Genomic DNA, 122,346 nt, shown 5'->3' on the forward strand with positions numbered 1-122,346 from the left:
CCAGCACCACCATTCAATGTGATCAAGGCTGATCATCCCCACCAGTACCCCATTCCTGCCTTCTCCCCATATCCCCATATCTTTAAAAACCCTATCTAGCTCTCTTGAAAGCATCCAGAGAACCGCCCTCTGAGGCAGAGAATTCCACAGACTCACTACTCTCTGTGAGAAAAAGTGTTTCCTCGTCTCCGTTCTAAATGGCTTACCCCCTTATTCTTAAACTGTGGCCCCAACATCGAGAACATGTTTCCTGCCTCGAGTGTGTCCAAACCTTTAATAATTTTATGTTTCAATAAGATTCCCTTTCATTCTTCTAAACTCTACAGCATACAAGCCTAGCCGCTACATTCTCTCAGCATATGACAGTCCCGCCATCCCAGGAATTAACCTTGTAAACCTACGCTGCACTCCCTCAATAGCAAGAATGTCCTTCCTCAAATTAGGGGACCAAAACTGCACACAGTACTCCAGGTGTGGTCTCACTAGGGCCCTATACAACTACAGAAGGACCTCTTTGCTCCAAAACTCAACTCTTGTTATAAAGGCCAACATGCATTAGCTTTCTTCACTGCCTGTTGTACCTGCATGCTTACTTTAATTGACTGATTAACAAGGACCCCCAAATCCCATTGTACTTCCCCTTTTCCCAACGACACCATTTAGATAGTAATCTGCCTTCCTGTTTTTGCCAGCAAAGTGGATAACCTAACATTTATCCACATTAAACTCCATCGGCCATGCATCTGCCCACTTACCCAACCTGTTCAAGTCACCCTGCATTCTCATAGCATCCTCACAGTTCACACTGCCACCCAGCTTTGCGTCATCTGCAAATTTGCTAATGTTACTTTGAATCCCTTCATCTAAATCATTGATGTATATTGTAAATAGCTGTGGTCCCAGCACTGAGCCTTGTGGTACCCCACTAGTCACTGCCTACCATTCTGAAAGGGACCCGTTAATCCCTACTCTTTGTTTCCTGTCTGCCAACCAATTTTCTATCCATGTCAGCACTCTACCCCCAATACCACGTGTCCTAATTTTGCCCACTAATCCATGTGGGACCTTATCAAATGCTTTCTGAAAGTCCAGGTACACTACATCCACTGGCTCTCCCTTGTCCATTTTCCTAGTTACATCCTCAAAAAATTCCAGAAGATTAGTCAAGCATGATTTCCCCTTCGGAAATCCATGCTGACTCGGACCGATCCTGTTACTGCTATCCAAATGTGCTGCTATTTCATCTTTTATAATTGACTCCAGCATCTTCCCCACCACCGTTGTCAGGCTAACTGGTCTAGAATTCCGTTTTCTCTCTCCCGCCTTTATTAAAAAATGGGATAATATTAGCTACCCTCCAATTCACAGGAACATCCTGAATCTATAGAACATTGGAAAATTATCACCTATGCGTCCACGATTTCTAGAGCCAGTTCTTTAAGTACCCTGGGATGCAGACCATTAGGCCCTGGGGATTTATCAGCCTTCAGTCCCATCAGTCTACCCAGCACCATTTCCTGCCTAATGTGGATTTCCTTCAGTTCCTCCGTCACCCCAGATCCTCTGGCCACTAGTATATCAGGAAGATTGTTTGTGTCCTCCTTAGTGAAGATGGATCGAAAGTACCTGTTCAACTCATCTGCCATTTCCTTGTTCCCCATAATAAATTCACCTTTTTCAGTCTTCAAGGGTCCAACTTTTGGTCTTAACTATTTTTTTCCGCTTCACATACCTAAAGCTTTTACTATCCTCCTTTATATTCTTGGCTAGCTTACCTTCGTACCTCATCTTTTCTCCCCATATTGCTTATTTAGTTATCTTCTGTTGCTCTTTAAACATTCCCAATCCTCTTGCTTCCCGCTCATCTTTGCTACGTTGTACTTCTCTTTTATTTTTATACTGTACCTGACATCCCTTGTCAGCCACGGTCACCCCTTACTCCCCTTGGAATCTTACTTCCTCTTTGGAATGAACTGAACCTGCACCTTCTATATTATTCCCAGAAATACCTGCCATTGTTGTTCCACTGTCATCCCTGTTAGGGTATCTTTCCAGTCAACTTTGGCCAGCTCCTCCCTCATGGCTCCATAGTCCCCTTTATTCAACTGTAACACTGACACCTCTGATTTACTTTGCTCCCTCTCCAATTGTAGATTAAACTTGACCATATTATGGTCACTACCTCCTAATGGCTCCTTAACCTCAAGGTCCTTTATCAAATCCAGTTCATTACATAACACTAAATCCAGAATTGCCTTCTCCCTGGTAGACTCCAAGACAAGCTGCTCTAAGAATCCATCACGGAGCACTCCACGAACTCCCTTTCTTGGGGTCCAGTACCAACCTGATTTTCCCAGTCTACCTGCATGTTGAAATCTCCCATAACAACATGCAGGTAGACTGGGGAAATCAGGTTCCCTCTCCCCTCTCACAATTGGCCCTGATCTTACTTTCTTATCCCTTCTCGAACTTTCCTTCCCATTAATTCAAGTCTTTTGTGACTGTTCCTGTACTCACTTCCCCTTCAACTCTATCTTTATACTCACAATTTGTCAATCCCTCCCCCCACTATTAGTTTAAACCCACACGTGGAGCCCTAGCAAACCTGGCTGCCAGAACGTCGATCCCCCTCCAGTTAAGTTGTAACCCGTCCCTTTTGTACAGGTCACCCCTACCCCAGAAGAGATCTCAGTGGTCTATAAATCTAAATCCTTGCTCCCTGCACCAGCCCTTCAGCCACACATTCAGATCCCCTATCTCCCTGTTCCTATCCACACTAGCACGAAGTACTGGAAGAAATCCAGAGATAACCACCCTAGAAGTCCTGCTTTTCAGTCTTCTTCCTAACTCTCAGAACTCACGTTGCAGAACCTCCTTCCTCTTCTTCCCGATGTCATTTGTGCCTACGTGCACAACTACTGCCAGCCGTTCACCTTCCCTCTCGAGGATGTTCTGAATTCAGTGCGTGACATCTTGCACCCTGGCACCAGGGAGGCAACAGACCATCCTCGCGTCTCGCCTGCCGTACAGAATCTCCTGTCTTCACCTTGAACAATGGAGTCACCCACCACTATGGCTCTGCGCGACATCGGTCTCGCTGGTCTCGTCCCATCTCTAGGATCGGAGCCTCCGACGTGTCCGCCGCTCGGATTGGAAGCGTCGTCTCCCCCGACAGTTCCCAGTACCTGTTTTCTTTAGGCACAGTCTCCTTCTGGATGGCATTTCTTCTGAAGCAGACAGTGGTTGAGTGAAAACAGTAGAAGGAAGGCACTACCTTGTGTATACCTGCACCAAGTCTGTGGACCCTTCACAGACCGTACCAGCCGCTCCAATTTTGAAGTCAAAACAAGTTTTCCTTGGCCCATCCACCCTACTCTAAAATCCACATAGGCTGTTTGAGTTGTCTCATCACTTTTCTTAATTTTCCTTAATCTCTCTCCTGAGACAGTTTGTGACCAAAACCAGCAGAAGCCCTTTCTGCTGCTGTGATGTTGGCATCAAACCAACTTTCCAGACTGGTCCACATTTCCCTTGCTTTCTCCAAGCAAAAATCTATCTCAGCCTTGAATATTTTTAACTCTGACTCCAAGCTCTCGAGAATGGAACTGCAAAGACTCAAAATCCAATAGTTTAAATTCCTCTTAAAACATCTCTTAATTCTGTCTCAGAAGGTGATCTCTCCTATTTATACATTTAACTCACCAAAGAAAACATCCTCTCAGCTTCTATCCTGTCAAGCCTCCTCAAGATCTTTCTTCAATTTATAAACTTAGAACAGATTTCATCTGTTTAAATGAGGACTCTCCCGACGCCGGAGCAACATCACTCGGCGAGAACGTCCTGGAACATCGGGCCTCCGTAGAGGCAACTGTGGAGGCCTCAATGGGCCAGACTATGGGTGAACTGGGGTTGGGGACTGGACTTTGTGCCTTCCCTCATGGTGGGAGCCATTGTGGGGGGATGTTCTATGTGTTTAAGACACTCATTGGTGTTATGTCTGTATTCTTTTTTTGTGTGCTGCAAAATGGCAAAAAGCATTTCACTTCACTACACCTGGGTGTATGTGAATGTAACTAATAAAATACCTTTGATACCTTTAACCTTTTCTCACGAGGATAATCCCTAAAACCAGACACCCCCTCAATTCTACAAATTGGTCCCCGTTTCATAATCTCATGCATATGCATTTCCAATTACCACATATTTTGCACCCAACCAATCAATCACATTAAAAAAAAATCAGTTACCTTCTTGCTACGTTGGAATTTAACAATGCTATGGAATATAAGGGAGGAAGAAAGAATGGCCTTCAAGGCACCCAAACAAATGATATTTATTAAAATTCAACTGCCAATTTTAAAATTGAATTGTAATCTGAGTATTAAAGGAATTTTACCAAATTGTAATTAATCATTGGTAATAAAACCTGACCATAGAAAATATTATAATGGCTGCTTATGTGCAGTGCTCAAATGCTAGTTCCAACTGTTGAAAAAATCCTGCAAAGGCCAACATTGGAAAATCACTTATTTTTATGTAACGAATCTTTGCGTTGATAATAAACGTGACCTTTTAGAAGTTACATGTGGCTTTCAAATATTACACTACTTACTAATCTCATTTGTTCATTGGATATGCTGTCTGTCAGTTGGTACAAGGAGAGTGTGATGATGTGAAAGAAAATGATGATTTGGGTACAGAGGTAATTACGGAAAGATAAATGTAAAAATAGCACATATCGTTTTCTTGGTTCACAGGAAAGCCATCATGAAGTAATTCTGATAACAAAACATTAACTAAAACTTACATTCATAGTACATAATATCCAGGGATTTCAGTGACAAAAATATTCAAGCAGTTTGCGAACTGCTTTAAAGCATAGATGAAACGTAAGAATTAACCTGCACTGCAAAGAATGTGGTCATCATTAAGTTTATTACTTCTCAACAAAATAGTTCTCAACAAAAGGTAATAAATCTCAAATGATACGCTCAAATATTCGGTGTTAATATGATCAGAAAAAAAATCAATATTAAAAATGTATAAATGTAATTTTGCTGACTATGATTACCTCACATCATATTTTAAACTAGTCACACCATCTTCCATTTTTAGATTTATTTTTTTCATTCACTTTGGGAATTCTTTCCACGAGAAGCGCCTGATTTTAGGAAATCAGCTCATCCTTTTTGCTTGGAAAGTTCACGTTTTTCCCATTCTTCCCAACCACCAGGGAAATGTACAGCGCTGAAACACAAAACAATAATCAGTTATTTAATCCCTTGCTACTATGCTATAAGAGAAAAACATTAATTCATGAATGGTATTTATTTGGCTGAATATAGCATCACATCACATCAAAATTTAGGACCTTATATACCTCTAAAAGATCACCTTTCATCCACATGACTATTGGAAAGGCACGGAAAGACGGCACCCGGGACAGGCTGGGTTAGCACCCCAGTCTGTGTCTTTCGTGAGAAAGACACCCAATAAAGCTACGAAAGGCCTAATGAACCACCATGGCCTAAAAATCCATCAGGCGAGAATGAAATTCTCGGAGAAGGAGAAAGAGGTGCAGCGCACAGGCCTGAACCTGGTGAGACGCGTGAGGAGCCCGGCCAGGACTCACCCCACAGAGCCCAGTCCCTCCACGCACGAGAGTCTCCCAACCCTTGCAGAGTAGTTATTAAGATGGCTGATCCGTGGGCGGTTGCTGCTGGGACACAAGTCGGGGCCTGATTAACCCCAGCTGGGTCGCCTGCGCGACAGGTCACATCATTGAGGATGCGCCCCAGTGCATCAAGAAGATGTATATTTTTCACACAGGAATATGGGAAGTGTTAGGGAATCATGAAATAGAGGATGGGGTTTAAGATAAGAAGGGAATGATTTAATATGAACCTGACAGGCAATTTTTTGCACACAGAGGGTAGCGAGTATGTGGAATGAACTGCCAGAGGTAGTTGAGGCAGGTTACCATAACAACAATTAAAAGACATTTGGACAGGTACATGGACAGGAAAGGTTTAGCAGGAAATGGGACAAACAGGGGGAGGTTGGGCCTGTTTTCACGCTGGATATAACTAAAATTCTCGAAAGCACTGAAAATGCTGGATTACTTCTCAAATATGGCAATTGTGCTGGATATGAAGTAATTATCTTACATGAAGATTACACATTTCATACAAGCTAATCGGTATTTCCTAAAATCACACGGCATCCATTTATATAAACAGCCATATAACCGTGATTAGATTACAAAGATATGAGTTTAAAATTTCATCACCCACTTTAAAAATGTGGTTAAGTAAACCAACAGAAGTTTTCAACATTGAACAATAACTGTATTAGCAATTATTGCTCCATTGACTTAGACAATAGACAATAGGTGCAGGAGTAGGCCATTCGGCCCTTCAAGCCAGCACCACCATTCAATGTGATCATGGCTGATCATCCCCAATCAGTACCCCATTCCTGCCTTCTCCCCATATCCCTTGACTCCGCTATCTTTAAGAGCCCTATCTAGCTCTCTTGAAAGCATCCAGAGAACCCGCCTCCACCACCCTCTGAGGGAGAGAATTCCAGATTCACCACTCTCTGTGAGAAAAAGTGTTTCCTCGTCTCATGTGTTTCCTTATGTGATGTTCATAAAGCAACACAAATTTGAGTATCAAAGAGAAGGCTGGAAAATAAAGTTTGAAAGTATTGTTGGAATATGTTTTTCTGTGCTATAGGCTATTGTCTATTCATCTGACTTTATCAGTCAGAGTATTGAGTATAGAAGTTGGGAGGTCATGTTGCAGTTGTATAAGACGTTGGTGAAACCGCATTAAGAATATTGTGTTCAGTTTTGGGCACCATGTTATAGGAAAGATATTGTCAAACTTGAAAGGTTTCAGAAAAGATTTACGAGGATGTAACCAGGACTAGAGCGCGTGAGCTATAGGGAGAGGTTGAGTAGGCTGGGTCTCTATTCCATGGAGCGCAGGAGGATGAGGGGAGATCTTATAGAGGTATACAAAATCATGAGAGGAATAGATCGGGTTGATGCACAGAGTCTTATACCCAGAGTAGGGGAATCAAGGACCAGAGGACATAGGTTAAAGGTGAAGGGGAAAAGATTTAATAGGAATCCGAGGGGTAACTTTTTCACACATAGGGTGGTGGGTGTATGGAACAAGCTGCCAGAGGAGGTAGTTGAGGCTGGGACTATCCCATTGTTTAAGAAACAGTTGGACAGGTACATGGATAGGACAGGTTTGGAGGGTTATGGACCAAATGCAGGCAAGTGGGACTGGGGTAGATGGGACATTGTTGGCCGGTGTGAGCGAGTTGGGGCGAAGGGCTTGTTTCCACGTTGTATTACTTTCTGACTCTATATTGCAACAGGAATCCAAACATTATTTAAAATGGGAAATTAAATATCAGCATTATAAATAAAAAGGAACAAAATCTGCACAGGACTTCCTTACCTTTGTACTCAATTCTTCTTGCCAATAAAGACCAAAACTCAATTTGCTACTTAAATTGCTCACTGTTTCTCTGCATACTGTTTTGTCACCCAAATTTCTCTAACACCATTTGAATGTTCTGCTTTTCTGTTCTCCCCCCTCATTATACTTCAATTATTCACATTTCGTCCACTCGCTTGTCCTTCCTATAATTTTTTCCACAATGTTCTCCTCAAACCCAACTTTGGCTCAAGAGTCTTCGGCAAGGAGGTTGAGGCAAGGAGGCTACATTTGAGTCGGTTGTGTGTTTAATTTAATTTAAATATTTAAACTTGTGATGGCAGGAATGTTATTGCAGTGCATTTGTTGCAGGATGTGGGAATTCAGGGGCAATGCTGATGTCACTGACCACTACACCTGTTGGAACTGTGTCCAGATGCAGCTCAAGGAACCGAGTTAGGGAACTGGAGCAGCGGCTGGATGACCTGCAGTCCATCTGGGACGACAAAAACTTTTGGACAGGACCTACAGCCAGGTCGTCACTCCAAGAGTGTAGGAGGTGCGTCGGATAGAGACGGAAAGAAAAGGGATGAAACGAGTGCAGGAGACCCCGGTGGAAGTACCTCTTGAAAACAGGTACACCCTCTTGGAAGCTGTCTGGGCAGACAACGCTTTCAGTCCGAGCGGCAGACTCGTCTGTGGCTCGAATCCTAGCGCTGAGTCTCAACCAGCGAGACCCACGTCAGGCAGAGCCATTGTGGTGGGTGACTCCATTGGCCGATGTGAGGCAGGAGATTCTGTGGCGACAGGCGAAACTCGAGGATGGTGTGTTGCCTCCCTGGTATCAGGGTCCAAGGCGACAGACTGACTTCAGAACATCCTTGACAGGGAAGGTAAGCAGGCGGAAGTAGTTGTGCATGTAAGCACAAATTATATGGGTAAGAAGTGGAAGTAAGTTCTGCAACGTGAGTATAGAGAACTAGGTAGGAGGCTGAAAAGCAGGACTTCTAGGGTGGTTATCTCTGGTTTGCTTCCAATACCTCGTGCTAGTGAGGGTACGAACAGGGAGATAGGGGACCTGAATATGTGGCTGAGAGGGGCAGGGATTTAGATTTCTAGATCACTGGGATCTCTTCTGGGGCAGGGGTGACCTGTACAAAAGGGACAGGTTCCACCTTAATTGGAAGAGGACCGACATTCTGGCAGGCAGGTTTGCTAGTGCTGTACGGATGGGTTTAAACTAAACAGTGGGGGGGGGGGGGGGGGGGTTAACGGGAAAGAGAGTTTAGGATAGGTCACTTTTAAACTAACAGGGCAGGGGGATGGGAATCAATGCAAGGAGACAGAGGGCCATAAAAGGCAGAAGCAAAAGGTAGAAGGGAGATAAGAAAAACTAACCTGAAAGCTTTGTACCTTAATGCGAGGAGCATTCGAAATAAGATGGATGAATTAAATGAGCAGTTAGTAGTTAAGGAATATGATATATTTGGAATTATTGAGACATGACTCCAGGGTAACCAAGGCTGGAGCTAAACATGCAGGGATATTCTATAAACAGGAAGGATAGACAGAAAGGAAGAGGTGGGTTGGGATTGCTGATTAAAGAGGAGATTAATGCAATAGCAAGGAGAGACATTAGCTTGGATGCTGTAGAATCGGTATGCGAAATAGCCAAGGGCAGAAAATGCTTGTTGGAGTGGCATACAGACCACGAAACAGCAGTAGGGAGGTTGGGGGTAGCATCAAGCAGGAAATTAGGGATGAATGCAGCAAAGGTACAGCGGTTATCATGGGTGATTTTAATCTACATATAATTATGATTTAATGGTGATTTTAATCTACAAATTGAGCCAACCAAATTGGTAAAAGTTCTGGGGAGGAGGATTTCCTGGAATGTATACGGGATGGGTTTTTAAACCACTATGTAGAGGAACCGACTAGAGGGCAGGCCATCCTTGACTGATTGTGATTTACCCCGGGTCGGAGCTAGTCGATTGTGTAATGAGGAAGGATCAGTTAGCGATCTTGTTGTGCAAGGCCCCTTGGTCAACAGTGACCATAATATGATGGAATTCTGCATTAGGATGGAGAGTGACACAGTTAATTCAGAGACTAGGATCCTGAACTGGAATAGAGGAGACCTTGGTATGAGACAGCAGGCACGGAAATCGCTATCAAAACGTGGGCGGACACAATTTCTTGACGGCCGCTTGCGCGCACGCACATGCGCACACACGCGAGGCATCGTCCATGGGCCCTGTGGACGGTAACATCGGGAGCTGACCTGGTTGGTGACCGACTCCAAACTCCAGCAATAGCAGCTTCGCCCGCCCCGAATCGTGGGGCTTCAATCGGCCCGTTCGCAGGGGCTTTCATCGGCCGGCGGGGGCTTCAACATCGGGAGCCTCGATGCAGCAGTTTGATTTTAAGCCTCGCCGGGCACTGAAAGGCCCCGTGAACGGGCCGATTCAGCCCTTAGAAAGCATCTGACAAAGTCCAGATTACAAAACATGGGGGAGGATTGTCCCCCACCTCTAAAAGCATGGGGGGAACGCCCCCCCCCCCCGGGATTTTTGCCCAGGTGAGACAGGAATTGGCTAAGATAGACTGGCAAATTATACTTAAAGGGTACGGTGGAGATGCAATGGCGAAGATTCAATGACTGCATAGATGAACTCCAGAAATTGTTCATCCCTGTCTGGTGAAAAAATAAAACTGGGAAGGCGGCTCAACTGTGGCTGTCATGGGAAGTCAAGGATAATGTTAAAGCCAAGGAAGAGACATATAAATTGGCCAGAAGAAGCGGCAAACCAGAGGACTGGGAGAGATTTAGAACTCAGCAGAGGAGGACAAAGTGGTTAATTAAGAGCGGGGGGAAAAGAGCATGAAAGCTTGCGGGAAATATAAAAACTGACTGTAAAAGTCTCTATAGGTATGTAAAACGGAAAAGTTTTGTTAAGACGAATGTAGGTCCCTTACAGTCAGTGAATTTATAAAGGGAAACAAGGAAATTACAGAACAGTTAAACTTTGGTTCTCTTCACTAAGAAAGACACAAATGAAAACCCTAATACTAGGGGACCGAGGATCTAGTCGGAGGGAGGAACATTACACCGGGTGGAGCTTCGATGGCAGCCTCGCCGTCAGTCTGTCTGTCCTTTTCGTCTTTTTTTTTGTTACTTTTAGTGTGTTTAAAAAGTTTGTGTTAATGATCTGTGGTTTGTTTTAGGTGGGGGGTGGGCGGGGGCGAAACATTTTTTCAATTTCTTACCTTGCCAGAGATGAGATTCTTTTTTCCGGATCGAATCTCCGGTCGCTCTGCGGTCTAACATCTTGGAGCTGGAGGCCTTGCTCGGGACTGACTTTGAGCCCCACCGCGGGGCGTGGATTTAACATCGGAGCTGATTCCTTGCCTGGGATTAACGCTCCAACCGCGGCCTGCGGACTTCGAGGAGTTTGCAGTCTCGGGTTGAGACCGACGTCGGGAAGCTCCAAAAGTCGCACAACGTTCGACTAGCTCCGACCCGGGGTAAATCACCCTGCGTGGGGGAGCTAAGATTCCCCCCCCTGATGCAGGAGCTTGATGGCCCCGATGCTAAGGGAGTAAGATCGTTCCGTCAACCGAAGGTTAGAGGCCCCAGACCGCTGGAGGACAAAGAAGGGAGAGATTGAACTTTTTTTCGCCTTCCATCTATGAGGAATGTGGAGGAGTCACTTTGGTGGATGTTTATATTTAATGTATTTTGTGTGTTCTGTTGCTTTTTATTCGTATCAACATTAGTTAGAAAATGGTGTTAGGTAAACTGTTGGGACTGAAGGCAGATAAATCCCCAGGGCCTGATGGTCTGCATCCCAGAGTACTCAAGGAGGTGGCCCTAGAAATCGTGGATGCAATGTTGCTCATTTTACAATGTTCTCTCGTCTCTGGACTGGAAGGAGGCCAATGAAACTCCACTTTTTAAGAAAGGAGAGAACGTTATAGACCCGGTGGCCTTACATCGGTAGTGGGGAAGATGCTGGAGTCGATTATTAAAGATGTTATTGCAGTGCATTTGGAAAGCATTTACGGGATTGGTCAAAGTCAGCATGGATTTATGAAGGGGAAATCATGCTTGACTAATCTTTTGGAATTTTTTGAGGATGTAACAAGTAAAATGAATAAGGGAGAGCCAGTGAATGTGGTGTATCTGGACTTTCAAAAAGCATTTGACAAGGTTGCACACAAGAGATTAGTGTGCAAAATTAAAGCACATGGTATTGGGGATAGGGTATTGACAAGGATAGAGAACTGTTTGGCAGACAGGAAATAAAGAGTAGGAATTAACGGGTCCTTTTCAGAATGTGCTGCAAGGCTCGATGCGGGGACCCCAGTTGTTTATAATATATATTGATGATTTAGACGAGGGAATTAAATGTAACATTTCTAAGTTTGCAGATAACACAAAGATGGGCGGCACTGTGAGCTGCGAAAAGGATGCTATGAGGCTGCAGGGTGACTTGGATAGGTTGGGTGAGTGCGCAGATGCATGGCAGATGAAGTATGAATGTGGATAAATGTGGGGTTATCCACTTTGGTGGCAAGAACAGGAAGGCAGATTATTATCTGAATGGTGTCAGATTAGGAGAAGGGGAGGTGCAACGAGACCTGGGTGTGTTTGTACATCAGTCACTGAAAGTAAGCATGCAGGTACAGCAGGCAGTGAAGAAAGCCAATGGCATGTTGGCCTTCATTGCAAGAGGATTTGGGATTAGGAACAAGGATGTCCTACTGCTGTTGTACAGGGCCCTGGTGAGACCGCACATGGAATATTGTGTGCAATTTTGGTGTGCAATTTGAGTAAGGACATTATTGCCCTTGAGAGAGTGCAGCGTAGGTTCACCAGGTTAATTTGTTAGAACTGACGTATGATGCAAGAATGGGTCGACTGGGCTTGTATTCGCTGGAATTTACAAGGATGAGAGGGATTTGTTTAGAAACATATAAATTTCTTAGAGGTTTAGACAGGGTAGATGCAGGAAAAATGTTCCCGATGTTGGGGGAGTCAAGAACTAGGGGTCACAGTTTAAGAATAAGGGGTAGACTATTTAGGAATGAGATGAGGAAAAACTTTTTCACCCAGAGAGTTGTGAATCTGTGGAATTCTCTGCCACAGAAGGCAGTGGAGGCTAATTCACTGGATGTTTTCAAGAGAGAATTAGATTTAGCTCTTACAGCTAAGGGAATCAAGGGATATTGGGAAAAAGGCAGAACGGGGTACTGATTTTGAATGATCAGCCATGATCATATTGGCCGAAATGCCTAATCCTGCACCTATTTTCTATTTCTTTGTTTCCAATCGATCACTCTATCGGGAGCAGGCTTGGACATATTACACTTATCTATGGATTAACATGACTGCACATAGCTGAGATTCCAACAGTGATCTCAATTGATTTCCACTGATTACAGCATGCCAATATAAACATGAGCTGTTTATCCCGACTCTATCTTTCCATTATAAATAATATGTTCTGCTTAATTGCATTAGGCTGTATCTTTTGTGTGGTCTCTTTAGAATGCCTCAAAATCCAATGGCTCCCTTTAAACCTAACCTACTAGTCACAGAACTATTTAAAACACTATTTTGCTTTTGACTTAGCTTAATCATATAATGACCCCCCTCCACCCGTCAAGGACATTACTTAATAATGAATTCCTGGAATTTCCCAACAGAAAAGAAATGGCATGTAGTTTCACAATGCTCGTCTCCTTCCTATCTTGAACAGTGGTGCTGTAAATTTCGAAAACAAGGAACTGCTGGTTTATACCAAAAATAGGCGCAAAGTGCTAGAGTAACAGGCGGTTAGGCATCATCGCTGGAATCTGAAGATTAGTCCCAATCCAAAACATCACCCACCCTTTTTCTCCAGAAATGCTGCCTGACCGCTGAGTTACTTGCATTGTAAATATTGTTCTGTAACAGTCTATGAATTCAGTCCTATTCCAGCACTTTGATCGAGGTAAAAGTAAACAAAAAAAACCCAATAACTGAGTTGTTGGTACTGTACTCACCTACTGTACCCTAAAAATGCAGCAGTATCTAAAGCTTTTTTGCTCCGGACTCCTGCCAAACATGAAAATACAATTTTATCCGACGTCGTTGGCATTAGCCCATTGTATGTCTCCGTAAAACTTTTGGGATCCAAATGTAAGGCATGTTCCACTTGGTCAACTTTAGGCAAATGAGATAAAAAGAGTAAACATTTCAACTAATATAATATCTGTAAAACAGTGATGATATTTTTGTTTAAAAAAAATCACCACATATCGAAGACAATGCTTTGTTTCCTGCTCACCACTGGCTACTTTCAAACAGATTGAATTTTATTGCAAAAATAAGTAAAAATAAGTCTTTCATATTTATTTATGTAAAGGTAGGGATGTAAAATTCCAGATGTGAAACATTGTCAACACACCAAACATTACAAGTAAAACCATGCATATTCCAAAGACATCTCTCAATAATAGTGCCCTATGTGGCTTCATCATATTATATTTGAAAATGCCAATCTGAAAGGCATTAAGAAATGTTGGTAGCACTGAAATTTACTAAGCACACCCAAATGCAGTTAAATTAATGAAACAATTGGGTTCTAATGAAAATCCTGAATCTATTCTATAAAGCTATGCTTAGAGAATTTGCTAATACACTATCATAAGCAATAGGCTACTACAATATTTATTCTCATTCTTGCAGATGACCATCTAAAATTTTAGCTTTCTTATCCACAAATCGCACAAGTATTTTCCTGCTCTTGGTCTAATTTGGCACAGTTTACCTTTGCAATGATGTGTGCCAGGCACGTGCCGTGAGTAATTACTCAAGGTAGGCAGTAAGTCGGCACAGATTGTTCTCCTCTCCGTAAAATAAAAAAAAGAAAGTAACAATTCAATTTGCCCAAGGCTTCCAAATCTCCTTCATTCTGAATGGGTGGGGGGTGGAGGGTGACAGCAGGTGGAGAGGTGGAGGGAAAAACGGGAGCACACCGGGACAAGTTGAATCAGTTGTGATCTTATTGAATGACAATACTAGTTTATGGGACTAATTGGGGGGAGAGTTCCTTTCACAGCGTGTGGGGAGTCTGACCAGGGGTAAAGTTGCGGGGAGGGCAGCAGTGTTGAGAAGGAGGGGATCGGGGATCATGCCAGTAACCCACTCACTCACCACAGCCGCGGCGCTCCGGGCGCGGTATCATCGCATTGTGGCCGGGGAGGGAAGCAGCTCGGATGGCTGCGAGCGGCCGCCGGGACCTCAGCGCTTTCTGCCGGCCCGCTCACCTCTGGCAGTGCTCTCCGTCTGAACAGTGAGGTGACCAGCTCAAGAGCAAAGATCATAGAGCGGAGCGGGTCAGCGGGTGATGGATAACAGGGCAGTGGACACTCCTGTGTCAGCGCGAACATGGGACCAATTGTGGTTACTCGCGCTGACACATGGAGTAAGCTCCACCGCCCGCTGACCCGTTCTTGAGTTGGTTGCTGGCATGATCCCCGCCCGCTGACCCGTTCTTGAGTTGGTTGCTGGCATGATCCCCGGCCCCCTCCTTCTCAACGCTCCTACCCTCCTGCAACTTTACCGCTGGCCAGACTCCCACACGCTGTGAAAGGAACTCTTCCCCCCCTTCCCCCCCCCCCCCCAGCGGCGCTGTCCTTTTACAGCCGCTTCCCACTTTACAGCCGCTTGCGCTGTACGCAGTCCACGATGCAAAGGCAGATTTTCAGCTGCCTTCAGCTGCCCTTGTTGTGGCCTTGAAACAGCATCGACGGCACGTGAGCTGCACAGACTTTCGCGTATTACATGTACTGCGCATGAAAGGCACGGAGAATTATGCCTACCTAAGAGATCGATCTCTTAGGTAGGCATAATTTTCCCGTGCCTTTACTATTTATATTTAATAATTATCATTTTATAATTTTAGTCAAGGTAGGCAGTGCCTACCTTGCCTACCCTGACGGCACGTGCCTGATGTGTGCTCTTATTTTTCTGTTCTACAATCCCCTTGAAAACAATCTTTCAGATGTTATGCATCTTTTAAACTTCAAGGAGATTCACATGTTGCTCTCCTTTCAAGACTGAACACTTTTAGCAATTTAGTTATTCCTCATGGAATCATATTTCTCATGTATTGGTTTCTATTATATCTCACTGGCCATGGCACACGTGGATAAAATTGATAATTATTGCTTGATAAAGATGCATTAATTAAAGTCATGATCCACTAAGCCAGCAGTGACCAGATCTGTACCTGATACTCTAGGTCAGTGGTTCCCAACCTTTTTCAGCTCACGGCCCCCTTGGGATCTTTTAATTTTTCTGTGGCCCCCCCTGACATTATTAGCGGAAAAAAAGTACTTCAATATTATAATACCTTCCATAAAAATATCAGTGTCTATTAATTGCACATATATTCTCTTTTATTCTATTCCACAAACATCAAAAATATTTCAACTACATAGATTTAAATTTATTAGAACAGGAATTTAGGAGGCAACAGGGTGGTAGCTCCCTGTGAACCTGTGGCCCCCTAAATCCCAAAAATGTTCTGTGGCCCCCCTGAAATTTGCCATGGCCCCAGGTTGGGAATCACTGCTCTAGGTAATGCCTGATAATGTTATTGTATAACTTCAGCATTAGCTCAGTGATTCAAACTTAAATAATTTGGCAACACATCCAGTTCATTCAATACAATTTCATGCATTTCAGATATTCCCAATATATTTGTTATGTAAATTACAATATACCAACAGATGGTTCACATCCATAATGGTATACTTACGTGGTACATTTATAGAGCCAGGAATTTGCCCATATTCCGTGAGCTCCCAGGGTTCTCGGACATCGATCAAAAATATTTTGTTTGATTTCAGCAGCTTTTTTAATTCCTGGTAGGAGACGGTCTCAGAGAGACCCACACAGACACTGCTATAGGTTTTGGGTTGGCTTAGGGAAATGGGAGCTAAATAACAAAAATGAACAAAAAGTTTCATAACTTTAAATTACATTTGTTATTTCATATGGTCGATTGCAAATGTGGCAATACAAACTAAGAAGCTTTGTCAATATCAGAGCTCACTTGATGACCAAAATACAATGAAAAACAGAGCATTATATAAAAGAGCATTTAATCACAAATTTATAAATAATAATTAGGAAGGCAATTTTTATTGTATGGCAATTGGTATATTGACAACAGATACTATGACTTTAGAAATGTGCATCAGAAATTAAACTAAATCTTGGAAATATTCAGCAGATCAGGCAGTATTTGTTGAGGGTTAAAATTTTAGCAGTTCCAAAACGTTGTTAGACTGAAGTACTGGCCCACGCTTTGCTTGGGTATGGCAGCAGTTCTTCGGTGAACTGTGCACCTTTACCTGCACAAATTCCAGAAAGTTCAGCACTTCTGCACCTGGGTGTTTGAATGCAGAAGAACAGTTCATTGAATGATTCATGTCAGCGAATGTGTCACTACATTATGCTGCTGAAACATGGGTTTGCTGGGACCTTCCCAATGTCTAAGCTGACAAATGACTTGGATGTTTGTTGTTAGGTTAGAACCAGGACAGAACAGCAAATCCTTCATGTGGAGTGGAGAGAATACGACTGGGAAAAAAATATATTAAGTGATGAACAAAATACTGCGGACTTCTGTGGAGCCCACTGGAGACTTCAGTGGGCTCAATGAACGCTTACGTAAGTGCGGGTTTACATAATTTGCCTGTCGAGGAGTGCCTGTATTCAAGTTTGCTGCTGTTACAAATCTGGGTGGATATGAGGAGGAAGTAGAGATGCTGGGGGGGGGGGGGGGGGGCCTCAGCGTGGTGGAGTCAGCTCACCAGACTACTATGTCACCTCCCTTGTCAGCAGGTTTGATGATAATGTCAGGGCTCCAGTGGCAGTTGTCGGGGAGGCTGGGTCGGCAGTCGATGAGGTTGCTGGCTGTCGAGGTCGGCCGCATGGGAGCCGGAGGATGCGTCGCCGAGAACAAAAGAGGACTTGGCGTGGAGGAATCGCCGTGAGGGGGTAATAACAAAGGAGGACCTTGCACAGGATACTTTGTAACTTTATCAGTGCCCTTTGTGTGGCAACTCTTTGCATACCTTGGTTATGCAAAACAAAGAATATCACTGTGACTTATCACATGTGATAATAAAATTCATTCATTCATTCAAGTAAGTCATTATTTCTAATACTGAGCCCAAAGCACTAATTTCTCAGTATCTCGCATAACTGTCTGCCAACCCAAAAGGCCCATTCAATTCTACTGTTTAAATATCATCTAATTTTTAGCCCTTCCCCAATCTGCACACTAATCTCTATTGCGGGACTTATCTGTATGTCTGTTAAAACACAGTTTCCCTCTTATAAGTCCATAATGTCAAAATTTGAAAAGTGACACACAATGGGGAGGCTGTTCCTTGGAGGGTAAACTGGGGTCACCAGGCTTCAAACTGGAAACAAAGTTATCTGGTCGATTAGTGAATGGGAACAACTATGGCGTTGGCCTTCATAATGAGAGGAATTGGGTATAGGAGCAAAGAGGACCTTCTGCAGTTGTACAGGGCCCTATTGAGACCACACCTGGAGTATTGTGTGCAGTTTTGGTTTCCTAATTTGAGGAAGGACATTCCTGCTATTGAGGGAGTGCAGCGTAGGTTCGCGAGGTTAATTCCCGGGATGGCGGGGCTGTCATATGATGAAAGAATCGAGCGACTGGGCTTGTATAAACTGGAATTTAGAAGGATGAGAGGGTATCTTATAGAAACATATAACATTATTAAGGGACTGGACAGGCTAGAGGCAGGAAACATGTTCCCGATGGTGGGGGAGTCAAGAGCCAGGAGCCAGTGTAAGAATAAGAGGTAAGCCATTTAGAACTGAGATGAGGAAAAACATTTTTCACTCTGAGAGTTGTGCATCTGTGAAATTCTCTGCTCAGAAGGCACTGGAGGCCGATCACAGGATGTATTTAAAAGAGTTAGATAGGGCTAACGGAATCAAGGGATATGGGGAGAAGGCAGGAACGGGGTTCTGATTGTGGATGATCAACCATGATCGTATTGAATGGCGGTGCTGGCCCGAAGGGCCGGATGGCCTACACCTGCACCTATTGTCTATGTATCTATATATGTAATTAGAGGCTGGGAATATAGCGATCCGATCAGTGAGATCCCTCTCAATGTAGTTTTACAAGTTTCTTCTATCAAATATATAGGTATGTTGCAAAGCCTACCTGAAGCGTCGCTGAAAATCTGTCGCTGCGGGTGTGCGCGATTTTGGCGCCGTTTAGAGGGGGCGGGTTTAAAACGCGATTTTCTCTAGGCTGTTCCAATCGAAGATGTTCAGCCTAGTAAATTATTAACGAAAAATCGCTGAAAGACCCCGTCGCAAAAGCTATTATTAGTTTTAAAGGCCTTGAATAATAGTTATAGTAGTTTAAAAATCAATCTATAAACCCGCGACCACCAGCAACTGCAGGGTCTCATAAAGCAGACAACTGAAGGTAGGCTGTATATTTTTACATTAAAAAGGGCTTCTTAAGATCCCTTTATACAAAGTTTAATATTGCGAGTAGCTCATTTTGGGCCCATTATATCCCGCATTATTTTTCTGGGCATTTGGGGGCACAAATCTACCGCAATGTGAACGTTCTAAACCAGCGCGTTCCACAGGATCCCACTAGAAAGCTGATTTAAAATGGGCATTTATTTACAGCAATTGAACACCGAATTCCTTCCATTTGGCCTATAAATTAATGTAAATGAGATTTAAAAATCATGTTTTATTGTGAATTATTTGGACATTTAGCTATTTAAAAATGTTAATCATTTATTAAGAAATGGATAGATGTTTAGATCTAGTAATTGAAGTCTGAAATTAGCTACAATTAGGTAACTAACTAATTATATGCTTTAATTTCAGGTCATCCAAGTAAGATCTTCCCATCTCCCCCCATGTCTGCCTTCCGCAAAGACTGCTCCCTCCGCAACTCCCTCGTCAATTCTTCCCTTCCCTCCCGCACCACCCCCTCCCCGGGCACTTTCCGTTGCAACCGCAAGAAATGCAACACCTGTCCCTTCACCTCCCCCCTCGACTCCATTCAAGGTCCCAAGCAGTCGTTCCAGGTGCGACAAAGGTTCACCTGTATCTCCTCCAACCTCATCTACTGCATCCGCTGCTCTAGATGTCAGCTGATTTACATCGGTGAGACCAAGCGTAGGTTGGGCGATCGTTTCGCCGAACACCTCCGCTCAGTCCGCAATAACCTACCTGACCTCCCGGTGGCTCAGCACTTCAACTCCCCCTCCCATTCCCAATCCGACCTCTCTGTCCTGGGTCTCCTCCATTGCCAGAGTGAGCAACAGCGGAAATTGGAGGAACAGCACCTCATATTCCGTCTGGGGTCCTTGCGTCCTTATGGCATTAACATTGAATTCTCCCAATTTGGCTAGCCCGTGCTGTCTCCTCCCCTTCCTTAACCCTCTAGCTGTCTCCTCCCACCCTCCCGCCCTCAGGCTCCTCCTCCTCCTCCCCTTTTCCTTCTTTCTTTCCCCACCCCCCATCAGTCTGAAGAAGGGTTTCGGCCCGAAACGTCGCCTATTTCCTTCGCTCCATAGATGCTGCTGCACCCGCTGAGTTTCCCCAGCAATTGTGTGTACCTAAGATTATTTTATATTTGTTTCAGAATGCTTCAATCTATGATAACTGAAAATTTCATTCAGTTCTCTTAATTTTTAAGAAAGTTATGGGCTTTTGACTGTTCACGATCACAGCTTTTTTGTTATGTCCATAGAAAATCAATAGGGAACAAGCTGCTCATTTCCGAGTATGAAAATGGCCATAGCTTTTTAAATACTTGAGATATGAAAGTGAATTAGGTGTCAAATTAAACTTATTTTTATGCTTTATCTGATGGGATAAATTGCAGACTTGATTTTTAAAATGTCAAAATTTTGTGACATTGCTAAAATATACACACTGACTGTTTCTCTGGTTTATTATATAGTTTACATTGCACTATGTTTACATATTCTGTTGTGCTGTGCAAGTAAGAATGTAATTGTTCCATCTGGGACATATGACAATAAAACATTCTTGACTTGTCTCCGTTTGGGTGGAGACGAGGAATCTTGAGATGTTGCCTGTCCCGCTGAGTTACTCCAGCATTTTGAGTCTCCCATAGGTGCGGCCTGACCTGACCTTCCAGCATGTTATGTTATCTGCATGGGTTTACACAATGAGTGAGGCTCAGGCCCCTCTCTTTACTCACCCCAACACCTCCTTTGCTGGCGGCACATTTCCACAGCACATCCCCGGCTCACTGTCCGCAGTAGCAGCGCCGTCACCAAGCCGACCACGCCGGCCATGACTCCTGGAACCACTCACGACCCGCCCGGACCCAGACGAATCCTCCCCCCCAACCCCACCCCACTCGGATAGGCTCGGCCAGGACATGCTCGACAACAAGCTCGACTCGGGCAAGCTCGGCTCCCCGCCCGGACACACACGACTCGGGCTCTCCCCACTCGGACAAGCTCGGCCGGACTCGGCTCAGATCGGCTCCGCCCAGCCGCGCTTCGGGAGCGGGCTGTGAGCGCATGCGCGGGCGATTGGGACCGGCCTGGAGCTGAGTCGGAACGGGCGACGAGCGCATGCGTGGAGCCGGCGTCGACCACCTGACGGAGCAAGCGGTGAGCGCATGCGCGGGAGAGCGGAACTAGCCTGCAGCCGAGGATCATGTCCACCTGACGGAGCGGGCGCATGCGCGGATCCGAGGGCCGGCGTGCTCCAAGCGGTCACATCGCTGCCTCTGCGGGAAGGCGGAGAGGTTGTGGTCGAGGCCCAGGCTCAGGCCCAGGCTCTTTCCTTCCTGACTCCCCTCCCCGGAACCGCGCTCTGTGACTTCTCTTCCGGGAACACGACATCTAGTACCGAGTCAGCGAGCGGCGGCTGTGGTCCAGTGAATCCGTGCCCGGGCACCGAGAACAGGCTCAGGGGTCCCAGCCCCTGCAGTCGGTGAGTGAGTCGCAAGGGTCTCGACCCCCATTCCTTCTCCCAGAGATGTTGCCTGTCCCGCTGAGTTACTCCAGCATTTTGGCCAACGCATAGCTGTCAGGCAGGCAGCATAATACAAACTGCACAGTTTGAAGGCAACACTGCACATAAAATCAACGTGGTTTATTTAATCTGGACCATTTATCGTGACTGAATTAAATCTAATTGTTATGAGATTTAAAAAAAATCAAGCTGCTCTGCCACCTTGATTTTGTATCCAGACCATGGCCCTGTGTGTTCTCGTTCAAGTGGCCACGACTAATATGTTGACTATAATTGCAATAACGTTCTAACGTCCATACTGACATATCGCTGTGAAGTTTTAGGTGCTCTGATGAAATGTTAACAAACTGTGTAGTGACATGTTTCGTTTTCTGAATTTTATTAATTCACATGATTTGAACGTCTTGACCTCCCATTGGCCAATGTTGATTTCCTTCTCAAGTGTGTTATTCCTGGGCTATTTTGGAAGTTGGGTAGGAATAATTGAGTCACAGATATGTTGGCAGATATAGGAAGATTTATTTCCTCAAAGGATATGAATGAATCCGGTGGATTTTTGACAGTCTATCTTCATTCATATCCTTTGAGGAAATAAATCTTCAGACGATTTACTTGGGTTAAAATCCTTCAGCAAATGACTGTGAGGGTGGACACTATCTCTGAATCACATTCCTAAATCCCTGGAATACTGATCTCACTAACTGATGTTTTTAAAAATCTCCCATGCTGCTCCTCTCAACTGCTCGAAGATAGCAGGGTATTTTCACATACCTTCCCTCTTAACTACCTAATGTACCTATCTATATAGGGATCTTGGCATCAACATCCATTTCAAGATCTCTCTGACCACCTTCTCAGCTCTGTATCATCATTTATCCATTTGTCTTGTTACTCTCCCCTTGTTTATTGTCTCATACTGTGTTAGTCCCTGGATATTAGGCCACTCCTTGAGTCACCCCCCTCGGCACTTGAGGGACAGGGACGGTGGTCTGCTGACGTGTTTTCTGGTCCTGCTCGGGAATGATCTCTGTGTTTTCTCCTGCTTCATTAAAGGACTTCTGAACCTTTTCCTGATCTTGTCCAGGCCACTACAATACGTCTGGAGGAATTTCATGTGATTTTTGCTCGAACATAATCGATTCCCGATATAAGCTTTAACTTGGTGGATTGGTCCACATAGAAGAACTCTGCTGCAAACATAAATGAGTATGTCGCTACCATCACAGAATTCGTCAGAAAGTGTGTGGAGGAACGTGTGCCCAGAAAAGATGATACAAGTGTTCCCCAACTGGAAATCATGGATGAACTCTGAGATCCATTCCCAGCTGCAGTCTCATTCTGTAGCGCTCACATCAAAGGATCTGTGAAGTAGAAGAAATGTATTTAGGATGTTCGCAAAGCCATCAAGGATGCCAAAGGGGAATTCAGGGCAAAGTCAGTCAGGGAATAACCACATGGACACCCGTTGATTGTGGCAAGGCTTGCATGCTATAACGGACTACAAAGTGAAATCAGGCAGTATCGCTGACAACAACACATCTCTCCACAGCGTTCAAGATATTCTATGCTCACTTTCAACAGAATGTAAGTGGAATAATGTCATCCGCTCCAACCGTCTCGGGTGTTCATATACCAACGGTCACTGTTGCAGATGTCAGAATGGCCTTCCTGAGAGTGAACATGCAGAATACAACTGGCCGAGATGGAGCTGCCAGCAGGGCTCTGAGGATCTGCTCAGACCAATTGGCAGAAGTATTCAGATATCTTTAACCTCGCTCTATTTGATTTTCCCATCTATTTTAAGAAGGCCACTAGCATGCCAGGACTAAAGAAAAGCAAGGCCAGTATCTGGCATCCAACATCATAAAGTGCTTTGAGAAATACAGGTGCAGGAGTAGGTCATTCGGCCCTTCAAGCCAGTACCGCCATTCAATATGATCATGGTGGATCATCTAAAATCAGTACCCTGTTCCTGCTTTTCCCCATATCCCTTGATTCCTTGAGCCCTAAGAGCTAATCATGGTGCACATTAACTTCTGCCTCCCAGGCAACCTTTATCCACTGCAGTTGGCCTGTCGTCGCCAGCATCCTGGCCCTTCACTCACTGAAACATTTGGATAACAAAGACCTCAATATAAGACTTCTATTTATTGACCATCCCTCCACCTTCAACTCCATAATCCCAACCAAACTCATCTCCATCATAGGAGTCAGCAACTCCTCCGCAACTGGATCCTCAACGTCCAGACATTGACCATAACCAATGAGCATAGGTGACAAAGCATGATTCCTCATCTTCCTTGACTTCTTCATCCACAGACCACAGTCTGTTCGAATTGGCAGAAATACTTCTTCCTCATTAACACTCAGTACAGGAGCACCTCAAGGCTGCGTGCTCAGCTCCCGTTCAACTCACTCTACACTCATGACTGTGTAACCAGACACAGTGCGAACTCTGTTGTTGGACGAATTGCAGATGGTGATGTCAGAGCATAGAAGTGAGATCGACCGATTGACCAAATGGTGCCAGCATTTCAATATCAGTAAAACCAATGAACTGATTGTGAACTTTTGAAGAGGAAGGATGAGGACCCACAATCCTGTTTATATGGTGTAGAGAGTCAAAAACTTCAAATTCCTGGGCGTACATATTTCCGAAGATCTTTCCTGGACCCAGCACACTGATGCAATAATAAATAAAGCACATCAACGCCTCTACTTCCTGAGAAGATTACAGAGATTCGGTATGCCAGAGAGGATTCTCTTGAACCTCTACAGGTGTACAGTAGAGAGTATATTGACTGGTTGCATCGTGGCCTGGTTTGGCAACTTGAACGTCCAGGAGTGGAAAAGACTGCAAAAAGTTGTGAACACTGCCCAGTCCATCACTGGCGCTGACCTCCCCACAAAAAAGGCAGCCAGCATCAACCCACACTATCCTGGCCACGCAGTCATTTCACCCCTGCCATCGGGAAGAAGGTACAGGAGCCTGAAAACTGTAATGTCTAGGTTCAGGAACAGCTTCTTCCGTACAGCCATCAGGCTATTAAACACTACAACCTCAATTAAACTCTGAACTGCAATAGATTATTATTATTATTGCACTGCTATTGTTTGTTTTTTGAGTATATGTATGTGTGTACACCATTTTTCTCATTTATCATATTGTTTACAGTGTACTATGTTTACATATTCTGTTGTGCTGCAGCAAGTAAGAATTTCATTGTTCTATCTGGGACATATGACAATAAAACACTCTTGACTCTTGATGGTGACAAACCCATCCTCTATGATGGCTTTCAACACTGGCGTCTCGCAAGGATGTGTCCTCAGCTGCTTAATATAATCCCTATACACTCACGACAGCATGGCAAATTCTGATCCAACTCCATTTACAAGTTTGCAGATGACATCACCACAGCAGGCCGTTTCTGGAACAAAGAAAAGATGGAGTGCAGGAAGGAGATAGAGCTTCATAACATGATGTCAAACCAACAACCTCTCCCTCAATGTCAGAAAGATGAAGGAGCTAGTTAGGCAGAGCCATTACCAAATCAAGCTATGATGCATCCTGATAAGATGATTTTCATGGTGCATCTGTAAAAGTTGGTAAGTGTCATTGGAGATATGCCAAACATCCTTAGACTTCGGAGGAAGTCGAGTCTTAGGCTGTGCTTTTTTTTAACCATAATTTCAGTGTGGTTGGCCCAGGACAAGTTGGACCAACCATACACCTTGGTACTTGAAGCTCTCGACTTTCTCAACTTTGGCACATTGATGCTGACTAGGGCCTGTAGACTGCCTTGTTCCCTGAAGTCAATAAATATTATGAACATCAAGATCGAGTTAAATGATCTAGACTTTTGTCCAGGCCCAGGAAAGATCTTCGGAAATATGTATGCCCAGGAATTTGAGCTTTTTGACTTTCTCCACCATATAAACAGGATTGTGGGTCCTCATCCTTCACCTTCCAAAGTCCACATGCTAGCAGTTAACTTTTACCATGGAGTCAGCGAGCCCATTCTTTATAATAAAGCTGAAGATTGGACACAGTGCATTTTTACCTTCTCTTCAGCTACTGTGCTCATGGGTGAGGTCAGTGACTATGCAGACCTTTGGATTTGCTGTTCATGGTTCCGAACCAGAGGTTCTATACACACTGTCAAAGATGCAAAGGCAAAACAATTCTGGAAAATATTTCAATCTGAAGAAGGATCCCAACCCAAAACATCACTCATTTTTCTCCAGAGATGCTGCCTGACCCGTTGAGTTACTCCAGAACTTTGTGTCTATCTTCAATATTTCTTCATCTTTTATTCTATCGTTTTATACTTAAAACTCTGATCTTGTATGTGGATGTATGTGTGTTTGTGTTTATTTGTTTGTGTGTTATCACATCTTCTCCAAAAAACGACGCTCTAACGGTAATATTTTCACATATACCGATAGAGATTTATCCCCTGGGGTCTGAAATCGCCTTATCTGAAAATTTCGAGCTTTATTTCTCGAGTTATTTATGAAAATGGTCAGGGCGGGATGGGGTAAAAGGAGCCTATTAATATAATATCATGGAGGGGGGGGCTTAGTGTGTGTGCGGGGGGATGGTTAGTGTGTGTGTGACGCCGCAAGCCACCCCCCACCAGGGTATATATTGTACTGGCGCATTCCTACTTGCATATTTTGTGTTATGTTAAATTACCAGTGACAGATGAGGGTGAAAGATCCATCCTCCCAAGGTGATGGTGTAATGACGAAGAAGAGCAGAAGACCTAAAAAGCCTCAAGATGATGATTCATCTGATGAAGTGTTGGGTAAAACAAACTTTCTATTTTGCAATTATAATTCCATACAACACCCTTCTAGATTTGGAAAATGCTGTGGGGAACTACATTGTTAAACTTCTGAGAAGTGTGAATAATAGTAGTTTCCGTACCTCTTTTGTTGGAATAGATGTTTGGTAGCATTTGAGTAATAAGCATGAGAAATTAGGACTGTGGGGCAGCTGGGACAGCAAATGGAGCTACTGCAACACAACTCCAGCAGCACAGACCTCTTGTTCTGTCAAAGTGGACTTTGCAAGCTCTCCCTGTAGAAGAAGGGTCCCAACCCAAAACTTTGTCAGTCCATTCCCTCTGCAAATGCTGCTTGATCTGCTGATTTCCTCTAGTACTTTGTGTTTAGATCAAGATTCCAGTGTCTGCAGTTTCTTTGTGTCTCCAGGTTTTCTCTGTTTCCTTCCATCTACCAAAGATGTGCGAGTTGGTTGGTAAATTGGTTGTGATATGTCGCCCTGAGTGTTTTGATGATTGGTATACTCTGGGGGAGGTTGAGGGGAGCGCAGGGACCATAAAATGGGATCTGTGTACGATTTAGTTAAAAAGGTTAGTCAGTGCAGACTTGGTTGGTCGAAGGGTTCTTGAGCACAGAGATGGGTCCAATAATTCTACGGAGTCTTTTTTGTAACATTCAATCTTGAATAAATCAAGTAATTGAAGCATTTGTATCAAATTGTTTATATTTGCCCAGCCCATATATTGAGTATAAGCTTCCAAGATGAATCAATGAACACATTTCTTAGTTATTATGTTGCTTGTTTATACTAATTTGTTTGAAATTAATGCACTGTGCTACCCATTAGTTGTTCCAAAGGCTGTTTTTAAGAGTGACTGGCTTAAAGGACACACCACGTTTTATAAAAGTATGACATTAGAATTGTTCATATAGCAAGCTTATTTATAACTTGATGGTTGATGTATGATGCCCTGGAAATTATATTTGTTTTTTATCTGCTTTCATTAGGTATTATTGCTTTGGTGTGTGAGTTTAAAATAAAACCACAAATTAGAAATGTAACCATTGACTGACTAAATTACATTGATAGGTGATGTTTTGGGTTGGGACGTTACCAATTCCTTTTCTCCAGAGACGCTGCCTGACCCGCTGAGTTACTCCAGAATTTTGTAACTATCTTTAGTGCAAACCAACATCTGAAGATCCTTCCTAAACATTGATAGTTAAATTGCTGTTTCACAGAAAGTCTGAGAGGATGATGTAGATTTGAAACTGGCATTTAATTATATATAGATATAGACATAGATAGATAGATAGATAGATAGATAGATAGATAGATAGATAGATAGAGACAGGTAGACAGATAGAGACAGATAGACAGATAGAGACAGATAGACAGATAGAGACAGATAGACAGATAGACAGATAGACAGATGTATGTGTATGGGTATATGTGTTTAAGAAGGAACTGCAGATGCTGGAAAATCGAAGGTACACAAAAATGTTGGAGAAACTCAGCGGGTGCAGCAGGAGCGAAGGAAATAGGCAACGTTTCGGGCCGAAACCCTTCCTCGTGTGTATATTGTGTGTGTGTGTGTATATATATATATGTATTATGGGTATATGTATGTATATGTATTATATACATACATACGCACATGCAGACACACATACACGTAAATATATATAAATATAAAATATATGACATTACCAGATAGGATCAAAACATATATTTGTTTGCAACATGTAGTAGACTGATGCATGGCACAAGGAACATTTGGAATTGCCATAATTTGAAACTTGTAATAGTCAGAATTTCTTCTATATTGCTGTTAATAAGACAAGTAATTAAGATTGAGCTTCTAACCTAATATCCCTTATTGGTGAATAACATGCAACTAACTGATGCAGTAGCTGGTAATGTAGAATCAAAGAACTGTAGATGCTGGTTAATACTCAAATACAAAGTATTGGAGAAACACTCAGTGGGTCAGGTAGCATCCCTGGAGAACAAGGATAGGTGATGTTTTGGGTGGTACACAAAATTGCTGGGGAAACTCAGCGGGTGCAGCAGCATCTATGGAGCGAAGGAAATAGGCGACGTTTCGGGCCGAAACCCTTCTTCAGACCCTTTTGAGTTGGGTCTGAAGAAAGGTTTTGAAATGTCACCTATCCATGTTCTCCGAAACGACACCTATCCATGTTCTCCAGGGATGCTGCCTGACCCGTTAAGTTACTCCAGCACATTGTTCAAGAAGGAACTGCAGATGTTGGAACAATCGAAGGTAGACAAAAATGCTGGAGATACTCAGCGGGTGAGGCAGCATCTATGGAGCTCTATAGATGCTGCCTCACCCGCTGATTTTCTCCAGCACATTGTTCAATCAGCTACTGCCAAAAAGGGCACAATGTGTCAAAAGTCATACCACCTGACATATAGTTCGTAATGAATATGAGATGAAAGCTTCAAGCAGTTCCATATTATGAGATGAAATACTTGAGAACATTACAGAGAACACATTTAAACTATCAATACTTAATTTGTTTAATAAAACCCTGGAATTACAACATACAATTTGAATTGGGGTCTCGCATACATACTTTACAGTTGGTATAAACCAAGCCAAATCAAATCTCGATTTCATGTTTATTTTAATCATGCATTTAGGATCTGCCTGCCAGCATACAGGCAGAGCGGTGGATCTGATCCAAGTGAAGAAAGCAGTCATCCACAATCACTGGTCAGTTTGTGCAGAATGTGCCAGAACTTTGAAAGCACATGATGAAGAGTCAGATGTTTCACCAAATATTTGGATGTGCCTGAAGTGTGGTTATCAGGTAATTGTTTAAATCAACTGCATTGTCTCCTTGGTTTAAAAAAAAAAAAGATTTGTAATCTCAAATACAATTTAAGGGAAAGAACTTGCATGAAATACGCCAAGGTCTTTTAGCACATCAAACACATTTATCCACAAATTATATTGTTGAACATTGGCTTAATGGTTGTACATTTATCCTGTTTTTTTGCAGATTTGAAGGTTGAAATTTACAAGTTTACTGATATCAAATGTCCTTAAGTAATTTACAGACAGCTAGAAGTGTGAGAGTCTGTCACTGTCACTTGCCTCTTATTCTTATTCTATTTAGAATGGTCTCTCCTTCCCCCAAGCCTCGTTGTGTTCCTCCAGTACTTGGTGTTTTGCTCAAGATTCGAGCACCTGCCGTTCCTTGAGTATCCCCTTGAACCTCCTCACTCTCTCCATTGTAATCATGTTCTTTCTAGTGGGTGGCAACTAAAGCTACACACAATTCTGACTCTGGTCTAATCAAGTTTTTTAAAGTTGTACCAAGGCCTCTCCGCTCTTATATTCTGTGTTGTGATGAATGAAGACAGCATCCCATATGCTTTCTTCATCAATGTTTATACCTGTGCTGCCACCTGCAGGAATCTTTGAACGTGCACAATGTCCCTCCTCTCAATACTCATGGTCCATGTCCTACCCTTATCAGACATCCAAAATTGTATCACCTCACATTTACAAGGACTAAATTCTGTCTGTCATTGTTATGCGCAATTAATCAGCTGATCAATATCATTTTCCAGTCTAAGACTAACCTCATTATCAACACCACTAATTTTCATGTTATTTACAAACTTACCCATCATATGCATTCAAATGGGCAATTCCTTTGAATTTTGCAAGTCTTCTGAATTTTTTTATTGTTTCATTTTCAGCAGCAAATTATTAGATATTTCTTAGTTTTTATTTCTGAAACTGCTGTTTTTTTAAATTAACAGAAGACATAGAAATTAGGTGCAGGAGTAGGCCATTCGGCCCTTCGAGCCTGCACCGCCATTCAATATGATCATGGCTGATCATCCAACTCAGTATCCCGTACCTGCCTTCTCTCCATACCTTCTGATCCCCTTAGCCACAAGGGCCACATCTAACTCCCTCTTAAATATAGCCAATGAACTGGCCTCGACTACCCTCTGTGGCAGAGAGTTCCAGAGATTCACCACTCTCTGTGTGAAAAAAGTTCTTCTCATCTCGGTTTTAAAGGATTTCCCCCTTATCCTTAAGCTGTGACCCCTTGTCCTGGACTTCCCCAACATCGGGAGCAATCTTCCTGCATCTAGCCTGTCCAACCCCTTAAGAATTTTGTAAGTTTCTATAAGATCCCCTCTCAATCTCCTAAATTCTAGAGAGTATAAACCAAGTCTATCCAGTCTTTCTTCATAAGACAGTCCTGACATCCCAGGAATCAGTCTGGTGAACCTTCTCTGCACTCCCTCTATGGCAATAATGTCCTTCCTCAGATTTGGAGACCAAAACTGTACGCAATACTCCAGGTGTGGTCTCACCTAGACCCTGTACAACTGCAGTAGAACCTCCCTGCTCCTATACTCAAATCCTTTTGCTATGAAAGCTAACATACCATTTGCTTTCTTCACTGCCTGCTGCACCTGCATGCCTACTTTCAATGACTGGTGTACCATGACACCCAGGTCTCGCTGCATCTCCCCTTTTCCTAGTCGGCCACCATTTAGATAATAGTCTGCTTTCCTGTTTTTGCCACCAAAATGGATAACCTCACATTTATTGGATAACCTCACATTTATACAGTGATTTCCAAGCTTGCTAGACAGTTAAAGGTGTAGTGATATTAGTTTCTGTAGTTATTCTAAACTTGAACTGGCATTTCTAGCATGTGGCAGTTTTCTCCAGGGTCACCAATACCACAAGAAGTAGGACTAGAAGTATCTAATTTGATGCTTCAACATCCTTTTGAAAGACCATGCTTGATTTCTACCCTGGCACTTGCCTATCTTATTCTCATTCTATTTAGAATAGTCCTTTGGTCCATCTAAAATCTGAATCCATGGTCATTTGTCATCCAAATCAAGAAAATAAATTGGTGGAAAATTTCTGCTAGGATATGTGTTTACAATCTAGGTATACTTCAGTGTTGCACTAAAATAATGGTGCCTTGCCAGTGGTGTCCATTTGTACAGGTAAAAGTAATTAACATGGGGAATATCAGGAAATCAAAAACTGCAGATGCTAGAAATCTGAAATGAAAGCAGAAAATACTGGAAATTCTCAGCAGTTTAAGTTAATATTTCAGGCTGATGATTTTTATGGGAACCAGGGATGAGAGGAATGTCTTGATATTGGTATGAACCTAACGTATTAGAAAACATTTTCATATGCAAGTTTAAGCTTGCAGAATTGAAGGGAAATTATTGACCCAGGCCGGAAACGTGCTGAGTAACAAACAACAGAGTAAGCAAATGACAGGTATCCAAACTGGCAGGAAGTGAAATAATTAAATAGTACAGAAAATCACATGTCCAGTTTAAATCTCTTCATGGGCTTGCACTCAACAGACTTTCATAACCTTAACCTGCTTGGATTTTTCCATTCCTTCAATCCTGGGTTCTTGTGCATTCGACATCTCTCTTGCAATGGCTGTACCATCTTGGTCCCATGCGCTGATATGGTCTAAGTTCCTACATGTGTACTTTTTTTATTTAGATTCTCTTGAAGGCTCACCACTTTATAACTAAATTTTAAATGACTTTTCCTAAAATCAGTTCATTTCTGTCTGATTACATCTCTGTGTAGTCTTAAAAGATATAAGATTCAATGATAATATAAAGTTGTGCTTTATTAAGCAGTAGTATAATAAGCTGAAGTTGGTATTGATTTAACATAGACAAGTTCATTTTCACATTTTAGATGAAACTTTAAATTTAGTATGCTCAGGTTTCTGCATTAATTGTTTAGTTAATGATAACATTTGCTATATTAATGCACATAGAAAATTGTCATTTTTTTTAATACTGACTATATTTTGCACTTGTTATTAGGGTTGTGGTCAAAACTCACAAGAGCAACATTCTTTGAGGCATTTTCACACTACTCATTTGGACCCACATTGTATTGCAGTCTGTTTGGAGTCGTGGATCGTTTGGTAAGAATGACAATTAATAAGCAGTATTCATTCATCAAAGTTTATAATATTTGAATGCAGATGTTGGTATAGACTGATCTTACGGAAATTTTGCAATTTTCTAAATTTCTCTTTCTACCTTTGGACATAACCAAATGTTGTACAGTGGGATCTAGGAGTGCAGGTACATAGTTCCTTGAAATGTGGTCTCAGAGGTAGATATGGTGATCAAGAAGGCTTTTAGCACGTTGGCCTACGGTCAATTGAGTATAGCGGCTAGGAGGTCATGTTACATTTCTGCAAGACATTGGCGAGGGTCCTTCTTCAGACTGAAAGTCGGGGGCGAGGGAGACAGATAAGGAGAAGGTGTGAAAACAAATCAAAGGGGATGAAGATCAAAGAAAATCCTAGTTTGACTAGTTTCAGTCCTGATAAAATTTTACTGATAGTATGCCTTGTTGTCACCTTCCCCTCAGCTAACAATGATCCATTCTACATTTTCCTTGAGCTACGTCCCCTTTGATCTCTTGTTTTTCCACCTTATCCTTCCATTATCTGTCTCCCTCTCCCCCTGACTGCCAGTCTATAGAAGGGTCTTGACCCGAAACGTCACCTATTTTCTCCAGAGATGCTTCCTGTCCCGCTGAGTTACTCCAGCATTTTGTGTCTATCTTCGTGAGAATTGAAAACCTCAACTGGTGACCTAGATACCAAACTGTTGGGATTTCTGAATAGTCGTGCAGTGGAATTTGAGTTTTACTTTGTGTTATCATTAAATAATAACACTGAGTTAAACCACAGTTTGTGGGACTCGAAAATGGTGCCAAATCAGGCGACTCTATATTGTCTCAGTGTACTAATACACATACTGTATCTGAGATGCTTATCCAAGATGTATCTAAGTGCTTATGCGTAGCGATACCTATAATGAACTGCACACAAAAATGCATTTCACTGTACCTCATTTCATGTGACATAAGGTTCAAAGGTTGATTTATTGTCACATACACCTAGATGTAGTGAAATTCTTTTTGCCAATGCAGCACATTAAAAAAGGAATACAAACATAACAATAATAAATAGCTTTAACATAAAAAACATCCCCCCACAATGGTTCCCATTATGGGGGAAGGCACAAAGTCCAGTCCCATCCCCAATGTCCACCCATAGCCTATTGAGGCCTCCACAGTTGCCTCTACGGAGGCCCGATGTTCCAGGCCGTCCTTGCCGGGTGATGATGTTCCGGCGTCGGGAGAGCCCTCCCAGCGGCCTGGGGAACCCTGGAACGGCCGCCTCCCTACTCGAGACCGTGGCTTCCGGAGCCGACAAGGCCGCGCCGAATGGAGCTCAAATGGCGATCTCGTCGCGAGATCCCAGGCTCCCGATGTAAAGTTTCAGCGCCGCCGCCCGCAGCTCCGCGATGTTTTTAACGCCGCATATAGAGAACCATTGAAGGATTGAACCAACATCAGGTAGATATGTATTTAGTTTGGAGTTTTGATGATACACCATCAATTAGTGGAGGAGATTGTATATCCCTGGAAATAGCAGAGAATAAGTAGCCCTGAAACAGAAGTAGAAATGCACAACTGCTTTATTATTATTGTAGGCCTGTTCCTCCTGTTGATACTCGCTGCCATTATTTTCCTTAGAGTGAATTTAGGATGATTTAACACAACATTATTGGACAATTATTTGAAAAGGAAGAATATGTAGCAAAATGTAAATCGGACCATTTTAAGAGTGCAATAAATCAACTAATTTTGCTGAATGTTTTCTCTTGAGTATCATTCGATTAAATCATATCTATTCAGTTCAGCATTTTAATAGTTACTAGACCAAGTGGGACCCGTTGGGTCCCATCCCCTCAACGCGCGGTTGTGGGAGAGGGGAGGCGGTCTGCAGTGTCACACACATACTACCCCCCCCCCCCGATATATTAATATTATTAATTTGCTCCTTTTCCCCCGCCCCCCCGCCTTATCCACACGCATAGCCACCAACTGCGCAGACGCGGGTAGAGGTGGCGGGGGGTAGAGAAGGAGGGGGGTAGAGAAGGAGGGGTAGGGGTGTTGAGAGGGAGGGGTAGGGGGGCATGCGGCGGGGCCTGGTCCCCGAACGCAATACTCCACCACCCACCCATAGGAACCAATACTCACCACTCCCTAGAGAGGGGGGGATGAGGGGGGGTGGGAGATAGAGAGGCAGAGAGAGTTGGGCAGAGAGAGAGAGGGGCAGAGAAAGAGAGGGCAGAGAGAGAAGGCAGAGAGAGGGCAGAGATGGGAGATACAGCAGAGAGAGAGAGAGAGAGAGGGAGGAGGGACGGAGAGATGCAGAGAGAGAGATAGGCATAGAGAGAGGGCAGCGCCAGGGCCTGGAACTCGGCCTGGTTCTCGTACTCAGCCCGACCCTAGCTGTAGACTGCAGGCGTCAGCTCGGCCGCTGCATGGTCGCTGCATTGGGGGTTCGGCATTGATGTGGATAGAGAACTGGCTAGCAAACAGGAAGCAAAGAGTAGGAGTCCTTTTCAGAATGGCAGGCAGTGACTAGTGGGGTACCGCAAGGCTCATTGCTGGGACCCCAGCTATTTAAAATATATATTAATGATTTGGACGAGGGAATTGAATGCAACATCTCCCAGTTTGCGGATGACACGAAGCTGGGGGGCAGTGTTAGCTGTGAGGAGGATGCTAGGAGGCTGCAAGGTGACTTGGATAGGCTGGGTGAGTGGGCAAATGCATGGCAGATGCAGTATAATGTGGATAAATGTGAGGTTATCCACTTTGGTGGCAAAAACAGGAAAGTAGACTATTATCTAAATGGTGGCCGATTAGGAAAAGGGGAGATGCAACGAGACCTGGGTGTCATGGTACACCAGTCATTGAAAGTAGGCATGCAGGTGCAGCAGGCAGTGAAGAAAGCGAATGGTATGTTAGCATTCATAGCAAAAGGATTTGAGTACAGGAGAAGGGAGGTTCTACTGCAGTTGTACAGGGTCTTGGTGAGACCACACCTGGAGTATTGTGTACAGGTTTGGTCTCCAAATCTGAGGAAAGACATTCTTGCATAGAGGGAGTACAGAGAAGGTTCACCAGACTGATTCCTGGGATGTCAGGACTTTCATATGAAGAAAGACTGGATAGACTCGGCTTGTACTCGCTAGCATTTAGAAGATTGAGGGGGGATCTTATAGAAACTTACAAAATTCTTAAGGGGTTGGACAGGCTTGATGCAGGAAGATTGTTCCCGATGTTGGGGAAGTCCAGGACAAGGGGTCACTGTTTAAGGCTAAGGGGAAATCCTTTAGGACCGAGATGAGAAAAACATTTTTCACACAGAGAGTGGTGAATCTCTGAAACTCTCTGCCACAGAAGGTAGTTGAGGCCAGTTCATTGGCTATATTTAAGAGGGAGTTAGATGTGGCCCTTGTGGCTAAAGGGATCAGGGGGTATGGAGAGAAGGCAGGTACAGGATACTGAGTTGGATGATCAGCCATGATCATATTGAATGGCGGTGCAGGCTCGAAGGGCTGAATGGCCTACTCCTGCACCTATTTTCTATGTTTCTATGGTCTCCAGTCCAGGCACCATCTTCATCTCTGGGGTTGTCCCTGACTCCGGCTAGTCCTTGGTTCCACCGGCGGCTTATTTTTCGGGCACCACTCACGGCCCCATCCCAAGCCCCGGGATCAGCCCTCATTCCAGCTCCAGGCTCTGCTCCAGCCCCAGCCCAGTCGTCTGGCTCGGCCGGCGGCAGCAGCCTCCCCATGGGGCCGCGGGCTGGCGTCGACGACCCTGACCCCGGCTCGTCCTTGGTTCCACCGGCGGCTTCTTTTTCAGCGCCGGTCACGGGCCCATCCCAAGCCCCGAGCTTGAAAATGTCGTTGGAGAGCTTGATTGCCCCTCCCACGCGGAGTGTCCTGCCGTGCCTTGCGAGTTGATTGTGACGTCAGTCGGCATTTTTTTCTTCAAAATTAGAACTTTGAAAACTTTAATATTTTGAAGATGTTTTTAAATGGTTAGTAACTTTTTCAATATAGTTGCATAAATATATAAATGCAACGGGAAGATATGTATCCGGTCGGCGGAGAAAATGTGAGTAGCATGTGTGAAAATGGGAAGGCTCTGGCCAAGCGTTTCGAAGAAGATACAAATTAAGGAGATTAAAAGAAAGCCAACACAACCCTGGCTCACATAGACATTTAGATGGTTAAGAACAAAGGGAAGAGTTTTAGTATAATAGAAATAAACAACGTACCTTACGGAGAAATACAAATTTGTTCCCAGTGTCTGCATGTAAATTGCATTTTGCAGTTTTTGCCTCTAAGGCATTTTCGCAAAAAAATGATGTTGTTTGCAGTTGCAAGACAAATGCTTCAATTATATGAACTTCAGAAGAAAATAAGTTTTGCTTGCGTAGATTCAGCACAGTTTGCATTCAATAGAACTCATTCTTTTAACTTCACAGGTGCTATGAATGTGATGACGAATTAATACCTTGCAATAAAAAGGTTCTTACTCCTTTGATGGATTTTCTACAAAAACATGCTACAAAAACGCACTCAGGTAATTTTATTTTTATATCTATGTAGTGTATATGCTTGCACAGAGCTCAACCATATGCCCTATTAAAGCAACACTAGCCCTAAAATGTACTATTTAGTGTTATGTGTAAAATTCAATGCAGTGACGTGGGACATGATTGGGGATTTCATTGAATGTTGGCGTACTTATTTGATGGGAATAAACAAATTTCTCTTGGCATTGGAGATGGGAACGGATGGTGCATAAATACTATTCTACTTTGTAAAATTGTTGATATAATAAACTATGTCAGAGCCAGCATCAAGACTATCACTGAGTAATGTAACTCAATTATTGTACGTACACATGTGTAAGAAGGAACTGCAGATGCTGATTAACATCGAAGATAGACACAAAATGCTGGAGTAACTCAGCAGGTCAGCCAGCATCTCTGGAGGAAAGGAATACGTAATGTTTCAGGAAAAGACCCTTCATCAGACGTTTCGGGTTGAGACCCTTCATCAGATGATGAAGATCAGTGAAGAAGGGTCTCGAGCCGAAACGTCACCTATTCCTTTGCTGCCTGACCCACTGATTACTGCAGCATTTTGTGTCTATCTTATTGTACATAGACATATGGCTAAGGGCTGCAAGTGTAAGTTTAACATCTCCTCCGACTACAAAGCTGAGTGGGTCATTACAATTCTGGGCCATTGTGAGAGGAGATGAAGCCCTCAACTGTCGGGATTTCCAAGGTGAGAATAAATGTTATCATCTTAGACAATCGTGATGAACAATCCCATAGGTATTAGCATTAAATGTGACTGGCCTCCAGGTTCACTTCCAAGTATCACTGAGTATCTAACCTTATAAAATAACGTTGAATCATAGAAAGATACAACACAGAAACTGCCCCTTTCGTGCTCACTCTTCTGTGCTCACAGCAATGCAATAGAAGGGTCTCGACCCGAAGCTTCACCCATTCTTTCTCTCCAGAGATGCAGCCTGAGACTTCAGCTCCTTGTGTCTATCTTTGGTTTAAACCAGCATCTGCAGTTCCTTCTTACACAGGCTTGTATCCCTCTGTTTTTCCTATCCAAGTACCTGTCCAAACATCTTTTCAATGTTCGTCTGCGGTTATAGATATTATCAAAGCTTAGCTGCTTGTTTTATTTTTAACGTTTCTGCACTTTCAATTTAACCCATGGCACAAGGTCACAACATCCATCTGGTGATACATAGAGTATATTGCTGCACACCACATTTTACATCCTCATAATTGTCAGTTAATAAAGATCATCCCATAATCTCATGTTAAGTGTCCCACTCTTGAAAAATCTGAATAAATTCCACTTTGCTTAGATAATTGGTTATATTAAGTATACTCGTAGGTTATCTTTTTATTTTTAATTATATAAACTAAAATTTCCTAAACAACACTCCAAAAACAACATTTCATGGCATCTGGTATTAATATAAGGGAAGTAGGTTGTCAGCAGACTCCTGGTTTCCCATGCGATCTCTGCTGTAGTTGGCTTCAGCTGCAAAAATGTTCTAATTACATTATTCTTACGTGAATAGTTGGGATAATTACATTAATCGGTTGAAATCATCTCTTTCATCTCCATGCTGGGATCCCAAAAGAATGTAAACAGCTGCTAACAATGCATTGCCAATTCAGTGACTCAGTGTAACTAGCCCAGTTTTGTTTAGGGGAATTGTCAGGGAATAAAAGAGATCTCATTAGCTATATAAAAAGATGAGGCCAAGGGTATTTTTCCCCCAAGATGTGCCACCCAGAATGTTATACTCCTGGGTAGGATAGCAGACCAATTGTAGCATTACAGGTTGTAGTTTACAAAATCTGTGACTGGCTAAACAGGTGCAGTACAGGCACAGTGCTGTATTTATCTCATGTTCTGGTCCTTATTTTGTAATGTACTGTATTAAATTGTTGACTTTCTACACAGCAATTACTCATTTTCTGTTTTTCTAATAGAAGTCATTATGAATATAATGGAACCTATTTAAGAATTTTATTCTAATTATCAATCATTTTCAGTAGAATTCATTTTAAGATTTCTATCAAATGCTATTTGTTTTCCATTCACTTTCACTTTTTATTTTATTACAACATGACAAAAATAGAACTTGATCATTTATCATATTCAACTTTATGGTCAGCATCTATTTACTGGAAGTATTTTCTTCGAGGCTGTTGGTAGGTTTTCCTGCAGCTATTCGTTTAAGTTTGAATGGACATGACAAGAGATGAGAGTGTTTTATTGTCATATACCTGTATACTGAAACGGAACAATGAAATCCTTACTCGCAGCAGCACAACAGGTTTGCATTTTAAACTTGTCAGAGTGTGGAAAATCCAATAAAGCACACAGCAGTACAATTCTGAACTTTTTAAATAGTAGTTTATTAAAACTCAACCAAATGCCACAAAGAAGGGTACACTTTCTCTGTATCTGCAACATTATATTCTGCACTCTTTTTCTCTTTTGCATTACCTGTTGTACTCGTGTATGGTTTGATTCTACTGTTGTGCGGTATGATTTGCCCAAATAGCAAGCTAAGCAAAGTTTTTCCACTGTATCACAGCACTGTGACGATAATAAACTAATACCAATGGTGAGATTTTTCACAACTGTCTTTAAGATGACTTCCTTTTAACTAAGTTTAACTTTCCTTCTGCTATAGTTTACGTAACTTCCCACCATCCATGGACCAAGAAGCAAATCACTTACGCTTTTAGTTTATTGTATTACACAAATTATATATAATTTGAAACTGCATTTAAATTAAAGTATTGAATGGTGAGATGTCCTTTAGTATACATAATGTTTTTTTTTCAACTGCACTGTAATACTGTGATAAAAAACATTAATATTTTGATAATTCTCTTTAAACATCATTATGTTGTTTTAACGCAAAACATTACTTATTTGCCAACTTCAGACGTCTTTCGGCAGAACTCACCATCCCAACCACTCAGGTTTTTGTAGCTCTGACTCTTTGCAAGGTGACCATTAATTACAACACTAACTTGTAACTGTAGCTTTCTATCTTTTCTCTCAGCACACTTATAATCCAAAAATCATACTCACGATAATTTGATTGTTGCAATCTTCCCTTTTAATTGCCCCATCTCTGTTTTGTATGCTCTATGTAGGAATGTTTGATGTCCAAACATTAGCTAAGCAAAGATGCTTTGATGGAGGAGATTTTTTGTTGGTTAAAGTGATCCCAATGTAAAAAACAACTCCAGTCAGAAACATACAGCTAGTTATTGAAATAATATGCAGTTCACGTCACACTGAGGTTATTTTCATATGCACTAGTATGATGAGGTACATGTGCAATGTAAACCTTCCAGCAGCATCCAAGACACATAGCAAAGAAGGTAGGCTATTTTTGTAATATTGACAATTAAAATATCGAAATGGTTTATTTGTCATTTAATTCTTTAAGTTGGATCTCAAATAGCCGAGGACAGTAAAATTGGAGACAACTGCTTTCAAGAAGTCTTCTCCTCAGCTCGTCTTGTCTGTTGCAAAAAATAACTCTTTAATTTCTGAATTTGTTGCAGTATTGATGATTTAGCAATATGTCTCCAGGGATCATCAGATATGTGTGCTTAAAAAATGTTTGTGATTTACCATGAAAAGGCTTCCTGGTAATTGTTAACTTAAAGTGAGATTTTCTGATAGTCCATATGTAGTGTATTTATAGAAATTACTAGACTAAGTGGGACCCGTTGGGTCCCATGTTCACACGGGAGGGCTGGTCCCCCAACGCAATATTCCACCTCTCCACCAATTCCAATATTGGTGTTCAGTTGGGGGGGGGTGAGGGGGCTTTGGAGCGCTAATGGGAGTGGTGTGGGCTGAAGGGACTGGTTTCCAGAGGGTTAGTATGGACATTGTGGGCCAAGTGGATTCTTGGGGTGGCAGCTCAGTCAATCAAGCCTGATTTGTTGGCAGCTCAGACATAGCTGGTGGGCTAGCAGTTGACTCACGGCTATTCCTTGAAATTCCATTTCGAGGAGGGTGCAAGGCGACCAAATTCAAGTGCAGTTTCATGCCACTTCAAGCAGAGTGCAAGGCCACCAAATTCAAGTGCAGTTTCCTACCACTTCAAGCCGGGTGCAAGGCCACCAAATTCAAGTGCAGTTTCATACCACTTCAAGCAGGGTGCAAGGCCACCAAATGCAAGTGCAGTTTCATGCCATTTCATGCAGGGTGCAAGGCCACCAAATTCAAATGCCGGAGGGGGCAAATTCGACCCACTAATTGGCATGGAAGTCCCGATGAGGTTGAGATCGGCCACCTCACCTGGCCTAGGTGCCACATTTTCTCGGGGACTTCTGGGGGGGATTTCAAGTGTATCGTAATTTGTCTGGATTAAAGGTGGTGCCGGACAACCAGTTACTGGAACATCAGTGGTGGACCTGTAGTTCCCAGGTTATGAATGTACTGTGGTACAGCTTGATTGTACTCATGTATAATGTGATTCGATGTGACTGGATAGCACTCAAACAAAAGCTTTTTATTATATCTAGGTACACGTGCAATAATAAACTACCAATAACACTTCCTTGAATTTATCGAAAAACATTTCATAAAGAAACTGAAGCTTCAGAATTCACCAATGCTTGTGTTAGAAGATTCACATGTGCTAAGAAACACTTTTTGTGTAGCCTTTATTCTGAAGCATTTTTTTTTCCTATTGCCAACTTACTTTCAAAACTATTCTAATTAATTTGAATTTTTATTAAACATGTTTGTGCGATTTGACAATTGTGAATTGTGAATTAAATTGTTCCTTTGCTTTAATAAGAGCAGGACTCAAAGGAACAAATGTGGTCTATGCTACTTGTGTTAAGATGTCATTTAGCTATGAAGTGGAATGTATTTATTGAATTTGCCCTGTGGATATGCTCCACAGCGCCAGTGCAATCCATATTTGGTGGCTGAGCAAGAACCAGGTGGTGCTGTGAAGCTTAGCACAGTGAAGCGTAGACAAATTCGGGCTTGACATTTGCCATTCTGTAGTGCTGCAGGGAAGAGAAAAATCTGCTTTTCCATATGTTTCTGGTTTATTTTTTGCCTGCAGTTTGGTCCAGATGGCAGTGTGAACATTGTTTACCTTAAGATGCTGTCCCAGATGTGGGATTCGTCCGTAGGCATTTTACAGTTGCCTGCCTCTTTCTAAGAATATTTTGACATAATAAAATTTACTTTATTAGATAAAGTACTTTACTCTCGTGCAAATAATGTTTTTTATTAAGTTAAATAATTCCTCCAGTACTTTTATAAATATGGTGTAAATTAATCACAAAATGGAACTTCTAATTTTCCATTATTTGGTATTTGGAATACAAGGCTTCTTCAGTTTATGTAACCATCACCATTTCACTGCAATGGTGATGGAGCGAAAAGGTTGGGGTGAATCCTGATTTATTTGGGCCAGTATAAAGAGTTATCCCTCTGGTCATAGTTATTTCTACCGGTAAGATACCAGTACTGGGTTGGTGCAAATGTAGATCTGGTCTTATAATTTGCCCAGTAATGCCTCCAGGCAGTAAAAGATGGCTGTAAGAGACTTGCATGTCCATGTAATTAATGACTTTTTTGAAATCCACAGTTAACTAGATATTACATTGCCTTTAGTTTGAATGTTATGGTTATTTTAGGTTCTGAATATCAATAGGAACATGATCTTTCACGAAGTATGTCATATTTAAATATGTACATTGCCTGATCACATATAGTCCCTTGTAAATGTGAACTACTTTCCATACTTCAGTGAGATCTGAGGTGAAGCCAGATGTAATGATGAAATTTACTATTGCTTTCAGTATGGTAACTTGGGGCCGATGGCTATCTGAGAAATAAAATGTTCAAACATCGGGATCTGAGAAACTCAGCACAAAGCCCATGATCTACTGGACAATAATGTTCTCTTGAGACTTGGGCTACCTACAACAAGCACTGGAGGGGTACTACCAATGTTGTCTCCAGTACACGCTAAATCTCCTGGCAGGATGTGAACCAACATCCATGACCTCTCAGACCAAAAAATTACACTTTATGGAGTTTAATCTGGGCACGTGTGAGCTGTTGCACTTTGGGATGTCAAATATATGTGGAAAGTATACAATTAATGGCAGGATCCTTAACAGCATTAAGTTAAATAGGTTAACTGTTAAGTAACTGGCATCCTGGCACCCAAGTCCATAGCTCCCTGAAAGTCACACCACGAGTAGATAGTGGTAAAGAAGACATCAGTCAGGACATTATTGCAGCTCTATAAAACTGGTTAGGCCACATATGGAATATTGTATGCAGTTCTTGTTGCCTCATTACAGGAAGAATGTGAGGGTTTTTACAAGGGTGCAGAAGAGGTCTATCAGGATGCTGCATGGATTAAACAATATTATAATAAGGAGAGGTTGGAAAAATTTGGATTGTTTTCTCTGGAGTATGGAAGGCTGGAGGAAACCTGATAGATATTATAAAATTATGAGAGGCATTGATAGGTTAACAGTCACCAGGAATGATGGTGGAAGAGATACAATCGTGATATTTAAGATGCTTGCAAATAGCCTCATGAATATACAAAGAGGGGTTTGGATCATTTGCTGGCAGAAGTGGTTAGTTTAATTTGGTATCGTTCGTCATAGACTGGACTGAGGAGACTGTAGACTGTTTCCGTACTGTACTGGACAATGTACACTCTTTTGGCTCCTACAAGATTTACAAGAATTGGAAAAAATATGATTTCCTTTTCATCTTTAGCTGCAAAATGGTCACATATGTAATTTGTGAGTCAACAGGTCATTAGTATAATGTGTTCAAAAGGGAACTGCAGATGCTGGAATATCGAAGGTACACAAAATGTTGGGGAAACTCAGCGGGTGCAGCAGCATCTATGGAGCGAAGGAAATAGGCGACGTTTCGGGCCGAAACCCTTCTTCAGACTGATGGGGGGTGGGGGGGGGGGGGGGGGGGAGAAAGAAGGAAAAGGGCTAATATAATGTAATTGTCAAAGAGAGAATTTCTTGAATTTTGAACAACAAAAACAATTGAGTGCAGAAAATGAAGATGTTAAACTAGTAATTTTGTGTATTGATTGAATTTAAAAAAGATATGAATAGAATAAGCAGAAAACCTGGAAAAATAACTAGAAGACTTTACCGTTGTTTTGGGGAGCACTGGATGATGCGTTTTCAGATATTTAGAAATGATCTTAAATTTTAATGCTGTAATTCACTTGGATCCATTTCTACATAAAATTATAAAACCACGAATGGTACAAAAGGTTCAAGTGAAATTGTAGGAGGATAACGTCCTGTTTGGGGGTGAGTAGTAAGGATCTAAGATTTAGAAAGGTGCCAACATTTCAAATTGATTGATTGAAGCATGAAAACAGGCCCTTCGGCCCACTGAGTTCATGCTGAACATGGCCGACCCATTCATATTAGTTCTATGTCATCCAACTTTTACATCCATTCCCACACATTGGGAGCAATTTACAGGCAAAGTAACCTACAAACCTGCTCGTCTTTGGGATGTGGGAGCACCCGAAGGAGAGCTACGTAGTCTCCTTCGTAGGAAAGAGAAACAAAAATAATTTAATAAGCCATGGTATTGGCACGATGGCGCAATGGTAGAGTTGCACCCTTACAGCGCCAGAAACCCAGGTTCAGTCCTAACTATGGGTGTTGTCTGTATGGAGTTTGTACGTTTAACTTGTGACCTGCGTGTGTTTTCTCCGAGATCTTCGGTTTCCTCCCACACTCCAAAGATGTACAGGTTTGTAGGTTAATTGGCTTGGTGTGATTGTAAAGGGCCTGTCCCACGGGCATGCGACCTGCATGCGGCAAGCGCGTCCTAAAGGGCCGGTCCCACCAGCATGCGCCTGCATGCGGCAAGCGCGACCTAACGTGGTTGCTTGAGCCGTACGGCATGCGGCAAGCGCGACCAAACCAGAAGCGGGAGCGGCGCGGAGGTCGAGTGAGTGACACGGCGTCGAGGTGGCTGCGGGCCGGCAGGCCGTTGCCGCACACAAATTTTAAACACGATGTCGGGACCAGCTCCACATAACTCCATACGACTCCGGCGATCGAAGTGGGACCGGCCCCGCGAGGCCGTACGGCTGTGACAATAAATGCAAACTTGGACTGAACTTGAATTTGAAAATCTGGAATGCATGTATTGGATTGTTTGTGGTGCAATGTTGGCAAAACGACAATTAGCTTTCACTTTGACACCACCAGCTCTGCACTAAGGACATTATGTTGGCCTTCCCAAGTATCCTACTTTCCTGTTCAAGAGAACATTTTTTTTACTCAGCAGTATAAATAAAATGAACCAGCACATATAAATAATTTATTCTCCATCATTATATTCTATTGTCATTATATTCATATTTATGTCAGAATGATGTTAATATGTAAAATAATTCCAACAAACTATTTCCTCTGAAATTTCTGGTGTTCGTAGGTTAGATTTTAATATGCTATTTCTATTTGATGTGCATTGGTCATTAACGTATAAAACCATATAGATAATAGTATAATATACAGAATATTTTGCCTAATGGAATTTGCAATGTTGTGGACTATCCTAGGTATGTCCACACTATTCATTTAGGATATAAATTAATGATGCCAATCTACGTCTTGCTCTCTCAACACTTAAGTGATATGGCAAATAGATTAGCAAGGTCTCCATGCTGGTTACACTTACTACTGGGAAATTTTGGGCATCTGTTCCGTTTTCTAGTGTGATTCAAGTAGTGCTTCCTTTTGCAGCTGCACCCAGCACAGCAGATCTTGATGCTGGCGGCGAATAAACTTTCAGCTGTCATCTGTGATGACAAAAACTAGGTTCATGATTGAATATTTAATATTAATCCTATTAAGGCTTGAACTAGTGCATAACAGTTTGAGGTATGTATGTAAGCTCACAAATAAATAATGTATACAACTTATTAGACATTTTCCCCAATTGAAACACTTAATAACTCCTCTGCATTTTAAGCAGCGGAACTAATTATCATTAAATCATTTGAAATCTGCCTATGTTAAGCTTAATTGAGATGTTTGGGGTCCTTTTTATGGTGATTTATTTATGTTCAATATTTTTCTGTTTATTACATGAAACTGAAGAATTCAATCTTAGCTGGGGGGTTTTCTGGATGCTTTTGAGAGAATTATTTCACTTCTGATTTGTTTAGAATGTAAATAATATTTTATGAGATGTTTGGTACTTGCATAATTTTTTTAAACTCAGTTTAAATACAGTATTACAAATTGCATCTCAATAATGCATCTCTCACAATAACCACACAAGTACATTTTCACTCTCCATAATTTGTCGCTGTTGTTACTTCCATGATGCATTGATTTGCTCCCTGCTACCTTTCACCAAACACTTTCTGTGCAAGCATAGGTAATGTGGCACGAGCCAATATTCAAGCACAGGTTTACAAAACACATTTTAAATGAGAGCAATTCGCATTTGCTTCCTTGAATTTGTCATACTAGGATATCTTCTCAGAGTATTGTTCCCTTAACCATATCACTGACCACTTTGCCAACTTTTCATAACTATAACTGAATGGATTGACTGCAATAATGTATTGTCTTTCCACTGACTGGTTTGCACACAACAAAAGCTTTTAACTGTACATCTGTACACGTGACAATAAGCTAAACTAGTGTTCTGTTGTTTGCTTCTTAAACTTTGGCCCAGCTGCAGAGGCTTACAATCATTAGGTGCTTATTTGATTGTATTTTGGATAACCTGCCTTGTTTGCTTGTTTTTGCATCTTGAGCTGGAGAAGTGAAAAACCAACAGATCAAATTCTAACTTCTCCTTCTCTTAATGTTTCTGCATTTTCATCATAGTATTTCAATTATTCTTGACTGTAATCTTGCAAACCATTAAACATATCACTGAAAAAAATTAAATGGGTAAGCCTATCCAAGTATTATAGTTATATATTCTGGACATTATTCAGGAATAAATATATACGGCTTAGGCTGATATGAATGTGAAAAGGGGCATCATGGTTACGCAGCATTAGAGTTGCTGCCTTGTAGCGCCAGAGACCAGGGTTCGATCCTGACCACGGGTGCTGCCTGTACAGAGTTTGTACGTTCTCCCCATGACTGCATGGGTTTTCCCTGGGTGTTCAGCTTTTCTCACACACCTGTACATCCAAAGATGTGCAGGTTGGTAGGTTAATTGATTTTGGTAAAGTTTGTAAATTCTCCCTATCATGTAGGATAGTGCTAGTTTATGGGGATCACTGGTCGGTGTGGACTCTGTGGCCAAAGGGGCTGTTTGCACGCTGTGTAACTAAACTAAACCCAGAAAATATAAACAAAACTAAATTGAGACGGGAAGTGGATGAGAATAAATCCACATGCACTATTTGACATAAGAGAAAATTTGAAATATACTTTTAAAATATTTTTCATTCCTAAATATATGCCTGTTCTGTATGTACAGTAAGGATCAATGATTGCTATATTTAAAATTTCCCAATTTTTGTTTAAAAAAATTACCTAAATCTCTTTATAGGTTTAAATTCTAAAGTGACGAGAGGTCAAGATGAAAATTCTGAATGTAGTGAAATCGTGAGGGGGAAGCATACAATCAACAATACGGCTGTTCCTGTCAAAGGACTAAGCAATTTAGGAAATACTTGCTTCTTTAATGCTGTTATGCAAGTAAGTTTTTTTTAAGTAGCTGAAACTATATCTTGCCTTTTTCCGTATATTCCTAATCTGTTAACGCTCCATTTTCTTTCTATTTCGTTATCTCCACAGTAATGAATTTCTGGAAATAATTCTTCAGTAATAATTGTATAAATATTTTTGATTAGTGGAAAGAGAAAATGTTCAAGTGCAATGCTTTTAAGGGCGAACCAAACATTATTTCTCAAAAAATTATTGAATTGGTATATTAAAGTATTGGATTATTACACAGTGATCTAATTTGTAAATAATGCAATACTCTTGGAGCTGGAAGCAGTATTGATTGATTAAAATACAAATACTTTATGATATGGAAACATTTTAAGATATGAAATTTGGGTTTGTTCATTCTTGTAGCATGTTTGAAACAAGGAATTATTTTTATTGTAATATCCAACCTTCCTTTCAGAACATGGCTCAGACTCATCTGCTTAGTGATCTTATGCATGAGATGAAGGAAAAGGGAACAAAGTTAAAGATCTGTCCACCTACAGAATCAAACCTAGTAAGTGATGGTACTGTTGTCAAATAATGATTGCTGATGTTGAGCCAAGGTGGAATTGTAATTCTGTTCAAAATTTCTATTGTCAATCTTTACAAAAGGGGGGGGCATCCAGAAATGGGATTTATCTGCTGAGGTTATAGAAAATAATCAAGTAATTGAACCTTTTTTGAGTTTATGGGCTTTGTTTAGTTTAGTTTATTGTCATGTGTAGCGAGGTACAGTGAAAAGGTTTTGCTGGGTGGTATCCTGTCAGCAGAAAGACGATAAATGATTACAATCGAGCCATTTACAGTGCATAGATCCATGATAAGGGAATAACGTTTAGTGCAAGGTAAAGCCAGCATAATCCCGTCAAGAATAGTCTGAGGGTCACCAAAGTGGTGGATAGTAGTTCAGCGCTGCTCTCTGGTTGCGATAGGATGATTCAGTTGCCTGATGATTCAGTTGCTTGGGTGGTCTGGAATATTTAATCATCGTAGCCCAGGAAGATCCTGTATTCTTGACTTAAACCTTTTATACATTTTGACTCGTGCCTTTTTCCTAATTTGCAAAAGTATCCCATGATATTAATAATCTAAGGATACAGTCTCGATCTATCAACCTACCTTGCACTTTTTAAAACAATCTGCACTTTCTCTGCAGGTGTAACATTATATTCTGCACTTTATTTTCTCTTTGCACTACCTATTGTGCTCATATCTGGTTTGATTGTACAGGTGCACAACCTTTTATCCGAAAGCCTTGGGACCAGACACTTTTCGTAATTCAGAATTTGTCGGTCTTCGGAATGGAAATTTTTTAGCGTAGATTTTAATGGCTGGCTCAGTGGTAGAGTGCTCGGCTCATATCCGCAAGGTCGCGAGTTTGCGCCTTGTTCCCGGCAGTTACTCGGTCGCGAGTTTGCGTCTTCAATGTAGTTTTTTCTAGCAGAATAAATGTCTGTATGAAATGCAGTGTAGGAGAGGTGTACTGACTGTGTGGGCAGAACTTTGGAAGTGATTGCCCACCAGTCTAAAAAGCCGCTGTGTCTCCCTGTCCCTGGGATAGCAGGGGCATCAAACAGCACAATACCCCCCCCCTCCAACTCCAGAGGAATCCGCTCCCCGATGGGCCGCTACGGCGACAAGTGGCAGTTTGCCCACAGCCCGAGCTGTGCCCCCTCATCCGCCACCCCAAGAATAAGACGTACCTTGCACACCATCAGCTTCTGCCCCTACGTGTTCCTCTGGAGTTGGAGCGGGGCTGGGCTGGAGTTGCTGCTGGCTGTGGGTCTCTGGGATCTCCGTGCTTGCAGTGGGCCTGGGGGTCGGTGTCCCGTTGGTCCTGACGTCTCCGGCCACCCCCCTGGACTGGAGCTAAGACTGGGAACTGTACCGCCCTTGCCCCCTCCCTCTGCAACTGCAAACAACCCCACTCTCCTGCAAGGGCGGTACAGTTCCCGGAGGATGGCAGGTGGCCGGAGACGTCAGGACCAACAGGAACCCGCTCCCCGATGGACTCCTACGACGCCCCGAGCTGCGCCCCGTCATCCGCAACCCAGGTTCCTCTGTAGTTGGAGCGGGGCTGGGCTGGGCTGCTGTTGGCTGTGGGTCTCTGGGATCTCCGTGCTTGCAGTGGGCCTGGGGGTCGGTGTCCCGACGAGGGGGCGCAGCTCGGGGAACGGCTTCTGGTGGTCCTGACGTCTCCGGCCAGTTTGCAGTTTTCCTCTGGAGTTGGAACGGGGCTGGGCTGCTGCTGGCTGTGGGTCTCTGGGATCTCCGTGCTTGCGGTGGGCCTGGGGGTCGGTGTCCCGTTGGACCTGACGTCTCCGGTGACTGGCACGGTCCTGCTCAAAGATCCTATAGCGGAGCTATAAGATCTTTGGTCCTGCTGGCATCGCCGACTTGAAGACAGTGCAAAGCCCCCGCGCCGGTGCAATGGGCAGGGAGCTGGAGAGGGGAGGGAAGGGGGTCACACACATGGCCGGGAAGCAGAGGGGTGTAGGTGGGGTGATACTGAAGCGAGCGACAATCTGCTGCTGCCTGCCCCGCTGAGTTAAAATGGTCCCACGCAAGACTCACGAAACACTGTGTATCGTGAGTCTACCGTGGGAACTTTTTAACTCAGCGGGCAGGCAGCAGCATATTGTCAATTATTAACCCTCCCGCGCAATATACCCTCGCCTTCTCTTTTATGAATGGGGATTTAGTTCCCCTTTCTTCGAGGACCGACCGGAGGTTCCGCTGTCACCTCTGCGGGCCGCCCTCGGTGAACGTTTTCAAGGACCTTTCTTCAAGGACCGAAAAAATGGCCGCTATTCGGAGGTTTTCGTTATTTGGATCTTCGGATAAAAGGTTGTGCACCTGTACTCGTATATGGTGTGATTTGAATGGATAGCATGCAAAACAAAAATATTCACCATATCTCAATATAATAATCATTTAGATTTCTAGTGACCAGTGTTCTACATCTTACCGTTCTTGCACATTTTCCTTTTACCTCAGTAACTGCCCTTGTTCATATTCCTCTATTACATTTTTGTAGTAGATCAGCTGTGGTTAACAGCATTCGTTTGCCTCCCTCAGATGACACAAAAAAACTATTATTCAACCTGGACATCCTTGACCCACAGATACTCCCTTTGTTCACCAGTTTTCAAGAGAAAGTTTGATTTAGCTCTTGGGGCTAAGGGAATCAAGGGCTATTGGGAACGAGGTATTGATTTTGGATGATCAGCCATGATCATATTGAATTGTGGTGCTGGCTAGAAGGGCCAAATGGCCTACTCCTGCACCTATTTTCTATGTTTCTATGACCCCTTCCTCTACTACTTGAAAGGTGCTTGTTTTCTCCGGTTCAGAAGTATGAAGTATTAATTCTCACTTTCCACAAATGCTGCCTGATCTGCTGAGCATCCACACGGTTTTCTGGTTTTAATTAACCAAAATAGATTGTTCCAATAATATTTTGCCCTCTTGAACCGATAGACATTCAAATAAATCTTTATTAGATAACTGTGTTTATTGGTAATGTTAACTGACACCTTCTAGAGCAGAAGTGTTGAAACTGAACTGTGGTATGTGGCCCAGTAGCCAAGTAAATCCCTTCAGTGTGTGGGAGGAAACTGCAGGTGCTGGATTAAACCGTAAAATAGACGCAAAATGCTGGAGTAACTCAGCGGCACAGGCAGCATCTATGGAGAAAAGGAATGGGTGACATTTCGGGTCGAGACCCTTCTTCAGACTTTAGTCCGACCAGAAACGTCATCCATTCCTTTTCTCCAGAGATGCTGCCTGTCCCACTGAGTTACTTCAGCATTTTGTATCTAAATCCATTCAGTTAGCCACTCAATTTTATTTTGTTCATTCTTGATATTTGTTCTGGAGAATAGTTTGCCTGGGATTTGGTAAAGACTTTGCAGCTTTCATGCCACATTATAGGATGGATCAAAATCTGTAATACGCAGATATTTAAAAGAACCAAACAAATAAATTAACAAGCGAATAGTGATAACTTGACTTGTGTTGAGAGAGAAGTTTTGGACACTGTTCTACGGAAGCAGAATTCAATATGATGGCCTCCCATATTATATGGGAGCAATGGAAAATTATTTGATGCTCATCACTTCAAGTACCTGTCAACACCAGTGGAATGTAGGAGACATGTGGACATCATTCTTTGTAAATAAATATTTTAAAGATGCTTTACGAAGTGGCTTTAAGAAGTGGCAGCATTGAAGCATGAAATCCTATAGAATTAAAAATTCTTTAGAGGATATAAAGTCTTTGCAAATGCCCTCACTATATTTGGCCCTCAGTGTATATGCATTGGGGAACAATCTAATTTCTTTCAATGTTTACCTTCTCATTGGCTCAAAATCGGAATGAACAAATTCACATTCTTTACTAAATACAGTTTTTGTGCCTTATAATGCAAAAGAAAATATTCTGGAATGCTGATATATTTTTTAATATCCTTTGTGTTTAGGATCCATTGATGGTTATCCTTCCTGGCCCTGGATCTTTGACCTCAGCTGTACATTTATTTCTTCACAGTATGAAAGAAGCAGGAAAAGGGCCTTTGGTACCAAGAATTCTTTTCAATCAGTTATGTCAGAGGTAATTGCACTGGATGCATATATTTCTTGCTTATAGCATCCTTAAATATTTTAAGACTTTTCAGATTCAACAATATGCAATTTCTATTATATTTGAAATGTGGTAGTTAGTTTATATTCTGCAAGATCGCACAAAGAGCAGAAGGATTATATGATTAAAATACGCATAATTTGTGAAAGTAATAGAGTTCATTCTAGAAATCTGAAATAGAAACAAATGTGAAAAAGCATTTCTTAGGTCTTTAATCTGAAACAAGACACTTATTTGATTGTCTGCACCTATAACCCGTTCTCCCCGACACTCATCACCAGACCCCACCTGCTTGGCAATATTCCATGGGTTTCTTACCTGACATGCAGCCAGTGCTGGTCATGAACAGGGAATGGGCAGGGTGAGGAAGGGAACTGGGAGGAGCTGGACAAGGGATCGGGGAGTGGTGGATGGCGATGTAGGGAGGGGTAGCGTGTGCCGGCAGAGGGTACAGGAGGGGCGGAGGGTACAGGAGGGACGGAACGGAGGATGGAAGAGCGATATGAACGTGAAACGTGGGCCAAGGGTGATTGGGTGGAGTGACAGATGGAGAGGGTAGGGTGAGGGATGAAGTGGGAGAGGGAAGTGAGTGTCATGGTAGAGTGAAGGCAGGGGAGGGCAGAATGTGGGGGGGAGGGAGGAGGGGCAGTGGGGGAGTATTGAATGCGTGAAGGGAGGGCAGAGTGATGTGGATTGGGTCAGAGGGCAATGCCAGTTAGTAGGGCAGAGAGTAAGGGTGGTGTAAGGGAGAGACAGAACAGGGTGAGGGCAGGATAAGGTGAAAGTGGTGGGAGGGCAGCGTGAGGGAGAAAGGAGTGGAGTTGAGGTAAAGTGTTGGAGTAATGGAGGTCAAAAGCAGCAAGATGAAGGATTTGTGTGCCAAAGTATGATTGGGATGAATGTGGCAGCCTAATGTCTGCAGATCCAAGTTCTCTTAGTCACCAGTTGCAAGTTCTATTAGTCACCAGTCTCAACGTTGCGGGGGCGGGGTGGGGTGGCCTGCAGCGTCACACACACACACACTAACCACCCCACGCACACACTAACAACCCCCCCCTCTTGATATTATATTAATATTATTCATTCGCTCCTTTTACCCCATCCCCGCCCTATCCACTAACTAATAGCCCCCAACTGCGCAGTCGAGGCTAGAGGGGGAGGGGGTAGGGAGGGAGAGGGTGAGTGGGATAGAGAGGGAGGAGGTAGAGATTGATGGGTGGGGGGGGCGCGGGGCATCACAGGGGAGGGCTGGTACCCGAACGCAATACTCCCCCACTCACCCATCTATCTCTGCCAATTCATTATCTTGCCATCTAATCCTACATGTTTATTTTCCTAATAACGAAGGCCAACTACCCCATCGGTCTGTTTTAGTCATTTGTCTGAATGATTATCCCAAGTTCTTTCTGTCTAGCCAATTTACATCCTGTTTTAAAAATAGTTTTCTTCAAGGGTCTAATCCTAATCTTTCTATTTATTATTTCTCCATATTTGATGGCATCTATCATTTGTTTTCTATCATAATGTAAACTATACTTGACAATTATTTAGAAGAGTACTGAACAGGGGGGCTTGAGGTCCTTCACGCAACTGGGAAGATAATACTGTTGCCCTTCAGTGAATTATCTATGCAGTCTTGTAGCTTTCTGCACTTTACCATAAAGGTTTATGAGCTTTTATTTGGTGATCAAGTACTGTCAATGAGATGTTTCAGTTCAACAATCAATGAATATGTTGTCAATTCAAATCAAGGTCAATCAGTGAAATATTTGCTTAAAGATTTATGATGAGTTTGAAGTGAAACTCTTACAAAGGAGCAAAAAAGAGCACATTTTACCATCAATGCTCAGTCAGAATGCACCCCGGTTCTGTACATTCCAAGAGGTACTTGTACAATCACGATATCCAGTCTCCGTTTGCAACATTCCATTATCTTAAAGATATCTAAAATCAATTATTTGGTCCATGCTTTCTTGGCTTTTTCATTTAGTTTGTGGATATTTTCTTTTATGTTTAAGTGGATATAATGCAACGTTTGTTTGTGATACACTTGTCATTTCCAGTGTGAGATGTATATATGAGTGCAGATGAGTACCAGTCATATGAGTGCCATACCAATGCATGTGGCAGCAATGGAATTTGTAACCATTTCCACTGTTTCTTGACCAGATTTAATCAATTCTGGCACAAAGGCCAATTTCTTGAGTATTAATCTACAGATTATTCCTCTTTTATTTTTCTCTAGAGAACTTACTGCCACTTTCTGGTGCAGAACTATCATTTTGGCATTCTCCTCTTCATTATGAAGTCTATGTTGGTGAATCACGTGTATTGAATTTTCTTTAAGAGGTGCAGGTATAATGTAAATCAGTCCAGAAGTTAACTGTGTGTGAAATGAACTGATGCACCAAACATTTGGTTACTCCAAAGTTCACATATTTCAAATGATGCATGAAGGACGATCATACTCTATTTCCACTAAAACAAATTGGGGCAGGTCTTTCGCACAATACCACAACACGGAGCGTTATGAATTTGTTGCTCAGTATATTGAGAGCTCATGGACGTTGAACTAGTGAAGATCTGGTGTGAAGCAGCTGAGTTTTGAAGTTACCCTGAGGAGCCAAGAAGAATAATCCCCAAAACCATGTCAAGTGGTGATATTAGAACATAGAACATGAAGCAGTACAGCAGAGGAAAAGGCCCTTCGACCCACAATGTCTGTGCCGAGCTTGATGCCAAGACTAAATCTTATCCGCCTGCACATAATCCATATCTCTCGATTCCCTGCATATCCATGTGCATATTTCAAGTCTCTGATATGTCACTATTATATCTGCCTCATTCTCCAGGCACACGCCATCCTGTGTGTAAAACAACATACACTGCACATCTCCTTTAAATTTTACCCCTCTCAATTAAAAGATGCTCTCTAATAGTTAATTTTACCATCCTGGGGGAAAGGTTCCAACTCTCTAGTCCAGTGGTTCCCATCCTTTTTTAGTTCATGGCCCCTTGGGCTCTTTAATTTTTCTGTGGTCCCCCGTGGCATTATTAGCGGAAACAAGTGGCCCCCTTCATTGAACCTGTGGCCCCCTAACTCCCCAGATTTTTCTGTGGCTCCCCTGAAATTTGGCCCCAGGTTGGGAATCACTGGTCTAGTCTGTCTATTGATCTCATAATTTTATATACTTCTATCGGGACTCCCAACAACCTCTGGCATTCCAGAGAAAACAATCCAAATTCTATCCAACCTCGCCCTGTCGCTAAATGCTCCTTAAGCCAGGCATCATTCTAGTAAACCTCCTCTGCACCCTCCCCAAAGCTTTCACATCCTTTCTATAATGGGACAACCAAAACTGCACACAATACTTCACATGTAGCCTAACCAAGAGCTGCAAAATGATTTCCTGACTCTTATACAGGTTGAACACCGATTTTCTGGAAACTGCTGGTCGACCCACCCCCATCATCCAGGCAAAATTACGAGAGCTCAGTTAAAATTCCCTGAGCGGCCACATATAGCATTGCAAGTGGTGAACGCTCTATCATGCGTTGCGAGTGGCGAATGCTCATTCTTCTCTCCTAATTGTTTTGCAAAGACAATACAGACAGTGCTTTCTTCGGTGTGCCCCCACTGACACGACGCATTTGGTCATCATGGGGCTCCCTCCCCTCTCACCTGCTGTTGCTTCCAAGGTTGAGTCTGTTGGTGATTCAGGTGGAGGAGTGGGGTGGTGGGGGAGTCGTCTGCAACGGTAGGGCAGGGAGGAGGGGAGGGGACGGTGGCCTGAATAAAACACTGTCCCCAGAGCCGCAATAGCAGCCATTTCACCGTAACTTGTGGTGAGTGAAGAAGGGCTCTCTGGTGCACTTTGCAAGTTGGGAGTGGGGTGCCATTGGCGGGCCAATGGGCTATTGTCATTTTATTATCGTGTGACCTCTGTTGGTCCAGAAAAACAGATAATCCAGAAAGGCTCTGGAACCAAGGATGCTGGAAAATCAGTGTTCAACCTATACTCAATGCCCCAACCTATGAAAGCAAGCATAACCTATGCCTTCTTTACCACTCTATCTACATGTTGCCACTTTCAGGGAGTTATGGACTTAGACCTCAAGATCCTTCTTTTGATATCCATAAGAGCATTAAGATTAATGGAGAGGAGGAATTTACATACCTCGACCACCAAATTAATTTACATATACCTCGACCACTGAATTAATTTCCACATACGCCGACCACCAAATTAATTTCCACATACCTCGACACCATCCTATCCCCCCCCCCGGTCCAATCCCTCCCTACCTATGTCCAAGACACCTCACACGATCTTTGGCTCATCAATGACTTCCGTTTTCCAAGCCCCCACTCCCTCATCTTTACTATGGATGTCCTGTCACTCTACACCTCCATCCCCCCCACCAGGAGGGACTTAAAGCCCTCCGTTTCTTCTTCGACCAGCCAATTTCCGTCCACCAATACTCTCCTCCGCCTAGCAGAGCTGGTCCTTACCCTCAACAACATTTCCTTCGACTCCTCCCACTTCCTCCAGAGCCAAGGCGTAGCTATGGGCACTCGCATGGGCCCGAGCTATGCCTGCCTCTTTGTTGGGAACATCGAACAATCAGTGTTCCAGGCATACACTGACCCTATCCCTGAACTCTACCTCCGCTACATTGACGACTGCATTAGTGCTACCTCCTGCACCCATGCAGAACTCAGTGACTTCATCAACTTCACCACTAATTTCCATCCTGCACTCTCCGGCAGTCCTGTTTGTTTTGTGTTTTTTGGGTTGTTTATTTTCGTTTTGGTTAGTCTAGTTTTGGTTTTTAGTTTGTGTTTTTTGGGGGGGGGGGGGGGGGTTGAAACGGGGCTTGCTGTCTCTCCCTGCGGGGGAATGCGACTTTTTTGTCGTATTCCCCTTCTCTGCCTCCGTCTGCGCTGAGGCCTAATGACGGAGCTGGCGACCTCGAGGCTCAGGAGGCAGAGCCCGCCAGGACTCGCACTGAGCTCGCTCCCGTGAGGACGGCCCGGCTCGGGGCTGGAACAGGGCTTTCGCGAGGGGCTGTGACGGCCGGCCCGAGGAAGGAACGGTGCTCCCGTCGGAGTGGCCGAGCTCGGGGAGGTACGGCGTTCCCAGCCCGAGGGAGGAGCGGCGCCCGGTCGGGGCGGCCCAGCCCGAGGGAGGAGCGGCGCCCGGTCGGGGCGGCCCAGCCCGAGGGAGGAGCGGCGCCCAGTCGGGGCGGCCCAGCCCGAGGGAGGAGCGGCGCCCAGTCGGGGCGGCCCAGCCCGAGGGAGGGGCGGCCCAGCCCGAGGGAGGAGCGGCGCCCGGTCGGGGCGGCCCAGCCCGAGGGAGAAGCGGCGCCCGGTCGGGGCGGCCCAGCCCAAGGGAGGAGCGGCGCCCAGTCGGGGCGGCCCAGCCCGAGGGAGAAGCGGCGCCCAGTCGGGGCGGCCCAGCCCGAGGGAGGAGCGGCGGCCAGTCGGGGCGGCCTGGCGCGAGGGAGGAGCGGCGGCCTGGCGCGAGGCTGAGACGGTGGCAGTACTCACGTGAGGGCGATCCGGCTCGGGGCTGGAACGATGCTCCGGGGGCTGGGACGGCAGTTCTGGTGGCGGTGGCCTGAGACCGGGGTTTGGCCGCGGGCCAGCGGCTGCGTCAGCAGGTCTGGTGAGCGGCAGCTTCGACTACCCCGGGCTGTTTGAGCCGCGGGACAGGTTTTAACATCGCCCGGGGGGTATCGCCTCAGCGCAGAAGGAGAAGAGGAGGGAAGAGACTGCAGCCCTAAGACTTTTGCCTCCATCACAGTGAGGAGATGTTGGGTGGACTCACTGTGGTGGATGTTAATATGTGTTTATTGTTGTTTTTTTATTGTATTGTATTGTATGTATGACTGCTTAAATTTCGTTCAGACTTCGGTCTGGATGACAATAAAAGGCTATCCTATCCTAAAATCACTTGGACCGTCTCCAAAATCTCCCTACTGTTTTTAGATCACACTGTCTCCATCGCAGGAAACAGACTATTGACCATCATCAACGACAAACCTACTGACACCCATAGCTATCTTGACTACACTTCTTCCCACCCTGTTTTCTGTAAAGATTCTGTCCCCTATTCCCAATTCCTCCGTCTATGTCGCATCTGTGCCCAGGATGAGGTGTTCCATACCAGGGCATCGGAGATGTCCTCATTCTTTGGGGAACGGGGGTTCCCTCTTCCATTATAGATGAGGCTCTCACTAGGGTCTCCTCAATATCCCACAGCTCCACTCTTACTCACCCTCCCCCCCATTCGTAACATGGACAGTAAGTAAGTTTATTGGCCAAGTATTCACATACAAGGAATTTGCCTTGGTGCTCCGCCCACAAGTAACAACATGACATACGTGACAGTTACAAATGACTCACAAAACACTAAACATTAATAATAATAAAACATTAATGATAAAAACACCATTGATCAAGCATGTGAACCAACAAAATACGAGATCAAAGGGAGGCTACAGATTTTTGGCTGTTGAGTAGAGCAACTACTCGTGGATAAAAACTGTTTTTATGTCTGGCTGTGGCAGCTTTGACAATCCGGAGTCGCCTTCCAGAGGGAAGTGATTCAAAGAGTTTGTGGCCAGGGTGAGAGGGATCAGAGATGATCTTGCCCGCTCGCTTCCTGGCCCTTGCAATGTACAGTTCATCAATGGAGGGAAGGTTGCAGCCAATAACCTTCTCTGCTGATCGGACGATTCGCTGCAGCCTCCAGGTGTCGTGCTTGGTGGCTGAGCCAAACCAGACCATGATGGAGAAGGTGAGAACAGACTCTACGATGGCCGTGTAGAATTTGACCATCATTGCCTGTGGCAGATTGTGCTTCCTCAGCTGCTGCAGGAAGTACATCCTCTGTTGTGCCTTTTTGACTGTGGAGTCGATGGTCGCCCCCCCCCCCACTTAAGGTCCTTGATGGTTACCAGGAACTTAAAAGACTCCTCAGATGTGACTGTGGTGTTGTTGATGGTGAGTGGGGTGAGGGGAGGGGGAGCTCTCCTAAAGTCTACAATCAATTCCACTGTCTTGAGAGCATTGAGCTCTAGGTTGTTGCTACAGCACCAGGACGCCAGCTGTGACACTTCATGTCTGTAGGCAGATTCCTCCCCATCCTGGATCAGTCCAATCAGGGTTGTGTCGTCCGCAAACTTGAGAAGCTTGACAGAGGTGTCTGTGGAGGTGCAGTCGTTGGTGTAGAGGAGAGGAGAGATTACGCAGCCTTGCAGTTCTCCTATGCTGAGCGTTTGCGGGTCCGAGATGTGCTTTCCCCGCCTCACATGCTGCCTCCTGTCTGTCAGGAAGTTGGTGATCCACTGACAGAGAGGTTCAGGCACAGTCAAATCGGAAAGTTTGGAGTGTAGTAGCTCTGGCACAGTGGTGTTGAATGCAGAGCTTAAATCAACAAACAGGATCCTCGCATAGGTCCCCTGGCAATCTAGGTGCTGTAGGATGAAGTGCAGGCCCAGGTTGACTACATCATCCACAGATCTATTGGCCCGATATGCAAACTGCAGAGGGTCCAGCAGGGAGTTTGTGATATTTTTCAGCTTGACCAGCACAAGCCTTTCGAGTGTCTTCATGACTACAGAGGTCAGTGCGACAGGCCTGTAGTATTTAAGACAAGTAATCCTTGTCTTTTTGGGTACAGGGACAATAGTGGAGACTTTGAAGCAGGCAGGGACAGTACATGTTTGCAGGGACAGTACATGTTTGCAGGGACTGGTTAAAAATGTCTGTATAGACCAGTGCCAGCTGTTTATACAGCTGGCAAAGGGAGTCCCCCTTGTCCTCACCTTCCTCCCCATCAGCCGTCGTATACAGCAAATAATCCTCCACATTTTTGCCACCTCCAACGGGATCCCTCTACTGACCACATCTTCCCATCTCCACCACTTTCTGCTATCCGCAGAGACCATTCCCTCCGTAACCCCCAGGTCAACTTGTCCCTTCCCACCCAAACCACTTCTTCCCCAGGTATTTTCCCCTGCAGCCGCAGGAGATGCAACACCTGTCCCTTTACCTCTCCCTTCGACATCATCCAAGGACCTAAACAATCTTTCCAGGTGAGGCAGAGGTTCACTTGCACCTCCTCCAACCTCATCTACTGTATCCACTGTTCCAGGTGTCAACTTCCCTATACCGGCGAGACCAAGCGCAGGCTCAGCAATCGTTTCGCTGAACACCTCCACTCAGTTCGTCTTAACCTATCTGATCTTCGGTGACTCAGCACTTCAAATCTCCCTCCCATTCCCAATCTGACCTTTCTGTCCTGGGCCTCCTCCATTGTCAGAGTGAGGCCCAGCGCAAATTGGAGGAACAGCACCTCATATTTCGCTTGGGTAGTTTACACCCCAGCGGTATGAACATTGACTTCTCAAACTTCAGATAGCCTTTGCTTTCTCTCTCCTTCCCCTTCCCAGTTCTCCCACTAGTCTGAAGAAGGGTTTCGGCCCGAAACGTTGCCTATTTCCTTCGCTCCATAGATGCTGCTGCACCCGCTGAGTTTCTCCAGCATTTTTGTGTACCTTCGATTTTCCAGCATCTGCAGTTCCTTCTTAAACACTCCCACTAGTCTTACTGTCTCCACTTACATTCTATCTTTGTCTCGCCCCCTCCCCTGACATCAGTCTGAAGAAGGGTCTCGACCCGAAACATCGCCCATTCTTTCTCTCCATAGATGTTGCCTCACCCGCTGAGTTACTCCACAATTTTGTGTCTACCTTAAAATTGATGGAGTTCCAGTTACTGATGAGCTGGTTGCGTTGTCGAGGTGGGGGTTAGTGGTGTTGATGATCGATTCAACATCACAAGGATAATTTGTGTACCAGTTCATTCAACTTAAGCTCATGGCTGTGGAAGAAAATAATCCATGGGAAGGGAATAGGGTTTGTGATGAGGGAAAAATGGTTTATTTAGTTCAGATTTATTATTGATTTAATGTTTGACAGGTAGTTAGATAGCACATCCAAGAAAGTAATGTTGTGTTACATTCCGAACAGTGATTATTTAAGAAGGAACTGCAGATGCTGGAAAATCGAAGGTACACAAAAAAGCTGGAGAAACTCAGCGGGTGCAGCAGCATCAATGGAGCGAAGGAAAAAGGCAACGTTTCGGGCCGAAGCCCTTCTTTGCCTTTTTCCTTCGCTACATAGATGCTGCTGCACCCGCTGAGTTTCTCCAGCTTTTTTGTGTACCCAGTGATTAGTTAATACGCTAGCTGGGGAAAAAATGCAGATTTATGTAATGTTTTTAATGAGTTGTCATTGGATAAATTTAATGTCAGTGTTTGTGAAATTGCAAAATACATATTCAGCTATTTTACTTGCAATTCAACCTCTGTTAAATATTTTGACGATATTCCCATAAAGAAGGATGCTCCACATGTTGGACAGTTGAGAGGGCATTTGATCACAGATTGAACAGAACATGCTTGCCTATAGGACTGCATGCTTCTTGGGGCGGAAAATCTACACAGTGACAACCTGTAGGTACATTAATTGTTTTATGTTGCTGCTCCGTGTTCGGCATATGATCATGTGGAGAAAAGGAGAAAAAGTTGAACGGAGGAAATGAATATCATCAGAGAGAATCAGAATATTTTCTCCCTGTGAATTTCTCATATTATTAAAATAGCTAAAGTAATGCAGTTTTCATTAACATTGTAATTTCACGTAAGATAGAAATGAAAATATCAGTCTAAATTTGTAAAACATGCCACATCTAAGAACAACTGCCTATATTTACATGAAAAACATTGTGAGACATTTTTGGTAGAATACCCGGGCAAGAATGCATATGGGTCCAAAATGTTCAAGATTATTATTCTGTTCTTTAATATCTATGCCTAGTTCTTCCTTAAATGTCATACTGTAATTTGTTGTTAATGGCCTCTTGCTTTATATATTTTGTATGTAAGCCATACAAATGTATTGAACAGTAGTGGACAAAACACAATAAGAGAAAATGTTATCAATTAAACGTTAATTATTTCAATAGTTTAAAAAAAAAAAAAAATTTAGTTTAAAAACATTGTTAATTCGTATAAATATACCTTCAATATCTGCTTTAGAAGTGATCTCTTTATATTCAACCCTTGAAATATCAGATGTGTAATGTTAAGCCTATAATAATTCACAGGATGCAATTTTTAATCTAAGTACTGTGAAATATGCAGTAATTGCCAACACTTTTGTAATTTCTCTGTGTATATCTTCTTCATTAATTAATGTCACTTCTTCCTTCTGTTCAGCAAGGACATCTGCTGCCTAAGGATCTGTGAGTGCAGCAGTGAAAGTAACTAGTATTTGACATGAACTGAGCAGTAGTCTTGAGTGGATGTCATCCCAAGCCAACAGTCTTTTATAATTGCCCAGAAGGTCTTCCACTTAAGACCTTTGTCCTTGAAAATGAAATTGCAAATAGCGGGCAACAGTCTTTCTGGTTATATGACTTAAGTCATTGGCAGTGAAAACATTAGAAGTCTAAATGTAGAATTATATAGTTCTAAATGTTGAATTATTTAGTTCTAGTATTATGTATTGCCCTTGCAGGCAGTGTCACAGTTTCCAGTTATAAGTTATATTTACTTGGATCTTGATAGAACAAGTTAACTGCTCTGTTCTGCTTATTTAGTTTTTGATAGCTGAACTTGCCATCTACACATAACAGCGCGACTTGTGGCTTGTGCGTGAGTGAAATAGTGATGCCATAATTTCACTAAACAGGAAATATCTGTGTGTGCGTTTGTGTAAGATGTCATATAAATGCACAAATTAGATGTTTGCAATAGATCACTGCACTTACTTTAAGAGGATGAACAGTAGTCAAGAGCAAATAGCAACCAACTGCATGTTTTTACTTAAAATCCATGTAATAGTTAGCAATGAATAACTGATATAATAGTAGCTCTCGGTCTTTTATTCATTCTAAGTTTTATTGTAATGTTTTATGCAAAGCAAAGTCCTACAGTAAATACTGGTCTATTTTTGTTTCTTATGTGGAGAAGGACCATTAAAACACTATTTATAAATCATTATTGAAGTACATCAGCATTCATTTTATGATACCACTTCAGCACTGGATTGTGTTCTCACCCCCTGGAATTCGCCTTTCACCCCATCAACCATTGCATTCAGCACATAATCCTCCGACGTTTTCGCCACCTCCAACGGGATCCCAAAACAAGCCACATATTCCTTCTCCACCCCTTTCCGCTTTCTGCAGAGACTGTTCCCTCTGCAACTCCCTGGTCAACTCGTCCTTTCCCACCCAACCTCCCCCTTCCCTGGTACTTGAATTGAATTAAATTTAATTGAATACTTTATTGTCATATGTGACAAGTCACAGTGAAATCCTTTGCTTGCTTACTTTGCCAATGTATGCAAATAGTCGCTTATAAAAGGCACTTATGAAGTCACATATTCCCCCCCCCACGCCAGTTCCCCTTGATCTTTCCCCCTCCTCCCTCCCTCATGGCCGTCCTCCCCATGCCGGGTTCCCGTTGCTCTTCCACGTCCCACACAGCGATCCCCACACTGATGCGACACCTGTCCCTATACCTCTTCCCTCTACTCCGTCCAAGGACCTCTACAGTTTTTTTCAGGCGAGGCAGAGGTTCACTTGCACCTCCTCCAACCTCACCTACTGTATCCTCTGTTCCAGATGTGGACTCCTATATATCGGCGAGACCAAGCGCAGGCTCGGCGAATGTTTCGCTGAACATCTCTGCTCAGTCTGCCTAAACCTACCTGATCTAAACACTTTAACTCCCCCTCCCATTGTCACATTAATACAGCACCTCATACAGTGCCCTCCATAATGTTTTGGACAAAGACCCATCATTTATTTCTTTGCCACAATTTGAGATTTGTTATAGAAAAAATCACATGTGGTTAAAGTGCACATTGTTCAGATTTTATTAAAGGCCTTTTTATACATTTTGGCTTCACCATGTAGAAATTACAGCTGTGTTTATACATAGTTCCCCCATTTCAGGGCACCATAATGTTTGGGACACATGGCTTCACAGGCGTTTGTAATTGCTCAGGTGTGTTTAAATGCCTCCTTAATGCAGGTATAATAGAGCTCTCAGCACCTAGTCTTTCCATCACCTTTGGAAACTTTTATTGCTGTTTATCAACATGAGGACCAAAGTTGTGCCGATGAAAGTCAAAGAAGCCATTATGAGACTAATACAACTGTTAGAGACTTCAGCCAAACCCTAGGCTTACCAAAATCGACTGTTTGGAACATCATTAAGAAGAAAGAGCACTGGCGAGCTTACTAATCGCAAAGGGACTGGCAGGCCAAGGAAGACCTCCACAGCTGAAAACAGAAGAACTCTCTCTATAATAATAAAGAAAAACCTTCAAACACCTGTCCGACGGATCAGAAACACTCTTTGGGATTCAGTTGTGGATTTGCCAATGACCATTGTCCGCAGAAGACTTCATGAACAGAAATAGAGGCTACACTGCAATATGCAAACCACTGGTTAGAAATAAAAATAGGATGGCCAGGTTACAGTTTACCAAGAAGTACTTAAAAGAGCGACCACTGTTCTGGAAAAAGGTCTTGTGGACAGATGAGACGAAGATTAACACATCAGAATGATGGCAAGAGCAAAGTATGGAGGAGAGAAGGAACTGCCCAAGATCCAAAGCATACCACCTCATCTGTGAAACACGGTGGTGGGGGTGTTATAGCCTGGGCATGTATGGCTGCTGATGGTACTGGCTCACTTATCCTCATTGATGATACAACTGCTGATGGTAGTAGCATAATGAATTCTGAAGTGTATAGACACATCCTATCTGCTCAAGTTCAAGCAAATGCCTCAAAACACACTGGCTGGCTGTTCATTCTACAGCAAGACAATGACCCCAAACATACTGCTAAAGCAACAAAGGAGTTTTTCAAAGCTAAAAAATCATCAATTCTTGAGTGCTAAGTCAATCACCCGATCTGAACCCAATTGAGCATGTCTTTTATATGCTGAAGGGAAAACTGAAGGGGACTAGCCCCCAAAATAAGTATGCTAAAGATGGCTGTAATACAGGCCTGGCAGAGCATCACCAGAGACGACACTCAGCAACTGGTGGCACGGTAGCGCAGCGGTAGAGTTGCTGCCTCGATCCTAACTACGGTGCTGTCTGTACGGAGTTTGGACGTTCTCCCCGTGGCCTGCGTGGGTTTTCTCCGAGATCTTCGATTTCCTCCAACACTCCAAAGACGTACAGGTTTGTAGGTTAATCGGCTTGGTGTAAATGTAAAGCTGACCCTGGTCTGTGTAGGATAGTGTTAATGTACAGGAGTTGCTGGGCGTTGCGCGGACTCGGTGGGCCGAAGGGCCTGTTTCCGCACTGTATCTCCAGCAACTGGTGATGTCCATGAATCGCAGACTTCAAGAAGTCATTGCATGCAAAGGATATACAACAAAATACGAAACAATGACTACTTTCATTTACATGACATTGTTGTGTCCCAAACATTTTGGTGCTCTGTAATTGGGGGGGGGGGGGGGACTATGCATAAACACTGCTGTAATTTCTACATGGTGAAACCAATATATATATATAAAAATGGGCTTTATTAAAATCTGACAATGTGCACTTTAACCACATGTGATTTTTTTTAAATTACAAATCTCAAATTGTGGTGTACAGAGGCAAATAAATAAATGATGGGTCTTTGTCCCAAACATTATGGAGGGCACTGTATTTCGCTTACACTGCAGCGTTATGAATATTGACTTCTCTAACTTCAAGTAAGCCTTGCTTTCCCTGTCTCTCCATCCCTCCCTCTTCCCAGTTCTCTGACTGTCCCCTGATTACCTTGTATCTCTGTTTGCTTTGTTGTCAGCTTCCCCGAGCTAACAATGTAATCAATGTATTCTAGTTTCCTTGATCTGCATCTCTTTTGATCTTGTACACTTCCTTTTCTCTGTAACTCTCTCTCCCGCACGCTCTGTCTGAAAAAGAGTCTCGACCCGAAACGTTACCCATTTCTACTACAGGTGCACAACCTTTTATCCGAAGATCCAAATAACGAAAACCTCCGAATAGCGGCCATTTTTTCGGTCCTTGAAGAAAGGTCCTTGAAAACGTTCACCGAGGGCGGCCCGCAGAGGTGACAGCGGAACCTCCGGTCGGTCCTCGAAGAAAGGGGAACTAAATCCCCATTCATAAAAGAGAAGATGAGGGTATATTGCGCGGGAGGGTTAATAATTGACAATCTGCTGCTGCCTGCCCGCTGAATTAAAAAGTTCCCACGGTAGACTCACGATATACAGTGTTTCGTGAGTCTTGCGTGGGAACTTTTTAACTCAGCGGGGCAGGCAGCAGCAGATTGTCGCTCGCTTCAGTATCACCCCACCTACACCCCTCTGCTTCCCGGCCATGTGTGTGACCCCTTCCCTCCCCTCTCCAGCTCCCCGCCCATTGCACCGGCGCGGGGGCTTTGCACTGTCTTCACGTCGGCGATTGATGCAGCAGGACCGTGTCAGGACCAATTGGACACCGACCACCAGGCCCACCGCAAGCACGGAGATCCCAGAGACCAGCCCAGCCCCACTCCAACTACAGAGGAACCTGGGTTGCGGATGACGGGGCGCAGCTCGGGGCGTCGTAGGGGCCCATCGGGGAGCGGCCACTCAAAGCCACGCCGGGAGATGTAGGGCCCTGCCCCGGTCTTGATGTTGGAGCCCCCGGCGGGCGCTAGCAAGTCCGCGGCAATTTACAGCCGCGCCGGGCGTTGTAAGGCCCCCCTCCAGGTCACTCTCAACCTCTATGATGTTTGCTCTCAACCCCGTAATTCGGGCGGGAGAAGTCGCTGCTGCCGGTGCCCCGCAAAGCAGTCTCCCACCGGAGACCCGCGAGCTCCCGGTGTCACCATCCACCGGAGTCGGGTCGCAGCAGCTCGCCCCCGCAACTCTCCACGCTCCGAAGCTGGCTAGCTCCACGGAGGTAGGTCCGTAGGTCCACAGCTCCCACCGACCCCCAGGCCCACTGCAAGCACGGAGATCCCAGAGACCCACAGCCAGCAGCAACTCCAGCCCAGCCCCGCTCCAACTCCAGAGGAACACGTAGGGGCAGAAGCTGATGGTGTGCAAGGTACGTCTTGTTCTTGGGGTGGCGGATGAGGGGGCGCAGCTCGGGCTGTGGGCGAACTGCCACTTGTCGCTGTAGCGGCCAAAGATCATAGAGGAGCTCCTCTATGATCTTTGGTAGCGGCCCATCGGGGAGCGGATTCCTCTGGAGTTGGAGGGGGAGGGGGGTATTGTGCTGTTTGATCGCCCCCTGCTATCCCAGGGACAGGGAGACACAGCGGCTTTTTAGACTGGTGGGCAATCACTTCCAAAGTTCTGCCCACACAGTCAGTACACTTCTCCTACACTGTATTTCATACAAACATTTATTCTGCAAGAAAAAACGACATTGAAGACTCAAACTCGCGATCGAGTAACTGCCAGGATCAAGGCGCAAACTCGCGACCTTGCGGATATGAGCCGAGCACTCTACCACTGAGCCAGCCATTAAAATCTACGCTAAATAATTTCCATTCCGAAGACCGACAAATTCTGAATTACGAAAAGTGTCTGGTCCCAAGGCTTTCGGATAAAAGGTTGTGCACCTGTATCTAGAGATGCTGCCTGTCCCGCTGAGTTGCTCCAGTATTTTGTGTCTTATCTTTTGTGTTCTCAGGTTCTGAGAAATTTTGAACTCAAAACTGCTTTACTTGTGTGCTTCATTGCTATCTACCCAGTGCAGAAGAACACACAAGAAAAAAATTACATGTGTAGGCTAAAGGCTGCTGTGTGAAGAATTCTGGGCCTGCTTTCTAACAAAAATTGCAAAACACAAAAATTCAACCCTTTTTTACCATAGACCATTACTTTCCGGTATTTGCCGTGCCAAAATCTTGCTGACAGAATTATGATAATTGTACCTACCTTCAGCTGTAATTTTATAAAATTTCCTCCATATGCACTTTTTGTATATTTCTCCATAATTAATATGGTTTAAAACCAATATTCAATTATTTTCTAAGATCATGAAAAAAGAGTCGGTACAATTATGAACTTTGCAATAGGATGTAGTGTGGGACTGACATTTTTTATGTTCTAGCGACTAATTCTTTCTGATAAAGGGTTCCTCTGATGATCTAAGTACAGGGTACTGATGACCTTGATGAGGCAAGAGTGTTCTTTCCTCATGTTAATGATGAGGAGCCTTGTGTTTTAGAGATGATTTTTGTTCAGCATGGATCCAATAATTACATTTTAATTTCACACAAAAAAATTGTCAGTCCCATGTATTTTGAAGCACTATGGTTAATAACCTCAGTTTTGAGTAGAACACATTGTATTTCATCTGAAAAAAATAAAATTTCTTCCAGAATGACTATCTTGGTTTATATCTATTGTACAATTCTTTGTAAATTTTAAATTTCTAAATTTTCAAAATGTCTACATTTTGCTAGTTGTGGTTTTACTTAGAAAGTATTTGTGCTATACCTTTTTATTGCCATTTAGTGAAAAATTATACACCTCAAATCTTTTGGTAGAAGGAAATATAATTAATTGTGGAAATTGTGAGAGAAATATTTCAAGCATCGATTCCCATTATTTTGTTATTTTTAGATATTTCCCAAATCAATCTGGGATTTTGGAATTGATTTTGATGATTTCCAGTTTATTATAAGAATCAGAGGCTTCCACTAATTGGCTTAACGTATAGCATGAGTTATTTATATTCAATCCAAACAGTTATTGTATAGTAATTTAGGTAAGTGCTAAGAAGCACCTACAGATATGCTCTGCTCATTATCGATACTAGGATGATGAAATTTTTCTTCAAAAAACAGCATGTCCCAATGTATTTGTATTGAAGAGATAATCTTCAATGTTGTTCAAAACTTCTTTGGATGTGGTCAAGTTTATGGTTTCTGCTTCAGGATAGGCTGCTCTCGTAATAGGCTGCTTAGTGTCTAGTATCAAGCCATCCGCTGTTAATTTTGTTAGTGTTACAGCTGGCAAACGTTATGTTGGGGCAGATTGTGTATATTGCTACAGGGCCCTTCTGTTTGTTTTCCACTATACTGAATTTTAGGATTGCTGACTTCTGACTGATCATACGAACAAGTGATTGACACATCAATTAGTCATTAAACACATTTAATAAAGGTTACACAAATACGTCATTGATTGTGATTTCTTGTGACTGCTGTTATGAGAATTCTGTTTAAAGATTGTTACTAAATTTGAATATATCTTGTTTACTATATATTCCTAATATCTTTCTACTTTCTCTCTTGCTCGTTACTCATTTCTTTATTTCCTCTTGATATCTTGTCCTTTCCATTTTTGTTTACTTTATTTTCAAAGCAATTTTTAATTGGTTGGGCTTGGTTTGAATATACTTTTTATCGGTTATGCTTTCTGAATTGGGAGCAATGGAAATAATTTACCATTCCATGAATACTATGTGATCATCACCTGTTGGTTTTTTTTATAAACAAGCCTGGAATGTTTATATTTTAATCACTTTTTTTGTACCACATTTATATTTGTACTTTAAAAAGGGAAGATTGGATAATTTTGAAAAATGTGGGGATATTGGTTTTATTTATCAAATATTAAAGACAGATTTCCAAATAAATGACATTAAGTAAACTAGAGAACACTGGATACCATGGAACTCAGAATGAGCTATCAGATGGAGCTATAAATGACGTGATTTGTACAAATATCAGGAGAAATAATTTTCATAAATAAAAGCAGCAAATTCCAGAAATATTGATTAGGCAGCAACTATGGTAAAAGGGACAGTTAAAGATTCATTTTGATAACCTTCCAACAGAACTGGCAAAATTGTGAAATTATATATTAAATTACAGAAAATGGATAGATAAAGCAATGAGTGTGTCTGAATGGGTGGATACAGATGAGACTGATTGATACAAATGGAAACTCAGCGTGTCAGTCTGCATCTGTAGATGCAAATGGACAGACAAAGTTATGGGTCACGATTGATGGGTGTTCTGCAAATCAGTCTCACAAACTATGATTAATTTTAATTTCTCTATTGTAAAGTAGCCTACATGGTGAGCACCAAATGTAATATACTAAATTGTAAGAAATGAATTGCTGCTTCACCTGGAATTAACATTTGGATCATTGATGTTGGAGAAGAGGTAAAAGGGCAGATATTGCATCTCCTGCAGTTGCATAGGTAGGTATTTTGAGAAGACGAATGGATGTTAGTAAAAATGAACGAGTGAACCAAGGAGGTCTGGAGAAACTGACCCATTTAAATGCTGAAATGTATGTCTGTTGGTGGCATAAACTTGACGGCAGTGGAAGTTAATGAGGATGTCTATTAAATGTGGAGACTAGTTTGGTTGAAGGTATAGATAATGAAATCCAATCTGGGGTCAAAGAATCAAACAGCATGGCAACAGGTCCTTCAGAACAACTTATAAATGCTGACCAAGATGCCCATCTAAGTCCTTGTGGCCCACCAAACATAACAGCCTGAAAGCTTTTAAAGAACCGTTTATTCCTACTTTCTATCAATACTAATCAATATGCTATCTCAAATCTAAGGATATAGAGATGTATTTTATTGAATGTCTTTCGAAAATCCAATTATATGTTAATTGGTTCTTCATTTAAACTACCATGGTATGGCAGTGTAATGGTATTTTTAGTGGAGTGATACAGTATTATGTTGTAACATTAGAATTGGAGTTTACACCCTGCACTTGAAGTGCAGTAAATGCAAAATTATCGACAATAAGGTGGGTAGTAGGAATAGAACGGCATGCAAGTTTCAAAGAAATATGTGCAGGTTTGGGACTCGTGAAATTCCCCCGAGAGACAGTATGGGTTTATTGGTCAAATGATCTCTGTTGTATCAAATGTATGAAATTGATTGCCATGATGTGAATGAAGTTTGACTTTTATTAAAATGGTTACAATGAAAAATTAGAACATAGGATGAAAATTGACATGATTAGATAAACCGAGGGGAAAACTTCCGTTGGTCAAGATTTTACTCTGAGCATCATTGAGGGGGAAAATATCTCAGCAGAAATGATGGCCAAACAATATACATTTTTTAAGCCATTGAGTGCCTTGTCGGCTTAGTTTCTCCAGCACTTTGTTCTGCTCAAGATTCCAGCGTCTTAAGGGCCTGTCCCACTTTCACAACCTAATTCACAACCTTTTTTACTCGTGGACATTTTTCATCATGCTCGAAAAACGCCCCAACCTACTTGATGCCACGAATACCCACGACTAGCATCACGGCCTGCTACGACCTTGTGACGACCATGCTGCGAGTATGAGTCATGGGCAAACTCGGCAGAGGTCGTGAATTAGGTCGTGAAAGTGGGACAGGCCCTTTAATGTCCAGTTCTTTGTGTATCCATGGAACTGTAAACTTGAATGCTGTGTGAAGTTACATACATTCTGAATTTTTCTCTGAACTAATAGATCTCATATCAATGACCCATTAATGTTTTACATTACATTTTAAGGAAAACTGTTGATGGCTGAAGCTAAATACTTTGTTTTGATGATGTAACCTTTAAGCAAGTTTTAATTTTCAAACGGGCAACTAAGTATTGTCTTGATAAAAGCGTATATTTGAGATAGTTAACCATAGATGCTGATTACTATTAGCAGCAGTTCAACCTGTTCTGTCATGATACTGCTGGCACTGTACAACAGGTTGTGGTGCAATGGCACTGGCTTCCATATGTCAGCACATCTGCCTATGTTCTGGTCAATCAACCATCCAAAAGGCCTCAAACACAGCAATGATCTTGCTTCCAGCAAGTTTTCAAGGAGAAAATAGTGCATTTATATTTGTCGGATTTATAATTTCATGATGAATACATTTCACAATTAAATTTAATAATTACTTAGTATTTCCTAATTACTTTTTTAAAAAATGAACATACGGGTACTGTATTATTATTTATCATGCTACTTTTTGTAGCTTAAATATATATTGTTCAGCATGGAAATAGATTTCTGGACTTGCCTCAGTAACACATCATTTGGTGCATTTCTCCCATCATCGTTTTGAATTCCGGCTTATTAACATCATAGTGCTGTACAGTGCTGGTCTGATGAAACAGGTGAGTTCCTACATGACTGCTTGGACCTGTCAAGCAAAATATAGGGAAAATGCATGATGCTTACTTAGCCATCAAGTGGATTGAATTACTTCTGATGATAAATTATTGATCAGAAACACTGCCCAGTCTCTCCAGAGATGATGCCTGAAGTACTAGATATTTCCTGCATCTTCCATTATTATTCCAGATTTAGCACAGGTGGGCAACTTGGTCGGCATGGGCAAGTTGGGCTGAAGATCATGTTTCCATGCTGTAAGATTCTGTGATTCTATAGCGACCTCTACCATCTGCAGTATTTTTCGCTATGGAGCTGTTGCATTCTGACTAATGTTAATCAACCTATTTTTGGCATACGCAAAATGCATGTCCAGTTCACTTCAGATACAACTTTCCACAGGATGAGGGAAACATGAAAAATAAGACGTATACTATAGTATACATTATACTAAAGTACTGTAGCATTTTTTTAACATAGTAATTTTCATATTTGAACATTGAAGTGCTATCTAAACTTTGAAGCAAAGAGTAGCAGTACATGCTGAACCTCATTTATTTTTATCATAGTTGAAAAGATGCAGCCTGTGCCATGTACAAAATCCAAAATATCAATTTACCAAGGCTTCATAGATTCTGCTGCGCATACCCGCAATCTCTACTATCTCGAATGAGAAAGATCCCCACCTTCTTGACCATCTACCGCCAAACCATACAACATAGAAAAATAGGTTCAGAAGTAGGTCATTGAGCCCTTCGAGTCAGCAATGCCATTCAATACGATCATGGCTGATAATCTAAAATCAGTACCCCGTTCCAGCTTTTCCCCTATATCCCTTGATTCCTTTAGCCCTAACAGCTGAATCTAACTTTCTCTTGAAAACATCCAGTGAATTGGCCTCCACTGCCTTCTGTGGCAGAGAATTCCAGATTCACAACTCTCTGGGTGAAGAAGTTTTTCCTCATCTTAGTCCTAAATGGCCTACTCCTTATTCTTAAACTGTGACCCCTGGTTCTGGACTCCCCCAACATCAGGAACATTTTTCCTGCATCTAACCTGTCCAATACTTTAAGAATTGTATATGTTTCTATAAGAACGCAATTCCAGTGAATACAAGCCCAGTCAACCCATTCTTTGAATCATATGTCAATCCCGCCATCCCGGGAATTAACCTGGTGAACCTATGCTGCACTCCCTCAATACCAATAATGTCCTTCCTCAAATTAGGAGACCAAAATTGCACACAATACTCCCGGTGCAGTCCCACCAGGGCCCTGTACAACTGCAGTAGGACCTCCTTGCTCCTAAACTCAAATCCTCTCGCAATGAACACCGACATGCCATTAGCTTTCTTCACTGCCTGCTGTACCTGCATGCTTATTTTCAGTGACTGATGTACAAGCACACCCAGGTCTCGTTGCACCTCCCCATTTCCTAATCTGACACCATTCAACTGATAATCTGCCTTCCATGTTCTTGCCACCAAAGTGGTAAGTGCCGCAGCTCACACTGTCACCCAGCTTTGTGTCATCCGCAAACTTGGAGATGTCACATTTAATTCCCTCGTCTAAATCGTTAATATATATTGTAAATAACTGGGGTCTCACCAACAAGCCTTGTGGCACCCCACTAGTCACTGCTTTCCATTCTGAAAAGGACATGCTAATTCCTACTCTGCTTCCTGTCTGCCAACCAGTTCTCTATCCATGTCAATATCCTACTCCCAATACCATGTGCTCTAATTTTGCACACTAATCTCTTGTGTGGGACCTTGTCAAAGGCTTTTTGAAAGTCCAGATACACCACATTCACTGGCTCTCACTTATCCATTCTACTTGTTACATCCTCAAAAAATTTCAGAAGATTAGTCAAGCATGATTATCCCTTCATAAATCCATGCTGACTTTGGCCGATCCTGTCACTATTCCAAATGCGCTGCTATAATATAACCTCTTTAACAATCGACTCAAGCATCTTCCCCACTACTGATGTAAGACTAACTGGTCTATAATTCCCCATTTTCTCTCTCCCTCCTTTCTTAAAAAGTGGGGTTACATTGGCTACTCTCCAGTCCACAGGAACTGACCCAGAGTCTATAGAACATTGGAAAATGATCGCCAATGCATCCACGATTTCTCGGGCCACCTTAAGTAATCTGGGATGCAGACTATCAGGCTTAGGGGATTTATCTGCCTTTAGTCCCAACAGTTTACCTAACACCATTTCCTGACTAATGTGGATTCCCTTCAGTTCCTCCCACTAGAACCTTGGTCCCCTAGTATTTCTGGGAAATTGTTTGTGTCTTCCTTAGTGAAGACAGAGCCAAAGTACTCGTTTAACTGTTCTGTCATTTCTTTGTTTCCCCATTATAAATTCACCTGTCTCTGATTGTAAGGGACCTACATTTGTCTTCACTAATCTTCCTTTTTACATATCTGAAGAAGCTTTTAGAATCAGTTTTTATATTCCCCGCATGCTTTCTTTCATGCTCTTTCTCTCTCTCCCCCCCCCACCCTTAATTAACCCCTTTGTCCTCCTCTGTTGAGTTCTAAATTTTTCCCAGTCCTCCGGTTTACTGCTTCCTCTGACCAATGTATATGCCTTTTCCTTGGATTTAAAACCATCCTTGATTTCCCTCGTTAGTCACGGTTGAGCCGCCTTCCCCGTTTTATTTTTTCGCTAAGTAGGGATGAACAATTTTTGGAGTTCATCCATGCGGTCTTTAAATCTTTGCCATTGCATCTCCACTGTCAACCCTTTAAGTATAATTTGCCCGTCCATCCTAGCCAATTCCCGTCTCATACCTGCAAAGTCTGCTTTCTTTAAGTTCAGGACCCTAGCCTCTGAATTAACCGTGTCACTTTCCAACCTAATTCAGAATTCCACCATACTATGGACACCGTTGCCCAAGGGGCTTTGCACAACAAGATCGCTAACTAATCCTTCCTCATTACACAATACCCAGTCTAGGATGGCCCGTCCCCAGTCGATTCATCTACATATTGGTTTAATAAACCATCCCGTATACAATCTGGGAAATCCTCCTCAGTGCTGCTACCAATTTGTTAGGCGCAATCTATATGTAGATTAAAGTCACCGTGATAACTGCTGTATCTTTGCTACATGAATCCCTAATTTCCTGCTTGATGCTATCCCCAACCTCCCTACTGCTGTTTGTTGGTCTGTATACAACCATACACTATGCTTTCGTTGTATCAATATCCAAGAATAATCCAAGGAAATGTAATCACCCTAACACCACTGTAGTTTGAAAATACGACTCGCTTCTATCTTCTCAAGGGCAATTAGGGATTGGCAATGTGTACAGGGCTTGCCAGCAACTTTTGTAAAACCCATTAGTTGAGTTAACACTTGCAATACTCAAATTAAGAAGTATGACTAATCCTTTGTTGTTTTGTTGTCTGAATGCAGAGAAAATTGAGCAGGATCAATTACTATTTCAGCACCAATGAGCAAACAGCAATTTAGATATTTTTCAGTGGGTGAAGGCACAAACATCTTGCACATTATTCACTCATCTTTCCAGAAGATTTTGCATAGTTAGTTTTTCCAGTTGTTTTGGATCTCCAAAAATGTACCTTTTTTTGTAAGCCTGCATTAAATTGTATTACTTTTAAATACAAGTTTAAATTTGGTTGCAGTTTTCACAAAAAGTGAATGGTTTAGAGTTTGGGGACACTTGAATAAGTGTCATGTTACTTTTTTAAAGTTATACATTTTGTCATTATTAAAATAGTTTGTCTCCTAAACTGACATTTTAATCAAATTTGTTTTGTGCTGTACGCTAGTATTATACACTATAATACAAATTGGTGCTTTACTATATGTTTTCCTTCTCTGCCCAACAGAGCACCACGTTTTAGGGGTTTCCAGCAACAGGACAGTCAGGAACTACTTCACTATTTACTGGATGCCATGCAGATTGAAGAAACTAAGGTAATTATTTTCAAGACTACTATGAACACTTCTTTAAAAGAGGGAAATCAAATCCAGTTTAAAAAAAATCATCTACATATTATTGATGCAGGCAACTCACTCGTGACGTGGGAAAGCTGTATTCCAAGAAAGCTGTCTACATCCCAGATTTTTTGCGAAGTGTTTTATGAATTTCCAATAAGCTAATTTCTCTTACCTGAACTGGCATAACATGGATAGACACAAAATGCTGGAGTAACTTAGTGGGGCAGGCAGCATCTCTGGAGAAAAGGAATAGGTGACGTTTCGAGTTGAAACCTTTCTTCAGTCTGTGGGGATCACATAATTCCGTATTGTTAAAGTATTTGTTTGATGTGTTGCCCAGTTAAAACCAGAATTAATTATCTATTGTCTAAAATTGTGGGGATAATATTTTGTAACTAATTAGTCCTTTTAGATTAATTGCCTAGATCTAGTGGTATAATAACATTGAAACCATCTCAGCCTCTGCCGTCATTACACCATGGAACTGACGGCAACTTTAAGATTAGCTTGATTTATGATCGAAAATCAAAGTTGGTATGTAATTCAGCACATGTCTGCAAACTACATGGCTTGTAGCCTTCTCCAACAAAATCAAGAGAAGTAATGTGAATTGATTTAAACCTATGCTATTGGCAAACTAGTTCCACTGTAAAAACCCATCTACACTAACGATAATTTAGAGTAGTCAATTAAATTAAAAGCACCTGGAGGAAAATCTATGTAGTCACAGGAAGAGTGTGCAAAGTTCACACGAAGGTCCCTGGAGCTGTGAGGCAGCAGCTTCACCTTCATGCTCGCTCTGCACCAGCAGAGACAACGTTATCATCATGATGCTACCGACTGTAGATATATTTTGAGAGCTTATTGAAGGTCTGCAACAATGATTATTGCATCACTGCTGACTGCAAATATTGAACTTATGGTCTTGATGTACATTGATTTTCTTGCTGATGGTTGAAATAGCAGTTAATATTTTTACATCAATGGTGTGGCTACTGATTGTCAGTTACCAAAATGATTTCTTACAATGTCACATAAATATAAAGTTATAACACCTTAGATTCATTCAACTGTTGCGCAATTTGTATTTAATTATCTCAATTTCCTCTCAATAAATCAAATCTGCTAATAGAGAAAGTTGAACCTGAGCAAATGACCAAACTGGCATTGTGAGAAGGGAATAAGATGACATTTTATTAGGAAAGGACAACATTTTAATATGATTTGTATGTATTAACATGCATTTAAGATAAATTTCAATAGTTTGCTTCATAAACTGATATGAAGCTAGAGAATTTGTTAGAGAATGATATAGAAGTTATAAATATTTTAATTTACTAGTTTTGCTTAACATGAGCTTAAGATGAAAAGCAGATTCAGTAAGCAGGCCAAAGCCTATTTGATCAGACTTGGATGTTCTTGTACTGAATGATTTATAATGAGTGATGCAGTTCACAAAAAAGATCATGCTAAGACACTGAAAACCACTTCTATTCCTCTCATGATTTTATACACCTCTCTAAGATCACACCTCATCCTCCTGTGCTCCAAGGAACAGAATCCCAGCCAACCCTTTGGCTCGGACTCTAGTATGGCAACATCCTCGTAAATCTTCTCTGTACCCTTCCCAGCTTAACAACATTTGGAGTGAAAGTCCCTTACTTTCAAAACATTTCAAAATAGCTATAAAATTTAAAAAAAGCATTTTCTTCCTATTTTGTTCTAGGCTCTTTTTATATTGGGCAAATGATGCAGGGAATCGGTTTTGAAAAAGAATATCCCAGTAGGTTGTTTCCCTTAATTTGTCCGTAGTGAGAGTTCTCAATAGCAAATGTTGGCTGGAAAAATGCCAGGAAATTTACTTTTTTATTTTGGCGAGAGAAAAATGAAATGGCGTTTTAGTAATTCTCGATTCTCCTTTATTGACCAACGTACTGATACCACACAACGACCTTCAAGCAGTTCTTCTACCTTCTGTCTTAGTATAGAAGTAGCATTGGGATATTTGAATGGATGAGATCCATGTGAGAGAAGTAAGATTTACAAAATCTGGTCCTTTACAGTACAATATCAATTAAATATCAAAATATAATTTTATACTTCAATTATAATTGTTTATATAAATTGTTTACTTTTGTGCTCATCAATAATGGAATGACACCTAGGATTGCTTAAAGTTTTTTAAAATCTCACAATGCTCTACAATTTCAATTTGAACTGAAAATTATTGTGGCTGCCATATATCCTTCAGCAGAGCAGTGAGAGAGATGACTTGCAGGGAAAAAAGACATGATTTGAAGGACTTTAGACGGTGTGACAAAATTAGACTGGCAGGTCTATGGATCTATTCAAAGTACGCAGCAGTGACAGTTGTGCCAGTCAGAACCGCGGGTACCCGAGTAGCACAGCATTGTCTGTCCTGGGAACACCACAGCTGTTAATCGAGTTATTGTTGTGGAGTGTCACAACCATGTGGTGTTGAGAGAGGGAGAGAGCCTGCAGCGACGTGCCTGCCACCAGAATCCTTTAGCAGGATTACCACCACGAACATTCTCTTGTTCAGGCTGTTTAGAAAACCCCACGAAGGATATGTTGTACCGTGCATGAATTATCCCTGCTAGTGAGCTTAAGAAAACCCTTCAAACTTGATGACTGTGTTTGTCTCCTAAGAAACACAGTTTTAGTACTTGCCTTTTACAGTCAAAACTCTAAATTTCTGAGCTGTGTGCTCCCATTTCAGTGTGGAAACATAAATGCAATTTGACTGTGTTTTGGAGAAATGTCAGGCAACTTAAAGATGATGGAGGGAATGACAGTCGACAAGTCCTGCAGGGCATTTTTTACCAATATTATTTGTAATAGATTATTTAATACAGTGGCTTGGAAGTAGTTGATGCCTGCTGTTAATTAATTACTGTCTTTCACCACTGTCACTAGCACGTTGACCATGCAGGGATGATGTCTTTGTTTGACCCAAATAAATGGTTCAGTGCTCAATTTTTAACAAAAGGGGCTGTTGATAGGCCTAAACCTATTTGGGGTATTCAGCTGAGCAATTATGTATGACTATGTTGTTGGTTATAGGATGAAAAGGGCAAATGCAGAACAGAGTTGTTGACCAGGTCATATTTGCAAATTGGTATGCATGTATGTATCACAAGTAAGGTCGAATTTAGCTTTAATTGTATCCTGCACAAATTTATATTTAGGAGTATTAATAGACTATTTATATTTGGGGACATACTTCAATTTGAAGTGATTGTAGGACAATGCTATGAATCTAGTTATGTTGATTCTTTTCTTCTAATAAAGTTTCAGGTAATTTTTCACTTGTAGGCAGTTAGTATCTAAGAATCTGTTAATCATCTTAATCCTTGCAGTGAGAAACTAGGCAGCCATAGTTCTCTGAAGCTGGAAATTCCAAAGATTTAAATCCCTTGAGTGAAAGATTCTTCCTCTTAACCTTAGCTATTATATCTCCTTGTAAACCTACCCTGGCAAACATTACAGACACCGACCACACTTAAAACAAGCACGCCTCATAAATCTCCCTTAAAATTTCTGTATCACATTGAATCTTCACAGAATGTACTAGGTGCCTGCAAAGCACTGCCAGTGAAGGTGGTTGAAGCAGATATGATAGCAAAGTTTAAGAGCATTTAGGCAGACATATGAATAAACAGGGAATAGAGGGTTACAGACCATGTGCACGCAGATGAGATTTGTTAGATTGGCAGTATGGTTGGTGCAAACATGAAGGGCCGAAGGGCCTACGTATTCTTCTATATTCTCATCTGTAATTCATCTCTTTTATCTCTCTGGATCAAATTTCTAACTATGTCCAGAGGAAGATCTGAGGTTTTTGAAGAAGTAACCAGTAAGTAAGGTTGACAAGGGCAAGGCCTAAAAGTTGTCTATATGGTCCCGAGGAAGGATGTGTTAGCCCTGGAGAGGGTCCAGAGGAGGTTTACAAGAATGATCCCAAGAAAGAGTATGTTAACCAATGATGAGCGTTTGATGGCACTGGGCCTATACTCACTGGAGTTTAGAAGAATGAGGGGGGACCTCATTGAAACATACAGAATAGTGAAAGGCTTGGATAGAATGGATGTGGATAGGATGTTTCCACTAGTGGGAGAGTCTAGGACAAGAGGTCATTAAAGGACATTCTTTTAGGAAGGAGATGAGGAGAAATTTCTTTGGTCAGAGGTGGTGAATCTGTGGAATTCTTTGCTACTGAAGGCTGTAGAGACTTCAGTGGATATTTTTAAGATAGAGATAGATAGATTTTTGATTAGTACAGGTATTAGAGATTACGGGGAGAAGGCAGGAGAATAGGGTTAGGAGTGAGAGATAGATCAGCCATGATTGAATGGCGGAATGGACTTGAAGGACCGAATGGCCTAATTCTACTCCTATCACTTACGACCTTATGGCTTCAGCAAGGTCTTTTATAAGGTTCGGCATGGTAGACTACTCTCGAAGGTTAGGTTGCATGACCTTTCCCACGTTCCCTCATCTTCATGTCTTTCTCCACAGTAAAAACAGGAGAAATATTCATTGAGGACGTTGCCCATCTTCCATGGCTCATAGTTAGATGATCACATGAGCCACTACATAGATGGTCACATTTGTTAGAGGAGCCCTATTCTTTCTCTAGTTACTCTTTCCCCCTTAATATATTTATAAAATCTCCTTGGATTCTCTTCAATCTTATCTGCCAGAGCAGTCTCATGCTCCCTTTTTGCCCTCCTGATTTCCTTCTTATGAAAGCACCTCAAACTCCTATATTCCTCTAAGAATGCACTAAATTGCTCCTAACTATGCCTCCCACTTATTCTTAACCAGAGCCTCAACTTTTGCATGTTCCTGTCTAATACCATCAAAGTTGCCCTTGCACCAATTTAGGACTTTAACTTGTGGACCAGCCCTGTCCTTACCATAACTATTTTAAAGCAAATAGACCTGTGGTCATTGGTCCCAAAAAGCTCACCCACAGACACTTCAGTAACTTTCCCTGCCCAATTCCCTGAGAGTAGGTTAAGCTTTGCCATCTTCTACATATTGTCTGAAGAAACATTCCTGAAAGCACAGTAAATGTTACCTCAACCAAGCACTTGGCGCTAGCAGTGCCCATCTATATTGGGCAAGTTGAAAACTCCCTCTGTAACAACCATATTAGTCTTGCAGCTGGCTTAAATTTCTCACCATATTTGTTCCTCTAATCACTCTTGACTCTTTGGAGGCCTGCAGTAAAATCCCAACAAGATGATTATCCCTTTTTTTAAATTTCTCAGCTTTTTTATTTCTATGGCTTCACTTAAGCAATACCATCTCAAACTACTGCTGCAATGTTCTCGTAAACAGCATAACTTTCCCTCCTCTTTTACAACCACCTCTAACTCACCAGTAGCACCTGTGCGCTAGAACACTAAGCAGCCAGTCCTGCCTCCTCTGAGCCATATTTCTGCAATGGCTACAACGTCCCTGTACCACATACCTATCCATGCCCTGAGTTAGTTCATCCACTTTACCTGTTGGGCCTCTAGTATTGAAATAATGCAATATAATCTAACAGTCTTTCCAGGCTCCCTGCTGTGCTCTAGCCAATCCTGTCGAATGAACTCGACGTCATTAATTCTGTACTAACTTCCAGCCTCACATTGGATTCTGTCCCCCTACCCAATCTAATTTAAACTGTCCTTAGTAGCACTGGCAAACCTGTCTGCCAGGATATTGGACCCCTCCAATTCGGATGCAATCTCTTGTACACGTCACCTCTGTCCCAGAAGAAATCCCATGGTCCAGCAATCTGAATCCCTGCCTCCTGCACCAACTTCTCAGCCACACATTCATCTATTCTATTTTCCCGTTCCTACCCTCACTTCCACGTGGCACAAGGTGTAATCTGGAGCTTTTACCCTTGAAGACTTGCTCTTTAACCTATTGTTTAACTCCCTATAATCACTCTGCAGGACCTCATCACTTTTACCACCTCCCTCATTTGTACCAGTGTGTACAGCGACTTCTTCTGGCTGCTCACTTCCCTCTTTGGAATGTTCTGCAGCTGTTCCAAGATATCTAGGATCATGACACCAGAGAAGCAACACACCATCCTGGAGTCCTATTTGCAACTACAGAATCTCCTGTCTGTCCCCCAATCAATGAGTCTTTTATCACTCTGACTTTACCCTTCTCCACTGCACCTTGCAGCCTGGCCTGTTGCCAGAGACCTGACTGTTGCTTCTGCTTTCCATTAACGGATTCTCTTTTCCAACATCCAAAAGGGTATACTTGTTTTCAAGGCAAATGGCCACAGGGTTCCTGCTTCTCTACCTACTCCCTTTCCAGGTGATCACCCGTCTATTTTCCACCCATACCCTTGCGTGTTATCGCTATAACTCCTATCTATGAAGTCCCGAGTCTCTCAGACAATCAGGAGGTCGTCCAGTTGTAGATCCAGTTCTCTCATGTGGGCGTACTTCCAATAGGTATAATACTCAGGAATGCTGGAAGTTTTCCTGACCTCTCATCCTGCAGGAGGAGTATATCAATATCCTAACTGCTATCCTGACTACACTGAATAGACTGAAGAAAGAAAGTTTCAAAAAAAGACCTGATGGGCCTGTCCCACTTAGGCGACTTTTCATGCGACTGCAGGAGACTGCAGACGTCACATGGTCGCCACATGTTCGCGGGTGGTTACTGGGGAGTCACCTTCGTGATCATGAGGAGTTCCAGCATTCTGAGTCGCGGCCTCATTATGGTCGCCGCAAATTTTTCAACCTGTTGAAAAATGAGCGCCAACCAAAATGAAGCCGCCATGGTGAGTAGCGAGAATTCTCGTACCCTAGATGGGTTGCCAGGAGGGTTCTTGTAAGTTGCAGCCAGTGCTGACCGGTGAATTTCATTGGCTCATTGGGGGAAAAAAACGTAAGCAGTAGTTTTTAGAACCAAGGATAACCGACCAGTAATGTTAAATGTCCGCCGAACTTCACAGGGTTGTGGGGGTAGGGGAGTGGGTGTGGGTGGTAGGGGGGAAGTGTGGGGGAGGGGTGGGAGAGGGGGGGTGAGATATCTGCGGAACACAGTCCGCCCCCCGCCCGCGGAACACAGCCCGCCCCAGCCCGCGGAACACAGCACACACTCCGCTGCTTCAGCTTTATTCTGAGTGGCTCCTGGACGTGCTCACGGCCTCAGCCCCGCCTCCGAGCCTTTATTCTCCAGCGACTGCCGGAAGGGGCTTCACCTTCATGGTGAATGACAGGCAAGAAGACCAATCTGCTGATCTCACGATGTTTTAAACTCTGATCTTGGATGTCGATGTGTGTGTGTGTGTGTGTGTGTGTGTGCGCGTTGTTCATCTGTGATTCACATCTCTTCGAAAAGACGACGCGCTAACGGTGAGATTTTAACATATTCCAATAGAGATTGACGCCATGATGTCACAAATCGCCTCATCTGAAATGTTGATGCATTATTTTATGAGTTATTTATGAAGAATTTCAAATAACTTGGTAAATAAACGAGATGGTCTCGCTGATGATGTCACAATGGCTCTGCCTTCCTGCCTCTCCTCACGCTGTCACAATGGATCTGCCTGCTCGCGCTGCGAGTGATGTCACTCCTGTTCTGTCTTCTGCAGTCTTGGCTTCTTACATTTCTCTTCTTTAAATTTGTCACTTAGCGTTTTTAAACTGCTGCTCGGGTCGTGCTGTGCGCTCCACTGGGCTCCTTGAAGTTCTAGAACATTGCGGATGCAGCCGTTATCTCCGCGCGGGAGAGGGTGCGGGATAGCGCGATGGGAAGTTGATCGTGGTGGACATTACTCCATCTGGGAGAGGCCGTCTATGGAGACCAGCGATTCCTCTGTCGATCGCAGGGACTCGGGGAATCGTGACACCTTTTCCTCGCTGGTGATCCCGATCACACCTGGCCATTACGGGGGCCGACCTCCTCTCCGCCTCCCCCGCCCGATCGTCTGTCACGCGGGTGGGTGGGCTTCCCCTCGCGGAAGCCACGATCGGCCGCCCCTCCGCTGCTTTTGACCGTCCTCAGATCGCTCCGGGTTTCGCTCAGGTCCACGCCGGCCGCAGCCTGGCTCGGGCTCAGAGCCTGGTGGGGAGTCTGCTGCTCTACAACCTGGGTAGGTGTTGCCTCCACCCACTCCCCCTCCTTCTCTACCCACTTCCCCCTACCTCTCTACACATCTCTGAAGAGAAGGAAAGGGTGGAGACCTTTCTTCAGACTGAAGAAGTTGAGTTACACCAGCTTTTTGTGTCCATCTTTGGTTTAAACCAACATCTGCAGTTCCTTCTTACACATTTTGTGCGCTGTGTTCTGTAGTATTGAAACTGTAATTATTTGGCATGATCAATGAAATAGACTAGTAGAAACTTGGAGGAACACCTCCAGGCAAGGCCAGCAGAATAATCAAGGACGAGTTGCATCCTGGTCACTCGCACTTCTCCCGACTTCCCATCTGTTCACGGACCATTTCTTCCCAGCTGTTATCAGACAACTAAACCATCCTACCACAACTAGAGAGCAGTCTTGAACAACTATCTAATCCAGAAAATGCTTGAAACGCACAACAGGTCAAGCGGCATACGTGAAAAGAGAAATTGTCAATGTTACAGATTAGTGACCTTATGTCAGAAGTGGGAAGGAGAGTTACAGTTTTCAGTAGCAGAGAAATTGTGAGGGATGTGTTGAAAAGAAAGAACATAATGCTCTGGAGGGTGGCACGGTGGTGCAGCGGTAGAGTTGCTGCCTTGCAGAGCTGGAGACCTGAATTTGATCTCGACTACCAGTGCTGTCTTTACGGAGTTTGTACGTTCTCCCTGTGACCTCATGGGTTTTCTTCGAGATCTCTGGTTTCCTCCCACACTCCAAAGGTTTGTAGGTCAATTGGCTTGGGTTTGTATACTTGGTATAAGTATAAATTGTCCCAAGTGTGTGTAGGCTTGTGCTAATGTGCAGGGATAGCTGGTCGGTGTGGACTCGGTGGGCTAAACGGCCTGTTTCCGCACTGTTTCTCTAAAACTACTTCATTGGAGACCCTCAGACTATCTTTGATCGGACTACACTGGCTTTATCTTGTACTAAAGGTTATTCACGTTATTCCTTTTATCATGTATCTACATTGTGAATGGCAATCATATATTGTCTTTCCGCTGACTGGTTAGCATGCAACAAAAGCTTTACACTGTACCTCGATACACTTGACAATAAACTAAACTAAAACTAATCAAACTACTTTCAGGTGCCTTTGACATTGCAGAAAAGAATCACTTGTACAATATTGTATCCAATAGAAACAATTTGTGACCATATACTTGTATTCAACAGAAACAATTTGTAAGCATATACTTTTTCCCCCTAATGCAGCGCATACAGAGTGCCATCTTAAAAGCCTTCAACAGCCCAACAGTTAAAACTGCTGATGAAGAAACCAAACAAAAAGTAAAAGGTAGAGATTTTGTATAGTTCAAGGGCGCCATCTACTGTATTTATGGTAATTTAAACCTGATAAACCCTTTTCAGTTGAAATAACACAGAAACCTGCGTATGGCAAAGACTGGCTCGGTTCTGTTTTAAAATCATAATTATTAGCCTTTAGGTATTTGAACCAATAATGTGCATGAATATTTTTATAAACCATAGTTGTTTTCAATTTATAACCTCTAGAACTTATTGTCAAACTTTGAAATCATCAACTTGAAAACATTTGTTTAAGGGGAAACGTCAGATAAATTTAACAGAATATAATGCCATTGCAGTATACGGAAGAGAAGGTGTGAAGATGAATTTTATCAACCAAATTTTTGTTGGAGAGTTGATCAGTACTGTTATGTGTGAAGAATGCTTGCATGTGAGTATTTAGTTAGTTGTATAGTGTTCCAATGTAAAATAATATAATTTTGCTTTAGTTTCGTATTTGTATTCACTCATGATTAAATGTAGCACCTAAGTAAATGTAAAATGTGGGAAATATAGAATTGTTTGGTAAATATCTATTATTAAACCTTGTGTCGTAATCTTATCATGGGTAGAAGTAAATACTTTTGCAGTCTTTTGCTCTTTATTGTAGTTGCAATGCATATGATGGAATTTATGGCTTTGGGGCCAAGTTTGCAAACGATATGAAGATGTGGAGAGGCAGGTAGTGTAGAGGAAGCAGGGAGTCTGCAGAAGGACTTGAGGAGGAATGTGCTGCCATTGGAGATGGTCCAGGGGAGCTATATGAGAGAGATCCCAGGAATGATTGGGTTAACATACGATGAGCATTTGACAGCACAGGGTGTGTAATCGCTGGAGTTTGGAAGAATGAAGGGGTGAAGATTGTTCTCCATTCATATTTTTATATCTCTTTATTTCCCTTGGAGTATGGCACAATGGGGAGAATGGTGAATATGTGGAATTCATTGCCACAGGTGGCTGTGGAGGTCAAGTCGTTGGGTATTTTTAAAGCAGAGATTGACCGATACCTGATTGGTGTCAAAGGTTACTGGGAGAAGGTAGGAGAATGGGGTTGCGAAGGAAAGATAGATAAGGCATGATTGAATGGCAGAGTACACTCAATGAACCAAATGGCCTAATTCTGTTCAGGATTAGAAGAATTTTGTAGTATATTGCAAAAGTATAGCAACTAGGGTTGCAACTTACAGCTATGAGGCATCTGCAGCATGATAAAATTATATCATTTTGAGTTTGGGCGACACTTTGAACAATTCTGCAGTATGTTCAATGGTAAAAGCTGGCACTTCAGTACATATTGAGTCCCTCATACTTGTAAAGCAAACAACATCATAAATTCTATATTTTACATTGTGCATAGGATTTCCTTTGATCAACAAGGTTATTTTCTGGTAAATCTGTAATAATTACACTGTTAAAGAGTTCAGTAGCCATATGTAACTGTCCTTAGTTATTTCACTAAAAAAAGTATTCGACTAAACCTGGGGGGGAAAATTGAATTTCCAGTACAGTGATAATATGTTATACACAATTTTAAAGGGCCTGTCCCACTTGGGCGAGCTAATCCGCGAGTTCTGGTGAGTTTGCCCTCAACTCATACTCACAGCATGGTCGACACGAGGTCGTAGGAGGTCTTCCTAACTCTCCTTAAAGCTCGAGAGTGGTCTCCGCGTACTCGAGGCCTCAGCTAGGACGCGGCGTTTTTTTCAATATGTTAAAAAATGCCTGCGAGTATAAAAAGGTCGCCATGGATAAAATCGATACTTTTTTTACTTGTAGGTTTAGTGGTAGTAGGTCGGCATGTTAGTCAACAACAACAACAATCAGTTTTATTCGTCACATTGCACATAAAGTGCAAGTGAAATGAATTTGTCAGCAGCGGTACAATAATAAAGAACACACAATACACAATAAAAATTTAACACAAACATCCACCACAGCATTCATCACTGTGGTGGAAGGCACAAAATTTGGCCAGTCCTCCTCCATTTCCCCCCGTGGTCGGGTCCAGAGTCAGTCCAGGATCGGCTCTTCCCACCGGAGACCGCGGCTTTAGGTTGGTGTACGCCGCAGGCCGGCGGTCGAAGATTTAAAGTCCCCGCCGCAGCCAGAAGCACCGCAGACTGCAGGGCCGGCGGTCGAAGCTCCCCTCCAGGGGTGATGGTAAGTCCACGCCGGGTCCGCGGTAGAAGTTGGCCGCGGGCCGGCATTCGGAGCTCCTTCTTCCCCCCGGGTCCCCCATGAGGGATCCCGGGCTGTAGACGCCGCGCCAGCTGAAACTCTGCAGACCGCGGCTTCAGGCTGCCGGCTGCCGCGGGCCAGCGAAACGGAGCGCTCCCCTCCGGCGAGCCCCAGCGAGGGCTCGCCCGCTCCACACCGAGAGTCCACACTGCGCCCGCCACTGAAGCCCCGGGCGCGTCTCCGGGAAAGGCCGCCCGATCCTCGCTGTTAGGCCACGGGGGAGGCGACCTGGAAAAAGTTGCCTCTCCATGGAGGAGGCGACCGAAATAATTTCCCCCTTACCCCCCACACCACCCCCCACACAAGACACACAAAGAAACACAAAAAACATTTAGTCGTAGGTAATCGAGGGTAGTCGAAGGAAGTCGTAGATAGTCTTCATCATAGTCGAAGGAGGTCGTCTTCACTCTCCACTATTCAGTGTCCAATTTTCCCGAAGTTAGTCGTAGCTAGTTGAAGTTGGTCTTCAACATAGTCGAAGGAGGTCTTCAACATGTCATTTTTTCAAACTCTTCTAAACTCGCCAATTAGGTCACCCAAGTGGGACAGCCCCTTAATTCTTCAAATAAGGACTACACTACAATGTAGCCTAATTTTAGGCATTTGTTTCATATAGAGTTTATATATGATTTGTCCCGTGTTGTGAACTGTAATATTTTTTATATAGTTCTATTATCTTTTATTTACAAACTTTTAAATATTTTAGATTTCATCTGTTAAAGAGCCATTTATCGATCTTTCTCTTCCCATTGTTGAAGAAAGGGTAAGAAAACTTTTTGTTTTTGTGTGCAAAGTAAATGAAGCATTTATCATCTTTCGGCTTTTTAGATCTTCTCGAGCATTGTTTGCAGTTTGTTTACTCGGTAGCTACCACTTTTGGGGTTTGGCACCATAATGAGCCTTATTCCCTGCTTGTGGTAAATCTAGGCTACCAATTTAAATTGTGTGTTTATATACAAAGTATGTGTCCATTTCTCTTGTAATCCCTATTTGGTGCTGATCTGTTATCTATTTTCCATTTCATATTGGTATTTACCTAATAATTTAATAATATAGCTATTACAAGTATAACAGGATAATTGATCAGATTTGTTGAACTTACTACAAAATTCATGCTGATGGCTCATTATAATGATTTCATTTCCCAGTTTATGCTAACCACACTTAGTAAGGCAGTTCTTAAAATGCAGGCACCTTGTGCATTTTCCTTGCGGGTGTTCATGGAGCATGTACTCTTTGTGACTTTTGCACATTCTCCGCATTGTGCCATATTCCAAGGGAAACACTGATTAATGTACTGTTAGTTGAATCCTTGAAGCCAAGCAAGCTCCTTCAACAGTTCAGCAACCACTTTCTGGGTTTTTTTAAACTTTAAATTTTCAGAAAAAATTAAATCTTTATTCTAAACATCCACTTAATAACCAACATCCCGTAAATAGCTAATAGTCTTTTTAAATAAAGAAAAAAAAGAACAGAAAATGCTGCACATAATCAGTAGATCTGATCATCTTGCTTCTGGAATCTTATTTCCTTGCTGTCGGAAGCTGCCGGACTACTTTTACTTAGTGGTTGTTCTTTGGTTAGGTTTGGCAGCCTTATCATAGAAACATAGAAAATAGGTGCAGGAATAGGCCATTCAGCCCTTCAATATGATCATAGCTGATCATCCAAAATCGGTACCCAGTCCTGCTTTTTCCCCATATCCCTTGATTCCTTTAGCCCAAAAAGCTAAATCTAACTCTCTCTTGAAAGCATCCAGTGAATTGGCCATTGCCTTCTGTGGTAGAATTGGCCTCCACTGCCTTCTGTGGTAGAGAATTCCGCAGATTCACAACTTTGGGTGAAATTTTTTCTCCTCATCTATCTGTACATAACTAAAACTCTGATCTTGTTATCTTCTGGTTTGGCGGTCATTCTATTAGCGCAAAAACGGTTCGTGATAGCGCTACGATTTTTCGCCAGTTAACTCACCGTTCTCCTATGCGACGATTGCACCGAGTTTCGTTCAGATTGATTGAATGGCGTAAAAGTTAGCGAGATTTTAAAATCTTAAAAAACACGCGTGCGCAGATCGATCTCTTCTCCCTTCCAGTGTCACGCGGATTAGTCTCTTCCCCTGTCACTCCCGGGATGGTCCGCCCCTTCCTGCGCCATCGCGTCTTTAGTGGAGCTGAGGATGGCCGGCAGAGGTTTCCAACCGGACTTTCGGAGGGACCCGAAGCAGCCCCGCCCCAAGCAGCAGCCCAGAGTCGGAGACCCAGCCCAGCCCGGAGTCGGAGATGTCGCCAAACGGAAAGCGGAGACTCTGATCCCGGCAGAGGAGAACGACCAGCAACCATCGCACCGCCAATTCCAGTCACTACCCCTCTGGTCCCCCTCGCTGGCTCCTCCCCCCCTCCCAGTGATGCTCCCCTTTCCTCCCCTGTCTTTTCTCCGAGCTCACTTCCCACACACCCCTCTCCCCCCACACACCCCTCTCCCCCCACACACCCCTCTCCCCCCACACACCCCTCTCCCCCCACACACCCCTCTCCCCCCATACACCCCTCTCCCCCCACACACCCCTCTCCTCCCACACACCCCTCTCCCCCCATACACCCCTCTCCCCCCACACACCCCCTCCCACCCACACACCCCTCTTCCCCACAATCCCCCCCCTCCTCCCCATAACTCCTCCGCCCGCACACCCCTCCCTCCCCACAACCCCCCCACACACACAATCCCCTCCCACACACACACCCTCTCCCACACATACCCCCTCTCCCACACATACCCCCCCTCCCACATCCCTCCTCGCCCCTCCCACACCCCCCCGCCACACACCCCCTTCCCACCACACCCCTCCTCCCCCACACGCTCCCTCCCCCCACACCACCCTCCCCCCCTTTATACACCTCCCCGTCCACACTCCCCCTCCTCCCCTCCCACCGCAATTCCCCCCCCGCCACTTCCCTCCTCCCCTCCCACACATGAAGAGGAGGGGGAGGCAGTACTCGGGGATGTGGGGAAATGAGCCGTGCATGCGCAGTTAGGGGCTATGGGTGTGTGGTGGAATATTGCGTTGGGGAACGGGTTGCGTTGGGAGACCAGGCATCCCATGTGACTGGGACCCAACGGGTCCCACTTAGTTTAATCTCAATCCTAAATGACCGACCCCTTATTCTTAAACTGTGCCCCCTCTCATCCTAAATTCCAGTGAATACAAGCCCAGTCGACCCATTCTTTCCTCATATGTCTGTCCCGTAATCCCGGGAATTAATCTGGTGACTCCCTCGATAGCAAGAATGTCCTTCCTCAAACAAGGAGACCAAAACTTCACACATACTCTTGATGCGGTCTCACCTGGGCTCTGTACAACTGCAGTAGGACCTCCTTGCTCCTATACTCGAATCCTCTCGCTATGAAGGCCAGCATGCCATTTGCTTCACCGTCTGCTGTACCTCCATGCTTACTTTCAGTGACTGATGTACAAGAACACCCAAGTCTCATTGCATCTCCCCTTTTCCTAATCTGACACCATTCAGATAATAATCTGCCTTCTTGTTCTTGCCACCAAAGTGGATAACCTCACATTATCCTCATTATACTGCATTTGCCATGCATCTGCCCACTTACCCAGCCTATCCAACTCACCCTACAGCCTCATGGCATCTTCCTCGCAGCTCACACTGGCACCCAGCTTTGTGTCATCTGCAAACTTGAAGATGTTACTTTTAATTCCCTAGTCTAAATCGTTAATATATATTGTAAATAACTGGTGTCCCAGCACTGAGCCTTGCGGCACCCCACAAATCATTATCAACGAGGTTTCTCATTTGTGGAATAACTTGGATACTCCACAGTTCTCTGTTGCTTCCTCTCTACAGATGCAATCTGAATGGCTGAATTCTCCATTATTTTTTGTTTTTATTTCAGAAATCTAGCATCTGCAATATTTAACTTTGAATTAACATTAGATTTTTTAATGGCAACTTAATATTACAAAGTGAATACATAATGATAGCTGGATTGGAAACAGAATATGTTGGAAACACTCAGCAGGTCAGGCAGATAGACTTAAGGGCCTGTCCCACTTGGGCCGTCACTTACGCGACAGGCCGGTAGTGACGGTCGAGCGACGGTCCCGCGAGAGTTGCGCACATCATCATGTGCCCGCACAGCCGTCTGGAGCGCGTGACGTCATTTGAAGATGGACACAAAATGCAGGAGTAACTCAGCGGGACCGGCAGCATCTCTGGAGAGAAGGAATGGATGATGTTTCGGGTCGAGACTCTTCTTCAGTCTGAAAGAAGGGTCTTGACCCAAAACGTCATCCATTCCTTCTCTCCAGAGATGCTGCCGGTCCCGCTGAGTTACTCCTGCATTTTGTGTCTATCTTCAATCGTCTTGGTCCCGTTCTGGGATTAGGAGTGGGGGCGGATCCGGATCTGCAATGGCCGTGAGCCCCAGGCTGAGTTCGACGATCGTTAGCCTGCTTCTGCTGCTGTTGGAGGTGAGACGTCGCGTCGCGCCAGGGTCTAGGGCCTGTCCCACTTTGGTCGTCAGTTACGCAACAGGCCGGTGGCGCACGAAGATTTAGTGCAGGACGAAGTCCACACTCCTCCACGCCACTCCACACTCCTCCACACCACTCCATGCGCCCGTCCCCGCGCTACCCACACGCTAGCAGGTCACGTAAATGGCGCGTGAAAGACAGTTAAGTGGGACAGGCCCTTAAGTGTTTCAGCATTTTCTGTATTTCAGATTTCCAGCACTGTGGAGACCTTCAGTATTGATATGGAAGTCATCTTGGAGTGACTGTTTTTGTGTAAAAATACTTAAACCAGATTAGCAGTAATTCCTCTATAAAATAGCCAACTAAAAGCCTCTAAATAGTTGCTCAAACATAGGCCATTCTGACACAGTAAGCTATCTGTGTGACATGACAAATTATAATGTATCTTCCTAAAGCAAAAGGATCTCTCAAAATTTAATTTCTCACTATTCTTTGTGGTTTTTCTGTTTTATTCTGAGATATTCTCAAGTTAAGATTTTTAACACAACATACCAACAATTTTCAATATTGTATTTATAGCAGGGCTATGTCAACAAACAAAGGATAAAGGGAATAAAGAAATCAACAGATAATGAAGAGAGGAGTTGGCAAGCTTCGGCAGAACTAAGTAATGGACACAATGAGGAGGAGAGTAACCAGACACTTCATTGCTCTAATCTAGTAGACGGCAACAAGTTAAGTCAGTCAGAAGGTAGTGATAAAGATGGGAATCAGTCAGATAGAAACAATCTGTCAGATAGAAGCAACGATGCAGACACTGAAGCATCAGAGCCTGAGAACCCTTCAAAATCGATGGAATCCCTGAGTTGTGGCACTGATTCTAACTTTGGTAATTCAGTGCAATTCAAACACTCAGACTTTAACTATAGTGATTCCATTTCTAATGGGATATCAAAACTCAACCTTGGCTGTACCAAAAAAGAAAAAATAATTATTGATTCAGTTTTTGAGGAACAGAATGACAATGTTTCATTCAGCATTCAAGACACAAAAGAAAAATCTATTGTTTCAAGAAACACCGTTACAGCTTTTCAAACACTGACCCGGAGCTACAGAGCCAGACCTAAGGAATGTTCACTCCAGTCTTGTCTTGCCCAGTTCACATCCATAGATCTTCTAATGGGTAACAACAAACTGTTGTGTGAAAAATGTACAGAGAAAAAACAAAAACAGCACAAGAAGACTCAGTCAGCAGGTGGGTGATGTGGAAATGCCAGAAAAATCTATTTTATCTGCAAATATCCATTGCTGCATTAATGTTCCCTCACAAGAATTTTAAATGTGCAAAATTAGAGCACATGTTATTGGGGGTAGGATATTGACATGGATAGAGAATTGGTGGGCAGACAGGAAGCAAAGAGTAGGAATTAACCTGTCCTATTCAGAATGGCAGGCAGTGATTAGTGGGGTGCCGCAAGGCTCAGTGCTGGGACCCCAGTTATTTACAATATATATTAACTATTTAGACAAAGAAATTAAATGTAACATCTCCAAGTATGTGGATGACATAAAGCTTGGAAAGGTTGGGTGAGTGGGCAGACGCATGGCAGATGCAGTATAATGAGGATAAATGTGAGGTTATCCACTTTGGTGGCAAGAACAAGAAGGCAGATTATTATCTGAATGGTGTCAGATTAGGAAAAGGGGAGGTGCAACGAGACCTAGGTGTCCTTGCACATCAGTCACTGAAAGTAAGCATGCAGGTACAGCAGGCAGTGAAGCAAATGGCATGTTGGCATTCATAGCGAGAGGATTTGAGTACAGGAGCAAGGAGGTCCTATTGCAGTTGTACAGGGCCCTGGTGATACCGCATCATCACTGTGTGCAGTTTTGGTCTCCTTGTTTGAGGAAGGATATTCTTGGTACTGAGGGAGTGCAATGTAGGTTGACCAGGTTAATTCACGGGATGGTGGGTCTGACATATGATGAAAGAATGGATCAACTGGGCTTATATTCACTGGAATTTAGAAGGATGAGAGGGCATCTTATAGAAACATAAAATTCTTAAGGGATTGGACAGGTCAGATGCGGGAAAATTGCTCCCAATGTTGGGGGAGTCCAGAACCAGGGGTCACAGTTTAAGAATAAGGGGTAGGCGATTGAGGACCGAGATTATGGAAAAACGTTTTCACCCAGAGAATTGTGAATCTGTGGAATTCTCTGCCAATTCACTGGATGTATTCAAGACAGAGTTGGATATAGCTCTTAGGGCTAACGGAATCAAGGGATATGGGGAGAAAGCAGGAACGGGGTACTGATTCTGGATGATCAGCCATAATCGTATTGAATGGTGGTGCTGGCTCGAAGGACCGAATGGCCTACATCTGCACCTATTTTCTATGTTTCTACTTCCCTTGAATTATTTAATCATATTCATATAAAATAATGCTGACCTGCTACTTATTTTCTCGATTTAGGATATTACTGATATTTGGTATTGATTATTCCTAATTCCTTTATAACCTGACAGTGGGTGGTTTTCTACAATGGATTTTGACCTGGGGTTGTTTAAGAACTTGCAGTATATGTTACAGGTTAGGATGATGTGTGCCAAATAATCTTTATAAATATTTGGAAGCTTTGTAGTAAATGCTACTCTTCTTGTTACCTGAGTAAAGATTTTTATATTTCACATTAATGCTCATTTTTACGTTAAATATCTTTCCTTTCAATAGAAAAGAAATCAGAACATGTATATACAAATGCTCGGAAGCAAATGTTGATCTCGGCTGTCCCACCTATATTAAATCTTCACCTTAAAAGGTTTCACCAGGTAATATCAGGTTTATTTTTATTATTTTCATGTTTAATAATTTTGAGTCTGCACTTCATAAGATAAATCGCCCTTTAGATTAAAATTTCTCAGACATTTGCATGTATAAATTTATTTAAGCAAAACCAAATATTTGTTCAGTAATTGGACTCTAGATTTAAGTATTTAAATTATTTTTTAAATTATTTCAAGACATTCCTGACATTTTTTTATTCAAAGTAACAAAATATGGTGTATAATTACAGATTATTGGTTTAAAATTAAATTCCATACATAGAACATAGAACAGTACAGCACAGGAACAGGCCATTTGGCAAAATGGTTTGTTCTGAACATGGTGCCAAGTTAAATTGATCTCATCTGCCTGTACACGATCCTTATCCCTCTATTCCCTGCACTTCCATGTGCCTATCCTTGCACCAATAAAAACAAAACAAGAAATCAAATCAGCACATTTTACAGTGTGGAAGAAAGTAATTGGTTCTATTGTTTCTATGTGCCTCATAACAAAAATAGGTAATCATATTCCCCTTTTCTCATTTTCATTTGTCAGAAATAATTATTTCCCAAATACTTTGGTGCACTTGCATGATTTTGCTTCTATTTCTGTTCCCTCTATCCTATTCCATAATCTAATGTCCTTCTGCTTAAATATATACCTAATAATTCCAAGATATAGCTGGACAATATCTCTATTTCTGAGTAAATCTGAGGTTATTTAAAATTAGTTTCTACGTGGTAACTTGTTACAAGTCTAATGTTTTACCCCTTTTAATCTTCTCCAAGCATACAAACCTCCCAAGTTATCAATGTTCCTCAGGGTCTGCCCTTTGAGTAAACTGAATATTTCTAAGCTGCTGTTCTCAGGTGATCTAAAACTCTAGAACTATCAAGGGCCGCAAGGTGGCACAGCAGTAGAGTTGCTGCCTTACAGCGTTAGAGATCCCGGTTCGACCTTGACTACAAGTGTTGTCTATACGGATTTTGTACATGTTCTCCATGGCTGCGTGGGCTTTCTCCGGATGCTCCGGTTTCCTCCCATAATCCAAAGCCTTACAGGTTTGTAGGTTAATTGGCTTCGGTAAAAATTATAAATTGTCCCTAGTGCTAGTGTACGGAGATCACTGATTGGCGCCGACTTGGTGGGCCGAAGGGCCAGTTTCCACCCTGAATCTCTAAACTTAAAATTCTTCTGAAACCTTTCTGTCGCTATAGCACATTTTCCAACTTTATTACTCTTTAAAATCTAGCTCATTTTACCAAGTTAATTTTGTGCTCATCTTCCTTCATAACAAGCACAGTTCATGTGTTCAAGGAGTTTTATAAATACAAACTTTTGCAGAAAAAAACAGAAAAAAATTCTGGTATGAGCTGGTATGAGCTTAAAATTTCATCAATTTGATCTCAAATTATTGATTAGCATTATTTCCAATTTACCGTTATGAAAACTTAATAACACATCTGTTCGATCACTTAACTCTGTGGTGAGAAACACAGATTTATCTTGTCTTGCCCCCTTCCTAAAACCTCCCTGTCTTTAAATTATGTCCATGAACGTCTTCTGCATATTCTTCATGCTGTGGAGAGCCTTCATAATGTAAGCTGTTTAAATGTGTACACACTAATCTATTTTTAGATTATGTCTTACATGGATCCCATTGTGAACAGGACTATGATCTTTAAGGATTTGTTTTAAATTGGAATGACGTTTCTAAAAAAGTTTCACCTTATAGTTATCATAAATTGAAGGTTCAGTTACTTTAAAAAGTTTTATGTTCCATGTCAGGCAGGTTTGAGTTTGCGGAAAGTTAATAAACACGTGGATTTCCCTTTAGTACTGGATTTGGCACCGTTCTGTTCAACCAACTGCAAGGTATGTTCTGTGCACACACTTTTTTTGACAAGCTTTATTTCCAATTTACCTTAATGTAATCCTTATAACACATCTGTTCAATTGATCAGTATGTTTTCATGCCATCGAAAGAGGTTCAGTACAAATCTAGCTATTTGGATTGATTCATCAAAAGAGACACAACTTATTGGGTGTATATCATTGGAGTTTAGAAGAATGAGGGGTAGTCATATTGAAACGCATAAGATCCTCTGGGGACATGACAAGGTAGATTTCAATCAAAAGAATATCCCCAAAAAATTGCAGATGCTCGATATCTGAAACTAAAGCAAAAAAAAATGTGGGGAAAACTCAGCAGGTCGGGCACTACCTGTGGAAAGAGAACCAGTTTGTAGTTCAGATTTGCAAACTTTCATTAGAACTGGGAAAGAGAAAGATGCAAGTTAATTTTCAGACAGTAGATGTGTGATGCAGTGACGTGCGGTGAGGTAAATGGCTGGGGAGGCACTGGCTAGAATCAGTGGCCCGGCCCTCCCTGTATTGATCACCGTGTCTCCCCGGGGAGAGAGAGGGGTGGAGCCGGGGCTGTGTGTGTGAAGCACGGCGACTGGAGGGGCGGGAACGTTGCCCCGGGACCGTGAGAGAACGACCCACCTCCCCCTCTCCCCCTTCTCCATTCCCCCTCACACCCCCTCCCCGTTTACCTCTTACTTCCCCCTCCACCCCTCTACTCTCTCTGCACCCCTCTCTCCCCCCTCCACCCGGGGTAGATCTACCCGAGCCGCGAGTACGTTACTCCAGCGAGGGGCCCCCTTAGGCGCGTGGCCCAATTGGGAGCTCTCCACGGCCCAGAGCCTCTGAATCGGCCGCTACAAATCGACAAATCAACCTACCAGTCAGCGCCGCCTGCGGCTGGAAAGTCAGCGCCTCCAGCGGTGGAATCTAGTGCTGCACCGCTGCTGCTGAAGCTAGCTAACGTGGAGGGAGAGTGAGGCAGCGTCAATTACATGGGCTGAGTCTACGTAATTGACGCTCGCTCTCCCTCCACTGGGCTCAGTGAGGCAGGTGTGCCTCCCCTGGAGCTTTTTCATTGCAGTTTTATGGCGAGCATAAATTTAATATCTTTATACGTGAAATAAGTTACCTGGACTATGGAAGACGGGGACATGTAATGAAGGGCTTTACACATATTACATTGGTGACATACAGAGAGATAGTAACAGGCACACGCTTATTGCCCGCGCTCCATCCAGTTTCTGAGGGGTTGCGCAATCAGAGGGGAGACTCAGCTCAGCTCCTCGCTGCCTCACATCTCATCTCTCCCTGTATTTGCAGCGGAGCGAACAAATTTGGCGATTTTGACTATAAAAAATGATTATTCATATAAAAATGACATTTATAACAGATCAGTGGAAAAATCATTACATTTATTTTATTTTATTATTATTTTTCTTTACTTTTCTTAACAACTATTTTCATTGGGAATATGACAGGTGAGGCTCTGCCTCCCCTGACCGCACGTCCCTGGTGTGATGTGTAGACCAAAGAGAGCATCTGTGTTGGGAATGAGTCAAATTGGCTCCGCTTAATGTTAACAGAACATGAGCAAAACATAAAATGCTGGAGGAATGCAGGCCAGACAACATCTATGCAGGAAATGGACAGACGATGTTTCGGGTCGGGACTCTTCTTTAGTCCGAGAAGTGTCCCAACCCAAAATGTTGTCTTTCCATTTCTTCCACAGATATTGCTGACCCACCGAATTCCTCCTGCACTTTATGTTTTGCACAGAATTCCAACATCTGCAGTTTCTTGTGTCTCCAGTTTTCAGCACATTAAACTTTTAGATCTGTGTGATGAGTTGTTAATGGTAAGTTGCTGGCTAACAATGCAAGTAAGATAAGAAAAAAATAGAAAGTGGAAATTGCTAGAAAAAACAAGCAGGGTAGGTGAGATGTTTTTGCTCGTAGAAGAGTCGCAAATGAAGGAATATAGTTCAAGATCATTTAAAATCAAGGTCATAGAAATTTCCTTTATGCAGAGGGTCGTGAATTTCTGAAATTCTCTATTCCCAAGTATAGTGGGGGCTAATTTTAGAGATACATAAATATTGTGTTCAGTTCTGGGCACCATGTTATAGGAAATATATTGTCAAGCTTGAAATGGTTCAAAAAAGATTTACGAGGATGTCGCCAGGACTGGAGGGTGTAGGGAGAGGCTGTAGGCTGGGTCTCTATTCCATGGAGCGCAGGAGGATGAGGGGAGATCTTATAGAGGTACACAAGATCATGAGGGGAATAGATCGGGTAGATGCACAGTCTTTTGCCCAGAGTAGGGGAATCAAGGACCAGAGGACATAGGTTCAAGGTGAAGGGGAAAATATTTAATAGCAATCCGAGGGGTAACTTTTTCACACGAGGCTGGAACTATCCCATAGTTTAAGAAACAGTTAGACAGGTACATGGATAGGACAGGTTTGGAAGGATATGGACCAAGCGCAGGCAAGTGGGACCCCCAGAAGTGAGGACATCACAGAGCTGGTCGAGGGGGGGGGGGGGGCAGAAGAACAACTCCAGGACTGTTTGGAGTCTGTAGACTGGGCAATGTTCAAGGACTCGGCAACGGACTTGAACGAATACGCCACAGTCGTTACAGATTTCATAAAGAAATGTGTGGAGGACTGCATCCCTACAAAAACCTTCCGAGTGTTTCCCAATCAGAAACCTTGGATGAACTTTGAGATCCGCACTCTTCTAAAGTCCAGACACAGGGCATTCATGTCCGATGATACAGTGGCCTACATTAAGTCCAGATACGACCTTGGTAAGGCCATCAAAAAGGCCAAAAGGGACTCTGCTTCAAACTGGAGGATGAGACAGATGTTCGGCAGCTGTGGCGGGGCCTGAATGCAATCACCTCCCACAAGGCAAAACCAGGAGGCAGCTCGAATGTCGGTGAAACATCACTCCCTGACGAGCTCAATGTGTTTTACGCACGCTTTGACAGGGAGAATACTGATGTGCCTTCCCGATCCCCCACTCGCTGTGACGGCATTTCAGTCTCAGTCACAGAGGCCGACGTCAGGAAATCCTTCAGAGGGGTGAACCCCCGAAAAGTACCTGGTCCTGATGGTATACCCGGTCGTGTTCTAAAAACCTGTGCGGACCAACTGGCGGGGGTTTTTAAGGACATTTTCAACCTCTCACTTCTGAGGTCTGAGGTCCCCACCTGCTTAAAAAGGGCATCAATTATACCGGTGCCCAAGAAGAGTAAGGTGACGTGCCTCAATGACTATCGACCAGTGGCACTAACGCCGGTGGTGATGAAGTGCTTTGAGAGGCTGATCATGGAGCAAATCAACTCCTACCTCGACAAAAACCTGGACCCACTGCAGTTCGCTTACCACCACAACAGATCAACAGTGGATGCGATCTCGCTGGCCCTCCACTCCGCACTGGACCACTTGGACAACAAAAACTCATATGTCAGGCTGTTATTCATCGATTACAGCTCGGCATTCAACACAATCATCCCCTCCAAACTGGTTACCTAACTCGCAGAACTGGGTCTCTGCGCATCCCTCTGCAACTGGATCCTCGACTTCCTCATTCACAGACCACAGTCTGTTCGTATTGGTGGAAATGTGTCAGCCTCGATAACAATCAGCACGGGAGCACCTCAAGGCTGCGTGCTCAGCCCCCTGCTGTACTCACTCTATACCCATGACTGCGTAGCCAACCACAGTGCGAACTCCATCATCATGTTCGCTGACTACACCACTATTGTGGGGCGTATCACTGATGGGGATGAGTCAGAATATAGAAGGGAGATCGAGCAACTGTCCATATGGTGCCAGCGCAATAACCTGGCCCTCAACACCAGCAAAACCAAGGAACTGATTGTGGACTTTGGAAGGAGTAGGAGGGGGACCCACAGCCCCATTTATATCAACGGGTCGATGGTTGAAAGGGTCAAGAACTTCAAATTCCTGGGCGTGCACATCTCTGAAGATCTTTCCTGGTCCGAGAACACTAACGCAATTATCAAAAAAGCTCATCCGCGCCTCTACTTCCTGAGAAGATTACGGAGAGTCGGTTTGTCAAGGAAGACTCTCTCTAACTTCTACAGGTGCACAGTAGAGAGCATGCTGACCGGTTGCATCGTGGCTTGGTTCGGCAATTTGAGCGCCCTGGAGAGGAAAAGACTACAAAAAGTAGTAAACACTGCCCAGTCCATCATCGGCTCTGACCTTCCTTCCATCGAGGGGATTTATCGCAGTCGCTGCCTCAAAAAGGCTGGCAGTATCATCAAAGACCCACACCATCCTCACCATCCTGGCCACACACTCATCTCCCTGCTACCTTCAGGTAGATGGTACAGGAGCCTGAAGACTGCAACAACCAGGTTCAGGAATAGCTACTTCCCCACAGCCATCAGGCTATTAAACCTGGCTCGGACAAAACTCTGATTAATAACCACTTTCTGCTATTTGCACTTTATCAGTTTATTTATTCATGTGTGTATATATTTATATCATGGTATATGGACACATTTATCTGTTTTGTAGTAAATGCCTACTATTTTCTGTGTGCTTAAGCAAAGCAAGAATTTCATTGTCCTATACAGGGCCACATGACAATAAACTCACTTGAACTTGAACTTAACTGGGACATTGTTTGCCGGTATGGGCGAGTTGGTCCGAAGGGCCTGTTTCCACACTGTATCACTCTGACTCTATGACTCTAGGCAGATACATTTTTGAAAGATCGAGGGATTGAAGAGGGCTTGGAAGGATTAAGTATGATCATATAGAATTACAGGGCAGGTGAGAGGTGACATCGTTCTGCTTGTGTACCTGCTTGCTGGTAAGCATGCAGGTACAGCAGGCAGTGAAGAAAGCTATGGCATGTTGGCCTTCATAAGAAGAGGAGTTGAGCGTAGGAGCAGACAGGTCCTTCTGCAGTTGTACAGGGCCCTAGTGAGACCACACCTAGAGTATTGTGTGCATTTTTCGTCACCAAATTTGAGGAAGGTAATTCTTGCTTTTGAGGGAGTGCAGCGTAGGTTCACGAGATTAATTCCCGGGATTGCGGGACTGTCATATGTTGAAAGAATGGAGCGGCTGGGCTTGTACACTCTAGAATTTAGAAGGATGAGAGGGCATCTTATTGAAACATATAAGATTATTAAGGGATTGGACACGCTAGAGGCAGGAAACATGTTCCCGATGTAGGGGGAGTCCAGAACCGGGGGCCACAGTTTAAGAATAAGGGGTAGGCCATTTAGAATGGAGATGAGGAAAAACTTTTTCACCCAAAGAGTTGTGAATCTGTGGAATTCACTGCCTCGGAAGGCAGTGGAGGCCAATTCTCTGGATGCTTTCAAGAGAGAGTTGGATAGATCTCTTAAAGATAGTGGAGTCAGGGGATATGGTGAGAAGGCAGGAACGGGGTACTGAATGTGGATGATCAGCCATGATCACAGTGAATGGCGGTGCTGGCTCGAAGGGCCGAATGGCCTGCACCTATTGTCTATTGCCTTAGGAAAACACCAGCTTTGACTCTGGCGTTAAATGTATTTTATCAAAGGACTGCTGAAATGTATGACATCTACCCTGATTGTATAGTTCTTTGTGCTGATTTCTGAGGACGTGGGAAAATTGAGAGAAGTATCCCATGGCCTGATTTTTTAGCTATCCTCCTTGCTCTGTAACACCAGCAGGACAGATCCACCAAAGTTGCAGAATAGGGGTATGCAGTCAATATAGGAGGGAAGAGACAGAGTCTTTGACTTTTGCCTCCATCACAGTGAGGAGGTGTCTGGTGAACTCACTGTGGTGGATGTTAATTTGTGTTTATTGTATGTTTTGTTATTTATTATTATATGTATTACTGCAGGCAACGAAATTTCGTTCAGACCGAAAGGTCTGAATGACAATAAAGGAATCCAATCCAATCCAATGCAATATAGAGTTGGCTTAATGTTGATTCTGGCATCATCTTGGCAGGACAAATCAAAATAGGGCGTACATGGTAAATGGTAACGAATTGAGGAATGCAGTTGAACAGAGGGATCTAGGAATAACTGAGCATAGTTCCCTGAAGGTGGAATCTCATGTAGATAGGGTGGTAAAGAAAGCTTTTGGTGTGCTGGCCTTTATAAATCAGCATTGAGTATAGAACCATATAACCATATAACAATTACAGCAAGGAAACAGGCCATCTCGACCCCTCTAGTCCGTGCCGAACACATAATCTCCCCTAGTCCCATATACCTGCGCTCAGACCATAACCCTCCATTCCTTTCCCATCCATATAACTATCCAATTTATTTTTAAATGATAAAAACGAACCTGCCTCCACCACCTTCACTGGAAGCTCATTCCACACAGCTACCACTCTCTGAGTAAAGAAGTTCCCCCTCATGTTACCCCTAAACTTCAGTCCCTTAATTCTCAAGTCATGTCCCCTTGTTTGAATCTTCCCTACTCTCAGTGGGAAAAGCTTTTCCACGTCAACTCTGTCTATCCCTCTCATCATTTTAAAAACCTCTATCAAGTCCCCCCTTAACCTTCTGCGCTCCAAAGAATAAAGCCCTAACTTGTTCAACCTTTCTCTGTAACTTAGTTGCTGAAACCCAGGCAACATTCTAGTAAATCTCCTCTGTACTCTCTCTATTTTGTTGGGATGTAATGTTAAAATTGTACAAGACATTGGTGAGGCCAATTCTGGAATATGGTGTACAATTTTGGTCACCAAATTATAGGATGTCAACAAAATAGAGAGAGTACAGAGGAGATTTACTAGAATGTTGCCTGGGTTTCAACACCTAAGTTACAGAGAAAGGTTGAGCAAGACAGGTCTTCATTCTTTGGAGCGCAGATGGTTAAGGGGGGACTTGATAGAGGTTTTTAAAATTATGAGAGGGGAACATAAGTTCAGCACTTATTGAGATTGATAAGACTTCCGGGACATTTCTTATGGAATGTGCGAATGGCAGACCGTGAGAGTAAAACCTATACTTGATTATTAACAACTCTACTTGCCTCATATCCTTTGTTACTTTCAGTATTGGTCAGATGACCACAAGCATCCCTTTAGGAGATGAAATTCAGTTTACATGCTGAGGACATTTACTACTTCCACCTTGCTAAATTGGACATATTTGAAACACATCATAAAGTACACTGATAATGTTCAGACTGCACTGCTTCAGCAGAATCTTTTGCTAACTTTAACCAATATAGCTATGACATTAATGTCAAGCAAACAAGTGATAAATTGACCTGGTATATTCCATTAATCATGGGCAGAAATCCCGGGGGGGGGTGGGGGGGGGGGGGACGTTCCCTCCATGTTTTGAGAGGTGGGGGACAATCCCCCCTCCCCCCCATGTTTTGTAATCTGGATTTTGAAATTCGAAGGGAAAAAAATCTATTAAAAATCTCTGCTTTCCGCGAGACAGTGGGGGTGGGACTGATGATCGATTGGACGAGAGAGACGTCGGTCAGCAAACAGTGGGGGGGGGGGGGGACATGATGATTCAGCACGATGATTGGAGGAGTGAGGTATCGGTCAGAGGCGGAAGTAGGGGGGGGGGGGCACTGAGGATAGAGCGCGGTGATTGGACGAGGGAGATGTCCTGGTGGAGCAAAGACCATAGAGCGGAGCTTGAATCGGCCCGTTCGCGGGGCCCTTCATCGCCTGACCCGGCGCGGCTTAAACTCGGCCGCGGGATCTTCCATCGCCCCGGGTGAAATTGCTGTGTCGAGGCGATCGAGGCTCCCGATGCTGAAGCCCTCGCCAGGCGATGGAAGATCCCGCGTCCGATTTTAAGCCTCACCGGGCGATAAAAGGCCCCGCGAACTGGCCAATTGAAGCCCCACGATTCGGGGCGGACGAAGCTGCTGTTGCTGGAGTTTGGAGTCAGTCACCAACCAGGTCAGCTCTCGATGTTATCGTCCACAGGGCCCACGGCCAAAGCCTCGCCCGTGTGCACGTGCGGCCACTAAGAAATTGTGTCTCCACCCATGTTTTGATAGCAATTTCCGCCCCTGCCATTAATAAATATAATACAGAGCCTTATCAATACAGACAGCTAGTGTCCCGGTAGTGTAATCTACGTCATCAGCAAAATGGTGGAAGATGACTCAATAGTACAATGAAGAAGCACCCAATTCACCAATAACCAATAACTCTTCAAGAAGTAGCCCTTGCTTTCCCTCTCCCTCCATTCCCTCCCCCTTCTCAGTTCTCCCACCAGTCTTACTGTCTCCGACTACATTTTATCTCTGTACCGCCCACTCCCCTGACATCAGTCTGAAGAAGGGTCTCAACCCAAAACATCACCCATTCCTTCTCTCCAGTGATGCTGCCTGTCCCGCTGAGTTACTCCAGCAATAACTTTGTTGCTTACCTTTAGTTTATGTTCGATCAGGTTCATTCAGTTTAATTCCTTATTGCAAACATGGACTAAAGAGGCAAATTGGTGGGTGTGTTTTGTTTTTGTTTTTTTTTAATCATTAGGGCCCCAAATAGAAGATCATGACCCAGTATTGCTGGGGGTAAATGGAGTATTATGTTGGCATTAATTGAAATTTGGAATGGACTGAAGCAATAGGACTACATTAGATATTTTGGGGGTTAAAACAAAAAATACTAGAAATGCTCAACAGGTCAGAGAGCATCTATGGAAAGAGAAATAGTTTTGTGTTGAGGACTCTTACATCATAATTGGAAAGCAAGTAAACAAATGGTTTTATGTTAGAGAAAGGGGAGGGGATTGGACAGGGCAAGTAGATTATCTCTGATTGAGTAAGCCCAAGGCTGTTAAAATGATTCAAGTGTTGGCTCATTGGCAGGTTAAGGAAGGAAGTTAGAGAGAGTTTTTAATGAGATCTGAAACCAAAAAGCTTGAGAAAACAAGCAGAGCAGACAGGGTCTGTGGAGAAGGAAAAACAAAGTTAATGTTATTACTGGATAACCTAACAGCCGAATGGCCAGCCCTGATACAAAGCGAAGAACCATGTTATCTTAGAGTCTTGAAATTTATATTTAATTCCAAAGGTTGCAATGTACCCAGGCAGAAGATGAGATATTGTTCCTTAATCTTATGTTGACCTTTGATGGTACTGAGCAGGTGAAGACAGACAGCTCAGAAGGAGTGCAAGTTGGTTAGACAATGCACCTGGAAGCTCATGGCCACCTCTGCAAACTGAACAAAGGTGTGCTGCAACTGATCATGCAATTTTAATTTTTGGGTTGGCAGACCAACTAAAAGGCTGTCACATAAAATAGTTCATGAATCCCTGCTACCTATAATGTAATTTAATGATGTCAATTGGAGAAATGTGCAGAGCTGGATGGGAGTCTGTGGAATTCTCTGCCTCAGAGGGTGGTGGAGGCAGGTTCTCTGGATGCTTTCAAGAGAGAGCTAGATAGGGCTCTTAAAAATAGCGGAGTCAGGGGATATGGGGAGAAGGCAGGAACGGGGTACTGATTGGGGATGATCAGCCATGATCACATTGAATGGCGGTGCTGGCTCGAAGGGCCAAATGGCCTACTTCTGAACCTATTGTCTATTGGAACGTAAGGTGTGAGAAGGATGCATAGATGCTGCAGACAATATACATGTTCCGTCTGAGCTCATTGGAACCTATGTTCAAGACTTCAAGACTGAATGATGGGCAGGAATGTTAGAGATAGATTAAATTATGGCAGTATTCACATTGGTAGGAAAAAATTAAAACCAAAGATATTTTTCAAATAAAGAATGAATGTAACTAATAGCATCGTGAGCAGGTTTGGTCTGCTTACCTAACAAAGGAGATACGTGTCTGCATGCGTGTGTGGCAGGTGCCTGCATAATGTTGTATATAATAGGTAAGCCCCATCTGATACAGCCAGGCTTTTGAAATAACTATTCAGTTAGTTCCCATTACTGATCTTAGGGTCTCAAATTGTTTTTGTTTCTCTTCTCTTTTGAAAGTTCGAATTAATTGGATGGCACAATGTTCTGCAGTCTCTTCAACTACCTTAAAGCTCCCATCACCTTGGTTCAATCCTGAGGTCTAAGGTCGTTTGATGGAATTTTCCCTGTGGCAGATAATTTCCCTCCTGTTTCACTTTCCTCCCATGTCCTAAATGCTCTTCAATTATTTGGCTACTGTACCTGTGAGTGAGAGTTGAGAGAACTATGGGTGGGGAGGAGGGAGGTGTGGTTTAATGGGCATGTCTGAGAAAATAGATTATGAAACAAGTGACATGTTGGATTGCACTGAGACTCATCATGGATGGCTTCCTCTATTGTAAGAACATCAAAGAGTTTGCCCAAGTGAGAATGCAACATTGTAGTACCAGATTGATGGGTTAAAGTATGTATAGCTAAGGAGATTCAAACTTATTGGTATCCAAAAATGTGGTCAGAAAGAGGACACAGGTCAAAGAAGAAATTAGGAAACAGGTCATCCACTCCTCAGACTCTGAGGAAGGGGCCTGACCCAAAACATTACCTCTCATGTTCTCCAGTGATGCAGCCGGACCCGCTCATTTACGACAGCACTTTGTGTCTTTATTTGTAAACGAGCTTCTGCTGTTTCTTATATCCCCAGTTAGTTACAATACTGACATCTACTGGCAATGTGGAAAATTGATTTTGAGCTTGTTTGCTCAAAGCAGGACTAATCCAATCTGGCTAATGACTGTTCAATCCATTTGCTCTGGATGTTTAGCAAAGTGATGGAGATTATTGTCCACAGTGCTATTAAGTGGCACTTACTCACTATTAATCTACCCACTGATGCACAATTTGGGTTTTACTAGGGATACTTAACTCCAGATCTCATCACGCTTTAAGTTCAAAGATAGAGCAAATAGCTAATTTCCAGATGTGAGGTAAGACTGACTGGCAGAAATCAAGTCAGCGTTTGATCTCATCTGATATGTTACTTTTTAGCATTCAAAACAAAATTGTCTTAGTCCTGAAAAAGTTTATTTATTTCCTTCAAGCCTACTGGCTACATATCTGTAAATACAGAAATCAACCAAAATGATGACGGTGAAGATCAAAATAGTGGTTAATACACAATTAACCATCAAAAACACTGTGAACCCTTCTGAGTGTAGTCACTAGTTATTACAGGAGAATTTTCCAAAACTCCCTGGAGGCAGGAACGGTCCCAGTGGATTGGAAAATGGCCAATGTAACACCTATATTTAAAAAAGGAAGTAAACAGAAGGCGGGTAACTATAGACCGGTTAGTCTAACATCGGTGGTGGGTAAAATGTTGGAGACAATTATTAAAGAATCACTTACGGGCCATTTGGATAAACATGACTTCATCAGACAGAACCAGCATGGTTTTGTGAAGGGGAAATCGTGTTTAACGAATCTGCTCGAATTCTTTGAGGAAGTAACAACCCGAGTGGATAAAGGGGAACCGGTGGATGTGGTCTACTTGGACTTCCAAAAGGCTTTTGACAAGGTGCCACATAAGAGACTATTGCTAAAAATAAAAAATTGTGGGATTGGGGGTAATATATTAGCATGGGTAGAGGATTGGCTAACAAATAGGAAGCAGAGAGTGGGGATAAATGGTTCATACTCGGGATGGCAACCGGTAACTAGCGGGGTTCCGCAAGGGTCGGTGCTGGGACCCCAGTTGTTCACAATTTATATAAATGATTTGGAGGAGGGAACCAAGTGTAATATATCAAAATTTGCAGACGATACGAAAATGGGAGGGAAAGTAGGGGATGAGGAGGATAGGAAGAGTCTGCAAAAGGATATAGATAAGCTAGGTGAGTGGGCAACAACTTGGCAGATGAAATTTAATACTAATAAATGTGAAGTCATTCACTTTGGGGAAAAAAATGATAGGGCAAGTTATTTTCTAAATGAGGAGGAGCTGCGTTGTAATGCAACGCAAAGGGATCTAGGGGTATTAGTACATGAATCACTAAAAGTCAGTATGCAGGTGCAGCAAGCAATCAGGAAGGCCAATGGAGTTTTGGCCTTTATTGCTAAGGGGATTGAGTATAAAAACACGGAGGTCTTGCTGCAGCTGTACACGGTATTAGTGAGACCACATTTGGAATACTGTGTACAGTTCTGGGGTCCATACTTAAGAAAGGATGTACTAGCCCTGGAGGCAGTGCAGCGAAGGTTTACAAGATTAATTCCTGCAATGAGGGGATTGACATATGAGGAAAGGTTAAGTAAGCTGGGACTCTACTCTTTGGAGTTTAGAAGAATGAGAGGAGATCTCATTGAAACGTATAAGATCGTAAGGGGCCTTGATCGGGTGGATGCACCGAGGATGTTCCCAATGATCGGGGAGGCTAGAACTAGGGGACATAGTTGCAGAGTGAGGGGGGGCTCTTTTAAAACTGAGATGAGGAAGAACTTCTTCACCCAGAGGGTGGTTAGTTTGTGGAATTCACTGCCCCAGGGAGCAGTGGAAGCAGAAACGTTAAATATATTTAAGTCAAAAATAGATGGTTTTTTAGCTGCCAAGGGGATAAGGGGCTACGGGGAGAGGGCAGGGATATGGACCTAGGTATGGTTAGTATAGTAGACCTGAGTGATCTCCTGGACAAGTGTCGATCGCCTGGATTGGGGTCGGAGAGGAATTTCCCGGATTTTTTTCCCGAATTGGACCTGGGTTTTTATCCCGACTACAGGCAGTGCTCAAGGTGAGGTAAAGTGTCTGTAAACCAATTCTTTTCTCTGTAAACCAAAAACGAAACAATTCCCCAAAACCAAGATAAAACTATTTGCCCAAAATAGTTGAGTTTCCCCTTCTTAATTTGGAAGTGGTACTTTTTTCCTTAAAGATTTTCCCACCCAGATGGTAGAATGATAATAAAACCAAGCCAGCATGCTTTACTTACTTAGTAAGGGCTGATTTTTGTTTGGATAGGATTAAAAAATGATAAAGAGAGATTAATGAAGATTTGATTGATTGATTTGGGGGATGGAGCAACTAAAGCAAAATTTGAATCAAGTTTATGAGTTCTGCATAAACATTGCAGCGTAAACTGGAATATTTTTACGTATTAAGCCATTTTATCGGCAATGACAGAGTGACCCACCATTGTAATTAAGAAGGGTCTCGACCTGAAATGTCACCCATTCCTTCTCTCCAGAGATGCTGCCCTGTCCCGCTGAGTTACTCCAGCATTTTGTGTCTATCTTCGGCTTAAACAAGCATCTGCAGTTCCTTCCTTCACATTGTAATTTAACAGCTGAGACTAATATTCTGCTACAATTTGTAAGCATCTAATCTCACAAAAACCTGTGCCATTTGATTGTTACGGCAGGCTCTCTGTTAATACTGTCCACTAAATATTACTGGATGTCACAAGCTATACAAATCACTAGTTCAGCCCTGTTTCACCTGCATCGCTTGCCGGCCTCGGTTTCTGCTGTCTGTAAGATTAATGTCAGCAGAGAGAGGAACCTAAAAAAATATATTCAATTATGATTTTCTTTGACAAAGGTTATAATTAATTCGTGGTTGAAATCCAACAAGATTTGAGAGGAAACCAGTGGCATATGTTGATCTCCAGTCCATGTGCTTTCAGTCCAGTGTAATGTAATGGTTGTAGTCGCGCTCAAAGATGCGCCAGCATTCAGCTATGTCCGAGTCAAAGATCAGAGGGTCTGGACGGCGAAGCGAGCTAGCCATGTCAGCAATAGTGAATGTACAAAGCAAAACTAAGTGAACAAAATAAAAATCGATACACTTAAACACGGAGTGGGTTAGCAACCACTTCTTGACACCATGTAAATGACCCAGTTATTCTCACAACATGGTACAACATAGTTTTATTAAAGATCACTTACAGTAGACTTCAGCATGTTGTTATAGCTGTGTAGCAACGATTAGACTAGCAGCACGAGCTGGGCTACGATAATATAAACCGTGTAGTAGGCCGAGCTTCTAAATAATAAAGCACAACGATTGGTTAGTGTGGAGTAACCCTGTATATGCATTCCATAAAGAGAGTTTTTTGATGAGTAGCAGAGGGGAGACCTGATAGAGGTATACGATTATGAGAAGCAGAAAAAGAGTAGACAATGAAAGAAATGTCAAAGACTAGAGGGCATTGGTTTAAGGTGAGAGGAGGGAAAATGTAAAGGGTATGTGCAAGACAACTTTTTTTGTGTGGTGCTGGGGCCCTGGAACATGCTGCTAGGGCTGGTGGTAGCATAGTGGCATTTATAATGCTTTTAGATAGGCACATGTTAATGCAAGGAATGGATGGATATGGGTCACCTGCAGGCAGAGGAGATTAGTGTAACCTGGTGTCCCATTCGGCACGGACATTGAGGGCTGAAGGACCTGTTCCTGTACTACACTGTTCAATTACTGAAGTTAAAAGGAATGATAATTTGTTTGTTAATGCTCTTTTGTTCAAAGCCTTAATCTACAGTTTATCTTTCATTGTCTTATCTGAGATTGCCCTGGAGGAATTTATGTGCTTCATTTGATCTGGATCCATCTAGAACCATTTAATCTGTTTGACTAAGAAAAACAAAAGTTGATTTCTTGTACATTTAGTTTTAAGCAATTATAAACACTAAAATCACTTGTTACTATCCATCTTCAAATAGACAGGCACCAATCCGGCATTTCTGACCTGGAACATACCTAAATATTTAGTTGACTTGGAAGATTGTAGTTTGGACACTCCTTCACATTCTGTTTCTTTCTACTTCCACACCTATTTAGAAAGTGCAAGCTATTGTATTCTTAAATAGGGTTATGTGTGAAACCTCTATGAGGAAGTAACTTTTTGTTGTTTTCTGAGACTTGCTACAGTTGAGATAAAGGCTCATTCTTTTCAAACAGGATATGTAAGAAAAATAGATAATACTTGTAGCACAAGTCAACTACAGTATCTGTGAGAAACAAATAATCTTTCATCCATTGCCCTTCATTCAAACACAACATGATTGCGAAAAAAACTGCTAAAAGGAATAATATGATGGAAAAAAAAGAAAATATTTGTGGGGGAAAAAGGGTATTTGAAAAGTGATTTAATTAATTGGCAGAAATGACTGAGGCATGTTAAGAGGAATAATAGGAATCTGCTGAAAAGAAAATGGGCATCACATAACTATTCCATTTTACCAATGTAGGCTGAAAGAGAAAATGAAAGCTGTTGTTCAGATTTGAAGTTGCTGAAGTGATTTTAAAGGCAGTTAATTCCAAAATTTGAGGTTGTATTGAGCTTCACTGAATTATGTCATATTTGAACAAAAGTTCTGAGCACAAGGAGAACTGCAGTGGCAAGTGACTGAATTCAACTTTGTACTGCATGCTAAATGGTGGCAATCAGTAAAGCAAGCAATTTTTACTTTACCAAAAGCTGCATTCTAAGCAGTGTATTTATTGCATAACCTTGGAGAAAATAACAGTAAATAATTGACTTACCTGGAGGAAATGTTTAGGGTTTCTGAAGATGCTGTGGAAGAATGTAAATTAATAGATTTTATATTTGTATCACTCACTTGGGAAGATTTTCAGGTATTGGGGGTGATGAAGTTTGGACAGGAAAGTCATGGAAAAGTGGGCAACACAAATAATAGAAAATTAGAAGTGTTTAAAGATTTATTTTCAGTGTAAGATGAAGGATATTATTAGAAGGTACACAAAATTGCTGGAGGAACTCAGCGGGTGCAGCAGCATCTATGGAGCGAAGGAAATAGGCGACGTTTCGGGCCGAAACCCTTCTTCAGACTCATATCAGAAGGATATTATTAGTTTGCCTAGCTATTTTGGAAAACTCTTTGAAAGAGATGCAGAATCTGAGGAAGTTAAAATCACAGTTTTCGGAAAAAGATCGAGAATGACTTTGAGACTGAAAATAGGAACAAACATGGGATCTTGGGCCGTGTTTATAACAATGTGTTAAGAAAAAAATATTTAATGTGAATTAAGTGTTCAGTGATGCAAGGCTGGATTGTGACACTCACAACCATAACTGTTCCAAGTTGGAAACAATGGTTATACAGGCACGAAGGTGTGAGTGAATCATGTGCCCAAGGTTAAATAGAGAACAGTAACGGCAAGAAAATTGCATGAAGTTTGGACAGAGCTAGGGTCAAAGGAAAATTTAAAATTGACGTAAAAGGAAGTAAGTTCCATGAAAAGATGATTTACGACAGTTCTTTTTGTATACCTGGGAGAAGAGGCATTCTATCGAGTGTCTGTTGTGACTAGTTTTTGTAGCATGGACACATAAAATTATTTATATTTTTGGTGTATTGAAAATCTAATCATCATACCATGAAAACACACACTTGCAAAATTCTGACTGACCTTTGTGGGCTTATAATTTTAGAATGTTGGAGATGAAAGCCGAGTGGTCTATGGACTTTATGGAATAGTCGAACACTGTGGTTCCATGCGTGGAGGCCACTATGCAGCTTATGTGCAAGTCAGAACACCGAACAAAAAAATACCTGAACATACTTCCGCAAACAAGAATATTCCAGGTAAAATAATAAAATAGTAACCAAGTTGCATTATATTCAGTTTGTCATAGTTTATTGAACAGTTTTTTAAAACATTTCCCTCACAAATTTTAAACTTGAGCTACCTGTATTGCTAAAGGGCCCGTCCCACGAGCACGCGACCTGCATGCGGCAAGCGCGACCTAAAGGGCCGGTCCCACCAGCATGCGACAAATGTGACCTAACGTGGTTGCTTGAGCCGTACGGTCTCGCGGGGCCGGTCCCACTTCGATCGCCGGAACCGTATGGAGTTGTGCGGAGCTGGTCCCGACTTCGCGCGGGGCTCCAAAAAACTGACCGTGTTTAAAAATTCGGATTTGGTCGCGCTTGCCGCATGCCGTACGGCTCAAGCAACCACGTTAGGTCGCGCTTGCCGCATGCAGGCGCATGCTGGAGGGACCGGCCCTTTAGGTCGCGCTTGCCGCATGCAGGTCGCATGCTCGTGGGACAGGCCCTTTATGTTAATTACAAAATCAAAACTACGCAGAAGTATCCCTTGATTTACAAGTGTTAAATTTATGCATTTTCATTGCAAGCTAATTGACCCTTTAGAGTATGTGTCCACTATTTACAAAGTTTAGTTTGGTATAATGTACAATCATTAATGTGAGGGTACAGAGGGATTATATTAATAGTGGCAATAAGCTGCAATTAAAATCCTAATAACAGTTCAATCAAGACAGATCACTGGGCACTAGACAAACAGCTGTATGGAGTAGACAGTTGTTTACACAGTACTTTAGCATAAGCACCTATTGAAACATATTACAGCCTACTAACATAATTAACTGTAAATAGATCTCCATTGCTTGTAGTATCTTGTACACAATTACGGAGGGCAAAGATGTTATAATAGAGAGAATGGAATAAAGGTCAAGAATGGAATAAAAAATCAATCATGTGCCCCTGAGCTTTATGATGATTAAGGAAAAAACAAGATCCTAATGAGAAAACTTGAATATAATCTGCGAAAGAGAGGTGGGGGAAAGTGATATTGGGTCTTCTGAAAGTATGAAGACATTTAAGGCTTACCCTGACTGAAATATTTAAAGTGCGCAAAGTTGCATAATAGTGGTGGCGGCCAGCAAGTGCAGATATAATGGTGGCAGCAATTTTTACACAGAGCTGAAAACAATCATCAATAGATAGGGCTTTTCTGGAAGGGATCTCCTCCTCCATCTTGAGGGATGAGAAAAACTGATCCAGGGTTCAAGGCTGCCAAGATCATCTTGCAGAGATATATTTTTTTTTAAACTGTAGATGCTGGAGTCTTAAGCAAAAAAATAGACAGGCACCAATCGTGTTTGGTGAAACAGTCGCCTAGTCTGTGCTTAGTCGTGCCGATTAATGGAAGCCACATCGAGAGCATGTAGTAAATGCAGTAAATGAGGTTGGAAGAAGTGTATGCAAGCCTCTGTCTTATCTGGAAGGGCTGGTGGTGTGGGGTTCCTGGATGGATGTGAGAGAAGAAATGCAGTGATAGGTATTACATTTGTGGTTGCAGGGGAAAGTGCCAGAGGAGGGGGCAGATTGGTTGGTTGGGAAGGAATAAGTGAACCAAAGAGTTGCAGAGGGAATGGCCATGGATCGTAAACGTTCTGAGAGATATGGGACTCGTTCCAAAAACACTTTGCTCAGCGTGGATGAATCGGACCAAAGGACCACTTTCTGTGCTGTATAATGTGATTTTATTTTTTTTAATTCTTAACTGTTGAAGACCACTATGTATCACGTTGATTCTGATTATTCTTGCATCCGGTCATGGAACTGTGGTATGGTTTTGCAATTATATTTAATGGAATTTGTAAAAATTATGATCTTTGCTTTTCAGGATTCAGAGATGTTGGAGCGCCACCAGGCCAATGGGTTTATGTCAGCGACACTCTTGTACAGACAGTCCCTGAAGCAAGAGTACTTAATGCTCAGGCTTACTTATTGTTCTATGAACAACTTTCATAAAAACATGAGCAGGCTACTTTTTCTAATTTATACCTACTCGTGTTGGGTTTTGCAAACTTTTCATGCTATCTTTAATTTAACAGGGAAAGTTAGAAGGACATCATGATTAAAAAAATTGTTGCCACTAGAGGGAATTAAATGCACTTTGAGTATAAAGGTAGTTGAAAGCAGTGAGGTTTACTTACAAAATTATGCCTTTAAATTTTCCCACCACTACCCTTCCCTACCCAGAGTTTATTTAAACTGACAGAAATGCACATATTTTCATTATGGTCATTATCATTCAATGTTTATTTTTCAACTTTGGAAGAATCCTACTTTGGTTGTATTTATGAAGGTGATGACTATTTACATGCAAAAAGAGAAAGATTAGTCGCTGATATCAGAGACAGTTATAACTTCATATTTTATGAATGCTTTATTATAAAGGGCAGAAATAAGATCCAAGAATATTGAATGTTAATATCTGATATATATATATATATATTTTTTAAAACAATAAAATTTAGTTCTTTGGAAGCCTATCTCACTTCATGCATCGTTACCTTTGCATCAAATTATAAAATATTATGTCACAAATTCTGGATTTTAATAGATGAAATGCTATTTATGTGATAATCCACTCACAATATATCAGAAGGGTGCACTCAGTCTCTTTCTGAATTTTGACACGGTTTCACAATATCAATTGAGTTATGCATTTTTTGTTGTTAGTCTTTTTTGATGCCCAATATGATAAACATGTTGCTTGCTCAAGGATATCTCAATAAATAATTGCCTACCATGTGTTCTTTTGAATTCTTCAATAACATTATCCTTAACATTTACAAAATGAAATATAATCAAAGCTGCAGCAAAATCAAACTGGTACTAATTATATGGAACAAACACCCTCTATCACATTTATTGCGTTTGGTCCTCGAAAAGCATTCTTATTAATGTACCTGTCCAAATATCTTTTATATATTGTTTTTGGTCCTGCTTAAACTACTTCCTTTGGCAGTTCGTTCCATATACCCACTATCTTCACCTTTGGGTCCATATTAAATATTTCTCCTCACATCTTAAACCGTGCCTCTACTACTTGATTTCCCCACCTATGTGCATTCAACCTATCTATTCCCCTCATGATTTTATACACCTGTATAAGGTCATCGCTCAGGCTCCTGCATTGCAAGCAATAAAGTCCTTACCTTCCCAACCTCTTCTCTATAGCTCTAGCCCTCGGGTCCTGGTAATATCCTTGTAAATCTTCTCTGCACCCTTTCCAGCTTAATGGCATCTTTCCTATAGCAGGATGATGAAAACTGAACACAAAATTCCAAATGCAGCCTCACATTATTCCAAATGCAACTTCTTGTACCATTGTAACATAACATCCCAACTTCTATACTCAATTCCTTAGCTGATGAAGGCCAATGTGCCAAAAGCCACCTTCTCTCCCAGATTTTTCTGCGATGCCATTTTCAGGGAACTATGTACATGTACTCTGATATGTACATGTACTCTGAAAATACTGATATAAAACATCTCGGTCTTGCTGATGTATTTTGATGTCAATGAGAATTGTTGGCCAAATCTGCTCATCACACTTAAATTACTTGCCAATCCTCGCCCACTTGCCTAGTTGATCAATCACCTTTGTCCTTATCCATAATTATTTTAAAGCAAATAGAACTGTGGTCTCTGGTCCCAAAATGCTCATTCATTGACACTTCAGTCACTTCCCCTTCCCAATTCCCTAATAGTAGGTCAAGCTTGGGTGGGAGTGGGGGATGGGGCAGATTCGAACCAACATGGTGTAATCTTTCCGAGAGTTCACTCCATTTGCCATGTTAAATTAGATAAAATAGTCATTTAAAATGAATACATTTATCAAATTCCACCCAATTAATCCCAACATAGATTGGGACTGGGATAATGAATAAAATGAATAAGTTTATTGGCCAAGTATTCACATACAAGGAATTTGCCTTGGTGCTCTGCCCGCAAGTGACAACATGACATACAGTGACAGTCAGGAATGACACATAAAACATTAAACATTAATAATAAAACATTGTTGATTAAACATGTGAATTAAATAAAATACCAGAGCAAATGGAGGCTATAGATGTTTGGTTATTGAGTGGAGCTACTACTCGTGGAAAAAAGCTGTTTTTATGTCTGGCTGTGGCAGCTTTGACAGTCCGGAGTCGCCTTCCAGAAGGAAGTGATAATGTTGGTATTAATTTATGTTGACTACTTAAGGGTCAAGAGTACATCCCAACAAGGTGATCATCTTTTTATTTCTCAGCTCACCCATGTAGCCTCACTGGACCACCCTTCAGTAATGTCATCTCAGAGTACAGCAGCGATGTTCTTAATCAATAGAGCAACTCCCGTCCCCCTCTTTTACACTGTCCTCTATCTTTCCTAGGGCATCTACCCTGGAACAAGCAAGTTTCTGCCAGTCCTGTCTCTTCCTTAGCCAGGTTTTCTGTAATGGCTGTAATGTCCCAGTTACACATACCTACTCACCCTTTGAGTATATCCACCTTATCTGTCAGGCCAGTAACATTAAAATCAATGCCATTTAATCCAACTATCATTGCTTGCTCCCTACCTTGCTCCTGCCGATCTTATCTACTGAACTTTGCTGTCTTTGCGTTCTGTACTAACTACCAGACCCCCACCTGTCTCACTATTGCATTGGATTCTGTCCCTCTGTCAAACTAGTTTAATCCCTCCCTCATAGCAAACTTGTCCGCCAGGATATTTGTCCCATTCTGTTCAGATGCAGTCTATATCTCTTGTATAGGTCATTTCTGCCCCAGAAGAGAACCCCCCATAGTCCAAAAATTCTGAAATCCAGCCCAATGCTGCACCAACTCCTCAACCACATTCACCTGTCCTATCTTTCTATTCCTACGCTCACAGGCACGTGGCACAAGGAGTAATCCGGGGAGATCATTACTCTGGAGGTCCTGCTTTTCAACATTTTGTCTGACTACCGATATTCACACTGGGGGACGTCATCACTTTTCCTATCCATGTCATTAAAGCCATTTATTGTCAATGTGCCATTCCATTTGTCATCCCTTTTACTTAATTCTAAGTTTCTAAGTATTCCTGAATGTCAGAGCTATTGAAAGTAAGTGACAATGTTTATAGTTGGAAAAGCCAATCTGCAGTTTTGGATTCTTCCAGGAGAGCTTTGGAGAAGGTTGACTTTGCACAATCAGGATTTTGATTACACATTCGGACTTGTGAGTACAAAGGTCCGATGAAATGAGTCTTCAGCATCTGGCTCAGGAATGCAAAGATTGTGAGCTGCGATGCTGGGTTGGGAGTGGGGGATGGGGCAGAATCGAACCAACATGGTGTAATCTTTCCTAGAGTTCACTCCATTTGCCATGTTAAATTAGATAAAATAGTCATTTAAAATGCAAGACAAATTTGGCAAGCCAGACATAATGCAGGGAGAAAGGTAGAGATAATACTTATGGCTTCATCAAACTTTATTGAACATAGACCTAAAACTGTTAACCTACTACTCTTCATCTCCAAAATACAAAATGCTTTTGACACTTTTTAGGGGATTTCCAACATCAACAACATATTGCATGAATGCAAGTTATTGCTGGCAAGTATTGTAAAATGTTTCATTGTATTTGGGATGGTGACAAGAATTGTGCCCAGATTTGCAAAGTATAGTGTTCCTTGAGTTGTGTGACACCGACTGACATTTTAATTTTGATTTTTCTTTTTCAAAGGAAATTGAGGAAATATGTAAGTTTCCTTTAGTAAGATTCACCTGTGGTAATCTGGTACATAGAAAATAGGTGCAGGAGTAGGCCATTCGGCCCTTCAAGCCTGCTCCGCCATTCAATATGATCATGGCTGACCATCCAACTCAGTATCCTGTACCTGCCCTCTCTCCATACCCCCTGATCCCTTTAGCCACAAGGGCCACATCTAACTGCCTCTTAAATATAGCCAATGAACTGGCCTCAACTACCTTCTGTGGCAGGGAGTTACAGAGATTCACCACTCTGTGTGAAAAATGTTTTTCTCATCTCGGTCCTAAAGGATTTCCCCTTTATCCTTAAACTGTGCCCCATTGTCCTGGACTTCCCCAACATCGGGAACAATCTTCCTGCATCTAGCCTGTCCAACCCCTTAAGAATTTTGTAAGTTTCTATAAGATCGCAAAGAGTGTAGCCAGTCTATGGAACCGATGAACCCTTCAGTACTAGGAATTATGGCCTGGGAAAAGATGCAAAAGTTGGTTGGCTTATCCTAAATTTGGAGACTTCTGCAATATTGGGTGGATTCTTTCCAGTGTTTTGAGGTGTCAGCTGCAGGTAATCCAAGTCTAAAAATAATTAATTTCACAGTAAACTAGGTCGCTAGCATTTGTGATGAAATACTCTTCAGACAAATATTCAATTTGTGATGAAATACTCTTCACAGACAAATGGGTGTTCTCGTGACCTCCAACTATCACAGAGGAACTTTCTGTTTTTCATAACTCCCTTGGTGGTGAAAAGAATAATAGGCAAGCTAATGTACAACACACTGTCACCTAACACCACCACAAATGATGCCCTACTAATGTGGAACAGAATCTAGGCTTATATTTTGCTTCAACATGACTTCTGACTATAATTCAATTAATTTGAGATTTTAGTGTTCTTGTGAATTCCATTGTACATATTTTTGCACTGCTCAAATTCACAAATTTAAATAGATCTGGAATTTCAAACAAAAGAATGGTCTAAAAATAGTGACCATGAAACCACAGAAAATCTTTTTTTTTTTAAACTCATTTTCCTTGAGGGTATGAAATTTGCTGTCATTGCTTGGCCTGGCCTCCAGGAACAGAGCAATGTGGTTAACTCTTTATTGCCCTCTAAATTGCCCTAACAAACTACTCGTGTCAATAATTGTTGCCATCATTGCCTGTGTCCCTTAAGCAAATATATCTTAAACAAATTATTATAGGGAAAAATTTTGCATAATTTTTGTTTCTCACCCAGAGGTATTAATTACTTTGGTTTGGTTGCATGGCAAACAGAAAAATGCTGATATCTCACCGAGAAGTTCACGATTTATTTAATCTGCACAGTCAAATTAACTGTATTTGAATCATTCCAACCAGCCCTGATCCAAACTAGTACCGACCTACTAACATTCAGATGCTTCATTTGATAGGTATGGAATATTTAGCAAGTAGACGTAGCTCTGAACTACCTGCTCTGAAAACATCTCTGAATGTATCCTGGCTTGGCTAAAAAGGGGCAGCCTACATTGGAAGTAGTAGCGGCTGTGGAAAGCATCTTGTCCGGAAATATTACCATCTGGTTTGGGAATTGATCTGCCCAGGACAAGAAGGCTCTGCAGAGAGTAGTGCGTTCGGCCGAACGCACTATGGGAACTTCACTCGCCCCCCTGCAGGAACTATACATCAGGAGGTGCAACTCCAGAGCCAATAAAATCATGGGAGACCCCTTCCACCCCTGCAACGGACTGTTCCAGCTGCTACGGTCAGGCAAACGCCTCCGTTGCCATGCTGTGAGAACGGAGAGGTTGAGAAGGAGTTTCTTCCCAGAGGCCATTAGGACTGTAAACTCCTATCTCACCAGGGACTGTACCACTACTGCTTTTTTTTTAAATTGCTGTTTTTTTCCCTTTTTCCTTCCGCCCACAATATTTAATATGTAAAAGAATATGTGATTCTGTTCCATTCTGTTTGTAGTTTGTTTGGCTATTTGTTTGTTTGTCTTTTTGCACAAAGTCCGCGAGCATTGCCACTTTTCCCTTCACATCTCGTATGTGTATGTGACGAATAAACTTGACTTGACTTGACATGAGCTGCTACAATGTAAAATTTAACAAAGTAACTTTTATGTTTCAGGATATTTTATATTTTGCCTTTTCAGTTTTCTATAAATAGCATTTTGTTGCAATGATCTTGAATTTTCCTGTTTACAAGCTTGGACATTTTAAAGTAATCCCTGAAAGAATATGAGGAGAGATGAACTTGGTTAAAAAAAAGCTTTTGTGATGTTAAATGAGAGAAATACTGTAAGATAAGTATAAGTAAAATCTACTATAAAACACTGCACCCTTTCCCAAATTGTGATGTGGAATGTTGTTGACACAGGAAGACCAAATGTTGCAGCAATTTAACATCTCATCCAAAGTCAGAATTTCCATCTGTCTCTTTGAATTACACTGAAACTTCTGACAAGATTAAGAGTTAAATTCTCTGAACTCTCAATTCCAAAACTTTCTGCTCAGTTGTAGGAGTGATGCTAGCAAACCAAGGCTAACATTACAGGCTGGATTTTTAACATGCCCAAAGGGATATGGGTGGTAGATAGATGGTTTACAAATAGTGTGATTCAGTTGCGAATAATAGTTGTGTTCAAAAGAGACTTCAGGTATAAATGAAGTGTGCAGTGGGGTTTTAGTCTTCCCAATGTTGGAAAACGTTTGAACTTTCTTTCCTCACCCTCCCCATACACTTTTAGTTTCTCTTCATGGAAAACATTACTACCAAAATACATTCTGCATAGATGGAATG

At 42.7% G+C, this 122,346-nt stretch overlaps 2 protein-coding genes across 4 annotated transcripts; one reads left to right on the forward strand and one right to left on the reverse strand.

Moving 5' to 3' along the window:
* Nucleotides 1-4,517: 4,517 nt before the first annotated feature.
* On the reverse strand, nucleotides 4,518-21,051 carry tstd3 (thiosulfate sulfurtransferase like domain containing 3). Its single transcript, XM_033021030.1, has 4 exons — nucleotides 20,762-21,051; nucleotides 16,268-16,447; nucleotides 13,506-13,665; nucleotides 4,518-5,247 (listed from the first exon to the last, which is right to left on the reverse strand). Exons 1-4 carry the CDS (start codon nucleotides 20,856-20,858, stop codon nucleotides 5,181-5,183), a joined length of 504 nt encoding a protein of 167 aa, XP_032876921.1. The 5' UTR covers nucleotides 20,859-21,051; the 3' UTR covers nucleotides 4,518-5,180.
* Nucleotides 21,052-21,204: 153 nt separating this feature from the next.
* usp45 (ubiquitin specific peptidase 45) lies at nucleotides 21,205-116,561 on the forward strand. 3 transcript variants are annotated; one of them, XM_033021032.1, is made up of 17 exons: nucleotides 21,205-21,507; nucleotides 26,252-26,360; nucleotides 29,009-29,178; nucleotides 32,216-32,319; nucleotides 36,766-36,863; nucleotides 47,426-47,574; nucleotides 48,011-48,106; nucleotides 52,073-52,203; nucleotides 76,283-76,370; nucleotides 85,785-85,866; nucleotides 86,177-86,268; nucleotides 88,822-88,878; nucleotides 93,190-93,865; nucleotides 95,346-95,443; nucleotides 97,230-97,316; nucleotides 113,645-113,798; nucleotides 115,648-116,561. In XM_033021032.1, exons 2-17 carry the CDS (start codon nucleotides 26,258-26,260, stop codon nucleotides 115,773-115,775), a joined length of 2,313 nt encoding a protein of 770 aa, XP_032876923.1. In that variant the 5' UTR covers nucleotides 21,205-21,507; nucleotides 26,252-26,257; the 3' UTR covers nucleotides 115,776-116,561. The 3 variants fall into 3 exon arrangements, with proteins under 3 accessions (XP_032876923.1, XP_032876922.1, XP_032876924.1); XM_033021031.1 differs by having other exon boundaries at nucleotides 21,219-21,507; nucleotides 93,193-93,865; XM_033021033.1 differs by lacking the exons at nucleotides 113,645-113,798; nucleotides 115,648-116,561 and having other exon boundaries at nucleotides 21,219-21,507; nucleotides 97,234-97,316.
* The last annotated feature ends 5,785 nt before the right edge of the window (nucleotides 116,562-122,346 follow it).

Source organism: Amblyraja radiata, chromosome 5 (assembly GCF_010909765.2).
Source record: "Amblyraja radiata isolate CabotCenter1 chromosome 5, sAmbRad1.1.pri, whole genome shotgun sequence".
Lineage (NCBI taxonomy): Eukaryota > Metazoa > Chordata > Chondrichthyes > Rajiformes > Rajidae > Amblyraja > Amblyraja radiata.

What these genes read in the sequence shown, in the direction of transcription:
- tstd3 (XM_033021030.1), bottom strand. Translation starts at nt 20,858, where the DNA reads ATGGCCGGCGTGGTCGGCTTGGTGACGGCGCTGCTACTGCGGACAGTG. An exon ending in CCAGCAAAGGAGGTGTTGGG is followed by an intron (nt 16,448 to 20,761) that starts GTGAGTAAAGAG and finishes TTTGTTATTTAG; the next exon opens with CTCCCATTTCCCTAAGCCAA. An exon ending in TGGCTCTATAAATGTACCAC is followed by an intron (nt 13,666 to 16,267) that starts GTAAGTATACCA and finishes ATTTGCCTAAAG; the next exon opens with TTGACCAAGTGGAACATGCC.
- usp45 (XM_033021032.1), top strand. Translation starts at nt 26,258, where the DNA reads ATGAGGGTGAAAGATCCATCCTCCCAAGGTGATGGTGTAATGACGAAG. An exon ending in TTCATCTGATGAAGTGTTGG is followed by an intron (nt 26,361 to 29,008) that starts GTAAAACAAACT and finishes TCATGCATTTAG; the next exon opens with GATCTGCCTGCCAGCATACA. An exon ending in TTCCCATTGTTGAAGAAAGG is followed by an intron (nt 88,879 to 93,189) that starts GTAAGAAAACTT and finishes TTGTATTTATAG; the next exon opens with CAGGGCTATGTCAACAAACA.